Here is a 144,179-nt window from a genome sequence, read left to right on the forward strand (position 1 = left end):
TGATATGTCTGTGCAGATTGTGTGTGTGTGATATATGTCTGTGTACAGGCTGTGTGTGTGATATATGTCTGTGTACGGGCTGTGTGTGTGATATATGTCTGTGTACAGACTGTGTGTGTGATATATGTATTTGTACAGACTGGGTGTGTGATATATGTCTGTGCACAGGCTGTGTGTGTGATATATGTCTGTGTACAGGCTGTGTGTGTGATATATGTCTATGTACAGACTATGTGTGTGATATATGTCAGTGGACAGACTGTGTGTGTGATATAAATCTGTGTACGGGCTGTGTGTGTGATATATGTCTGTGTACTGACTGTGTGTGTGATATATGTCTGTGTACGGGCTGGGTGTGTGATATATGTCTGTGTACCGACTGTGTGTGTGATATATGTATGTGTATGGGCTGTGTGTGTGATATATGTCTGTACAGACTGTGTGTGTGATGTATGTCTGTCCAGATTGTGTGTGTGCGATATATCTGTGCAGATTGTGTGTGTGATATATGTCTGTGTACAGGCTGTGTGTGTGATATATGTCTGTGTACTGACTGTGTGTGTGATATATGTCGGTGTAGAGGCTGTGTGTATGCTATATGCCTATGTACGGACTGTGTGTGTGATATATGCCTATGTACGGGCTGTGTGTGTGATATATGTCAGTGTACAGTCTGCGTGTGTGATATATGTCAGTGTACAGTCTGTGTGTGTGATATATCTCTGTGTACATACTCTCTGTGTGATATACGTCTGTACAGACTGTGTGTGTGTGATATATGTCTGTACAGACTGTGTGTGCGATATATGCCTGTGTACGGACTGTGTGCGTGATATATGCCTATGTACTGGCTGTGCCAATGATATATGTCTGTGTACAGGCTGTGTGTGTGATATATGTCTGTGTGCAGGCTGTGTGTGTGATATATGTCTGTGTACAGACTGTGTGTGTGATATATGTCTATGTACAGGCTGTGTGTGTGATATATGACTGTGTACAGATTGTGTGTGTGATATATGTCGATGTGCAGACTGTGTGTGTGATATATGTCTGTGTAAGGGCTGTGTGTGTGACATATGTATGTGTACAGACTGTGTGTGTGATATATGTCTGTGTACAGGCTGTGTGTGTGATATATGTCTGTGTACAGACTGTGTGTGTGATATATGACTTTGTACAGTCTGGGTGTGTGATATATGTCTGTGTACAAGCTGTGTGTGTGTGATATATGTCTGTGTACAGACTGTGTGTGTGATATATGTAAGTGTATGGTCTGTGTGTGTGATATATGTCTGTACAGACTGTGTGTGTGATGTATGTCTGTACAGATTTTGTGTTTGTGATATGTCTGTGCAGATTGTGTGCGTGATATATGTCTGTGTACAGGCTGTGTGTGTGATATATGTCTGTGTACAGAATGTGTGTGTGATATATGTCTGTGTAGATGCTATGTGTGTGATATATGCCTATGTACGGACTGTGTGTGTGATATATGCCGATGTACGGGCTGTGTGTGTGATATATGTCTGTGTATAGACTGTGTGTGTGTGATATATGTTGTGTACAGGCTGTGTGTGTGTGATATATGTCAGTGTACGGGCTGCGTTTGTGATATATGTCTGTGTACGGACAGTGTGTCTGATATATGTCTGTGTACGGGCTGCGTGTGTGATATATGTCAGTGTACAGTCTGCGTGTGTGATATATGTCAGTGTACAGTCTGTGTGTGTGATATATGTCTGTGCACATACTGTGTGTGTGATTTATTTCTGTACAGACTGCGTGTGTGTGATATATGTCTGTACAGACTGTGTGTGAGATATATATCTGTGTACGGACTGTGTGCGTGATATATGCCTATGTACGGGCTGTGTGTATGATATATGTCTGTGTACAGGCAGTGTGTGTGATATATGTCTGTGTGCAGGCTGTGTGTGTGATATATGTCTGTTTACAGACTCTGTGTGTGATATATGTCCATGTAAAGGCTGAGTGTGTGATATATGACTGTGTACAGATTGTGTGTGTGATATATGTCTATGTGCAGACTGTGTGTGTGATATATGTCTGTGTACGGGATGTGTGTGTGACATATGTATGTGTACAGACTGTGTGTGTGATATATGTCTGTGTACAGGCTGTGTGTGTGATATATGTCTGTGTACAGACTGTGTGTGTGATATATGACTTTGTACCGACTGGGTGTGTGCTATATGTATGTGTACAGGCTGTGTGTGTGATATATGTCTGTGTACAGACTGTGTGCGTGATATATGTCTGTGCACAGGCTGTGTGTGTGATATAAATCTGTGCACGGGCTGTGTGTGTGTGATATATGTCTGTGTACATATTGTGTGTGTGTGATATATGTCTGCGTAGAGGCTGTGTGTGTGATATATGCCTATGTACGGACTGTGTGTGTGATATATGCCTATGTACGGGCTGTGTGTGTGATATATGCCTGTGTACAGATTGTGTGTGTTATATATGTCTGTGTACAGACTGTGTGTGATATATGTGTGTGTACAGACTGTGTGTGTGATATATGTCGGTGTACAGACTGTGTGTGTGATATATGTCTTTGTACGGGCTGTGTGTGTGATATATGTCTGTGTACGGGCTGTGAATCTGATATATCCCTGTGTACATGATGTGTGTGTGTGATATGTGTCTGTGTGCGGGCTGTGTTTGTGATATATGTCTGTGTACAGACTGTGTGTGTGATGTATGTCTGTGTACGGACTGTGTGTGTGATATATGTCAGTGAACGGGCTGTATGTGTGATCTATGTCTTTGTACAGGCTGTGTGTGTGTGTGATATATGTCTGTGTACGGGCTGTGTATGTGATATATGTCTGTCTACAGGCTGTGTGTGATCTATGTCTGTGTACAGACTGTGTGTGTGATATATGTATATGCACGGGCTGTATGTGTAATATATGTCTGTGTACAGACTGCGTGTGTGATATATGTCAGGGTACAGACTGTGTGTGTGATATATGTCTGTGTACTGGCTGTCTGTGTGTGATATATGTCTGTACAGACTGTGTGTGTGATATAAATTTGTTCGGGCTGTGTGTGTGATATATGTCTGTGTACAGGCTGTGTGTGTGATATATGTCTGTGTACAGACTGTGTGTGTGATATATGTCAGTGTACAGACTGTGTGTGTGAGATATATGTCTCTGTACAGGCTGTGTGTGTAATATATGTCTGTACAGAATGTGTGTGTGATATAAATTTGTACGGTCTGTGTGTTTGATATATGTCTGTACAGACTGTGTGTGTGATGTATGTCTGTAAAGACTGTGTGTGTGATATATGTCTGTACAGATTGTGTATGTGATATATGTCTGTGTACAGGCTGTGTGTGTGATATATGTCTGTGTACAGACTGTGTGTGTGATATATATCTGTGTAGTGGCTGTGTGTGTGATATATGCCTATGTACGGACTGTGTGTGTGAAATATGCCTATGTACGGGCTGTGTGTGTGATACATGTCTGTGTATAGACTGTGTGTGTGTGAGATATATGTTGTGTACCGGCTGTGTGTGTGATATATGTCTATGTGCAGGCTGTGTGTGTGTGATATATGTCTGTTACAGACTGTATGTGTGTGATATATGTATGTGTACAGACTGTGTGTGTGATATATGTCTGTGTACGGGCTGTGTGTGTGTGATATGTGTCTGTGTACAGACTGTGTGTGTGCGTGATACATCTCTGTGTACAGGCTGTGAGTGTGATATATGAATGTTTACAGACTGTGTGTGTTGATATATGTCTGTGTACGTGATGTGTGTGTGTGTGATATGTGTCTGTGTACAGAGTGTTTGTGTGTGATATATCTCTGCGTACGGGCTGTGAGTGTGATATATGACTGTGTACAGACTGTGTGTGTGATATATGTCTGTGTACGGGCTGAGTGTGTGATATATGTCTGTGTACGGACTGTGTGTGTGATATATGTCTATGTACGGGCTGCGTGTGTGATATATGTCAGTGTACAGGCTGTGTGTGTGATATATATCTGTGTATGGGCTGTGTGTGTGATTTATGTCAGTGTACTGGCTGTGTGTGTGATATATGTCTGTGTATGGGCTGTGTTTGATATATGTCAGTGTACAGTCTGCGTGTGTGATATATAATAAGTGTACAGTCTGTGTGTGATATATGTCTGTGTACATACTGTGTGTGTGATATATGTCTGTACAAACTGTGTGTGTGATATATGTCTGTGTACAGTCTGTGTGTGTGATATATGTCTATGTGCAGACTGTGTGTGTGATATATGTCTGTGTACGGGCTGTGTGTGTGACATATGTCTGTGTACAGGCTGTGTGTGTGATGTATGTCTGTGTACAGACTGTGTGTGTGATATATGACTTTGTACAGACTGGGTGTGTGATATATGTCTGTGTACAGGCTGTGTGTGTGATATATGTCTGTGTACTGACTGTGTGTGTGATATATGTATGTGTATGGGCTGTGTGTGTGATATATGTCTGTACAGACTGTGTGTGTGATGCATGTCTCTACAAATTGTGTGTGTGTGATATGTCTGTGCAGATTGTGTGTGTGATATATGTCTGTGTACAGGCTGTGTGTGTGATATATGTCTGTGTACACACTGTGTGCGTGATATATGTCTGTGTCGAGGCTGTGTGTGTGATATATGCCTATGTACGGACTGTGTGTGTGATATATGCCTATGTACGGGCTGTGTGTGTGATATATGTCTGTGTATAGACTGTGTGTGAAATATGTTGTGTACAGGCTTTGTGTGTGTGATATATGTCTGTGTACGGGCTGCGTTTGTGATATATGTCTGTGTATGGATAGTATGTGTGATATATGTCTGTGTGCGGGCTGCGTGTGTGATATATGTCAGTGTACAGTCTGCGTGTGTGACATATGTCAGTGTAGTGTCTGTGTGTGTGATATATGTCTGTGTACATACAGTGTGTGTGATATACGTCTGTACAGACTGTGTGTGTGTGATATATGTCTGTGTACAGACTGTGTGTGTTTGATATATGTCTGTGTACAGGCTGTGTGTGTGTGATATATGTCTGTACAGACTTGTGTGTGATATAAATGTGTACGTGCTGTGTGTGTGATATATGTCTGTGTACAGGCAGTGTGTGTGATATATGTATGTGTACGGGCTTTGTGTGTGGTATATGTCTGTGTACAGACTGTGTGTGTGAAATATGTCTGTGTACAGACTGTGTGTGTGAGATATATGTCTGTGTACAGGCTGTGTGTGAGTGATATATGTCTGTACAGAATGTGTGTGTGATATAAATTTGTACGGGCTGTGTGTGTGATATATGTCTGTACAGATTGTGCGTGTGATGTATGTCTGTACAGACTGTGTGTGTGATATATGTCTGTACAGACTGTGTGTGTGATATATGTCTGTGTACGGGCTGTGTGTGTGATATATGTCTGTGTACAGACTGTGTGTGTGATATATGTCTGTGAACAGACTGTGTGTGTGATATATGTCTGTGTACTGACTGTGTGTGTGTGATATATGTCTGTGTACGGGCTGTGTGTGTGATATATGTCTGTGTATGGGCTGTGAATCTGATATATGCCTGTGTACAGGATGTGTGTGTGTGAAATATGTCTGTGTACGGGCTGTGTTTGTGATATATGTCTGTGTACAGACTGTGTGTGTGATATATGTCTGTGTACGGACTGCGTGTGTGATACATTTCAGTGAACGGGCTCTATGTGTGATCTATGTCTGTGTACAGGCTGTGTGTATGATATATGTCTGTGTACAGACTGTGTGTGTGTGATATATGTCTGTGAATGGGCTGTGTGTGTGATATATGTCTGTGTACAGACTGTGTGTGTGATATATATGTGGGTCCAGGCTGTGTGTGTGATATATGTCTGTGTACGGGCTGTGTGTGTGATATATGTCTGTGTACAGGCAGTGTGTGTGATATATGTCTGTGTACAGACTGTGTGTGTGATATATGTCTATGCACGGGCTGTGTGTGTAATATATGTCTGTGTACAGACTGTGTGTGTGATACATTTTAGTGTACAGACCGTGTGTGTGATATATGTATGTGTACGGGCTTTGTGTGTGATATATGGCTGTGTACAGACTGTGTGTTTGAAATATGTCTGTGTACAGACAGTGTGTGAGATATATGTCTGTGTACAGGCTGTGTGTGTGTGATATATGTCTGTACAGAATGTGTGTGTGATATAAATTTGTACGGGCTGTGTGTGTGATATATATCTGTAAAGACTGTGCGTGTGATGTATGTCCGTACAGACTGTGTGTGCGATATATGTCGGTACAGTCTGTCTGTGTGATATATGTCTGTGTACGGGCTGTGTGTGTGATATATATCTGTGTACAGACTGTGTGTGTGATATATGTCTGTGTACAGACTGTGTGTGTGAAATATTTCCGTGTACAGACTGTGTGTGTGATATATGTCTGTTTACAGGCTGTGTGTGTGCAATATATGTCTGTGTACAGACTGTGTGTGTTTATGTCAGTGTACAGGCTGTGTGTGTGATATATGTCTGTGTACAGGCTCTGTGTGTGATATATGTCTGTGTACAGGCTGTGATTCTGATATATGTCTGTGTACAGACTGTGTGTGTGATATATGTCTGTGTACAGGCTATGTGCGTGTGATATATGTATGTTACAGACTGTATGTGTGTGATATATGTCAGTGTACAGACTGTGTCTGTGATATATGTCTGTGTAGGGGCTGTTTGTGTGTGATATATGTCAGTGTACAGACTGTGTGTGTGATATATGTATGTGTACGGGCTTTGTGTGTGATATATGTCTGTGGACAGACTGTGTGTGTGAAATATGTTTGTGTACAGACTGTGTGTGTGATATATATGTGGGTCCTGGCTGTGTGTGTGATATATGTCTGTGTACGGGCTGTGAGTGTGATATATGTCTGTGTCCGACTGTGTGTGTGATATATGTCTGTGTACAGACTGTGTGTGTATTATATGTCAGTGTACAGACTGTGTGTTTGATATATGTATGTGTACGGGCTTTGTGTGTGATATATATCTGTGTACAGACAGTGTGTGTGAAATATGTCTGTGTACAGACTGTGTGTGTGAGATATATGTCTGTGTACAGGCTGTGTGTGTGTGATATATGTCTGTACAGATTGTGTGTGATATAAATTTGTACGGGCTGTGTGTGTGATATATGTCTGTGTACAGGCAGTGTGTGTGATATTTGTATGTGTACGGGCTCTGTGTGTGATATATGTCTCTGTACAGACTGTGTGTATGAAATATGTCTGTGTACAGACTGTGTGTGCGAGATATATGTCTGTGTACAGGCTGTGTGTGTGTGTGAAATATGTTTGTGTACAGACTGTGTGTGTGATATATATGTGGGTCCTGGCTGTGTGTGTGATATATGTCTGTGTACGGGCTGTGAGTGTGATATATGTCTGTGTCCAGACTGTGTGTGTGATATATGTCTGTGTACAGACTGTGTGTGTATTATATGTCAGTGTACAGACTGTGTGTTTGATATATGTATGTGTACGGGCTTTGTGTGTGATATATGTCTGTGTACAGACAGTGTGTGTGAAATATGTCTGTGTACAGACTTTGTGTGTGAGATATATGTCTGTGTACAGGCTGTGTGTGTGTGATATATGTCTGTACAGATTGTGTGTGATATAAATTTGTACGGGCTGTGTGTGTGATATATGTCTGTGTACAGGCAGTGTGTGTGATATTTGTATGTGTACGGGCTCTGTGTGTGATATATGTCTCTGTACAGACTGTGTGTATGAAATATGTCTGTGTACAGACTGTGTGTGCGAGATATATGTCTGTGTACAGGCTGTGTGTGTGTGTGATATATGTCTGTACAGAATGTGTGTGTGATATAAATTTGTACGGGTTGTGTGTGTGATATATGTCTGTACAGACTGTGCGTGTGATGTATGTCTGTACAGACTGTGTGTGTGATATATGTCTGTGTACAGACTGTGTGTGTGATATATGCCTATGTACGGACTGTGTGTGTGATATATGCCTATGTACTGGCTGTGTGTGTGATATATGTCTGTGTACAGACTGTGTGTGTGAGATATATGTTGTGCACCGGCTGCGTGTGTGATATATGTCTCTGTACAGGCTGTGTGTGTGTGATATATGTCTGTTACAGACTGTATGTGTGTGATATATGTCTGTGTACAGACTGTGTGTGCGTTATATGTCTGTGTACGGGCTGTATGTGTGTGATATGTGTCTGTGTACAGACTGTGAGTGTGTGATATATCTCTGTGTACGGGCTGTGAGTGTGATATATGACTGTGTACAGACTATGTGTTTGATATATGTCTATGTACGGGCTGTGTTTGTGATATATGACAGTGTGCAGATTGTGTGTGTGATATATGTCTGTGTGCAGACTGTGTGTGTGATATGTGTCTGTGTACAGGCTATGTGTGTGTCATATATATCTGTTACAGACTGTATGTGTGTGATATATGTCTGTCTACAGACTGTGTCTGTGATATAAGTCTGTGTACGGGCTGCTTGTGTGTGATATATGTTTGTGTACAGACTGCGTGTGTGATATATATATATTTCTGTGTACAGACTGTATGTGTGTGATATATATCTGTGTAAAGGCTGTGTGTGCGATATATGTCTGTGTGCAGACTGTGTGTGTGATATATGTCTGAATACAGACTGTATGTGTGTGATATATGTCTGTGTACAGACTGTGTGTGATATATGCCTGTGCACAGGCTTTGTGTGTGATATATGTCTGTGTACAGACTGTGTGTGTTATATATGTCTGTGTACAGACTGTGTGTTTGATATATGTCTGTGTACGGGCTGTGTGTGTGATATATGTCTGTGTATGGGCTGTGAATCTGATATATGCCTGTGTACAGGATGTGTGTGTGATATATGTCTGTGTACGGGCTGTGTTTGTGATATATGTCTGTGTACAGACTGTGTGTGTGATATATGTCTGTGTACGGACTGCGTGTGTGATATATGTCAGTGAACGGGCTGTATGTGTGATCTATGTCTGTGTACAGGCTGTGTGTGTGATATATGTCTGTGTACAGACTGTGTGTGTGTGTGATATATGTCTGTGAATGGGCTGTGTGTGTGATATATGTATGTGTACAGACTGTGTGTGTGATATATATGTGGGTCCAGGCTGTATTTGTGATATATGTCTGTGTACGGGCTGTGTGTGTGATATATGTCTGTGTACAGACTGTGTGTGTGATATATGTCTGTGTACGGGCTGTGTGTGTGATATATGTCTGTCTACAGGCTGTGTGTGATATATGTCTGTGTACATACTGTGTGTGTGATATATGTCTATGCACGGGCTGTGTGTGTAATATATATCTGTGTACAGACTGTGTGTGTGATATATGTCTGTGTACAGACTGTGTGTGTGATATATATGTGGGTCCAGGCTGTATGTGTGATATATGTCTGTGTACGGGCTGTGTGTGTGATATATGTCTGTGTACAGACTGTGTGTGTGAAATATGTCTGTGTACAGACTGTGTGTGTGAGATATATGTCTGTGTACAGTTTGTGTGTGTATGATATATGTCTGTACATACTGTGTGTGTGATATTAATTTGTACGGGCTGTGTGTGTGATATATATATCTGTGTACAGGCTGTTTATGTGACATATGTCTGTGCACAGACTGTGTGTTTGATATATGTCAGTATACAGAATGTGTGTGTGATATATATATGTGTATGAGCTTTGTGTGTGATATATGTCTGTGTACAGACTGTGTGTGTGAAATATGTCTGTGTACAGACTGTGTGTGTGAGATATATGTCTGTGTACAGGCTGTGTGTGTGTGATATATGTCTGCACAGAATGTGTGTGTGATATAAATTTGTACGGGCTGTGTGTGTGATATATGTCTGCAACCACTTTGTGTGTGATGCATGTCTGTACAACTGTCTGTGTGATATATGTCTGTACAGATTGTGTGTGCGATATATGTCTGCGTAAAGGCTGTGTGTGTCATATATGTCTGTGTACAGACTGTGTGTTTGATATATATCTGCGTAGAGGCTGTGTGTGTGATATATGCCTATGTACGGACTGTGTGTGTGAGATATATGTTGTGTACCGGCTGTATGTGTGATATATGTCTCTGTACAGGCTGTGTGTGTGTGATATATGTCTGTTACAGACTGTATGCGTGTGATATATGTCTGTGTACAGACAGTGTGTGTGATATATGTCTGTGTACATGCTGTGTGTGTGTGATATGTGTCTGTGTACAGCCTGTGTGTGTGTGATATATCTCTGTGTACGGGCTGTGAGTGTGATATATGACTGTGTACAGACTGTGTGTGTGTGATATATGTCTGTGTACAGACTGTGTGTGTGATATATGTCTGTGTACGGGCTGTGTGTGTGATATATGTCTGTGTACAGGCTGTGTGTCTGATATATGTCAGTGTACAGACTGTGTGTGAGATATATTTATTTGTACAGACTGGGTTTGTGATATATGTCTGTGTACAGGCTGTGTGTGTGGTATATGTCTGTTTACAGGCTGTATGTGTGATATATATATCTGTGTACAGACTGTATGCGTGTGATATATATTTGTGTACAGGCTGTGTATGTGATATATGTCTGTGTACAGACTGTGTGTGTGATATATGTCTGTGAACAGTCTGTGTATGTGATATATGTCTGTGTACAGCCTGTATTTGTGTGATATATGTCTCTGTACAACCTGTGTGTGTGTGGTATATGTCTGTGTACAGACAGTGCGTGTGATATATGTATGTGTACAGACTGTGTGTGTGATATATGTCTGTGTACAGACGGTATGTGCGTGATATATGGATGTGTACAGACTGTGTGTGTGATATATGTGTATGTGTACAGACTGTGTGTGTGTGATATGTGTAAGTGTACAGACTGTGTGTGTGATATATGTCTGTGTACGGGCTGTGTGTGTGATATATGTCTGTGTACAGATTGCGTGTGTGATATATGTCTGTGTACAGACTGTGTGTGTGATATATATCTCTGTACAGACTGTGTGTGTGATATATGTCTGTTTACAGGCTGTGTGTGTGATACATGTTTGTGTACAGACTGTGTGTGTGATATATGTCTGTGTACAGACTTTGTGTGTGATATATGTCTGTGTACAGGCTGTGTGTGTTATACATGTCTGTGTACAGGCTGTGATTCTGATAGATGTCTGTGTACAGACTGTGTGTGTGATATATGTGTGTGTACAGGCTATGTGTGTGTGATATATGTCTGTTACAGACTGTATGTGTGTGATAAATGTCTGTGTACAGACTGTGTCTGTGATATATGTCTGTGTACGGGCTGTTTGTGTGTGATATATGTCTGTGAATGGGCAGTGTGTGTGATATATGTCTGTGTACAGACTGTGTGTGTGATATATATGTGGGTCCAGGCTGTGTGTGTGATATATGTCTGTGTACGGGCTGTGTGTGTGATATATGTCTGTGTACAGACTGTGTGTGTGATATATGTCTGTGTACGGGCTGTGTGTATGATATATATCTGTCTACAGGCTGTGTGTGATATATGTCTGTGTACAGACTGTGTGTGTGTGTGTGATATGTGTCTATGCACGGGCTGTGTGTGTAATATATGTCTGTGTACAGACTGTGTTTGTGATATATGTCAGTGTGCAGACTGTGTGTGTGATATATGTACGTGTACGGGCTTTGTGTGTGATATATGTCTGTGTACAGACTGTGTGTGTGAAATATGTCTGTGTACAGACTGTGCTTGTGAGAAATATGTCTGTGTACAGACTGTGCTTGTGAGATATATGTCTGTGTACAGGCTGTGTGTGTGTGATATATATCTGTACAGACTGTGTGTTTGATATAAATTTTTACGGTCTGTGTGTGTGATATATATCTGTGTACAGACTGTGTGTGATATATGTCAGTGTACAGACTGTGTGTGTGATATATGTATGTGTACGGGCTTTGTGTGTGATATATGTCTGTGCACAGACTGTGTGCGTGAAACATGTCTGTGTACAGTCTGTGTGTGTGAGATATATGTCTGTGTACAGGCTGTGTGTGTGTGATATATGTCTGTACAGACTCTGTTTGTGATATAATTTTGTACGGGCTGTGTTTGTGATATATGCCTGTACAGACTGTGTGTGTGATGTATATCTGTACAGATTGTGTGTGTGATATATGTCTGTGTACAGGCTGTGTGTGTGATATATGTCTGTGTACAGACTCTGTGTGTGATATATATCTGCGTAGAGGCTGTGTGTGTGATATATGCCGATGTACGGACTTTGTGTGTGATATATGTCAGTGTACATACTGTGTGTGTGATATATGTCTGTGTACAGACTGTGTGTGTGATATATATCTGTGTACGGGCTGTGTGTGTGATATATGTATGTATAGACTGTGTGTGTGATTTATGTCCCTACAGACCGTGTGTGTGATATATGTCTGCATACAGGCTGTGTGTGTGATTTATGTCTGTGTGCAGGCTGTGTGGGATATATGTCTGCATAGAGGCTTTGTGTGTGATATATGCCTATGTACGAGCTGTGTGTGTCATATTTATGCCAATGTACGGGCTGTGTGAGTGATATATGTCTGTGCACGGGCTGTGAGTGTTATATATGCCTGTGTACAGGATGCGTGTGTGACATATGTCTGTGTACGGGCTGTGTTTGTGATATATGTCTGTGTACAGACTGTGTGTGTGATATATGTCTGTGTACGGACTTTGTGTGTGATGTTTGTCTGTGAACGGGCTATGTGTGTGATATATGTCAGTGTACATACTGTGTGTGTGATATATGTCTGTACAGTCTGTGTGTGTGATACATGTCTGTGTACGGAATGTGTGTGTGTGATATATGTATGTGTACAGGCTGTGTGTGTGATATATGTCTGTGTCCGGGCTGTGTGTGTGATATATGTCTGTGTAGGGGCTGTGTGTGTGATATGTGACAGTGTACTGCTTGTGTGTGTGATATATATCTGTGTACAGACTATATGTGTGTTAAACGCCTGTGTACGGGCTGTGTGTGTTATATATGTCTGTGTATGGGCTGTGTTTGTGATATATGTCTGTGTACAGACTGTGTGTGTGATATATATCTATGTACGGGCTGTGTGTGTGATATATGACTGTGTACAGATTTTGCGTGTGATATATGTCTGTGTATGGGCTGTGTGTGTAATATATGTCTGTGTACAGACTGTGTGTGTGATATATGTCTGTGTACAGGCTGTGTGTGTGATATATGTCTGTGTATAGACTGTGTGTGTGATATATATCTATGTACGGGCTGTGTGTGTGAGATATGTCTGTGTACATACTGTGTGTTTGATATATGTTTGTGTACAGACTGTGTGTGTGATATATGTCTGTGCACAGGCTGTGTGTGTGATATATGTCTATGTACGGGCTGTGTGTGTGATATATGTCTGTGTACAGACTGTGTGTGTGATACATGTCTGTGTACAGGCTGTGTGTGATATATCTCTGTGTACAGATTGTGTGTGTGATATAAGTCTATGCACGGTCTGTGTGTCTGTTATATGTCTGTGTACAGACTGTGTGTGTGATATATGTCAGTGTACAGACTGTGTGTGTGACATAAATCTGTGTACGGGCTGTGTGTGTGTGTGATATATGTCTATGTACAGGCTGTGTGTGTGCTATATGTCTGTGTACAGACTGTGTGTGTGATATATGACTGTGTACAGATTGTGTGTGTGATATATGTCTGTGTACAGACTGTGTGTGTGATATATGTCTGTGTACAGACTGTATGTGTGATATATGTCTGTGTACAGGCTGAGTATGTGATATATATCTCTGTACAGGCTGTGTGTGTGATATATGTCCGTGTACAGACTGTGTGTGTGATATTTGTCTGTGTACAGGATGTGTGTGTGACATATGTCTGTGTACAGGCTGTGTGTGTGATATATGTTTGTGTACGGGCTGTTTGTGTGATATATGTCTGTGTATGGGCCGTGTGTGTGATATATATGTGTGTACGGGCTGTGTGTGCAATATATATCTGTGTACGGGCTTTGTGTGTGTTTGTGGGGATGACTCTACTTGTGTGTGCGTGATATGTCTGTGCTTATGTCTGTGTGTCTATATGTGTGTCTCTATTTGTATCGCTGTTTCCCCTGCCCCTTTCACCGAATCTTTCTAAATACTATTCACTGCTAATGTGGCTGGGCCAATCACCTCCCTCGAAAGTGCTGACTTGTCACTTTAATCTGGTGCATTCTGATTAATTTTGATTCCTTTCTTTTTTCGTTCTTCAAATATGGGTGGCACTCTCCAGGTCAGTATATATTGCCCATCCCTAATCGCCCCCGAGAAGTGAGGGCGAGCTGTGTTCTTGAACCGCTGAAGGTGCTCCCACAGTGCTGTTCGGGAGAGAGTGCCAGGATTTTGACCCAGCGACTATGAAGCAACATCCGATATATTTCCAAGTCAGAATCGTGAGTAACTTGGATAGGAAACTTGCAGATGATGCTGTTTCCATGCGCTTGCTGCCCTTGTGCTTCTAGGTGGGAGGACTCGCGGATTTGGGAGGTGCTGACAACGAAGTCTTGGTGAGTTGCTGCAGTGCATCTTGTAGATATTACACACTGCAGCCACGGTGCGCCGGTGGAGGAGGGAGTGAATGTTTAATATGGTGGATGCAGGGCCAATCAAGTGGGCTGCTTTGCCCTTAAAAACGGAGGCAGACAAAAAGCAGGAAACTATAGATCAATTATCCTAAAATCTGTCGTTGGGAAAATGCTGGAGTCCGTCATTAAGGAAGCAGTAGCAGGACATTTGGAAAAGCATAATATAATCAAGCAGAGTCAGCATGGTTTTATGAAGGGGAACTCTCACTTCACAAATTTGCTGGAGTACTTTGAGGGTGTAACGAGCAGCGTGGATAAGGGCGAACCAGTAGATGTGGTGTATTTGGACATCCAGAAGGCATTAGACAAGATAAAAGTTCACGGGCTTGAGGATAATATATTAGCATGGATAGAGGATTGGTTAACAACAGCAAACAGAGAGTTGGCATAAATGGCTCATTTTCAGGTTGGCAATCAGTAACTCGTGAGGTGCCGCAGGGATCGGTGCTGGGGCCTCACCTATTTACAATCTATATTAATGACTCGGATGAGGGGATCAAGTGTAATGTAGCCATGTGTCCTGATGATACAAAGATGGTTGGGAAACCAAATTGTGAGGAGGACACAAACAATCTACAAAGGAATATAGACAGGCTAAGTGAGTGGGCAAAAATTTGGCACATGGAGTATAATGTGGGAAAATGTGAGGTTATCCACTTTGGTAGAAAAAAACAGAAAAGCAAATTATAATTTTAAATTGAGAAAAATTGCAAAGTGCTGCAGTACAGAGAGACCTGGGGGGACTTGTGCATTAAACACAAAAAGTCAGTATGCAGTTACAGCAAGTGATCAGGAAGGCAAATGGAATGTTGGCCTTTATTGCAAGGGGGATAAAGTATAAAAGCAGAGAAGTCCTGCTACAACTGTACAGGGTATTGGTGAGACCACACCTAGCGTACTGTGTACAGTTTTGATCTCCTTAGTTAAGGCGGGATATAGTTACATTGACACAGTTCAGAGAAGCTTCACTCGTTTGATTCCTGAGATGAAGGGATTGACTTATGAAGAAAGGTTGAGCCAATACTCATTGGAGTTTGGAAGAATGAGAAATGATCTTATTGAAACATATAAGATACTGTGGGGGTTCAGCAAGGTAGATGCAGAGAGAGTGTTTCCTCTCGTGGGGAAATCTAGAACTAGGGACATAGTTTGAGAATAAAGGATCACCGATTTAGAACGGAGATGTGGAGACATTTCTTTTCTCAGAGGATCATAAATGTTTGGAATTCTCTACCCCAGAGAACTGTGGAGGCTGGGTCATTGAATATATTTAAGTTGGAGATAGACAGATTTTTGAGCGATAATGGAGTGAAGGGTTATGGGGAGCGGGCAGGGAAGTGGAGCTGTGCCCAAGATCAGACCAGCCACGATCTTATGAAATGGCAGAGCATGCTCAAGTGGACGATGGCCAACTCCTGCTCCTATTTCTTATGTTTGTTAAGGAGTGAAGTATGGATGCAAACAAAATAAGCGTTATTTTTTTACCTGACCCTATTCCCATTGATTAATTGGTGAAATATCTCGAATAGTAAATTCCAGCCCAATTATACGGGTGATCAGTATAAGCAGAAAGCAAGCCCAACTGTCAGAATGGGCACGATTCAGTCTAGGACAACAGTAGAATCCAAACCCTGAAGTCACCTGAGAATTCGCTGGTGCCTCAGCAGGTTGGATGATGTCGTGTATCCCTTCCCACACTCGGAGCAGGTGTACGGCCTTTCTCCAGTGTGAACTCGCTGGTGTTTCAGCAGGTCGGATGATGTAGTGAATCTCTTCCCACACTCGGAGCAGGTGAACGGCCTCTCTCCAGTGTGAACTCGCTGGTGTGTCAACAGGTGGGATGATGTAGTGAATCCCCTCCCACAGTCGGAGCAGGTAAATGGCCTCTCCCCACTGTGAACTCGCTGGTGTGTCAGCAGGTTGGATGATGGGGTGAATCCCTTCCCACACTCGGAGCAGGTGAATGGCCTCTCCCCAGTGTGAACTCGCTGGTGTATCAGCAGGTTGGATGATCGAGTGAATCCCTTCCCACACACGGAGCAGGTGAACGGCCTATCCCCGGTGTGAACTCGCTGGTGTCTCAGCAGGTGGGATGACTGAGTGAATCCCTTCCCACACTCAGAGCAGGTGAATGGCCTCTTCCCAGTATGACTGTGTCGATGAACTTCCAGCTCAGACGGGTAATTGAATTCCTTCCCACAGTCCCCACATTCCCACGGTTTCTCCATGCTGTGGGGTCCTTGTGTCTCTCCAGGTTGGACGATCACTTGAAGCCTGGTCCACACACAGAACAAGTGTACAGGTTCTCCCCCTGTCAATGCTGTGATGTTTTGTCAGGCTGTGCAACTGGTTAAAACTCTTTCCACAGTCAGTGCACTGAAATACTCTCACTCGGATATATGTGTCTTGGTGCTTTTCCAGTCACACTGATGTTTGAAATGTGTTCCCAGACAGAACAGACAAACATTTCTCCTTCCGCATTCAAAGGCCGATGATATTCAGATCCTGAGGAATCGAGTGGTTCTGTTAGATCTTGACGTGATGTTTGGTTTGTGTTTCCCGTCTACAAATCCTTCCCGTCTGATACCCTGGAAAAGGAGTTTACAAAAATCATTGCTGCAAGTACAGGACAGAAATTCAGAACAGGCAATTCTAGATTCTATGGAACATTCTTTCCTCTCTTGTTCCTCCAAAGCTGTAAATCCCCTCCCCATACTCTCATCCCCATCCCTGTCCTGAAATTCAAACACTTCACATGTCTGAAGGCAGCTTGTCCTATGTTCCGAATTATCATCACCGTCACTGGCTGGGTTCAGTTCCACACTCACTGGTTCCCCTCCCTCTCCTATCCTGAAGGTGCTGACTCTGGCTGGTATTGTTTCTGTCACTCATTGGTCCAATGGGATAGTTTTACATTTCTTCATTAGGATAGATTAGACACTTTGTGGTACTGTTTGTCAGTGTGGGATTGACAGGTGTGTATAGGACCGACACTGTCACTCCCTCTCTGGTACTGTGAGTCTGTGTGTGATTGACAGGTGTGTATAGGACAGACACTGTCACTCACTCTCTCGTACTGTGTGTCAGTGTGTGATTGACAGGTGTGTACAGGACAGACACTGTCACTCACTCTCTGGTACTGTGTGTCAGTGTGTGATTTACAGGTGTGTATAGGTCAGACACTGTCACTCACTCTCTGGTACTGTGTGTCAGTGTATGATTGACAGGTTTGTATAGCACAGACACTGCACTCACTCTCTGGTACTGTGTGTCAGTGTGTGATTGACAAATGTGTATAGGACAGATACTGTCACTCAATCTCTGGTACTGTGTGTCAGTGTGTGATTAACAGCTGTGTAAAGGACGGACACTGTCACTCACATTCTGGTACTGGTGTCAGTGTGTGATTTACAGTTGTGTATAGGACAGACACTGTCACTCACTCTCTGGTACTGTGTGTCAGTGTGTGATTGACAGTTGTGTACAGGCCAGACACTGTCACTCACTCTCTGGTACTGTGTGTCAGTGTGTGATTTACAGGTGTGCATAGGACAGACACGGTCACTCACTCTCTGGTACTGTGGGTCAGTGTATGATTGACAGGTGTGTATAGGACAGACACTGCCACTGCTATATGTCTGTGTACAGACTGTGTGTGTGAGATATGTCTGTGTACAGACTGTGTGTGTGATATATGTCTGTTTACAGACTGTGGGTGATATATGTCTGTGTACAGGCTGTGTGTGTGATATGTGTCTGTGTACAGACTATGTGTGTGATATATGTCTCTGTACAGACTGTGTGTGTGTGATATATGTCTGTGTACGGGCTGAGTGTGTGATATATGTCGGTGTACGGGCTGTGTATGTGATATATGTCTGTGTACAGACTGTGTGTGTGATATATGTCTATGTGCCGACTGTGTGTGTGATATGTGTCTGTGTACAGACTGTGTATGTGATATATGTCTGTGTGCAGACTGTGTGTGTGATATATGTCTGTGTACAGGCTGTGTGTGTGATATATGTTTGTGTACAGACTGTGTGTGCGATATATGTCTGTGTACAGATTGTGTGTGTGATACATGTCTGTGTACAGACTGTGTGTGTGATATATGTCTGTGTACGGGCTGTGCGTGTGATATATGTCTGGGTACAGACTGTGTGTGTGATATATATCTGTGTAGAGATTGTGTGTGTGATATATGTTTGTGTACAGACTGTGTGTGTGATATATGACTGTGTACAGATTGCGTGTGTGATATATGTCTGTGTACAGACTGTGCGTGTGTGATATATGTCTGTGTATGGGCTGTGTGTGTGCTATATGTCTGTGTACAGACTGTGTGTGTGATATATATGTGTGTACAGGCTGTGTGTGTGATATATGTCTGTGTAAAGACTGTGTCTGTGATATATGTCTGTGTACAGTTTGTATGTGTGATATATGTCTGTGTATGGGCTGTGTGTATGATATATGTCTGTGTACAGACTGTTTGTGTGATATATGTCTGTGTACGTGCTGTGTGTGTGATATATGTCAGTGTACAGGTTGTGTGTGTGATATATGTCTGCCTACAGGCTGTGTGTGATATATGTCTGTGTACAGACTGTGAGTGAGATATATGTCTGTGCACGGGCTTAGTGTGTAATATATGTCTGTGTACAGACTGTGTGTGTGATATAAACTGTGTGTGTGATATATGTCAGTGTACAGACTGTGTGTGTGAAATAAATCTGTGCACGGGCTGCGTGTGTGATATATGTCAGTGTACAGGCTGTGTGTGTGATGTATGAATGTGTACGGGCTTTGTGTCTGATATCTGTCTATGTACAGACTGTGTGTGTGATATATGTCTGTGTGCAGACTGTGTGTGTGAGATATATGTCTGTGTACAGGCTGTGTGTGTGATATATGTCTGTGTGCAGACTGTGTGTGTGATATATGTCAGTGCAGAGACTGTGTGTGTGATATATGTCTGTACAGACTGTGTGTGTGATATAATTTTGGACGGGATGTGTGTGTGATATATGTCTCTGTACAGACAGTGTGTGTGATATATGTCTATGTGCCGATTGTGTGTTATATATGTCTGTGTACAGACTGTGTGTGTGATATATGTCTGTGTGCAGACTGTTTGTGTGATATATGTCTGTGTACAGGCTGTGTGTGTGACATATGTCTGTGTACAGGCTGTGTGTGTGTGATATATGTCTGTGTACAGACTGTGTGTGTGTGATATATGTCTGTGTACGGGCTGAGTGTGTGATATATGTCGGTGTACGGGCTGTGTATGTGATATATGTCTGTGTACAGACTGTGTGTGTGATATATGTCTATGTGCCGACTGTGTGTGTGATATATGTTTGTGTACATACTGTGTGTGCGATATATGTCTGTGTGCAGATTGTGTGTGTGATACATGTCTGTGTACATACTGTGTGTTTGATATATGTTTGTGTACAGACTGTGTGTGTGATATATGTCTGTGCACAGGCTGTGTGTGTGATATATGTCTATGTACGGGCTGTGTGTGTGATATATGTCTGTGTACAGACTGTGTGTGTGATACATGTCTGTGTACAGGCTGTGTGTGATATATCTCTGTGTACAGATTGTGTGTGTGATATAAGTCTATGCACGGTCTGTGTGTCTGTTATATGTCTGTGTACAGACTGTGTGTGTGATATATGTCAGTGTACAGACTGTGTGTGTGACATAAATCTGTGTACGGGCTGTGTGTGTGTGTGATATATGTCTATGTACAGGCTGTGTGTGTGCTATATGTCTGTGTACAGACTGTGTGTGTGATATATGACTGTGTACAGATTGTGTGTGTGATATATGTCTGTGTACAGACTGTGTGTGTGATATATGTCTGTGTACAGACTGTATGTGTGATATATGTCTGTGTACAGGCTGAGTATGTGATATATATCTCTGTACAGGCTGTGTGTGTGATATATGTCCGTGTACAGACTGTGTGTGTGATATTTGTCTGTGTACAGGATGTGTGTGTGACATATGTCTGTGTACAGGCTGTGTGTGTGATATATGTTTGTGTACGGGCTGTTTGTGTGATATATGTCTGTGTATGGGCCGTGTGTGTGATATATATGTGTGTACGGGCTGTGTGTGCAATATATATCTGTGTACGGGCTTTGTGTGTGTTTGTGGGGATGACTCTACTTGTGTGTGCGTGATATGTCTGTGCTTATGTCTGTGTGTCTATATGTGTGTCTCTATTTGTATCGCTGTTTCCCCTGCCCCTTTCACCGAATCTTTCTAAATACTATTCACTGCTAATGTGGCTGGGCCAATCACCTCCCTCGAAAGTGCTGACTTGTCACTTTAATCTGGTGCATTCTGATTAATTTTGATTCCTTTCTTTTTTCGTTCTTCAAATATGGGTGGCACTCTCCAGGTCAGTATATATTGCCCATCCCTAATCGCCCCCGAGAAGTGAGGGCGAGCTGTGTTCTTGAACCGCTGAAGGTGCTCCCACAGTGCTGTTCGGGAGAGAGTGCCAGGATTTTGACCCAGCGACTATGAAGCAACATCCGATATATTTCCAAGTCAGAATCGTGAGTAACTTGGATAGGAAACTTGCAGATGATGCTGTTTCCATGCGCTTGCTGCCCTTGTGCTTCTAGGTGGGAGGACTCGCGGATTTGGGAGGTGCTGACAACGAAGTCTTGGTGAGTTGCTGCAGTGCATCTTGTAGATATTACACACTGCAGCCACGGTGCGCCGGTGGAGGAGGGAGTGAATGTTTAATATGGTGGATGCAGGGCCAATCAAGTGGGCTGCTTTGCCCTTAAAAACGGAGGCAGACAAAAAGCAGGAAACTATAGATCAATTATCCTAAAATCTGTCGTTGGGAAAATGCTGGAGTCCGTCATTAAGGAAGCAGTAGCAGGACATTTGGAAAAGCATAATATAATCAAGCAGAGTCAGCATGGTTTTATGAAGGGGAACTCTCACTTCACAAATTTGCTGGAGTACTTTGAGGGTGTAACGAGCAGCGTGGATAAGGGCGAACCAGTAGATGTGGTGTATTTGGACATCCAGAAGGCATTAGACAAGATAAAAGTTCACGGGCTTGAGGATAATATATTAGCATGGATAGAGGATTGGTTAACAACAGCAAACAGAGAGTTGGCATAAATGGCTCATTTTCAGGTTGGCAATCAGTAACTCGTGAGGTGCCGCAGGGATCGGTGCTGGGGCCTCACCTATTTACAATCTATATTAATGACTCGGATGAGGGGATCAAGTGTAATGTAGCCATGTGTCCTGATGATACAAAGATGGTTGGGAAACCAAATTGTGAGGAGGACACAAACAATCTACAAAGGAATATAGACAGGCTAAGTGAGTGGGCAAAAATTTGGCACATGGAGTATAATGTGGGAAAATGTGAGGTTATCCACTTTGGTAGAAAAAAACAGAAAAGCAAATTATAATTTTAAATTGAGAAAAATTGCAAAGTGCTGCAGTACAGAGAGACCTGGGGGGACTTGTGCATTAAACACAAAAAGTCAGTATGCAGTTACAGCAAGTGATCAGGAAGGCAAATGGAATGTTGGCCTTTATTGCAAGGGGGATAAAGTATAAAAGCAGAGAAGTCCTGCTACAACTGTACAGGGTATTGGTGAGACCACACCTAGCGTACTGTGTACAGTTTTGATCTCCTTAGTTAAGGCGGGATATAGTTACATTGACACAGTTCAGAGAAGCTTCACTCGTTTGATTCCTGAGATGAAGGGATTGACTTATGAAGAAAGGTTGAGCCAATACTCATTGGAGTTTGGAAGAATGAGAAATGATCTTATTGAAACATATAAGATACTGTGGGGGTTCAGCAAGGTAGATGCAGAGAGAGTGTTTCCTCTCGTGGGGAAATCTAGAACTAGGGACATAGTTTGAGAATAAAGGATCACCGATTTAGAACGGAGATGTGGAGACATTTCTTTTCTCAGAGGATCATAAATGTTTGGAATTCTCTACCCCAGAGAACTGTGGAGGCTGGGTCATTGAATATATTTAAGTTGGAGATAGACAGATTTTTGAGCGATAATGGAGTGAAGGGTTATGGGGAGCGGGCAGGGAAGTGGAGCTGTGCCCAAGATCAGACCAGCCACGATCTTATGAAATGGCAGAGCATGCTCAAGTGGACGATGGCCAACTCCTGCTCCTATTTCTTATGTTTGTTAAGGAGTGAAGTATGGATGCAAACAAAATAAGCGTTATTTTTTTACCTGACCCTATTCCCATTGATTAATTGGTGAAATATCTCGAATAGTAAATTCCAGCCCAATTATACGGGTGATCAGTATAAGCAGAAAGCAAGCCCAACTGTCAGAATGGGCACGATTCAGTCTAGGACAACAGTAGAATCCAAACCCTGAAGTCACCTGAGAATTCGCTGGTGCCTCAGCAGGTTGGATGATGTCGTGTATCCCTTCCCACACTCGGAGCAGGTGTACGGCCTTTCTCCAGTGTGAACTCGCTGGTGTTTCAGCAGGTCGGATGATGTAGTGAATCTCTTCCCACACTCGGAGCAGGTGAACGGCCTCTCTCCAGTGTGAACTCGCTGGTGTGTCAACAGGTGGGATGATGTAGTGAATCCCCTCCCACAGTCGGAGCAGGTAAATGGCCTCTCCCCACTGTGAACTCGCTGGTGTGTCAGCAGGTTGGATGATGGGGTGAATCCCTTCCCACACTCGGAGCAGGTGAATGGCCTCTCCCCAGTGTGAACTCGCTGGTGTATCAGCAGGTTGGATGATCGAGTGAATCCCTTCCCACACACGGAGCAGGTGAACGGCCTATCCCCGGTGTGAACTCGCTGGTGTCTCAGCAGGTGGGATGACTGAGTGAATCCCTTCCCACACTCAGAGCAGGTGAATGGCCTCTTCCCAGTATGACTGTGTCGATGAACTTCCAGCTCAGACGGGTAATTGAATTCCTTCCCACAGTCCCCACATTCCCACGGTTTCTCCATGCTGTGGGGTCCTTGTGTCTCTCCAGGTTGGACGATCACTTGAAGCCTGGTCCACACACAGAACAAGTGTACAGGTTCTCCCCCTGTCAATGCTGTGATGTTTTGTCAGGCTGTGCAACTGGTTAAAACTCTTTCCACAGTCAGTGCACTGAAATACTCTCACTCGGATATATGTGTCTTGGTGCTTTTCCAGTCACACTGATGTTTGAAATGTGTTCCCAGACAGAACAGACAAACATTTCTCCTTCCGCATTCAAAGGCCGATGATATTCAGATCCTGAGGAATCGAGTGGTTCTGTTAGATCTTGACGTGATGTTTGGTTTGTGTTTCCCGTCTACAAATCCTTCCCGTCTGATACCCTGGAAAAGGAGTTTACAAAAATCATTGCTGCAAGTACAGGACAGAAATTCAGAACAGGCAATTCTAGATTCTATGGAACATTCTTTCCTCTCTTGTTCCTCCAAAGCTGTAAATCCCCTCCCCATACTCTCATCCCCATCCCTGTCCTGAAATTCAAACACTTCACATGTCTGAAGGCAGCTTGTCCTATGTTCCGAATTATCATCACCGTCACTGGCTGGGTTCAGTTCCACACTCACTGGTTCCCCTCCCTCTCCTATCCTGAAGGTGCTGACTCTGGCTGGTATTGTTTCTGTCACTCATTGGTCCAATGGGATAGTTTTACATTTCTTCATTAGGATAGATTAGACACTTTGTGGTACTGTTTGTCAGTGTGGGATTGACAGGTGTGTATAGGACCGACACTGTCACTCCCTCTCTGGTACTGTGAGTCTGTGTGTGATTGACAGGTGTGTATAGGACAGACACTGTCACTCACTCTCTCGTACTGTGTGTCAGTGTGTGATTGACAGGTGTGTACAGGACAGACACTGTCACTCACTCTCTGGTACTGTGTGTCAGTGTGTGATTTACAGGTGTGTATAGGTCAGACACTGTCACTCACTCTCTGGTACTGTGTGTCAGTGTATGATTGACAGGTTTGTATAGCACAGACACTGCACTCACTCTCTGGTACTGTGTGTCAGTGTGTGATTGACAAATGTGTATAGGACAGATACTGTCACTCAATCTCTGGTACTGTGTGTCAGTGTGTGATTAACAGCTGTGTAAAGGACGGACACTGTCACTCACATTCTGGTACTGGTGTCAGTGTGTGATTTACAGTTGTGTATAGGACAGACACTGTCACTCACTCTCTGGTACTGTGTGTCAGTGTGTGATTGACAGTTGTGTACAGGCCAGACACTGTCACTCACTCTCTGGTACTGTGTGTCAGTGTGTGATTTACAGGTGTGCATAGGACAGACACGGTCACTCACTCTCTGGTACTGTGGGTCAGTGTATGATTGACAGGTGTGTATAGGACAGACACTGCCACTGCTATATGTCTGTGTACAGACTGTGTGTGTGAGATATGTCTGTGTACAGACTGTGTGTGTGATATATGTCTGTTTACAGACTGTGGGTGATATATGTCTGTGTACAGGCTGTGTGTGTGATATGTGTCTGTGTACAGACTATGTGTGTGATATATGTCTCTGTACAGACTGTGTGTGTGTGATATATGTCTGTGTACGGGCTGAGTGTGTGATATATGTCGGTGTACGGGCTGTGTATGTGATATATGTCTGTGTACAGACTGTGTGTGTGATATATGTCTATGTGCCGACTGTGTGTGTGATATGTGTCTGTGTACAGACTGTGTATGTGATATATGTCTGTGTGCAGACTGTGTGTGTGATATATGTCTGTGTACAGGCTGTGTGTGTGATATATGTTTGTGTACAGACTGTGTGTGCGATATATGTCTGTGTACAGATTGTGTGTGTGATACATGTCTGTGTACAGACTGTGTGTGTGATATATGTCTGTGTACGGGCTGTGCGTGTGATATATGTCTGGGTACAGACTGTGTGTGTGATATATATCTGTGTAGAGATTGTGTGTGTGATATATGTTTGTGTACAGACTGTGTGTGTGATATATGACTGTGTACAGATTGCGTGTGTGATATATGTCTGTGTACAGACTGTGCGTGTGTGATATATGTCTGTGTATGGGCTGTGTGTGTGCTATATGTCTGTGTACAGACTGTGTGTGTGATATATATGTGTGTACAGGCTGTGTGTGTGATATATGTCTGTGTAAAGACTGTGTCTGTGATATATGTCTGTGTACAGTTTGTATGTGTGATATATGTCTGTGTATGGGCTGTGTGTATGATATATGTCTGTGTACAGACTGTTTGTGTGATATATGTCTGTGTACGTGCTGTGTGTGTGATATATGTCAGTGTACAGGTTGTGTGTGTGATATATGTCTGCCTACAGGCTGTGTGTGATATATGTCTGTGTACAGACTGTGAGTGAGATATATGTCTGTGCACGGGCTTAGTGTGTAATATATGTCTGTGTACAGACTGTGTGTGTGATATAAACTGTGTGTGTGATATATGTCAGTGTACAGACTGTGTGTGTGAAATAAATCTGTGCACGGGCTGCGTGTGTGATATATGTCAGTGTACAGGCTGTGTGTGTGATGTATGAATGTGTACGGGCTTTGTGTCTGATATCTGTCTATGTACAGACTGTGTGTGTGATATATGTCTGTGTGCAGACTGTGTGTGTGAGATATATGTCTGTGTACAGGCTGTGTGTGTGATATATGTCTGTGTGCAGACTGTGTGTGTGATATATGTCAGTGCAGAGACTGTGTGTGTGATATATGTCTGTACAGACTGTGTGTGTGATATAATTTTGGACGGGATGTGTGTGTGATATATGTCTCTGTACAGACAGTGTGTGTGATATATGTCTATGTGCCGATTGTGTGTTATATATGTCTGTGTACAGACTGTGTGTGTGATATATGTCTGTGTGCAGACTGTTTGTGTGATATATGTCTGTGTACAGGCTGTGTGTGTGACATATGTCTGTGTACAGGCTGTGTGTGTGTGATATATGTCTGTGTACAGACTGTGTGTGTGTGATATATGTCTGTGTACGGGCTGAGTGTGTGATATATGTCGGTGTACGGGCTGTGTATGTGATATATGTCTGTGTACAGACTGTGTGTGTGATATATGTCTATGTGCCGACTGTGTGTGTGATATATGTTTGTGTACATACTGTGTGTGCGATATATGTCTGTGTGCAGATTGTGTGTGTGATACATGTCTGTGTACAGACTGTGTGTGTGATATATGTCTGTGTAAGGGCTGTGCGTGTGATATATATCTGTGTAGAGATTGTGTGTGTGATATATGTTTGTGTACAGACTGTGTGTGTGATATATGACTGTGTACAGATTGCGTGTGTGATATATGTCTGTGTACAGACTGTGCGTGTGTGATATATGTCTGTGTATGGGCTGTGTGTGTGCTATATGTCTGTGTACAGACTGTGTGTGTGATATATATGTGTGTACAGGCTGTGTGTGTGATATATGTCTGTGTAAAGACTGTGTCTGTGATATATGTCTTTGTACAGTTTGTATGTGTGATATATGTCTGTGTATGGGCTGTGTGTATGATATATGTCTGTGTACTGACTGTTTGTGTGATATATGTCTGTGTACGTGCTGTGTGTGTGATATATGTCAGTGTACAGGTTGTGTGTGTGATATATGTCTGCCTACAGGCTGTGTGTGATATATGTCTGTGTACAGACTGTGAGTGAGATATATGTCTGTGCACGGGCTGAGTGTGTAATATATGTCTGTGTACAGACTGTGTGTGTGATATAAACTGTGTGTGTGATATATGTCAGTGTACAGACTGTGTGTGTGAAATAAATCTGTGCACGGGCTGCGTGTGTGATATATGTCAGTCTACAGGCTGTGTGTGTGATGTATGAATGTGTACGGGCTTTGTGTCTGATATCTGTCTATGTACAGACTGTGTGTGTGATATATGTCTGTGTGCAGACTGTGTGTGTGAGATATATGTCTGTGTACAGGCTGTTTGTGTGATATATGTCTGTGTGCAGACTGTGTGTGTGATATATGTCAGTGCAGAGACTGTGTGTGTGATATATGTCTGTACAGACTGTGTGTGTGATATAATTTTGGACGGGATGTGTGTGTGATATATATCTCTGTACAGACAGTGTGTGTGATATATGTCTATGTGCCGATTGTGTGTTATATATGTCTGTGTACAGACTGTGTGTGTGATATATGTCTGTGTGCAGACTGTTTGTGTGATATATGTCTGTGTACAGGCTGTGTGTGTGACATATGTCTGTGTACAGGCTGTGTGTGTGATATATGTCTGTGTACAGACTGTGTGTGTGTGTGTGATATATGTCTGTGTACGGGCTGAGTGTGTGATATATGTCGGTGTACGGGCTGTGTATGTGATATATGTCTGTGTACAGACTGTGTGTGTGATATATGTCTATGTGCCGACTGTGTGTGTGATATGTGTCTGTGTACAGACTGCGTATGTGATATATGTCTGTGTGCAGACTGTGTGTGTGATATATGTCTGTGTACAGGCTGTGTGTGTGATATATGTTTGTGTACATACTGTGTGTGCGATATATGTCTGTGTGCAGATTGTGTGTGTGATACATGTCTGTGTACAGACTGTGTGTGTGATATATGTCTGTGTAAGTGCTGTGCGTGTGATATATGTCTGGGTATGGGCTGTGTGTGTGATATATGAATGTGTACGGGCTTTGTGTCTGATATCTGTCTATGTACAGACTGTGTGTGTGATATATGTCTGTGTGCAGACTGTGTGTGTGAGATATATGTCTGTGTACAGGCTGTGTGTGATATATGTCTGTGTGCAGACTGTGTGTGTGATATATGTCAGTGCAGAGACTGTGTGTGTGATATATGTCTGTACAGACTGTGTGTGTGATATAAATTTGTACGGGATGTGTGTGTGATATATGTCTGTGTACAGACTGTGTGTGTGATATATGTCTATGTGCCGACTGTGTGTTATATATGTCTGTGTACAGACTGTGTGTGTGATATATGTCTGTGTACTGACTGTTTGTGTGATATATGTCTGTGTACGTGCTGTGTGTGTGATATATGTCAGTGTACAGGTTGTGTGTGTGATATATGTCTGCCTACAGGCTGTGTGTGATATATGTCTGTGTACAGACTGTGAGTGAGATATATGTCTGTGCACGGGCTGAGTGTGTAATATATGTCTGTGTACAGACTGTGTGTGTGATATAAACTGTGTGTGTGATATATGTCAGTGTACAGACTGTGTGTGTGAAATAAATCTGTGCACGGGCTGCGTGTGTGAGATATATGTCTGTGTACAGGCTGTGTGTGTGATATATGTCTGTGTGCAGACTGTGTGTGTGATATATGTCAGTGCAGAGACTGTGTGTGTGATATATGTCTGTACAGACTGTGTGTGTGATATAATTTTGGACGGGATGTGTGTGTGATATATATCTCTGTACAGACAGTGTGTGTGATATATGTCTATGTGCCGATTGTGTGTTATATATGTCTGTGTACAGACTGTGTGTGTGATATATGTCTGTGTGCAGACTGTTTGTGTGATATATGTCTGTGTACAGGCTGTGTGTGTGACATATGTCTGTGTACAGGCTGTGTGTGTGATATATGTCTGTGTACAGACTGTGTGTGTGTGTGATATATGTCTGTGTACGGGCTGAGTGTGTGATATATGTCGGTGTACGGGCTGTGTATGTGATATATGTCTGTGTACAGACTGTGTGTGTGATATATGTCTATGTGCCGACTGTGTGTGTGATATGTGTCTGTGTACAGACTGTGTATGTGATATATGTCTGTGTGCAGACTGTGTGTGTGATATATGTCTGTGTACAGGCTGTGTGTGTGATATATGTTTGTGTACATACTGTGTGTGCGATATATGTCTGTGTGCAGATTGTGTGTGTGATACATGTCTGTGTACAGACTGTGTGTGTGATATATGTCTGTGTAAGTGCTGTGCGTGTGATATATGTCTGGGTATGGGCTGTGTGTGTGATATATGAATGTGTACGGGCTTTGTGTCTGATATCTGTCTATGTACAGACTGTGTGTGTGATATATGTCTGTGTGCAGACTGTGTGTGTGAGATATATGTCTGTGTATGGGCTGTGTGTGATATATGTCTGTGTGCAGACTGTGTGTGTGATATATGTCAGTGCAGAGACTGTGTGTGTGATATATGTCTGTACAGACTGTGTGTGTGATATAAATTTGTACGGGATGTGTGTGATATATGTCTGTGTACAGACTGTGTGTGTGATATATGTCTATGTGCCGACTGTGTGTTATATATGTCTGTGTACAGACTGTGTGTGTGATATATGTCTGTGTGCAGACTGTTTGTGTGATATATGTCTGTGTACAGGCTGTGTGTGTGACATATGTCTGTGTACAGGCTGTGTGTGTGATATATGTCTGTGTACAGACTGTGTGTGTGTGATATATGTCTGTGTACGGGCTGAGTGTGTGATATATGTCGGTGTACGGGCTGTGTATGTGATATATGTCTGTGTACAGACTGTGTGTGTGATATATGTCTATGTGCCGACTGTGTGTGTGATATGTGTCTGTGTACAGACTGTGTATGTGATATATGTCTGTGTGCAGACTGTGTGTGTGATATATGTCTGTGTACAGGCTGTGTGTGTGATATATGTTTGTGTACATACTGTGTGTGCGATATATGTCTGTGTGCAGATTGTGTGTGTGATACATGTCTGTGTACAGACTGTGTGTGTGATATATGTCTGTGTAAGGGCTGTGCGTGTGATATATGTCTGGGTATGGGCTGTGTGTGTGATATATGCATGTGTACGGGCTTTGTGTCTGGTATCTGTCTATGTACAGACTGTGTGTGTGATATATGTCTGTGTGCAGACTGTGTGTGTGAGATATATGTCTGTGTACAGGCTGTGTGTGATATATGTCTGTGTGCAGACTGTGTGTGTGATATATGTCAGTGCAGAGACTGTGTGTGTGATATATGTCTGTACAGACTGTGTGTGTGATATAAATTTGTACGGGATGTGTGTGTGATATATGTCTGTGTACAGACTGTGTGTGTGATATATGTCTATGTGCCGACTGTGTGTTATATATGTCTGTGTACAGACTGTGTGTGTGATATATGTCTGTGTGCAGACTGTTTGTGTGATATATGTCTGTGTACAGGCTGTGTGTGTGACATATGTCTGTGTACAGGCTGTGTGTGTGTGATATATGTCTGTGTACAGACCGTGTGTGTGTGATATATGTCTGTGTACGGGCTGAGTGTGTGATATATGTCGATGTACGGGCTGTGTATGTGATATATGTCTGTGTACAGACTGTGTGTGTGATATATGTCTATGTGCCGACTGTGTGTGTGATATGTGTCTGTGTACAGACTGTGTATGTGATATATGTCTGTGTGCAGACTGTGTGTGCGATATATGTCTGTGTACAGATTGTGTGTGCGATACATGTCTGTGTACAGACTGTGTGTGTGATATATGTCTGTGTACGGGCTGTGCGTGTGATATATGTCTGGGTACAGACTGTGTGTGTGATATATTTCTGTGTAGAGACTGTGTGTGTGATATATATCTGTGTACAGACTGTGTGTGTGACATATGTCTATGTGCAGGCTGTGTGTGTGATATATGTCTGTGTACACACTGTGTGTGTGTGATATATGTCTGTGTACGGGCTGAGTGTGTGATATATGTCGGTGTACGGGCTGTGTATGTGATATATGTCTGTGTACAGACTGTGTGTGTGATATATGTCTATGTGCCGACTGTGTGTGTGATATGTGTCTGTGTACAGACTGTGTATGTGATATATGTCTGTGTGCAGACTGTGTGTGTGATATATGTCTGTGTACAGGCTGTGTGTGTGATATATGTTTGTGTACAGTTTGTGTGTGCGATATATGTCTGTGTACAGATTATGTGTGTGATACATGTCTGTGTACAGACTGTGTGTGTGATATATGTCTATGTAAGGGCTGTGCGTGTGATATATGCCTGGGTATGGGCTGTGTGTGTGCTATATGTCTGTGTACAGGCCGTGTGTGTGATATATGTCTGTGTAAAGACTGTGTGTGTGATATATGTCTGTGTACAGTTTGTGTGTGTGATATATGTCTGTGTACAGACTGTTTGTGTGATATATGTCTGTGTACGTGCTGTGTGTGTGATACATGTCAGTGTACAGGTTGTGTGTGTGATATATGTCTGCCTACAGGCTGTGTGTGATATATGTCTGTGTACGGGCTGTGCGTGTGATATATGTCTGGGTATGGGCTGTGTGTGTGCTATATGTCTGTGTACAGGCTGTGTGTGTGTGTTATATATGTTTGTGTACAGACTGTGTGTGTGATATATGACTGTGTACAGATTGTGTGTGTGATATATGTCTGTGTACAGACTGTGTGTGTGATATATGTCTGTGTATGGGCTGTGTGTGTACTATATGACTGTGTACAGGCTGTGTGTGTGATATATGGCTGTGTAAAGACTGTGTGTGTGATATGTGTCTGTGTACAGTTTGTGTGTGTGATATATGTCTGTGTACAGACTGTTTGTGTGATATATGTCTGTGTACGTGCTGTGTGTGTGATATATGTCAGTGTACAGGTTGTGTGTGTTATATATGTCTGCCTACAGGCTGTGTGTGATATATGTCTGTGTACAGACTGTGTGTGTGATATATGTCTGTGCACGGGCTGAGTGTGTAATATATGTCTGTGTACAGACTGTGTGTGTGATATATGTCAGTGTACAGACTGTGTGTGTGATATAAATCTGTGCACGGGCTGCGTGTGTGATATATGTCTGTGTACAGGCTGTGTGTGTGATATATGTATGTGTACGGGCTTTGTGTGTGATATCTGACTGTGTACAGACTGTGTGTGTGATATATGTCTGTGTGCAGACTGTGTGTGTGAGATATATGTCTGTGTACAGGCTGTGTGTGTGATATATGTCTGTGTGCAGACTGTGTGTGTGATATATGTCAGTGCAGAGACTGTGTGTGTGATATATGTCTGTTTATGGGCTGTGTGTGTGATATATGTCTGTGTACAGACTATGTGTGTGATATATGTCAGTGTGCAGATTGTGTTTGTGATATATGTTTGTGTACAGACTGTGTGTATGATATATGTCTATGTGCCGACTGTGTGTTATATATGTCTGTGTACAGACTGTGTGTGTGATATATGTCTGTGTGAAGACTGTTTGTGTGATATATGTCTGTGTACACGCTGTGTGTGTGATATATGTTTGTGTACAGACTGTGTGTGTGATATATGTCTGTGTACAGGCTGTGTGTGTGACATATGTCTGTGTACAAACTGTGTGTGTGATATATGTCTGTGTACAGGCTGTGTGTGTGACATATGTCTGTGTACAGGCTGTGTGTGTGATATATGTCTGTGTACAGACTGTGTGTGTGTGATATATGTCTGTGTACGGGCTGAGTGTGTGATATATGTCGGTGTACGGGCTGTGTATGTGATATATGTCTGCGTACAGACTGTGTGTGTGATATATGTCTATGTGCCGACTGTGTGTGATATGTGTCTGTGTACAGACTGTGTATGTGATATATATCTGTGTGCAGACTGTGTGTGATATATGTCTGTGTACAGTCTGTGTGTGTGAGATATATGTCTGTGTACAGGCTGTGTGTGTGTGATATATGTCTGTACAGACTCTGTTTGTGATATAATTTTGTACGGGCTGTGTTTGTGATATATGCCTGTACAGACTGTGTGTGTGATGTATATCTGTACAGATTGTGTGTGTGATATATGTCTGTGTACAGGCTGTGTGTGTGATATATGTCTGTGTACAGACTGTGTGTGTGATATATATCTGCGTAGAGGCTGTGTGTGTGATATATGCCGATGTTCGGACTTTGTGTGTGATATATGTCAGTGTACATACTGTGTGTGTGATATATGTCTGTGTACAGACTGTGTGTGTGATTATATATCTGTGTACGGGCTGTGTGTGTGATATATGTCTCTGTACAGACTGTGTGTGTGTGATATATGTCTGTGTACGGGCTGAGTGTGTGATATATGTCGGTGTACGGGCTGTGTATGTGATATATGTCTGTGTACAGACTGTGTGTGTGATATATGTCTATGTGCCGACTGTGTGTGTGATATGTGTCTGTGTACAGACTGTGTATGTGATATATGTCTGTGTGCAGACTGTGTGTGTGATATATGTCTGTGTACAGGCTGTGTGTGTGATATATGTTTGTGTACAGACTGTGTGTGCGATATATGTCTGTGTACAGATTGTGTGTGTGATACATGTCTGTGTACAGACTGTGTGTGTGATATATGTCTGTGTACGGGCTGTGCGTGTGATATATGTCTGGGTACAGACTGTGTGTGTGATATATATCTGTGTAGAGATTGTGTGTGTGATATATGTTTGTGTACAGACTGTGTGTGTGATATATGACTGTGTACAGATTGCGTGTGTGATATATGTCTGTGTACAGACTGTGCGTGTGTGATATATGTCTGTGTATGGGCTGTGTGTGTGCTATATGTTTGTGTACAGACTGTGTGTGTGATATATATGTGTGCACAGGCTGTGTGTGTGATATATGTCTGTTTAAAGACTGTGTCTGTGATATATGTCTGTGTACAGTTTGTATGTGTGATATATGTCTGCCTACAGGCTGTGTGTGATATATGTCTGTGTACAGACTGTGAGTGAGATATATGTCTGTGCACGGGCTGAGTGTGTAATATATGTCTGTGTACAGACTGTGTGTGTGATATAAACTGTGTGTGTGATATATGTCAGTGTACAGACTGTGTGTGTGAAATAAATCTGTGCACGGGCTGCGTGGGTGATATATGTCAGTGTACAGGCTGTGTGTGTGATGTATGAATGTGTACGGGCTTTGTGTCTGATATCTCTCTATGTACAGACTGTGTGTGTGATATATGTCTGTGTGCAGACTGTGTGTGTGAGATATGTCTGTGTGCAGATTGTGTGTGTGATACATGTCTGTGTACAGACTGTGTGTGTGATATATGTCTGTGTAAGGGCTGTGCGTGTGATATATGTCTGGGTATGGGCTGTGTGTGTGATATATGAATGTGTACGGGCTTTGTGTCTGATATCTGTCTATGTACAGACTGTGTGTGTGATATATGTCTGTGTGCAGACTGTGTGTGTGAGATATATGTCTGTGTACATGCTGTGTGTGATATATGTCTGTGTGCAGACTGTGTGTGTGATATATGTCAGTGCAGAGACTGTGTGTCTGATATATGTCTGTACAGACTGTGTGTGTGATATATATTTGTACGGGATGTGTGTGTGATATATGTCTGTGTACAGACTGTGTGTGTGATATATGTCTATGTGCCGACTGTGTGTTATATATGTCTGTGTACAGACTGTGTGTGTGATATATGTCTGTGTGCAGACTGTTTGTGTGATATATGTCTGTGTACAGGCTGTGTGTGTGACATATGTCTGTGTACAGGCTGTGTGTGTGTGTGATATATGTCTGTGTACAGACTGTGTGTGTGTGATATATGTCTGTGTACGGGCTGAGTGTGTGATATATGTCGGTGTACGGGCTGTGTATGTGATATATGTCTGTGTACAGACTGTGTGTGTGATATATGTCTATATGCCGACTGTGTGTGTGATATGTGTCTGTGTACAGACTGTGTATGTGATATATGTCTGTGTGCAGACTGTGTGTGTGATATATGTCTGTGTACAGGCTGTGTGTGTGATATATGTTTGTGTACATACTGTGTGTGCGATATATGTCTGTGTGCAGATTGTGTGTGTGATACATGTCTGTGCACAGACTGTGTGTGTGATATATGTCTGTGTAAGGGCTGTGCCTGTGATATATGTCTGGGTATGGGCTGTGTGTGTGATATATGAATGTGTACGGGCTTTGTGTCTGATATCTGTCTATGTACAGACTGTGTGTGTGATATATGTCTGTGTGCAGACTGTGTGTGTGAGATATATGTCTGTGTACAGGCTGTGTGTGATATATGTCTGTGTGCAGACTGTGTGTGTGATATATGTCAGTGCAGAGACTGTGTGTGTGATATATGTCTGTACAGACTGTGTGTGTGATATAAATTTGTACGGGATGTGTGTGTGATATATGTCTGTATACAGACTGTGTGTGTGATATATGTCTATGTGCCGACTGTGTGTTATATATGTCTGTGTACAGACTGTGTGTGTGATATATGTCTGTGTGCAGACTGTTTGTGTGATATATGTCTGTGTACAGGCTGTGTGTGTGACATATGTCTGTGTACAGGCTGTGTGTGTGTGATATATGTCTGTGTACAGACTGTGTGTGTGTGATATATGTCTGTGTACAGACTGTGTGTGTGATATATGTCTATGTGCCGACTGTGTGTGTGATATGTGTCTGTGTACAGACTGTGTATGTGATATATGTCTGTGTGCAGACTGTGTGTGCGATATATGTTTGTGTACAGATTGTGTGTGCGATACATGTCTGTGTACAGACTGTGTGTGTGATATATGTCTGTGTACGGGCTGTGCGTGTGATATATGTCTGGGTACAGACTGTGTGTGTGATATATTTCTGTGTAGAGACTGTGTGTGTGATATATATCTGTGTACAGACTGTGTGTGTGACATATGTCTGTGTGCAGGCTGTGTGTGTGATATATGTCTGTGTACGGGCTGAGTGTGTGTGATATATGTCTGTGTACGGGCTGAGTGTGTGATATATGTCGGTGTACGGGCTGTGTATGTGATATATGTCTGTGTACAGACTGTGTGTGTGATATATGTCTATGTGCCGACTGTGTGTGTGATATGTGTCTGTGTACAGACTGTGTATGTGATATATGTCTGTGTGCAGACTGTGTGTGTGATATATGTCTGTGTACAGGCTGTGTGTGTGATATATGTTTGTGTACAGTTTGTGTGTGCGATATATGTCTGTGTACAGATTGTGTGTGTGATACATGTCTGTGTACAGACTGTGTGTGTGATATATGTCTGTGTAAGGGCTGTGCGTGTGATATATGTCTGGGTATGGGCTGTGTGTGTGCTATATGTCTGTGTACAGGCCGTGTGTGTGATATATGTCTGTGTAAAGACTGTGTGTGTGATATATGTCTGTGTACAGTTTGTGTGTGTGATATATGTCTGTGTACAGACTGTTTGTGTGATATATGTCTGTGTACGTGCTGTGTGTGTGATACATGTCAGTGTACAGGTTGTGTGTGTGATATATGTCTGCCTACAGGCTGTGTGTGATATATGTCTGTGTACGGGCTGTGCGTGTGATATATGTCTGGGTATGGGCTGTGTGTGTGCTATATGTCTGTGTACAGGCTGTGTGTGTGTGTTATATATGTTTGTGTACAGACTGTGTGTGTGATATATGACTGTGTACAGATTGTGTGTGTGATATATGTCTGTGTACAGACTGTGTGTGTGATATATGTCTGTGTATGGGCTGTGTGTGTACTATATGACTGTGTACAGGCTGTGTGTGTGATATATGGCTGTGTAAAGACTGTGTGTGTGAAATGTGTCTGTGTACAGTTTGTGTGTGTGATATATGTCTGTGTACAGACTGTTTGTGTGATATATGTCTGTGTACGTGCTGTGTGTGTGATATATGTCAGTGTACAGGTTGTGTGTGTGATATATGTCTGCCTACAGGCTGTGTGTGATATATGTCTCTGTACAGACTGTGTGTGTGATATATGTCTGTGCACGGGCTGAGTGTGTAATATATGTCTGTGTACAGACTGTGTGTGTGATATATGTCAGTGTACAGACTGTGTGTGTGATATAAATCTGTGCACGGGCTGCGTGTGTGATATATGTCTGTGTACAGGCTGTGTGTGTGATATATGTATGTGTACGGGCTTTGTGTGTGATATCTGTCTGTGTACAGACAGTGTGTGTGATATATGTCTGTGTGCAGACTGTGTGTGTGAGATATATGTCTGTGTACAGGCTGTGTGTGTGATATATGTCTGTGTGCAGACTGTGTGTGTGATATATGTCAGTGCAGAGACTGTGTGTGTGATATATGTCTGTTTATGGGCTGTGTGTGTGATATATGTCTGTGTACAGACTATGTGTGTGATATATGTCAGTGTGCAGATTGTGTTTGTGATATATGTTTGTGTACAGACTGTGTGTGTGATATATGTCTATGTGCCGACTGTGTGTTATATATGTCTGTGTACAGACTGTGTGTGTGATATATGTCTGTCTGAAGACTGTTTGTGTGATATATGTCTGTGTACAAGCTGTGTGTGTGATATATGTTTGTGTACAGACTGTGTGTGTGATATATGTCTGTGTACAGGCTGTGTGTGTGACATATGTCTGTGTACAAACTGTGTGTGTGATATATGTCTGTGTACAGGCTGTGTGTGTGACATATGTCTGTGTACAGGCTGTGTGTGTGATATATGTCTGTGTACAGACTGTGTGTGTGTGATATATGTCTGTGTACGGGCTGAGTGTGTGATATATGTCGGTGTACGGGCTGTGTATGTGATATATGTCTGCGTACAGACTGTGTGTGTGATATATGTCTATGTGCCGACTGTGTGTGATATGTGTCTGTGTACAGACTGTGTATGTGATATATGTCTGTGTGCAGACTGTGTGTGATATATGTCTGCGTACAGGCTGTGTGTGTGATATATGTCTGTGTACAGACTGTGTGTGCGATATATGTCTGTGTACAGATTGTGTGTGTGATACATGTCTGTGTACAGACTGTGTGTGTGTGATATATGTATGTGTACGGTCTGTGAGTGTGATATATGTCTGTGTACAGGCTGTGTGTGTGATATATGTCTGTGTACAGACTGTGTGTGTGATATATGTCTGTGTACAGGCTGTGTGTGTGATATATGTCTGTGTGCATACTGTGTGTGTGCTATATGGCTGTGTACAGATTGTGTGTGTGATGTATGTCTGTGTACAGGCTGTGTGTGTGATATTTGTCTGTGTACAGGCTGTGTGTGTGACATATGTCTGTGTACAGGCTGTGTGTGTGATATATGTCTGTTTACAGGCTGTGTGTGTGATATATGTTGTATACAGGCTGTGTTTGTGATATATGTCTGTTTCCTGACTGTGTGTGTGCTTTATGTCAGTGCACAGACTGTGTGTGTGATATATGTCTGTACAGACTGTGTGTGTGATATAAATTTGTACGGTCTGTGTGTGTGATATATGTCTGTGTACAGGCTGTGTGTGTGATATATGTCTGTGTACAGACTGTGTGTGTGATATATATCTGTGTACGGGCGGTGTGTGTGATATATGTATGTACAGACTGTGTGCGTGATTTATGTCTGTACAGACCGTGTGTGTGATATATGTCTGCGTACATGCTGTTTGTGTGATATAGGTCCGTGTGCAGGCTGTGTGTGTGATATATATCTGCGTAGAGGCTCTGTGTGTGTTATATGCCTATGTACGGACTCTGTGTGTCATATATATGCCTATGTACGGGCTGTGTGTGTGATATATGTCTGTGCACGGGCTGTGAGTGTGATATATGCCTGTGTACAGGATGTGTGTGTGATATATATATATGTGTACGGGCTGTCTTTGTGATATATGTCTGTGTACAGACTGTGTGTGTGATATATGTCTGTGTACGGAATTTGTGTGTGATATATGTCAGTGTGCATACTGTGTGTGTGATATATGTCTGTGTACAGACTGTGTGTGTGATATATATCTGTGTACGGGCTGTGTGTGTGATATATGTATGTACAGACTGTGTGCGTGATTTATGTCTCTACAGACCGTGTGTGTGATATATGTCTGCGTACAGGCTGCGTGTGTGAAATATATCTGTGTGCAGGCTGTGTGTGTGATATATGTCTGCGTAGAGGCTGTGTGTGTGATATATGCCTATGTACTGGCTGTGTGTGTCATATATATGCCTATGTACGGGCTGTGTGTGTGATATATGTCTGTTTACAGGCTGTGTGTGTGATATATGTCTGTGTACAGACTGTGTGTGTGATATATGTCTGTGTACAGATTTTGTGTGTGATATATGTCTGTGTACAGGCTGTGTGTGTGATATATGTCTGTGTACAGGCTATGTGTGTGTGATATATGTCTGTTACAGACTGTATGTGTGTGATATATGTCTGTGTACAGACTGTGTCTGTGATATATGTCTGTGTACGGGCTGTTTGTGTGTGATATATGTCTGTGAATGGGCAGGGTGTGTGATATATGTCTGTGTACAGACTGTGTGTGTGATATATATGTGGGTCCAGGCTGTGTGTGTGATATATGTCTGTGTACGGGCTGTGTGTGTGATATATGTCTGTGTACAGACTGTGTGTGATATATGTCTGTGTACGGGCTGTGTGTATGATATATATCTGTCTACAGGCTGTGTGTGATATATGTCTGTGTACAGACTGTGTGTGTGTGTGATATGTGTCTATGCACGGGCTGTGTGTGTAATATATGTCTGTGTACAGACTGTGTTTGTGATATATGTCAGTGTGCAGACTGTGTGTTTGATATATGTATGTGTACGGGCTTTGTGTGTGATATATGTCTGTGTACAGACTGTGTGTGTGAAATATGTCTGTGTACAGACCGTGCTTGTGAGATAAATGTCTGTGTACAGGCTGTGTGTGTGTGATATATATCTGTACAGACTGTGTGTGTGATATAAATTTTTACGGGCTGTGTGTGTGATATTTACCTGTGTACAGACTGTGTGTGATATATGTCAGTGTACAGACTGTGTGTGTGATATATGTATGTGTACGGGCTTTGTGTGTGATATATGTCTGTGCACAGACTGTGTGCGTGAAATATGTCTGTGTACAGTCTGTGTGTGTGAGATATATGTCTGTGTACAGGCTGTGTGTGTGTGATATATGTCTGTACAGACTCTGTTTGTGATATAATTTTGTACGGGCTGTGTTTGTGATATATGCCTGTACAGACTGTGTGTGTGATGTATATCTGTACAGATTGTGTGTGTGATATATGTCTGTGTACAGGCTGTGTGTGTGATATATGTCTGTGTACAGACTGTGTGTGTGATATATATCTGCGTAGAGGCTGTGTGTGTGATATATGCCGATGTTCGGACTTTGTGTGTGATATATGTCAGTGTACATACTGTGTGTGTGATATATGTCTGTGTACAGACTGTGTGTGTGATTATATATCTGTGTACGGGCTGTGTGTGTGATATATGTATGTATAGACTGTGTGCGATTTATGTCCCTACAGACCGTGTGTGTGATATATGTCTGCATACAGGCTGTGTGTGTGATTTATGTCTGTGTGCAGGCTGTGTGGGATATATGTCTGCGTAGAGGCTTTGTGTGTGATATATGCCTATGTACGAGCTGTGTGTGTCATATTTATGCCAATGTACGGGCTGTGTGTGTGATATATGTCTGTGCACGGGCTGTGAGTGTGATATATGCCTTTCTACAGGATGCGTGTGTGATATATGTCTGTGTACGGGCTGTGTTTGTGATATATGTCTGTGTACAGACTGTGTGTGTGATATATATCTGTGTACGGACTTTGTGTGTGATATATGTCTGTGTACAGACTGTGTGTGTGATATATGTCTGTGTACAGGCTGTGTGTGTGATATATGCCTGTGTACAGACTGTGTGTGTGATATATGTCTGTACAGTCTGTGTGTGTGATACATGTCTGTGTACGGAATGTGTGTGTGTGATATATGTATGTGTACAGGCTGTGTGTGTGATATATGTCTGTGTCCGGGCTGTGTGTGTGATATATGTCTGTGTAGGGGCTGTGTGTGTGATATGTGACAGTGTACTGCTTGTGTGTGATATATATCTGAGTACAGACTATATGTGTGATAAATGCCTGTGTACGGGCTGTGTGTGTTATATATGTCTGTGTATGGGCTGTGTTTGTGATATATGTCTGTGTACAGACTGTGTGTGTGATATATATCTATGTACGGGCTGTGTGTGTGATATATGACTGTGTACAGATTTTGCGTGTGATATATGTCTGTGTACGGGCTGTGTGTGTAATATATATCTGTGTACAGACTGTGTGTGTGATATATGTCTGTGTACAGGCTGTGTGTGTGATATATGCCTGTGTACAGACTGTGTGTGTGATATATATCTATGTACGGGCTGTGTGTGTGAGATATGTCTGTGTACATACTGTGTGTTTGATATATGTTTGTGTACAGACTGTGTGTGTGATATATGTCTGTGCACAGGCTGTGTGTGTGATATATGTCTATGTACGGGCTGTGTGTGTGATATATGTCTGTGTACAGACTGTGTGTGTGATATATGTCTGTGTACAGGCTGTGTGTGATATATCTCTGTGTACAGACTGTGTGTGTGATATAAGTCTATGCACGGTCTGTGTGTCTGATATATGTCTGTGTACAGACTGTGTGTGTGATATATGTCAGTGTACAGACTGTGTGTGTGACATAAATCTGTGTACGGGCTGTGTGTGTGTGTGATATATGTCTATGCACAGGCTGTGTGTGTGCTATATGTCTGTGTACAGACTGTGTGTGTGATATATGACTGTGTACAGATTGTGTGTGTGATATATGTCTGTGTACAGACTGTGTGTGTGATATATGTCTGTGTACAGACTGTATGTGTGATATATGTCTGTGTACAGGCTGAGTATGTGATATATATCTCTGTACAGGCTGTGTGTGTGATATATGTCCGTGTACAGACTGTGTGTGTGATATTTGTCTGTGTACAGGATGTGTGTGTGACATATATCTGTGTACAGGCTGTGTGTGTGATATATGTTTGTGTACGGGCTGTTTGTGTGATATATGTCTGTGTATGGGCCGTGTGTGTGATATATATGTGTGTACGGGCTGTGTGTGCAATATATATCTGTGTACGGGCTTTGTGTGTGTTTGTGGGGATGACTCTACTTGTGTGTGCGTGATATGTCTGTGCTTATGTCTGTGTGTCTATATTTGTGTCTCTATTTGTATCTCTGTTTCCTCGCCCCTTTCTCCGAATCTTTCTAAATACTATTCACTGCTAATGTGGCTGGGCCAATCACCTCCCTCGAAAGTGCTGACTTGTCACTTTAATCTGGTGCATTCTGATTAATTTTGATTCCTTTCTTTTTTCGTTCTTCAAATATGGGTGGCACTCTCCAGGTCAGTATATATTGGCCATCCCTAATCGCCCCCGAGAAGTGAGGGCGAGCTGTGTTCTTGAACCGCTGAAGGTGCTCCCACAGTGCAGTTCGGGAGAGAGTGCCAGGATTTTGACCCAGCGACTATGAAGCAACATCCGATATATTTCCAAGTCAGAATCGTGAGTAACTTGGATAGGAAACTTGCAGATGATGCTGTTTCCATGCGCTTGCTGCCCTTGTGCTTCTAGGTGGGAGGACTCGCGGATTTGGGAGGTGCAGACAACGAAGTTTTGGTGAGTTGCTGCAGTGCATCTTGTAGATATTACACACTGCAGCCACGGTGCGCCGGTGGAGGAGGGAGTGAATGTTTAATATGGTGGATGCAGGGCCAATCAAGTGGGCTGCTTTGCCCTTAAAAACGGAGGCAGACAAAAAGCAGGAAACTATAGATCAATTATCCTAAAATCTGTCGTTGGGAAAATGCTGGAGTCCGTCATTAAGGAAGCAGTAGCAGGACATTTGGAAAAGCATAATATAATCAAGCAGAGTCAGCATGGTTTTATGAAGGGGAACTCTCACTTCGCAAATTTGCTGGAGTACTTTGAGGGTGTAACGAGCAGCGTGGATAAGGGCGAACCAGTAGATGTGGTGTATTTGGACATCCAGAAGGCATTTGACAAGATAAAAGTTCACGGGCTTGAGGATAATATATTAGCATGGATAGAGGATTGGTTAACAACAGCATACAGAGAGTTGGCATAAATGGCTCATTTTCAGGTTGGCAATCAGTAACTCGTGAGGTGCCGCAGGGATCGGTGCTGGGGCCTCACCTATTTACAATCTATATTAATGACTCGGATGAGGGGATCAAGTGTAATGTAGCCATGTGTCCTGATGATACAAAGATGGTTGGGAAACCAAATTGTGAGGAGGACACAAACAATCTACAAAGGAATATAGACAGGCTAAGTGAGTGGGCAAAAATTTGGCACATGGAGTATAATGTGCGAAAATGTGAGGTTATCCACTTTGGTAGAAAAAAATAGAAAAGCAAATTATAATTTTAAATTGAGAAAAATTGCAAAGTGCTGCAGTACAGAGAGACCTGGGGGGACTTGTGCATTAAACACAAAAAGTCAGTATGCAGTTACAGCAAGTGATCAGGAAGGCAAATGGAATGTTGGCCTTTATTGCAAGGGGGATAAAGTATAAAAGCAGAGAAGTCCTGCTACAACTGTACAGGGTATTGGTGAGACCACACCTAGCGTACTGTGTACAGTTTTGATCTCCTTAGTTAAGGCGGGATATAGTTACATTGACACAGTTCAGAGAAGCTTCACTCGTTTGATTCCTGAGATGAAGGGATTGACTTATGAAGAAAGGGTGAGCCAATACTCATTGGAGTTTGGAAGAATGAGAAATGATCTTATTGAAACATATAAGATACTGTGGGGGTTCAACAAGGTAGATGCAGAGAGAGTGTTTCCTCTCGTGGGGAAATCTAGAACTAGGGACATAGTTTGAGAATAAAGGGTCACCGATTTAGAACGGAGATGTGGAGACATTTCTTTTCTCAGAGGATCATAAATGTTTGGAATTCTCTACCCCAGAGAACTGTGGAGGCTGGGTCATTGAATATATTTAGTTGGAGATAGACAGATTTTTGAGCGATAATGGAGTGAAGGGTTATGGGGAGCGGGCAGGGAAGTGGAGCTGTGCCCAAGATCAGATCAGCCACGATCTTCTGAAATGCCAGAGCATGCTCAAGTGGACGATGGCCAACTCCTGCTCCTATTTCTTATGTTTTTTAAAGAGTGAAGTATGGATGCAAACAAAATAAGCGTTATTTTTTTACCTGACCCTATTCCCATTGATTAATTGGTGAAATATCTCGAATAGTAAATTCCAGCCCAATTATACGGGTGATCAGTATAAGCAGAAAGCAAGCCCAACTGTCAGAATGGGCACGATTCAGTCTAGGACAACAGTAGAATCCAAACCCTGAAGTCACCTGAGAATTCGCTGGTGCCTCAGCAGGTTGGATGATGTCGTGTATCCCTTCCCACACTCGGAGCAGGTGTACGGCCTTTCTCCACTGTGAACTCGCTGGTGTTTCAGCAGGTCGGATGATGTAGTGAATCTCTTCCCACACTCGGAGCAGCTGAACGGCCTCTCTCCAGTGTGAACTCGCTGGTGTGTCAACAGGTGGGATGATGTAGTGAATCCCCTCCCACAGTCGGAGCAGGTAAATGGCCTCTCCTCACTGTGAACTCGCTGGTGTGTCAGCAGGTTGGATGATGGGGTGAATCCCTTCCCACACTCGGAGCAGGTGAATGGCCTCTCCCCAGTGTGAACTCGCTGGTGTATCAGCAGGTTGGATGATCGAGTGAATCCCTTCCCACACACGGAGCAGGTGAACGGCCTATCCCTGGTGTGAACTCGCTGGTGTCTCAGCAGGTGGGATGACAGAGTGAATCCCTTCCCACACTCAGAGCAGGTGAATGGCCTCTTCCCAGTATGACTGTGTCGATGAACTTCCAGCTCAGACGGGTAATTGAATTCCTTCCCACAGTCCCCACATTCCCACGGTTTCTCCATGCTGTGGGGGTCCTTGTGTCTCTCCAGGTTGGACGATCACTTGAAGCCTGGTCCACACACAGAACAAGTGTACAGGTTCTCCCCCTGTCAATGCTGTGATGTTTTGTCAGGCTGTGCAACTGGTTAAAACTCTTTCCACAGTCAGTGCACTGAAATACTCTCACTCGGGTATATGTGTCTTGGTGCTTTTCCAGTCACAGTGATGTTTGAAATGTGTTCCCAGACAGAACAGACAAACATTTCTCCTTCCGCATTCAAAGGCCGATGATATTCAGATCCTGAGGAATCGAGTGGTTCTGTTAGATCTTGACGTGATGTTTGGTTTGTGTTTCCCGTCTACAAATCCTTCCCGTCTGATACCCTGGAAAAGGAGTTTACAAAAATCATTGCTGCAAGTACAGGACAGAAATTCAGAACAGGCAATTCTAGATTCTATGGAACATTCTTTCCTCTCTTGTTCCTCCAAAGCTGTAAATCCCCTCCCCATACTCTCATCCCCATCCCTGTCCTGAAATTCAAACACTTCACATGTCTGAAGGCAGCTTGTCCTATGTTCCGAATTATCATCACCGTCACTGGCTGGGTTCAGTTCCACACTCACTGGTTCCCCTCCCTCTCCTATCCTGAAGGTGCTGACTCTGGCTGGTATTGTTTCTGTCACTCATTGGTCCAATGGGATAGTTTTACATTTCTTCATTAGGATAGATTAGACACTTTGTGGTACTGTTTGTCAGTGTGGGATTGACAGGTGTGTATAGGACCGACACTGTCACTCACTCTCTGGTACTGTGAGTCTGTGTGTGATTGACAGGTGTGTATAGGACAGACACTGTCACTCACTCTCTCGTACTGTTTGTCAGTGTGTGATTGACAGGTGTGTACAGGACAGACACTGTCACTCACTCTCTGGTACTGTGTGTCAGTGTGTGATTTACAGGTGTGTATAGGTCAGACACTGTCACTCACTCTCTGGTACTGTGTGTCAGTGTATGATTGACAGGTTTGTATCGCACAGACACTGCCACTCACTCTCTGGTACTGTGTGTCAGTGTGTGATTGACAAGTGTGTATAGGACAGATACTGTCACTCAATCTCTGGTACTGTGTGTCAGTGTGTGATTAACAGCTGTGTAAAGGACGGACACTGTCACTCACTCTCTGGTACTGGTGTCAGTGTGTGATTTACAGGTGTGTATAGGACAGACACTGTCACTCACTCTCTGGTACTGTGTGTCAGTGTGCGATTGACAGTTGTGTACAGGCCAGACACTGTCACTCACTCTCTGGTACTGTGTGTCAGTGTGTGATTTAAAGGTGTGTATAGGACAGACACGGTCACTCACTCTCTGGTACTGTGGGTCAGTGTATGATTGACAGGTGTGTATAGGACAGACACTGCCACTGCTATATGTCTGTGTACAGACTGTGTGTGTGAGATATGCCTGTGTACAGACTGTGTGTGTGATATATGTCTGTTTACAGACTGTGGGTGATATATGTCTGTGTACAGGCTGTGTGTGTGATATGTGTCTGTGTACAGACTGTGTGTGTGATATATGTCTGTGTACAGGCTGTGTGTGTGACATATGTCTGTGTACAAACTGTGTGTGTGATATATGTCTGTGTACAGGCTGTGTGTGTGATATATGTCTGTGTACAGGCTATGTGTGTGATATATGTCTGTGTACAGACTGTGTGTGTGTGATATATGTCTGTGTACGGGCTGAGTGTGTGATATATGTCGGTGTACGGGCTGTGTATGTGATATATGTCTGTGTACAGACTGTGTGTGTGATATATGTCTATGTGCCGACTATGTGTGTGATATGTGTCTGTGTACAGACTGTGTATGTGATATATGTCTGTGTGCAGACTGTGTGTGTGATATATGTCTGTGTACAGGCTGTGTGTGTGATATATGTTTGTGTACAGACTGTGTGTGCGATATATGTCTGTGTACAGATTGTGTGTGTGATACATGTCTGTGTACAGACTGTGTGTGTGATATATGTCTGTGTACGGGCTGTGCGTGTGATATATGTCTGGGTACAGACTGTGTGTGTGATATATATCTGTGTAGAGATTGTGTGTGTGATATATGTTTGTGTACAGACTGTGTGTGTGATATATGACTGTGTACAGATTGCGTGTGTGATATATGCCTGTGTACAGACTGTGCGTGTGTGATATATGTCTGTGTATGGGCTGTGTGTGTGCTATATGTCTGTGTACAGACTGTGTGTGTGATATATATGTGTGTACAGGCTGTGTGTGTGATATATGTCTGTGTACAGACTGTGTGTGTGATATATATGTGTGTACAGGCTGTGTGTGTGATATATGTCTGTGTAAAGACTGTGTCTGTGATATATGTCTGTGTACAGTTTGTATGTGTGATATATGTCTGTGTATGGGCTGTGTGTGTGATATATGTCTGTGTACAGACTGTTTGTGTGATATATGTCTGTGTACGTGCTGTGTGTGTGATATATGTCAGTGTACAGGTTGTGTGTGTGATATATGTCTGCCTACAGGCTGTGTGTGATATATGTCTGTGTACAGACTGTGAGTGTGATATATGTCTGTGCACGGGCTGAGTGTGTAATATATGTCTGTGTACAGACTGTGTGTGTGATATATGTCAGTGTACAGACTGTGTGTGTGAAATAAATCTGTGCACGGGCTGCGTGTGTGATATATGTCTGTGTACAGGCTGTGTGTGTGATGTATGAATGTGTACGGGCTTTGTGTCTGATATCTGTCTATGTACAGACTGTGTGTGTGATATATGTCTGTGTGCAGACTGTGTGTGTGAGATATATGTCTGTGTACAGGCTGTGTGTGTGATATATGTCTGTGTGCAGACTGTGTGTGTGATATATGTCAGTGCAGAGACTGTGTGTGTGATATATGTCTGTACAGACTGTGTGTGTGATATAAATTTGTACGGGATGTGTGTGTGATATATGTCTGTGTACAAACTGTGTGTGTGATATATGTCTATGTGCCGACTGTGTGTTATATATGTCTGTGTACAGACTGTGTTTGTGATATATGTCTGTGTGCAGACTGTTTGTGTGATATATGTCTGTGTACAGGCTGTGTGTGCGATATATGTCTGTGTGCAGACTGTGTGTGTGATATATGTCTATGTGCCGACTGTGTGTGTGATATGTGTCTGTGTACAGACTGTGTATGTGATATATGTCTGTGTGCAGACTGTGTGTGTGATATATGTCTGTGTACAGGCTGTGTGTGTGATATATGTTTGTGTACTGACTGTGTGTGCGATATATGTCTGTGTGCAGATTGTGTGTGTGATACATGTCTGTGTACAGACTGTGTGTGTGATATATGTCTGTGTAAGGGCTGTGCGTGTGATATATGTCTGGGTATGGGCTGTGTGTGTGATATATGAATGTGTACGGGCTTTGTGTCTGATATCTGTCTATGTACAGACTGTGTGTGTGATATATGTCTGTGTGCAGACTGTGTGTGTGAGATATATGTCTGTGTACAGGCTGTGTGTGCGATATATGTCTGTGTGCAGACTGTGTGTGTGATATATGTCAGTGCAGAGACTGTGTGTGTGATATATGTCTGTACAGACTGTGTGTGTGATATAAGTTTGTACGGGATCAGTGTGTGATATATGTCTGTGTACAGACTGTGTGTGTGATATATGTCTATGTGCCGACTGTGTGTTATATATGTCTGTGTACAGACTGTGTGTGTGATATATGTCTGTGTGCAGACTGTTTGTGTGATATATGTCTGTGTACAGGCTGTGTGTGTGACACATGTCTGTGTACAGGCTGTGTGTGTGTGATATATGTCTGTGTGCAGACTGTGTGGGTGATATATGTCTGTGTACAGGCTGTGTGTGTGATATATGTTTCTGTACAGACTGTGTGTGCGATATATGTCTGTGTACAGATTGTGTGTGTGATACATGTCTGTGTACAGACTGTGTGTGTGATATATGTCTGTGTAAGGGCTGTGCGTGTGATATATGTCTGGGTACAGACTGTGTGTGTGCTATATGTCTGTGTACAGGCTGTGTGTGTGATATATGTCTGTGTAAAGACTGTGTGTGTGATATATGTCTGTGTACGTGCTGTGTGTGTGATATATGTCAGTGTACAGGTTGTGTGTGTGATATATGTCTGCCTACAGGCTGTGTGTGACATATGCCTATGTACGGGCTGTGCGTGTGATATATGTCTGGGTATGGGCTGTGTGTGTGCTATATGTCTGTGTACAGGCTGTGTGTGTGTGATATATATTTGTGTACAGACTGTGCGTGTGATATATGACTGTGTACAGATTGTGTGTGTGATATATGTCTGTGTACAGACTGTGTGTGTGTGATATATGTCTGTGTATGGGCTGTGTGTGTGCTATATGACTGTGTACAGGCTGTGTGTGTGATATATGTCTGTGTAAAGACTGTGTGAGTGATATGTGTCTGTGTACAGTTTGTGTGTGTGATATATGACTGTGTACAGACTGTTTGTGTGATATATGTCTGTGTACGTGCTGTGTGTGTGATATATGTCAGTGTACAGGTTGTGTGTGTGATATATGTCTGCCTGCAGGCTGTGTGTGATATATGTCTGTGTACAGACTGTGTGTGTGATATATGTCTATGCACTGGCTGAGTGTGTAATATATGTCTGTGTACAGACTGTGTGTGTGATATATGTCAGTGTACAGACTGTGTGTGTGATATAAATCTGTGCACGGGCTGCGTGTCTGATATATGTCTGTATACAGGCTGTGTGTGTGATATATGTATGTGTACGGGCTTTGTGTGTGATATCTGTCTGTGTACAGACTGTGTGTGTGATATATGTCTGTGTGCAGACTGTGTGTGTGAGATATATGTCTGTGTACAGGCTGTGTGTGTGATATATGTCTATGTGCAGACTGTGTGTGTGATATATGTCAGTGCAGAGACTGTGTGTGTGATATATGTCTGTTTATGGGCTGTGTGTGTGATATATGTCTGTGTACAGACTATGTGTGTGATATATGTCAGTGTACAGATTGTGTATGTGATATATGTTTGTGTACAGACTGTGTGTGTGATATATGTCTACGTGCCGACTGTGTGTTACATATGTCTGTGTACAGACTGTGTATGTGATATATGTCTGTGTGAAGACTGTTTGTGTGATATATGTCTGTGTACAAGCTGTGTGTGTGATATATGTTTGTGTACAGACTGTGTGTGTGAAATATGGCTGTGTACAGACTGCGTGTGTGACATATGTCTGTGTACAAACTGTGTGTGTGATATATGTCTGTGTACGGGCTGAGTGTGTGATATATGTCGGTGTACGGGCTGTGTATGTGATATATGTCTGCGTAAAGACTGTGTGTGTGATATATGTCTATGTGCCGACTGTGTGTGATATGTGTCTGTGTACAGACTGTGTATGTGATATATGTCTGTGTGAAGACTGTTTGTGTGATATATGTCTGTGTACAAGCTGTGTGTGTGATATATGTTTGTGTACAGACTGTGTGTGTGAAATATGTCTGTGTACAGACTGCGTGTGTGACATATGTCTGTGTACAAACTGTGTGTGTGATATATGTCTGTGTACGGGCTGAGTGTGTGATATATGTCGGTGTACGGGCTGTGTATGTGATATATGTCTGCGTACAGACTGTGTGTGTGATATATGTCTATGTGCCGACTGTGTGTGATATGTGTCTGTGTACAGACTGTGTATGTGATATATGTCTGTGTGCAGACTGTGTGTGATATATGTCTGTGTACAAGCTGTGTGTGTGTTATATGTTTGTGTACAGACTGTGTGTGCGATATATGTCTGTGTACAGATTGTGTGTGTGATACATATCTGTGTACAGACTGTGTGTGTGTCATATATGTATGTGTACGGTCTGTGAGTGTGATATATGTATGTGTACAGGCTGTGTGTGTGATATATGTCTGTGTACAGACTGTGTGTGTGATATATGACTGTGTACAGATCGTGTGTGTGATATATGTCTGTGTACAGACTGTGTGTGTGATATATGTCTGTGTACGGGCTGTGTGTGTGTGATATATGCCTGTGTACAGGCTGTGTGTGTGATATATGTCTGTGTGCAGACTGTGCGTGTGCTATATGGCTGCGTACAGATTGTGTGTGTGATATATGTCTGTATACAGGCTGTGTGTGTGATATTTGTCTGTGTACAGGCTGTGTGTGTGACATATGTCTGTGTACAGGCTGTGTGTGTGATATATGTCTGTTTACAGGCTGTGTGTGTGATATATGTCTGTGTACAGGCTGTGTTTGTGATATATGTCTGTTTGCTGACTGTGTGTGTGCTTTATGTCAGTGCACTGACTGTGTGTGTGATATATGTCTGTACAGACTGTGTGTGTGATATAAATTTGTACGGTCTGTGTGTGTGATATATGTCTGTGTACAGGCTGTGTGTGTGATATATGTCTGTGTACAGACTGTGTGTGTGATATATATCTGTGTACGGGCGGTGTGTGTGATATATGTATGTACAGACTGTGTGCGTGATATATGTCTGTACAGACTGTGTGTGTGATATAAATTTGTACGGTCTGTGTGTGTGATATATGTCTGCGTACATGCTGTTTGTGTGATATAAGTCTGTGTGCAGGCTGTGTGTATGATATATATCTGCGTAGAGGCTCTGTGTGTGTTATATGCCTATGTACGGACTCTGTGTGTCATATATATGACTATGTACGGGCTGTGTGTGTGATATATGTCTGTGCACGGGCTGTGAGTGTGATATATGCCTGTGTACAGGATGTGTGTGTGATATATATATATGTGTACGGGCTGTGTTTGTGATATATGTCTGTGTACAGACTGTGTGTGTGATATATGTCTGTGTACGGACTTTGTGTGTGATATATGTCAGTGTGCATACTGTGTGTGTGATATATGTCTGTGTACAGACTGTGTGTGTGATATATATCTGGTACGGGCTGTGTGTGTGATATATGTATGTACAGACTGTGTGCGTGATTTATGTCTCTACAGACCGTGTGTGTGATATATGTCTGCGTACAGGCTGTGTGTGTCATATATATGCCTATGTACGGGCTGTGTGTGTGATAAATATCTGTGTACGGGCTGTGTTTGTGGTATATGTCTGTGTACAGACTGTGTGTGTGATATATGTCTGTGTACGGACTTTGTGTGTGATATTTGTCTGTGAACGGGCTATGTGTGTGATATATGTCAGTGTACATACTGTGTGTGTGATATATGTCTGTACAGTCTGTGTGTGTGATATATGTCTGTGTACGGACTGTGTGTGTGTGATGTATGTATGTGTACAGGCTGTGTGTGTGATATATGTCTGTGTCCGGGCTGTGTGTGTGATATATGTCTGTGTTCGGGCTGTGTGTGTGATATGTGACAGTGTACTGGTTGTGTGTGTGATATATATCTGTGTACCGACTATGTGTGTGATAAATGTCAGTGTACAGGATGTGTGTGTGATATATGACTGTGTACAGATTTTGCTGTGATATATGTCTATGTACGGGCTGTGTGTGTGATATATGTCTGTGTATGGGCTGTGTTTGTGATATATGTCTGTGTACAGACTGTGTGTGTGATATATATCTATGTACGGGCTGTGTGTGTGAGATATGTCTGTGTACATACTGTGTGTTTGATATATGTTTGTGTACAGACTGTGTGTGATATATGTCTGTGTACAGGCTGTGTGTGTGATATATGTCTATGTACGAGCTTTGTGTGTGATATATGTCTGTGTACAGACTGTGTGTGTGATATATGTCTGTGTATGGGCCGTGTGTGTGATATATCTCTGTGTACAGACTGTGGCTGATATATGTCTATGCACGGTCTGTGTGTGTGATATATGTCTGTGTACAGACTGTGTGTGTGATATATGTCAGTGTACTGACTGTGTGTGTGACATAAATCTGTGTACGGGTTGTGTGTGTGATATATGTCTATGTACAGGCTGTGTGTGTGCTATATGTCTGTGTACAGACTGTGTGTGTGATATATGACTGTGTACAGATTGTGTGTGTGATATATGTCTGTGTACAGACTGTGTGTGTGATATATGTCTGTATACAGACTGTGTGTGTGATATATGTCTGTGTACAGGCTGAGTGTGTGATATATATCTCTCTACAGGCTGTGTGTGTGATATATGTCCATGTACAGACTGTGTGTGTGATATTTGTCTGTGTACAGGCTGTGTGTGTGATATATGTTTGTGTACGGGCTGTTTGTGTGATATATGTCTGTGTATGGGCCGTGTGTGTGATATATATGTGTGTACGGGCTGTGTGTGCAATATAGATCTGTGTACGGGCTTTGTGTGTGTTTGTGGGGATGACTCTACTTGTGTGTGCGTGATATGTCTGTGCTTATGTCTGTGTGTCTATATTTGTGTCTCTGTTTGTATCTCTGTTTCCCCTGCCCCTTTTTCCGGATCTTTCTCAATACTATTCACTACTAATGTGGCTGGGCCAATCAACTCCCTAGAAAGTGCTGAATTGTCACTTTAATCTGGTGCATTCTGATTAATTTGATTCCTTTCTTTTTTCGTTCTTCAAATATGGGTGGCACTCTCCAGGCCAGTATATATTGCCCATCCCTAATCGCCCCCGAGAAGTGAGGGCGAGCTGTGTTCTTGAACCGCTGAAGGTGCTCGCACAGTGCTGTTCGGGAGAGAGTGCCAGGATTTTGACCCAGCGACTATGAAGCAATATCCGATATATTTCCAAGTCAGAATCGTGAGTAACTTGGATAGGAAACTTGCAGATGATGCTGTTTCCATGCGCTTGCTGCCCTTGTGCTTCTAGGTGGGAGGATTCGCGGGTTTGGGAGGTGCTGACAACGAAGCCTTGGTGAGTTGCTGCAGTGCATCTTGTAGATGTTACACACTGCAGCCACGGTGCGCCGGTGGAGGAGGGAGCGAATGTTTAATATGGTGGATGCAGGGCCAATCAAGTGGGCTGCTTTGCCCTTAAAAACGGAGGCAGACAAAAAGCAGGAAACTATAGATCAATTATCCTAAAATCTGTCGTTGGGAAAATGCTGGAGTCCGTCATTCAGGAAGCAGTAGCAGGACATTTGGAAAAGCATAATATAATCAAGCAGAGTCAGCATGGTTTTATGAAGGGGAACTCTCACTTCATAAATTTGCTGGAGTACTTTGAGGATGTAACGAGCATCGTGGATAAGGGCGAACCAGTAGATGTGGTGTATTTGGACATCCAGAAGGCATTTGACAAGATAAAAGTTCACGGGCTTGGGGATAATATATTAGCATGGATAGAGGATTGGTTAACTAACAGCAAACAGAGAGTTGGCATAAATGGGTCATTTTCAGGTTGGAAATCAGTAACTCGTGAGGTGCCGCAGGGATCGGTGATGGGGCCTCACCTATTTACAATCTATATTAATGACTCGGATGAGGGGATCAAGTGTAATGTAGCCATGTGTCCTGATGATACAAAGATGGGTGGGAAACCAAATTGTGAGGAGGACACAAACAATCTACAAAGGAATATAGACAGGCTAAGTGAGTGGGCAAAAATTTGGCACATGGAGTATAATGTGGGAAAATGTGAGGTTATCCACTTTGGTAGAAAAAAATAGAAAAGCAAATTATAATTTTAAATGGAGAAAAATTGCAAAGTGCTGCAGTACAGAGAGACCTGGGGGGACTTGTGCATTATACACAAAAAGTCAGTATGCAGGTACAGCAAGTGATCAGGAAGGCAAATGGAATGTTGGCCTTTATTGCAAGGGGGATAAAGTATAAAAGCAGAGAAGTCCTGCTACAACTGTACAGGGTATTGGTGAGACCACACCTAGCGTTTGTGTACAGTTTTGATCTCCTTAGTTAAGGTGGGATATAGTTACATTGACACAGTTCAGAGAAGCTTCATTAGTTTGATTCCTGAGATGAAGGGATTGACTTATGAAGAAAGGTTGAGCCGATACTCATTGGAGTTTGGAAGCATGAGAAATTATCTTATTGAAACAAATAAGATACTGTGGGGGTTCAACAAGGTAGATGCAGAGAGAGTGTTTCCTCTCGTGGGGAAATCTAGAACTAGCGACATAGTTTGAGAATAAAGGGTCACCGATTTAGAACGGAGATGTGGAGACATTTCTTTTCTCAGATGATCATAAATGTTTGGAATTCTCTACCCCAGAGAACTGTGGAGGCTGGGTCATTGAATATATTTAAGTTGGAGATAGACAGATTTTTGAGCGATAATGGAGTGAAGGGTTATGGGGAGCGGGCAGTGAAGTGGAGCTGTGCCCAAGATCAGATCAGCCACGATCTTATGAAATGGCAGAGCTTGCTCAAGTGGACGATGGCCAACTCCTGCTCCTATTTCTTATGTTTTTTAAAGAGTGAAGTATGGATGCAAACAAAATAAGCGTTATTTTTTTACCTGACCCTATTCCCATTGATTAATTGGTGAAATATTTCGAATAGTAAATTCCAGCCCAATTATACGGGTGATCAGTATAAGCAGAAAGCAAGCCCAACTGTCAGAATGGGCACGATTCAGTCTAGGACAAAAGTAGAATCCAAAACCTGAAGTCACTTGAGAACTCGCTGGTGCCTCAGCAGGTTGGATGATGTCGTGTATCCCTTCCCACACTCGGAGCAGGTGTACGGCCTTTCTCCAGTGTGAACTCGCTGGTGTTTCAGCAGGTCGGATGATGTAGTGAATCTCTTCCCACACTCGGAGCAGGTGAACGGCCTCTCTCCAGTGTGAACTCGCTGGTGTGTCAACAGGTGGGATGATGTAGTGAATCCCCTCCCACAGTCGGAGCAGGTAAATGTCCTCTCCCCACTGTGAACTCGCTGGTGTGTCAGCAGGTTGGATGATAGGGTGAATCCCTTCCCACACTCGGAGCAGGTGAATGGCCTCTCCCCAGTGTAAACTCGCTGGTGTATCAGCAGGTTGGATGATCGAGTGAATCCCTTCCCACACACGGAGCAGGTAAACGGCCTATCCCCGGTGTGAACTCGCTGGTGTCTCAGCAGGTGGGATGACTGAGTGAATCCCTTCCCACACTCAGAGCAGATGAATGGCCTCTTCCCAGTATGACTGTGTCGATGAACTTCCAGCACAGACGGGTAATTGAATTCCTTCCCACAGTCCCCACATTCCCACGGTTTCTCCATGCTGTGGGGGTCCTTGTGTCTCTCCAGGTTGGACGATCACTTGAAGCCTGGTCCACACACAGTACACGTGTACAGGTTCTCCCCCCTGTCAAAGCTGTGATGTTTTGTCAGGCTGTGTAACTGGTTAAAACTCTTTCCACAGTCAGAGCACTGAAATACTCTCACTCGGGTATATGTGTCTTGGTGCTTTTCCAGTCACACTGATGTTTGAAATGTGTTCCCAGACAGAACAGACAACCATTTCTCCTTCCGCATTCAAAGGCCGATGATATTCAGATCCTGAGGAATCGAGTGGTTCTGTTAGATCTTGACGTGATGTTTGGTTTGTGTTTCCCGTCTACAAATCCTTCCCGTCTGATACCCTGGAAAAGGAGTTTACAAAAATCATTGCTGCAAGTACAGGACAGAAATTCAGAACAGGCAATTCTAGATTCTATGGAACATTCTTTCCTCTCTTGTTCCTCCAAAGCTGTAAATCCCCTCCCCATACTCTCATCCCCATCCCTGTCCTGAAATTCAAACACTTCACACGTCTGAAGGCAGCTTGTCCTATGTTCCGAATTATCATCACCGTCACTGGCTGGGTTCAGTTCTACACTTACTGGTTCCCCTCCCTCTCCTATCCTGAAGGTGCTGACTCTGGCTGGTGTTGTTTCTGTCACTCATTGGTCCAATGGGATAGTTTTACATTTCTTCATTAGGATAGATTAGACACTTTGTGGTACTGTTTGTCAGTGTGGGATTGACAGGTATGTATAGGACCGACACTGTCACTCACTCTCTGGTACAGTGTGTCAGTGTAGCATTGACAGGTGTGTATAGGACAGACACTGTCACTCACTCGCTGGTACTGTGAGTCAGTGTGTGATTGACAGGTGTGTGTAGGACAGACACTGTCAATCACTCTCTTGTACTGTGAGTCTGTGTGTGATTGACAGATGTGTATAGGACAGACACTGTCACTCACTCACTCGTACTGTGTGTCAGTGTGTGATTGACAGGTGTGTACAGGACAGACACTGTCACTCACTCTCTGGTACTGTGTGTCAGTGTGTGATTTACAGGTGTGTATAGGTCAGACACTGTCACTCACTCTCTGGTACTGTGTGTCAGTGTATGATTGACAGGTTTGTATAGGACAGACACTGCCACTCACTCTCTGGTACTGTGTGTCAGTGTGTGATTGACAAGTGTGTATAGGACAGATACTGTCACTCAATCTCTGGTACTGTGTGTCAGTGTGTGATTAACAGCTGTGTAATAGACGGACACTGTCACTCACTCTCTGGTACTGGTGTCAGTGTGTGATTTACAGGTGTGTATAGGTCAGCCACTGTCACTCACTCTCTGGTACTGTAGGTCAGTGTATGATTGACAGGTGTGTATAGGACAGACACTGCCACTCACTCTCTGGTACTGTGTGTCAGTGTGTGATTGACAAGTGTGTATAGGACAGTTACTGTCGCTCACTCTCTGGTACTGTGTGTCAGTGTGTGATTAACAGCTGTGTAAAGGACAGACACTGTCACTCACTCTCTGGTACTGTGTGTCAGTGTGTGATTTACAGGTGTGTATAGGACAGACACTGTCACTCACTCTCTGGTACTGTGTGTCAGTGTGTGATTGACAGGTGTGTATAGGACAGACACTGTCACTCACTCTCTGATATTGCTATCAGTGTGGGATATGTTTGTTCACATAGGATAGATACTGGCTCTCCCATTCTCTCACACTATGTGACAGGTGAGTGTTGGATAGATACTGCCTCTCTCATTGTCTGACACGATGTGACAAGTGAGTGTTGGATAGATACTGCCTCTCTCATTCTCTGACACTATGTGACAGGTGAGTGTTGGATAGATACTGCCTCTCTCATTCTCTGACACTATGTGACAGGTGAGTGTTGGTCAGATACTGACTCTGACATTCTCTGACACTATGTGACAGATTCTGATTGACAGGTGAGTGTTGGATGGACACTGCCACTTTCACTATCTGATCCACTGTCAGGTAAATATAGAATTAATATTGTGGGTGTCTGGTATGGGAGTGTGGGTTTGACTGTATCTCTCCTTCTCTAGGATGTGAATGATGGTTTCACTCTGTATGTCAGTTTTTCATCTGAGAGTGTGGGTTTTATCCTGTACCTGTCAATTTCTGGTGAATGCCTGTGGGTTTCATTCTGTACCTTTCCATTCCTGGGGTGTGTGTGTGTGTTTTGTGCTGTATCCGTCCATCTCTGTTATGTGAATGTGATCTCTACTCCATACCCATCATTCTCCAGTGTGTTAGTATTGTTTTACTGTGTACCATCAATTCCTGATAGAGTATTTGTTTCAGTTTCTAACTTTCAATTTTTGTTATGGAGGTGAGTTTTTGCTGAATCTGTCGGTCTCTGGTAAATGAGTCTGAGGTTTACTCTGTATCTATCTGTCTCTGGTATGTCATTGTGAGCCTTTCTCAGTATTTTTCCATTTCTGTTGTGGGAGCTTGGGTTTTATTTTGTACCCGTCAAGTTTTGATATGTGATTGTGGGCCTTACTCTATACCTGCCAGTTTCTGCTTAATTGAGAGTGGGCTGTCCTTTGTACCTGTCAATCTATGATATGGAAGAGCGGTCTTTACCCTGTACCTGTTAATTACTGGTAAGTGAGTATTGCCATTTCATTGTATCTGTTAATTTATGTTATGAGAATATGGATTTTAATATGGATTTTAATATGTCAGCCTCTGATGTGTGAGTGTGGGTTTTATACTGTATCTCTCAGTCTCTGATATGCGAGTGTGTGTATTATTCTGTACCGGACAGGTTTTGGTATGTGTGTGGGGGTTTAAGCTGTGTGTCTAAGTTTCTGGTATGGTAGTCTGCCTTTAAGTTAGTCTACGTGGTTTTATGTTTTACACTTTACCTTTCAGTTTCTGGCAAGTGTGTGTGTTTAATGTACCTGTCAATGTGATCTGTTTCAATGGTGAAACAGCATGTGATTATACTGCTCCATGTGGCTGTAAGATTCACAATGTAACTCTGCAACTTCGGATCACTGTGGGACTGACAGCTTCTGCTGTCTGTGACAATATGATTGAGGCCAGTTCTGTGTCTCTGCACTCTGTGAGTGATAATCTACTTACTGTGTGTGACAAGGAGCTGCCTGCACTGTTCCTTGTGTTCCAGGTGGAGGAAAGATCACATTTGTTCAGGCTGGTTGAAGAATTTTGATCTGAGAATGATAATACGAGAACATTATTAGTTCTAAGATATGGATGCGGGGGGAATATGATGTATCTGAGGGAGCGACAATGTATCTCTCGATCATCAGCAACATGGTTCTGGAGAACTCAATGCATGGAAACAATATAAACCTTCTTTAAAATATCTTCTCCCACACTCCTCTCCTGGTGCCTGCAATGGATGCACTTCGTGAAACTCCTCACATCCTCACTGTCAGGCTGTGTTTCCACTGCTCACTGTCCAAGAACAACAGACACAGTGAGATTGGAACTGAATCAGGAACATTCACTGCTGATTTGGGGAAAGAAAGCAGCAATGATTTGAAAGAGCGAGGTGATTTACTTTCTCTGTTACCTTACACTGTCCACACACAGCCCGAGAATGGCCTCTCCCTTCCCCCACTCACTCCATGTTCCGGAACTAGTTCCTGCTCCACTCTGCCTCTTACACACAGCCCCCGAGGGAACTAAACCAAGAACGTTCACCACTGGTTTGGAGAAAGAAAGCAGCATGTTTTAAATAGCAGATTCTGCCCATTCTGTCTCCCTTACCCTGGACACACACTGTCCACACACAGCCTGAGAATGGCCTCTCCCTTCCCCCACTCACTGAGACTGGTTCTTGCTACACTCTACCTCTTACACACAGTCCCCGACTCCCCCTGAACTTCTCCCGGACTCAATGCCGAAATCTGAGCCCATCTGCGGACACGCTCCCAAAGCGCTGTGCTGCTGTAAGGAGGCTGCTGCTCACTGCCTTACCCCGGGGCCACGGTGTCACCCTTCCCAGCTGTTTTAAACCATCTTCTTCCACTCACTGAGTGAATGGCGATCACAGGCAGTGCTGGGGGAGGGGAGGGAGCATGCGCTCTTCTGCTCACTGCGAACGACACAGGGGGCGGGGCTGAACCGTGCATGCACAGCTCTCTGTATTAATTCAATCTGTAAAAATCAAAGTGTACTTTTCCCAATTTACTTTTATCAGAATCTGAGCAAAGGAACTGGGCCTGGGGGGAAAGGACAGAGAATGATAAAAGCTGGGAGCCGTGCCCCTTCGAGATGCTCAATTTGGGATCATTCCGTGCAGGGTGTTTCTCTCCGTGAGCCCGTCTTCACAAAGCAATCCTGCAGCAACATCGGAGGGACGAGGGAGTGGGAGTGTTTGCTCGGACCATGCAGGGGTTAATATCCGACAGAAACAGTCCAAGATCAGTTTTGTTAGAGTAAAACACTCGGTCTCTGAGAATAATACTGAAGTGGATAATCAATCGGCTATAGAGAGGGAGGGTGGAACTTAATACAATAACTATCACTAATGAAGTATTATTCGGTAAAATAATGGGACTATAGGTGGACAAGTCACCTGGACCAGGTCGCTTACATCCCAGGGTCTTAAGAGAAATGGCTGGAGAGAACGTGGATGCATTGGGTGTAATCTACCAAAATTCCCTGGTTTCTGGGGTGGTCCCAGCAGATTGGAAAACTGCAAATGTAATGCCTCTCTTTAAAAAAGGAGGCAGACAAAAAGCAGGAAACTATAGGCCAGTTAGCCTAACATCTGTCTTTGGGAAAATGCTGGAGTCCATTACTAAGGAAGCAGTCTTGGGACATTTAGCAAAGCATGATTCAATCAAGCAGAGTCAGTATGGCTTTACGAAAGGGAAATCATTTTTGACAAATTTGCTGGAGTTCTTTGAGGATGTAATGACCAGGGTGGATAAGGGGGAACCAGTGGATGTGGTGGATTTCTATTTCCAGAAGGCATTTGATAAGAGGTTACTGCACAAGATAAAAGCTCACTTGGTTGGGGGCAGTATATTAGCGTGGATAGAGGATTGGTTAACTAACAGAAAACAGAAAGTTGGGATAAATGGGTCATTTTACGTTTGGCAAATGGTAACTAGTGGGGTGCCACAGGGATCGGTGCTGGGTCCTCAACTATTTACAATCTATATTAATGACTTGGATGAAGGGACCAAGTTTAATGTAGCCAAGTTTGCTGATGATACAAAGATGGGTGGGAAAGCAAATTGTGAGGACACAAAAAATCTGCAAAGGGATATAGACAGTCTAAATGAGTGAGCAAAAATTTGGCAGAGTAGTATAATGTGGGAAAATATGAGGCAGAAATAATAGAAAAGCAAATTTAAATTTAAATGGAGAAAAATTGCAAACTGCTACAGTACAGAGAGACCTGGGGGTCTTTGTGCATAAAACACCAAAATCAGTATGCAGGTACAGCAAGTAATCAGGAAGGCAAATGGAATGTTGGCGTTTATTGCAAGGGGGATAAAGCAGAGAAGTCCTGCTGCAACTGTACAGGATATTGGTGAGGCCACACCTGGAGTACTGAGTTCAGTTTTGGTCCCTGCATTTGTGGAAGGATTTACTACCATTGGAGTCTGTTCTGAGTTAGATTCCGGAGACGAGGGGGTTGTTTTATGAGGAAAGTTTGACTAGGTTGGCCCGATACACGTTGGAATTCAGAAGACTGAGAGATAATTTTATTGAAACATATGATAACGAGGGGGCTCGACAAGGTGGATCCAGAGAGGATATTTCCATTCGTAGGGTAAACTAAAACTAAGGGACATAGTCTCAGAATAAAGGGCCGCCGATTTTAAACTGAGATGAGGAGAAATTTCTTCGATCAGAGGGTTGTAAATCTGTGGAATTCTCTGACCCAGAGAGCTGCGGAGGCTGGGTCTTTGAATATATTTAAGGCAGAAATAGAGATATTTTTGAGCAATAAGAGAGTAAAGTGTTATGGGGATTGGCAGGGAAGTGGAGCTGAGTCCATGATCAGATCAGCCATGATCTTATTGAATGGCGGAGCAAGCTCCAGGGGCCTTATAGATAGGAATAGTGCAATCAAGCAGACACAACATGGATTCATGAAGGGGAAATCATGTTGAACTAATTTACTGGAATTCTTTGAGGATATAACGAGCATGGTGGATAGAGGTGTACAGATGGATGTGGTGTATTTAGATTTCTAAAAGGCATTCGATAAGGTGCCACACAAAAGGTTATTGCAGAAGATAAAGGTACGCGGAATCGGAGGAAATGTATTAGCATGGATCGAGAATTGGCTGGCTAACAGAAATCAGAGAGTCGGGATAAATGGGTCCATTTCGGGTTGGAAATCGGTGGTTAGTGCTGTGCAACAGGGATCGGTTCTGGGACCACATCTGTTTACAATATACATAGATGACCTGGAAGAGGGGAAAGAGTTAGTATAACAAAATTTGCAGATGACACAAAGATTAGTGGGAAAGCGGGTTGTGTAGAGGACACAGAGAGGCTGCAAAGACATTTAGATCGGTTAAGTGAATGGACTAAGGTTTGGCAGATGGAATACAATGTCAGAAAATGTGAGGTCATCCACCTTGGGAAAAAAACAGTAAAAGGGAATATTATTTGAATGGGGAGAAATTACAACATGCTGCGGTGCAGAGGGACCTGGGGGTCCTTGTGCACGAATCCCAAAAAGTTAGTTTGCAGGTGCAGCAGGTAATCAGGAAGGCGAATGGAATGTTGGTCTTCATTGCGAGAGGGATGGAGTACAATAGCAAGGAGGTCCTGCTGCAGCTGTACAGGGTATTCGTGAGGCTGCACCTGGAGTACTGCGTGCAGTTTTGATCACCTTACTTAAGAAAGGATATACTAGCCTTGGAGGGGGTACAGAGACGATTCATTAGGCTGATTCCGGAGCTGAGAGGGTTAACTTATGATGATAGATTGAGTAGACTGCGTCTTTACTCGTTGGAGTTCAGAAGGATGAGGGGTGATCTTAGAGAAACATTTAAAATAATGAAAGGGATAGACAAGATAGAGGCAGAGAGGTTGTTTCCACTGGTAGTGGAGACTAGAACTAGGGAGCATAGACTCAAAATACGGGGGAGCCGATTTAAAACCGAGTTGAGAAGGAATTTCTTCTCCCAGAGGGTTGTGAATCTGTGTAATTCACTGCCCAAGGAAGCAGTTGAGGCTAGCTCATTGAATTTATTCAGAACACAAATAGATAGATTTTTAATCAATAAGGGAATTAAGGGTTATGGGGAGCGGGCGGGTCAGTGGAGCTGAGTCCACGGCCAGATCAGCCATGATCTTGTTGAATGGCGGAGCAGACTCGAGGGGCTAGATGGCCTGCTCCTGTTCCTAATTCTGATGTTCTTATGTGTGGCCTACTCCTGCTCCTCTTTCTTATGTTGTTATGAGATAATTACCCTGGGACTGTCCATGGATTTTCCAACACTGAGAGTGAACCGCTCTGGGGTTTTCCTTTTACAATTGTCTGGGACCTAACTGTTTGCTGAGCACTGAGCAGCGCCTTTCGGAGATAGTGAGAAATCCGAGGTGTGCAGAGTGAGAATGACACTTTACCAAGATGGTCACGCATGCGCTTTGCTGCTCACTAGATGAAGATGGCGGAGAACTGACCCTGCCTTCCTGTACAAAGATGGCCGCCGTTACCCCGGGCATGTGATTGGGAGAAAGCCTCGAGGCTGCAGCCGCCGATATTCCGGTTATTATTCCGGGCTTCCGGCGGGCACCAGTTGTTTATGAAGCCTCCCCGCCTACCCGCTGGTCCATTTCTCCCCTCCGCCCCGCTGAAAGTAAGTTATTTTGCGGATCGCATTTTCACCATGCCCACTCCGCCATTACTCGCAACACGCATGCTCCAGGTCCCGCGCCTGCGCACTGGGCCCCTGTAGTCTGGGTTCGGCACATTCTCCATCGCGGGGAATGCTGGGTAAATACCCAAGACCGCGTTTGTGAACGGGTCAGGAATTACTGGGCTCCCATTGTGCATTGAACCATGTTCATTCTGGCACTTCGACTTTGTTTCTGCTGCTCTTCATAACCCTGCACCTGAGCTGGAGACTAATATTCTGTCTCAATATTGAATAAATCAGCTTGTTTCAAACACCGTGTGTCCAATATTTTGGGCCTTTACTTATTCTCGATTGTTTCACTTCTCACGCAGTCCATCTTTTCCCAAATCAAATCCCAAACTTGTTCCGTTCGAGCATTCGGCTTGTGGGTGTCATACACTGAACCGGCGTGTCTCACTTTACATTCATTTGGAATTGCCTTTGCTAATGTTGATGGGTTAGTTGATTACTATTACTTTGTTACAAACATACCTCGCAGTATTTTTTGCAGCAAAATAATTGTTTAAACACTCCCTTTATCAGCTCTTTAGCTTCCCCACTGATCTCTGTTTCCTCTTGTGGGGGGAATCTAGAACTAGGTGGCAAAGTCTGAGCATAAGGGATCGCCCATTTGAAACAGAAATGAGCAGCGATTTCTTCTCTGAGGGTCGTGAATCTTTGAAATTCTCTGCCCCAGAGAGCATCGGAGGTTGGATCATTGAATATATTTAAGTTGAAGATCGACTGATTTTTGAAAGATAGCGGAGTAAAGGATTATGGGGAGAGGGCAGGGAAGTGGAATTAAGGCCAAGATCAGATCAGCCATGATCTTATTGAATGGCACAGTGGACTCAATGGGCCAGATCGCCTACGTCTGCTCTTATTTCTTAACTTCTTAGCCTTGGGCTGCTTTTAGATGTAAGTTTAGGGGTTAGTGAGTGTGGTTTGTGCTTATTTGTTATGATTTGGATTCGTGATTGAGCTAGTCAATAGGATATTTGGCTGAGAATATAGTGATTAACTTAGAAAGCACTATTGGCAATATAAGTGTCACTGGACGTGCCCTTTTCCATTTCATGTTTTTAACCTCACACAAAGGAGTCACAAAACAGCCTCACAATGTGTTCATTCAAGGAACCTTCTTTTCTGCAAGCCTCATTTCATCCCTTCTTTCACATCTGTACATTTATCACAGAAAAATAAATTAGTGACGTTACATTTGGGGATTTTTGGACAAGAACAGATGGATACAATTGTTGCGCTGGTTACAGCTAATCATCTTACTGCCTAAAAAGGGCTTCTGACAATAATCTGTCACCATGCCCCACCAGTCACCGTCTGATTCCTCCATCATATCTTCTTCATTACCCACCTTTCCCCCTAACTAGAGCTGGTTTCACCGGCATGAACATTCCCCATACTGAGGCTCTCTAATTCCCGAGCAGAGCATAAACACCGGCATGGTCTGGTTCATCTGAATGATCCATTTCTGTGCTGTATATCCTATGTAATTTTGTAGTCTCAGTGTAAGTGGTCCCTGGATATGATGTCTCAGTGTTACTGGTCCCTGGATTTGATGTCACGGTATTAGTAATCCCTCAATTTGGTGTCATGATGTAATTCATCCTGGATTTGATGTCTCATTTTAACTGGTCCCTGGATTTGGTGCCTCAGTGAAAGGTGTCCCTGGATTTTATACATCACTGTAAGTGGCCCCTGGATTTGGAGTCACAATGTTAGCTTGGATGATGTGGAATCTATATGGGAAGAGCTGCAGAACACCAAAGGGCAAAAAACGTTAGTAGGAGTTGTGTACAGACCTCCAAACAGTAGTAGGGATGTTGGGGAAGGCATCAAACAGGAAATTAGGGTACATGCAATAAAGGTGTTGCAGTTATAATGGGTGACTTTAATATGCTCATAGATTGGGCTAGCCAAACTGGAAGCAATACGGTGGAGGAGGATTTCCTGGAGTGCATAAGGGATGGTTTTCTAGACCAATATGTCGAGGAACCAACTAGGGGGGAGGTCATCTTAGACTGGATGTTGTGTAATGAGAGAGGATTAATTAGCAATCTCATTGTGCGAGGCCCCTTGGGGAAGAGTGACCATAATATGGTGGAATTCTGCATTAGGATGGAGAATGAAACAGTTAATTCAGATACCATGGTCCAGAACTTAAAGAAGGGCAACTTTGAATGTATGAGGCGTGAATTGGCTAGGATAGATTGGCGAATGATACTTAGGGTGTTGACTGTGGATGGGCAATGGCAGACATTTAGAGACCGCATGGATGAATTACAACAATTGTACATTCCTGTCTGGCGTAAAAATAAAAAAGGGAAGGTGGCTCAACCGTGGCTATCAAGGGAAATGAGGGATAGTATTAAAGCCAAGGAAGTGGCATACAAATTGGTCAGAAATAGCAGCGAACCCGGGGACTGGGAGAAATTTAGATCTCAGCAGACGAGGACAAAGGGTTTGATTAGGGCAGGGAAAATGGAGTACGAGAAGAAGCTTGCAGGGAACATTAAGGCGGATTGCAAAAGTTTCTATAGGTATGTAAAGAGAAAAAGGTTAGGAAAGACAAACGTCGGTCCCCTGCAGTCAGAATCAGGGGAAGTCATAACGGGGAACAAAGAAATGGCAGAGAAATTGAACAAGTACTTTGGTTCGGTATTCACAAAGGAGGACACAAACAACCTTCCAGATATAAAAGGGGTCAGAGGGTCTAGTAAGGAGGAGGAATTGAGGGAAATCTTTATTAGTCGGGAAATTGTGTTGGGGAAATTGATGGGATTGAAGGCCGATAAATCCCCAGGGCCTGATGGACTGCATCCCAGAGTACTTAAGGAGGTGGCCTTGGAAATAGCGGATGCATTGACAGTCATTTTCCAACATTCCATTGACTCTGGATCAGTTCCTATCGAGTGGAGGGTAGCCAATGTAACCCCACTTTTTTGAAAAAGGAGGGAGAGAGAAAGCAGGGATTTATATACCGGTCAGCCTGACCTCAGTTGTGGGTAAAATGATGGAATCAATTATTAAGGATGTCATAGCAGCGCATTTGGAAAATGGTGAAATGATAGGTCCAAGTCAGCATGGATTTGTGAAAGGGAAATCATGCTTGACAAATCTTCTGCAATTTTTTGAGGATGTTTCCAGTAAAGTGGACAAAGGAGAACCAGTTGATGTGGTATATTTGGACTTTCAGAAGGCTTTCGACAAGGTCCCACACAAGAGATTAATGTGCAAAGTTAAAGCACATGGGATTGGGGGTAATGTGCTGACGTGGATTGAGAGCTGGTTGTCAGACAGGAAGCAAAGAGTAGGAGTAAACGTGTGCTTTTCAGAATGGCAGGCAGTGACTAATGCGGTGCCGCAAGGTTCTGTGCTGGGGCCCCAGCTGTTTACATTGTACATTAATGATTTAGGCGAGGGGATTAAATGCAGTATCTCCAAATTTGCGGATGACACTAAGTTGGGTGGCAGTGTGAGCTGCGACGTGGATGCTATTAGGCTGAAGAGTGACTTGGATAGGTTTGGTGAGTGGGCAAATGCATGGCAGATGAAGTATAATGTGAATAAATGTGAGGTTATCCACTTTGGTGGTAAAAACAGAGAGACAGACTATTATCTGAATGGTGACAGATTAGGAAAGGGAAGGTGCAATGAGACCTGTGTGTCATGGTACATCAGTCATTGAAGGTTGGCATGCAGGTACAGCAGGCTGTTAAGAAAGCAAATGGCATGTTGGCCTTCATAGCGAGGGGATTTGAGTAGAGGGGCAGAGAGGTGTTGCTACAGTTGTACAGGGCCTTGGTGACCCCACACCTGGAGTATTGTGTACAGTTTTGGTCTCCTAACTTGAGGAAGGACATTCTTGCTATTGAGGGAGTGCAGCGAAGATTCACCAGGCTGAATCCCTGGATGGTGGGACTGACCTATCAAGAAAGACTGGATCAACTGGGCTTGTATTCACTGGAGTTTAGAAGAATGAGAGGGGACCTCATGGAAACGTTTAAAATTCTGACGGGTTTAGACAGGTTAGATGCAGGAAGAATGTTCCCAATGTTGGGGAAGTCCAGAACCAGGAGTCACAGTCTGAGGATAAGGGGTAAGCCATTTAGGACCGAGATGAGGAGAAACTGCTTCACCCAGAGAGTGGTGAACCTTTGGAATTCTCTACCTCAGAAAGTAGTTGAGGCCAATTCACTAAATATATTCAAAAGGGAGTTAGATGAAGTCCTTACTACTCTGGGGATCAAGGGTTATGGCGAGAAAGCAGGAAGGGGCCACTGAAGTTTCATGTTCAACCATGAACTCATTGAGTGGCGGTGCAAGCTAAAATGGCTGAATGGCCTGCTCCTGCACCTATTTTCTATGTTTCTATGTTTCTATGTCCCTGGATTTAGTATCAACAGCACCTCGTCACTGCGACTGAGGGCAAACCCGCAGCCCAGCAACTCATTCAGCACAGAATTATCCCATTTTAATCTATTCCCAATTAATACGGCAAACGTTGTTTCACCAAAAACTGCCCAGTGCCTGCAAGGAACTGCAGCCCCATGTCTAACTTCAGTGAAACACACCATACAAAACATTTTAAATGAAAGATAAACCCGATCATAGTTCAACAGAGGCAATTAATGGGCAATAAATCCCACTCACTCATCCACTTTTTTCACCCCTGCTCTCCAACTCCCCCTCCCCAACTCCTCTTTCAATCCTACTCACCAAACCCCTCACCCCAACTCCTCTATCACCCCATTTCTCTCAAACCCTCATCCCAACTCCTCTTTCAACGATACTTTCCAAAACCCCCTCACCCAACTCCACTATAACCTCTACAATTTAATTTTAAACATCACTTACAGAAGTCATCCACACTGGAGGTAAATCTGAGTAGCTTCTGTGAGATGGTTTGGTGATCACTGGTCAATAAAACACAGAGACTTGTGGTTGGCTGCTCATTACCCTCGGTGAGATTTAATCCCCTTGCCCACTGAATACTGCAGACAGATGGTCACCTTGGTAACGGAATGGTCATTGATACATCAATTTCTCAACGAGAGCACACAAGACAATGGGTCATCAATAAATGGTAAAGGGATTAAATACTCTGCAATTACATTGTAAATAAAAGGAAATAAAATGCTGGAAAATAACTGGCGAAGATAATAGCTTATCTATGTAGGATTCACTAGCAAACATTAAGAATGATGTGTTTTATTTACACACACACACACACACACACAAGACTTTGTGTGCACACTTTTCAGTTGTTGTACTTAATCTGATGCGAAAATATGCTTCGGTCTTTAGGACTTTGCGGGAGCCCAAGCGGCGGTGCTTGCTGTGTGATTCCGCCAACTCACCATCATCTTATTAACGAACATTCGAGGACATAGATAACAGACTTTCTCCTGTGATATAAAGAGTCTGCACCTGGGGGAATGGGCGGATATTTAAAGGGACTCGGACTCCCTTTTGTCTGCTTATTTATACTTAAAGGAACAGTCCAGCTTATCTCGGAGTGTCGGAGGACTTCACGAACCGAGCTCCCATTAACAGTCGTTCCCTTCTGTACTGTGCAGTGATTGTAAAGCTGTCTACTTCAGTGACTTACGCCTTTCTAAAATGTCTCACTCTTTGTGATGAACCATTTGACTTGAATTTGGAAAGACTTCAGAATTGTGCAGTGAGACGAAGGTTTTGTTTAAAGCTGGAGTAAAATGTGTTTCAAAATATTAATTTCTAACCTTCCCCTAAGCCCTCAAATTTTTGAACACTCTGCAATAATGACTGGGAAGTTCCCAAGTTCGATCCTTGATCTGGGCTGTTCGTTGATCTCGGCCAAGGCAGCAGTTCAGGGGTTATAATTGTCCTCGGTACCAGTGGGCTAAATATGATTAAAAATTAGCCAGTGCCCCTGCTTTTGATACCGATCCAATGACCTCAAATGGGAAGTGTGTGGATGTCATTTGAGGGCAGGATTGGACTCGACTCTGATGCATATCACAGTGGAAATTCCTATCCTGTACTTAAAGTAATAACGTTTGTAACCTCCATTTGCTGGGTATTAGAAAGGGAGGGTCTACAGCTGGGAAACTGAAACCAAACATCTCGTCAAGATTTGAGAGATTCACCGGTTTCATCAGGATCACCTTATCATCAGCCTTTGGAAAACACCAATCACAGCGGGGAGAAATAGGACACATGCTCTGTGTGTGGATGCACCTTCAACCAATCGTCTAGCCTGTGAGACTCGTGTGGCCAGCTGACTCAACACTGTAAATGTAGGGACAGTGGGAATGGATGCAGATGCGCGTTGGGTGGAAACACATCAGAGAGAGACGGTTTACCAGATATATGAGGAAAGAGATTCATTCTCTCATCTAACAAACTGACATTCGAGGACTTAGATAACAGACTTTCTCCTGTGAATATAGAGCTGGGTTATTGGGCCGTGATATTTTTACTTGTTCATTTTGTTGACTGTAAACCTTTGGCAGTTACTTGATGTGATGGGTTTACTTGTACATTTTTCTTTAAATACCTTCACTGAGTGGATTCAAATTTAAATTGAAACTAGATTTGCACGATGCTCTATTCACACATTGAAGGTGAGAGAGATGCGGCCAGGAACGCGATAAGTCCTGTAGCTGAAACGGATTAACAGAGTTTATTTTGTGTTCAGTGATCCCAGGCGTGATAGCTATCCCTATTCTGAACACCAAGGCAAAGAGCGGCACTCTGGAAGGTATAAGAAACTGGGACTTGTCCCTGAGAGTAACCAAACGTCTGAGAACTGACACAATCTAGAGTTAGAAAGGAGAAAAGGACCAAATTGTAACAGGACATCAATTAGTCTCTTAACATGGATATATCAAATATCGACACATTGAATTATTTCAAATATGAAAATATTAAACTCCATCCCAGTTTTCGGGGTTAATAATATCAGCAGAAACAAATTCCAACTGAGACAACGAACACGATTCAGTCAGGATGCGATTAATAGCAGTAATAACAGTAGAACATAACCCCTGCAGTCACTTATGAACTCGCAATTCAGATGACTGAGTGAATCCGTTCTCACACTTCCCCAGTGTGAACTCGCTGGAGTTTCAGCAGGTTGGATGACTGAGTGATCCCCTAGCCCACACACAGAGCAGGTGAACGGCCTCTCTCCGGGGTGACTGCAACAATGAATTTTTAGAGCAGACGGGGAACTGAATCCCTTCCCACAGTCTCCACATTCCCACGGTTTCTCCATGATGCAAGTGTCGTTGTGTCTCTCTAGTTTGGACAATCAGTTAAAACCTCCTCCACACATAGAACACGTGTAGTTTCTCCCCGCTGTGACTGGTGCGATGTTTGTTCAGGCTGTACAACTGGTTGAAGCTCTTTCCACAGTCAGCGCACTGGAATACTCTCACTCGGATGTGTGTGTGCTTTTCCAGTCACACTGATGTTTGAAATATTTTTCCACAGATAGAACAGACAAATATTGATCATTCCACATTCAAGGCCGATGATGTTTCGACCTTACATGTTGGGTTCAAACCTGCACCCGCTGAGCGCAGAGTGAGAATAAAATCAATCAGCAGCTCATTTTCTCTGCTGGTCACTGGCCCTTTTGTACCAGCCCAATAGGGTGAGCCTGTGCTGGCCCAATAGGGTGAGCCTGTGCTGGCCCAATCGGGTGACACCGGGCTGGCCCAACAGGGTGAACCTCGGCTGGCCCAAAAGCGTGAGCATGTGCTGGCCTGATAGGATGAGCCTGGGCTAGCCCAATAGGCTGAGCCCGGGCTGGCCCAATTGGATCAGCCTGTGCTGACCCAATAGAGTGAGCCTGTGCTGGCCCAATAGATTGAGCCTAGGCTGGCCCAATAGGATCAGCCGGGCTGACTCAATAGGGTGAGACCCGGCTGGCCCAATAAGGTGAGCCTGGGTAGGCACAATGGTATGAGCCATGGCTGGCCCAATAGGGTGAGCCTGTGCTGGCCCAGTAGGGTGAGCCTGGGCTGGCCCAATAGGGTGAGCCCGGGCCCAATATCACCAGACAACAATCAGAACTTGGGCACTGACTTGGGCACAAACATGTGACCAATCAAACCGATCGACAACCTAAAGCCCGCCCACACTTTGTCCCTGCACAAAGGGCCGCGCATGTGCAGTCAGATGCACCCTGACCAAGATGGCGGTAGCTGAGCCCATTCGCCTGGGCGCCCTGCCCAAGATGGAGGCCATTGATCCTCCTCCCACTGGCGGGGTAACCGTTGCAGTCAAGAAAGCTGCCAATTGTCCACCAGTGTCTGCACCCACTCCTCCCTCAGTATCTGCACTTACCCTCCCCCAGTGTCTGCACTCACCCCTCCCCCAGTGTCTGCACCCACCCCTTCCTCAGTGTGTGCATCCACACTTCCCCAGTGTCAGCAGCCTCACTTCCCCAGTGTCAGTATCCGTCCCTCCCCCAGTGTCTTCACCCACCCCACCCCCAGTGTCTGCACCCACCCCTCCCCCAGTTTCTGCACCCCCTCTTACCCCAGTGTCTGCACCCACCTCTCCCCCAGTGTCTGCACCCACCCCTCCCCCAGTGTCTGCATTCAACCCTCCCCCAGTGTCTTCACTCACCCCTCCCCCAGTGTCTGCACCCACCCCACCCCCAGAATGAGTAATTTACAGGATTAGGGACAGAAGATCGGGCGGTTTGGGATTAAGCACAGCCGCTGTGTCAAAGAGCCAGCAGAGGCACAATGGGCCTTCGGCTGGAACTTGGTGGTTTTTGGGGAGATCTGTCCTCTTTGGCATTTGAATTCAAAATGGAATGAATTACATTTTGGAAATCCTTGGGTGGTTCCAGTTGCACATTCCAGATGAACTACAGGGTGTGGCTTATCCTCCAAGGCGACCAATTAGCAATAGATCATGTGATAATGGCGAGCCAATCAGAGAAACGGCTGCCTTTTTCAGTTAGGACAAATAAATGCATCAGTCAGAAAAAAGCCTCCCGCCAAGAAGATCAAGGCCCCCAAAAGACCAACGCTGTAAGGTTAAATGCCAAAGCCTAACAAAGCAGCCAAAATCCCCTGAAAGAAGTAAAATAAATGATCGCAACTTGTAAACACCTGAACCGAAACGCTCTTTTCAGAGCCACCAAAGCCTCTCCGGAAAGAGCGGAGACCGCTTTAAAATGTCACCTGTCCCACGGCCGGGCTCCTTCTCCACAGAAATCAGTCACAAATAAAGAGACGAGGATGTCTGGCAGAGTCAGTGTGAGACGGTGCAGCGGATCTCGTGCCTGATCTACGAGAAGATCCGCGGGGTGCTGAAGGTTTTCCTGGAAAATGTGATCAGGGACCCGGTCACCTACACCGAGCCTGCCGAGGGCAAGGCAGTCACTCTCCTGGATGTGGTGTACACTCTGAAACTCTCTATGGATTCGGCGGCTGAACAACTCGACGCCTACTTTATACTTTGAATAACTATATGGCCTTTCTAGACTTCGAGAGAATGATAGGCGCTCTAGATTTTAATGATGGTGGCAGGATGCATAGGGAGTATAGAGGGAGGGTGGCCCAATTGGTGGGTTTATGATGATTAAAGGTGTTGATGTGGTAGATACAATTTCCTCGGATTATGGAGTACAGAACATGCAGGCATAACCTTAAGAGCCAGTTGATGCGGTGAGTGGTCTCGAGGATTCTGTGGGAGGAAGCGTTAGACGGCAGTGGCCTCTTCTCTCTATATTGATAAAATGTTCAATGTTTTAGTTAAATCGGTCAGTCCTGCAGTGAAATTGACAGATTTTTGAAAATGATGCTCAATCCCAGCTCAGCTAATCGGAGGCCAGTACTTTGCACCGCTCCGTTCCCTCATATTTGATTGGATTGAAGCTGGACGGGCGTCCGGCGCCAGCCAATCACTGCTTGGGGCGGTCCCTCACAGTTTAAAATGACAGGGTTTGATCCAGGTTTAAATGTGATTGGGATGCCCAGTATACCGATAGCTCCCGCCCAATGTGGGCGGAAACTATCACTAGGAGATCTGATAGTGAATTGTTCCCACTGCACATATCTAAATTCTGTATCTCCCCTTTAACTCAGCTCTTAATGTGGGGACAGGTGGGATACTCTTTGTAATATTTTGAATTAACCAGAGCTGTAATTCTGGTTTCCTCCTGTATGCAAATTCAACGGCGAAAAGTCTGCATGGATCAATGTGTTCAAGATGTATATCCTTCAGCCTATGGAATTACTTCCCCAATAATGGACGGTGAGCCCATTAACCGTTCATCCCCTTTATACTCTGCTCTTAACATCCGTTCATATTCGGCTCTGCCAACAACGTGCTCAATGACGGGCGGTCTCACGTTCAGGTCCTGTCGGTTGTGTTTCCCTGAAGCCAGTCCCTCTCTATATTGATTCACTGATCTGAAGATCCGCTGCAGTGTTTGGCGATTTGGATTTCTACATTTTTATCATGTTTATAACTGGGAATATCTGTGTCTAATTTCTGATTAAGAAACTCTCGGCGTAATTACATAGATATAATATGTTAAATTAAATCTGGGAGAACTGAGATGCATAGAACAGTAAGCAGCCCTTTCACAGATATTGTTAGTGACTTTGAAAAGAGCCTGTGGGTTATTAGTTTAAATCCTGTCCGCTTTACTTGCTCTTGGACACACTGATGGTTTCCGTGGGCAGCATCACAGCCTGGATATTAGGCAGCACCCCGCCCTGAGCGATGGTCGCCTTTTCCAGCAGCTTGTTGAGCTCCTGGCCGTTGTGGATGGCCAGCTGCAGGTATCTGGGAATGGCGCGGGTCTTCTTGTTGTCGAGGGCCGGGTGGCCGACCAGCTCCTGGATTTCAGCCGGTCAGATACTCGAGCACAGCAGCCATGTAGACCGGGGCTCCGGCACCCACACGCTCAGCGTAGTTCCCCTTCCGCAGGAGCCTGTGAACACGGCCCACAGGGAACTGCAGCCCGGCCCGGGAGGACCGAGACTTGGCCCGAGCTTTACCACCGGTTTTTCCTCTTCCAAATATTTGCACAATCTACACGTTCAGAGAAAGAATGAGAAGCTCCTCCCACATTTTTCTTTCTTATACCGTATATCAGCAGACCGGGACCATTCCATGGAGCAGCGTGCGGCGGGGTACCACTGCAGGGAGCAGCGCTTGCTGCTGCAGGAGGGCTGCTGTGAAGCCAGGTCGCTGATTGCAGTGCGGGCAGGTACAGCAGGAGGGACAAAGGAGCGGCTAGAGATTGTAGAGGCTTGTGATCGGGACCCGGGAGAGGCGTGAGCTCAGGGCCCAGAAGAGCCGAAGGCCCAGGGACAGCACGGGCCAGCCCACAGTGAGATATGTTTGCGCACTAGGTCTGTGCAGCAGAGCTGGTCTCCAGGTCGTCATGGGTAATAGTTGTCACTGGACCAAGACCTAGTTCAGTCAAGCCCATGTGGTGGCTGGTGTACAACGGTCACCACACGTTAAATTAATCCGCGCACAGGCATCTTCCATCCTTCAAGATGTAGTTCGTAATCTGGAATATTAGGTCCTTCATTGAAACACCTGGGAATTTTTCCGATGACCAATTACTATCTCCAACAGTCAGAAGCTAACGTATTTATAATTTTAAAAAACCCGCAAAGTCACAGCAGATTCATAAAGTCAAGGTTAGTCAAAGATTTCGCAACACGTTTTAATTCTTTTTTATTCCATACTTCCCTTGCAAGTTCTTGACTGTTCCAATCAGGATTAAATTCTATTTCAATCTATCTGTAATGGGCGGGAATCAATCCCCACTGATTCTGGAATGGGACACATTCCAGCTCAATCTTTCTAAAAGTGGGCTTTCTTAGATTATCGATCGATCCCCCGGAAAGGCGGGAGTGAGAGCAGAACTGGGAGCCCTTCTGTGAAAAGAGAAGAGGGACAGAGTGTACAAACTGTCCCGGTTCTGGTCTCTGAAAGAACTCCCATTATGGGTTGTTACACTGCGGGGAGTGTCGCGTTAATAAATGGTTTGACCCCTAATAAGAATTTGTTTAAATTAAAGGGGGCATGAGAGAGTACGAGATGTCTAAAGTCTTGGGTCTCACCCCTAAAACAAACTCTTAATTCATCGGCAGGCGGTGTAAATGAACGTGTCTGGGAGCAAAGGGAAAACGCGAGCAGTGACCGTGTTTGTAGTTTGGTGGGAATTTCAACAGCGACTCTAAGGTGTATCCGAACAGTGAAGCTGCTGATCTGATAATTCAAATCTACAGCTGGAACTTTTAAGGTTGTCAAACACACTTGCTCGGGAAATAATTACTGTAAATCGATTTTAAAGGTTTGTGTAGCTCGTTCAGTGAGGTTGTGGTGACTCATGTTTGGGTTTGATCTCTCAGGACAGCGTGCAGTTTTACTTGGAGCTGGTGTACTTGGTCACCGCCTTTGTCACTTCCGACACGGCGTGCTTGGCCAGCTCCCCGGGCAGCAGCAGGCGCACGGCGGTCTGGATCTCCCGGGAGCTGATGGTGCGGCGCTTGTTGTAATGGACCAGGCGGGAAGCCTCACCCGCAATGCGCTCCAAAATATCGTTCACAACCGAGTTCATGGTGACCATGGCCTTGGATGAGATGCCGGTGTCGGGGTGAACCTCCTAGATCACTTTGTAGATGTAGATGTTGTAACTCTCCTTCCTCGATTTTATCCGCTTCTTGCCGCCCTTCAGTGGCGCTTTGGTGACTGTTTTCTTGGTGCCTTTCTTGGCGGTAACTCTTTTCCCCGCCAGTGGGTGCTTGCTCAGCGGCCGCCATCTTGGTTAGGGCGGGTCTCACAGCGCATGCGCGGCCCTTTGTGCAGGGACAAAGTGTGGGCGGGGCTTCAGCTGGTCTGTCATTATGATTGGTCAGCTTCCCTGAAAGGGAGCCTTGTTGTTCTCATTGTTATCTGGTGACCCTGGGCCCAGACTCATCCTATTTAGCCAGCCCGGGCTCACACTGTTGAGGCAGCCCAGGCTCACTGTATGAGCCAGACCAGGTTCACTCTATTGGGCCAGCCCGGTCTCACACTCTTTGACCAGCTCACGCTATTGGGCCAGCTCAGTCTCGCCCTATCGGGCCAGCTCAGGCTCACACCATCAAGCCAGTCCAGGCTCACCCGATTGGCCCAGTCCGGTCACACCCTGTGGGCCAGCCCAGGCTCATCCTATTGGGCCAGCAGAGGCTCATCCTATTACGCCAGCCCAGACTCACCATATAGGGCCAGCACAGGCTCAATCTATTGGGCCAGCCCAGGTTCACTCTATTGGGCCAGCTCAGGCTCAATTTATAGGGCCGGCACGAAAGGCCCAGTGCCCAGCAGAGAAAATCAGCATCCGATTGATTTTATTCTCATTCTGCGCACAGCGGGTGCAGGTCTGAACCCAAACATATAAGCTGGACGCAGGAGTCCTTCCAGTATTTATCGTGGCCTTGGCCTGGAGGGTGGTGCACGGAGCAGTCACGTGCAATAAATTTTTAAGTCGGTTCACGGGCTCCCAGGCCGCCTGCAATTTCTGCGGTCTGGAAGAGTCAGTGTTCCACGTTTTGATGGAGTGTGCGAGGTTGCAGCCCCTGTTCCATTATTTAAAGGGGCTGCTCCTCAATTTCAGTTTGCACTTCAGTCCCACACTCCTGATCTTTGGGCATCCTGTGCGGAGGGGAGCGGGTAGGTCCGAGGGCCTCCTCGTAGGACTGCTCCTGGGCATGGCCAAGGGGGCCATCAGCCGGTCCAGGCAACGGGCGGTCGAGGGGGTCATTCAGCCGGACTGACTGCCTCTCTTCCGCGCATACATCCGGGCCAGAGTGTCCCTGGAGATGGAGCACGCGGTGTCCACCGGTACGCTCGTGGCCTTCCGCGAGAGATGGGCGCCGGAGGGACTGGAGTGCATTGTCACCCACGGCATCCAAATTTTAATTTGATTTTATATGTTTTAAACTTTAATTTGTTTTAATTGCCGGGTTTTTAGTGCCCCCTCCCCTTTTAAAGGGGGCACTTGTAAATTATGGTTTTAGAGCCCCCCAAATAAAGACAAAAAAACCCTACAAAAATACAAACAAAAAGGGCCTTGGGAACTGTTTGGAGTGTGCTCCAGATCGGGGGGCACGATTTAATGTTTTTGATTTAATGTTTACTGTTAACTCCAAAAGAGTTGTAAGCTGGAAATGATGACCATCGTTTGCCTTTGAATGTGGAAAGAGCAATGTTTGTCTTTCTGTCTGTGATAAAATATTTCAAACTTCAGTGTGACTGGAAAAAGACACACACATCCGAGTGAGAGTGTTCCAGTACACTGACTGCAGAAAGAGCTTCAACCAGTTGCACAGCCTGAAAAAACATCGCCATTCACAGCGGGGAGCAACTACATGTGTTATGGGTGTGGAGGAGGTTTCAACTGATCGTCCAACCTGGAGAGGCACAAGGACACCCGCATCATGGAGAAACCGTGGGAATGTGGAGACTGTGATATGAGTTCCCCGTCTGATCTAGAAATGAATCGTCGCCGTCACACCGGAGAGAGGCCGTTCTCCTGCTCTGTGTGTGGGGAGGGTTCACTCAGTCATCCGATCTTCTGAAACTCCAGCGAGTTCACACTGGGGAAGTGTGGGAAGGGATTCACTCAGTCATCTGAATTGCGAGTTCACAAGTGACTGCAGGGGTTGGGTTAATTGTTATTACGACTGTTAATTGCATCCTGACTGACTCGTGTTCATTTTGTCAGTTGGGATTTGTTTCTGCTGATGTTAATAAACCCTAGAATTGGGCTAGAGTTTAATATTTTGACAGTGTGTCGATATTTAATATCTCCATGATAATTGATATCCTGTCACTGACTGCTCCATGTTGCGCCTTTTCTCTTTTCTAACTCTAGATTGTTTCAGTTCTCATGCCTTTGGTTATTCTCTGGGACAGGCCCCAGTTCCACATACCTTCCAGAATGCCTGTATTTGCCTTGGTGTCCAGGGTAGGTATAGCTAACATTTCCGTGATCACTAAACAAAAAAAAAACAGTCTGTTATTAACTTTCAGCTACAGGAAGTAGCGTGTACCCCACAGCATCTCTCTAATATTCGATGTGTGATTAGAGCATCACGCCTGCAAATCTGGTTTCAATTTTAATTTGATTCCACTGACTAAATGCATTTAAAAAAAATATGTGCAGGTAAACTGATCACATCAAACAATTGGCAAAGATTTACAATCAACAAGATGAACAAGTAAAAACATCACGCGGCAGTCGGGAGCAGCGTCGGAAGTGCGTGGAGAGGCCGATAAAAGGCACAGCAGGGAGTCCGGGGCCCAGCGTCGGCGGCAGTCGGGAGCAGCGTCGGAGGTGCGTGGAGAGGCCTATAAAAGGCACAGCAGGGAGTCCGGGGCCCAGTGTCGGCGGCAGTCGGGAGCAGCGTCGGAGGTGCGTAGAGAGGCCTATAAAAGGCACAGCAGGGAGTCCGGGGCCCAGTGTCGGCGGCAGTCGGGAGCAGCGTCGGAGGTGCGTGGAGCGGCCTATAAAAGGCACAGTAGGGAGTCCGGGGCCCAGTGTCGGCGGCAGTCGGGAGCAGCGTCGGAGGTGCGTGGAGCGGCCGATAAAAGGCGTACTTGTGCAGCTACAGCGAGAATGCAAAAAAGAAGTAGAAAGAAATCAAAAGGTGACGTCACAGCCAAGAGGGTAAGTGATTGGCTGGTGGTTGTGAGTAGTTTTTCTTTTTTCTCTTCTATATCAGTGAGTAACTTTAAACATTTTTGTTGCCAATTTAAGTGTATATAAGGGTTAAGTCATGGCAGGAGAGCTCGCTCGGGTGTTATGCTCCTCCTGTACCATGTGGGAACTCAGGGACAGTTCCGGTGTCCCTGACGATTACGTGTGCGGGAAGTGTATCCGCCTCCAGCTCCTGACAGACCGTTGCGGAGTTGGAGCTGAGGGTGGATTCACTCTGGAGCATCCATGATGCTGAGAATGACGTGAGTATCACGTGTAGCGAGTTGGTCGTACCGCAGTGAAAGGGTCCACAGCCAGATAGGGAATGGAAGACCAACAGAAAGAGCAGTGCAAGGAAGGTAGTGCAGGAGTCCACTGTGGTCAACCCCCTGCAAAACAGATACACTGCTTTGGGTACTGTTGAGGGGGATGACTCATCAGGGGAGGGCAGCAGCAGCCAAGTTCATGGCACCATGGCTGGCTCTGCTGCACAGGAGGGCAGGAAAAAGAGTGGGGGAGCAATAGTGATTGGGGATTCAATGGTGAGGGGAATAGATAGGCGTTTCTGCGGCAGCAACCGAGACTCCAGGATGGTATGTTGCCTCCCTGGTGCAAGGGTCAAGGATATCTCGGAGCGGGTGCTGGACATTCTAAAAATGGAGGGAGAACAGCCAGTTGTCGTGGTGCACATTGGTACGAAAGACAGAGGTAAAAAAAGGGATGAGGTCCTACGAAACTAATTTAAGGAGCTAGGAGCTAAATTAAAAAGTAGGACTTCAAATGTAGTAATCTCGGAATTGCTACCATTGCCACGTGATAGTCAGAGTAGGAATCACAGGATAGTGCAGATGAATACGTGGCTTGAGCAGTGGTGCAACAGGGAGGGATTCAAATTCCTGGGGCATTGGAACCGGTTCTGGGGGAGGTGGGACCAGTACAAACCGGACGGTCTGCACCTGGGCAGGAGCGGAACCAATGTCCTAGGGGGAGTGTTTCCTCGTGCTGTTGGGGAGGATTTAAACTGATATGGCAGGGGGATGGGAACCAATGCAGGGAGACAGAGGGAAACAAAAAGGAGGCAAAAGCAAAAGACAGAAAGGAGATGAGGAAAAGTGGAGGGCAGAGAAACCCAAGGCAAAGAACAAAAAGGGCCACTGTACAGCAAAATCCTAAAAGGACAAAGGGTGTTAAAAGAACAAGCCTGAAGGCTTTGTGTCTTAATGCAAGGAGTATCCGCAATAAAGTGGATGAATTAACTGTGCAAATAGATGTTAACAAATATGATGTGATTGGGATTACGGAGACGTGGCTCCAGGATGATCAGGGCTGGGAACTCAACATCCAGGGGTATTGAACATTCAGGAAAGATAGAATAAAAGGAAAAGGAGGTGGGGTAGCATTGCGGGTTAAGGAGCAAATTAAGGCAATAGTTCGGAAGGACGTTAGCTTGGATGATGTGGAATCTATATTGGTATGGCTGCAGAATACCAAAGGACAAAAAACGTTAGTGGGAGTTGTGTACAGACCTCCAAACAGTAGTAGTGATGTTGGGGAGGGCATCAAACATGGAATTAGGGGTGCGTGCAATAAAGGTGCAGCAGTTATAATGGGTGACTTTAATATGCACATAGATTAGGTTAACCAAACTGGAAGCAATACGGTAGAGGAGGATTTCCTGGAGTGCATAAGGAATGGTTTTTTAGACCAATATGTCGAGGAACCAACTAGGGGGGAGGCCATCTTGGATTGGGTGTTGTATAATGAGAGAGGATTAATTAGCAATCTCTGTGCGAGGCCCCTTGGGGTAGAGTGACCATAATATGGTGGAATTCTGCATTAGGATGGAGAATGAAACAGTTAATTCAGAGACCATGGTCCAGAACTTAAAGAAGGGTAACTTTGAAGGTATGAGGCGTGAATTGGCTAGGATAGATTGGCGAATGATACTGAAGGGGTTGACTGTGGATGGGCAATGGCAGACATTTAGAGACCGCATGGATGAACTACAACAATTGCACATTCCTGTCTGTCGTAAAAATAAAAAAGGGAAGGTGGCTCAACCGTGGCTATCAAGGGAAATCAGGGATAGCATTAAAGCCAAGGAAGTGGCATACAAATTGGCCAGAAATAGCAGAGAACCCGGGGACTGGGAGAAATTTAGAACTCAGCAGAGGAGGACAAAGGGTTTGATTACGGCAGGGAAAATGGAGTACGAGAAGAAGCTTGCAAGGAACATTAAGACGGATTGCAAAAGTTTCTATAGATATGTAAAGAGGAAAAGGTTAGTAAAGACAAACGTAGGTCCCCTGCAGTCAGAATCAGGGGAAGTCATAACGGGGAACAAAGAAATGGCGGACCAATTGAACAAGTACTTTGGTTCGGTATTCACTGAGGAGGACACAAACAACCTTCCGGATATAAAAGGGGTCGGAGGGTCCAGTAAGGAGGAGGAACTGAGGGAAATCCTTATTAGTCGGGAAATTGTGTTGGGGAAATTGATGGGATTGAAGGCCGATAAATCCCCAGGGCCTGATGGACTGCATCCCAGAGTACTTAAGGATGTGGCCTTGGAAATAGTGGATGCATTGACAGTCATTTTCCAACATTCCATTGACTCTGGATCAGTTCCTATGGAGTGGAGGGTAGCCAATGTAATCCCACTTTTTAAAAAAGGAGGGAGAGAGAAAACAGGGAATTACAGACCGGTCAGCCTGATATCGGTAGTGGGTAAAATGATGGAATCAATTATTAAGGATGTCATAGCAGTGTATTTGGAAAGAGGTAATATGATAGGTCCAAGTCAGCATGGATTTGTGAAAGGGAAATCATGCTTGACAAACCTTCTGGAATGTTTTGAGGATTAGGAAAAGGGCAGGTGCAAAGAGATCTGGGTGTCATGGTACATCAGTCATTGAAGGTTGGCATGCAGGTACAGCAGGCGGTTAAGAAAGCAAATGGCATGTTGGCTTCCAGTAGAGTGCACAAGGGAGAACCAGTTGATGTGGTATATTTGGACTTTCAGAAGGCTTTCGACAAGGTCCCACACAAGACATTAATGTGCAAAGTTAAAGCATATGGGATTGGGGGTAGTGTGCTGACATGGATTGAGAACTGGTTGTCAGACAGGAAGCAAAGAGTAGGAGTAAATGGGGACTTTTCAGAATGGCAGGCAGTGACTAGTGGGGTACCGCAAGGTTCTGTGCTGTTCACACTCTACATTAATGATTTAGACGAGGGGATTAAATGTAGTATCTCCAAATTTGCGGATGACACTAAGTTGGGTGGCAGTGTGAGCTGCAAGGAGGATTCTATGAGGCTGCAGAGTGAATTGGATAGGTTAGGTGAGTGGGCAAATGCATGGCAGATGAAGTATAATGTGGATAAATGTGAGGTTATCCACTTTGGTGGTAAAAACAGAGAGACAGACTATTATCTGAATGGTGACAGATTAGGAAAAGGGCAGGTGCAAATAGATCTGGGTGTCATGGTACACCAGTCATTGAAGGTTGGCATGCAGGTACAGCAGGCGGTTAAGAAAGCAAATGGCATGTTGGTCTTCATAGCGAGGGGATTTGAGTACAAGAGCAGGGAGGTGTTGCTACAATTGTACAGGGCCTTGGTGAGGCCACACCTGGAGTATTGTGTACAGTTTTGGTCTCCTAACCTGAGGAAGGACATTCTTGCTATTGAGGGAGTGCAGCGAAGGTTCACCAGACTGATTCCCGGGATGGTGGGACTGACCTATCAAGAAAGACTGGATCAACTGGGCTTGTATTCACTGGAGTTCAGAAGAATGAGAGGGGACCTCATAGAAACGTTTAAAATTCTGACGGGGTTAGACAGGTTAGATGCAGGAAGAATGTTCCCAATGTTGGGGAAGTCCAGACCCAGGGGACACAGTTTAAGGATAAGGGGGAAGCCATTTAGGACTGAGATGAGGAGGAATTTCTTCACCCAGAGAGTGGTGAACCTGTGGAATTCTCTACCACAGAAAGTTGTTCAGGCCAATTCACTAAATATATTCAAAAAGGAGTTAGATGAAGTCCTTACTACGAGGGGAATCAAGGGGTATGGTGAGAAAGCAGGAATGGGGTACTAAAGTTGCATGTTCAGCCATGAACTCATTGAATGGCGGTGCAGGCTAGAAGGGCCGAATGGCCTACTCCTGCACCTATTTTCTATGGTTTTATGTCTATGTCTATCACGGCTCAATAACCCAGCTCTATATTCACAGGAGATAGTCTGTTATCTAAGTGCTCGAAAGTCAGTTGGTGAGATGAGAGAGGGAATCACTTTCCACATTCAGCTGGTAATCGTTCTCTTTCTGATGTGCTTCCACCCAACGCGCATCTGCACCCATTCCCACTGTCCTCACATTTACAGTGTTGAGTCAGCTGGGCACACGAGTCTCACAGGCTAGACGATTGGTTGAAGGTTTATCCACACACAGAACATGTATCCTGTTTCTCACCGCTGTGATTGGTGTTTTTCCAAAGGCTGATGATAAGGTGATCCTGATGAATCCGGTGAACCAATCAAATCTTGACGCGCTGTTTGGTTTGAGTTTCCCAGCTGCAGATCCTCCCATTCTAATACCTTGCAAATGGAGGTTACAAAAGTTGTTACTTTAAGTAGAGGATAGAAGTTCAGAACCGACAATTCTCGATTCTATGTAACATTCTGTCCCCTCCTCAGCTGTAAATCCCTTATTCTAGACACTCTCTCGCCATCCTTACAGTCTAAAATCAACATTCATTTCATCGTCTGCGAGTTATTTTCTCCAGAAAGTGCTGAATCTGGCTGGATGCAATTCCACACACATTTATTAACCTCTGCTGACTCACCATCAATCGACTCAGTGAGTGCCAGCAGGATTTCCACTGTGGTAGTCATTAGAGTCTAGTCTAAACCTGCTCTCAAATGACATCCATACACTTCCCAGATGATGTCACTGGATCGGTATCAAGAGCAGGGGCAGTGGATAATTTTTACTCATATTTAGCCCAGTGGTACTGAGGATAATTATAACCCCTGAACTGTTGTCTTGGCTGAGATCAATGAACAGCCCAGATCAAGGATCGAAGTTGGGAACTTTCCAGTCAGTATTGCAGAGTGTTTCAACATTTGTGGTGTTGGGGGAGTGTTGGAAAGAATATTTTGAAACAAATTTACTCCACCTTTAAAAAAACCTTCGTCACACTGCACAATTTTGAGAACTTTCCAAATTAGACAAGCAAGTCAAATGGATTATAAAAACAATGAGACATTTTAGAAATACGCAAATCACTGAAATAGACAGCTTTACAATCACTGCACAGTGCAGAAGGGAGCGACCGTTAATGGGAACTCGGTTCGTGAAGTCCTCCGACACTCTGAGATAAACTGGACTGTTCCTTTAAGTACAAATAGACAGCGAAAAGGGAGATCCTGTCCCTTTAAATATCCGTTCCTTTTCCCCCAGGCAGTGGGAGGAGCAAGCGGGCTGTATCTTTATATCCTGACACAGCAAGCACCGCCGGATGGGCTCCCGCAGGGTCCTAAAAAAGTAAGAAAAATCATCACTACAGAATAAGCAGAACAACTGAAAAGTGTGCGAACAAAGTCTTTACAATTATCTCTACATATATGTCTGTGTGTGTAAATAAAACACATCATTCTTAATGTTTGCTAGCCAATTCCACAGAGATAAGTTATTATCGTCACCAGTTATTTCCCAGCATTGTATTTCCTGTTACTTACAATGTAATTGCAGAGTATTTAATCCCTTTACCAATTATTTATGACCCATTGTCCTGTATTCCCTTGTTTAGAAAGTGATGTCACAATGACCATTCTGTTACCAAGGTGACCAGCTGTGCGCAGTGTTCAGTGAGAAAGGGGATTAAATCTCACCGAGGATAATGAGCAGCCACCCACCAGTCTGCACTTTATTGCCCAGTTATCACCACACCATCACACAGAAGCTCCTCAGATTTCCCTCCAGTATGGATGACTTGTGCAAGTGATGATAAAAATGCAATTGTAGGGATGAATGAGGAATTGGGTGATGTTTTTGGAGAGTAGGGATGAGGGAGGTATTGGGGTGAGGCGTTTGGAGAGTCGGGGGGAAAGAGGAGTTGGGTGAGGGGTTTCGAGAGTATAGATGACGGAGGAGTTGGGTTGAGGGGTTGGTGAGTAGTGGTGAAGGAGGTGTATGAGTGAGGGAGATTTGCTGCCCATTAATCAACTCTGATCAACTATGATGGGGTTTATTTTTCCTTTAAAATGTTTTGTCTCATGTGTTTCACTGAAGTTAGACATGTGGGGCTGCAGTTCCTTGCAGGCACTGGGCTGGTTCTGGTGAATGAATGTGTGATCATTCTCTACTGAATGCGCTGTTGTGCGGCGGGTTTGCACTCTGTCTCAGTGACGAGGTGCTGTTCAAAGCAAATACAGGATCCACTTACATTGTGACCCCAAATCCAGGGACCACTTACATTGCGACACCAAACCAGGGACAACATATATTGTGACACCAAACCAGGGACCACATACATTGTGACACCAAACCAGGGACAACATACATTGTGACACCAAACCAGGGACCACTTACACGAATTCATCAAATCCAGTGGCCCCTTACACTGGGGCATCAAGTCCAGGGACACTAAAACCGTAACACTAAATCCAGGGACGAGTTACAATGAGACATCAAATCCAGGTTTAATTGCATCATGACACCAAATTGATGAATTATTAATACCGTGACAACAAATCCAGGGACCAGTAACACTGAGTCATCAAATCCAGGGACCACTTACATTGAGACGACAAAATTTAATCGGCTAAACGGCACAGAAATTGACCATTCGGAAGAACCAGTCCATGCCTGGGTTTATGCTCTGCTGAGGAATTAAAGAGCCTCAGTATGGGGAATGGCCATGCCAGTGAAAGCAGCTCTAGTTAGAGGGAAATGTGGGTAATGAATGAAGATATGATGGAGGAATCAGACAGTGACTGGTGTGGCACGGTGACAGATTATTGTCAGAAGCCATTTTTAGCTAGGCTGATGATTAGATGTAACCATCATCATCATAGGCAATACTTCGGAATCGAGGAAGACTTGCTTCCATTCATGAAGTGAGGAATTTGGCAGCTGGACAGTCCAATACGAGAGCCTTGGGGTGTTTACTTTACATGGTCCATGTCTCTGAGCCATACAGGAGGGCGGGTATTACGACAGCCCTATAGACCATGAGCTTGGTGGCAGTTTTGAGGGCCTCGTCTTCAAACACTGTTTTCCTCAGGCGGCTGAAGACTGCACTGGCGCACTGGAGGCGGTGTTGGATCTCGTCGTCGATGCCTGCTCTTGTTGATAGGAGGCTCCCGAGATATGGGAAGTGGTCCACGTTGTCCAGGGCCGCACCGTAGTCTTTGATGCTGGTGTAACAGGCACAACAACTGTATCTATCCTTTCTTGTCCCAAAATACCCGAAAGTAAGGTCACTAATTTATTTTTCTGTGATGAATGTACAGATGTGAAAGAATGGAGGAAATGAGGCTTGCGCAGTAAATAAGGTTCCTTGAATGAACACATTGTGAGGCTGTTTTGTGACTCGTTTATGAGATGTTAAAAACATGAAATGGAAAAGGGCAAGTCCAGTGACATTTCTATTGCCAATAGTGCTTTCTTATTTAATCACTATATCCGAAGCCAAATATCCAACTGACTACCGCAACCACTAATCCCAATCCTAACAAACGAACACAAACCAAAACCACTAACCGCTAAACCTACATCTAAACCAAGCCCCTAACTGTTATGTATGAATAAAGAGTCTGATCAGATACTGTTGTGGAAAAATATTTTCGAGACTGTATAATATATAAAGAGAGGTTTATTAAATCGGAGACAAAGCATTGAGAGAAGTGTTAAAGACCCCTGTCTCAGAACCAGCTTCTCCATTTGGTATCTCCAGTGAGCTTCTTTTATCTTACAAATTACGTCACTTTACATCACATGCTTTAGCACTAATCCTTAAGTCTAATCATCGCATTACAAGGTTTTTACTATCCAAGGCTGAGCTCTTGATATAAACCAGCCTGCATTGTGACAGAGCATTATAAACAAGTGCAGGCTTTTTGGCACCGGTATAGACAAACAAAACTCACTTATCTCTCCAGTCGTTCATTATCTCATTTTCCTATCTCCATAACTCAAGGCCAGCATACCTTGAAGTGTAACTGTTTGTTTTATATAAAGCATAATGCATCAGTATTGTCCCTTACAAAATACATGAAAAGGGAAAATAAAAACAAATGTTTGGTCCCGTATATTAGTCAAGTATATGTCCAAAAATCCGCTCCAACAATATTCCCCCTTTTGGTCCTGGAGGATGTTCACGAAATCCAGATGACCACAATGATAGTAGCATGGTGTAATATATTCGTCCTTTGTGTTATGTTTCTTCCCTGATGTTCCGTATGTCCACCTTGCCTGTAGCTCTAGGCTACCCTTCAAAGATAGTGGTCGGTGTCATCATCGTCTGTTTCTTCATCCTTGTGTCTTCAGTTATTTCCATCAGGTGTGCTTCTTCTTTGGCGATTACACTAGCTACTGGCATCAGTCGGGCCATGATAACTTTACAGCAGATATTAAAACACCCGATAATCAGACAGCAAGTATTTATTATTACAACCAGAATAATTACTCCATGCATAAGATAGGACCCACAGGATTCCCCTAACAGCCAGTCAAACCAGCCAGATCCTCCTGCTGTCGTGGATAACTTCTTTACCTCCCTTCTTATGTGATCAGCGAGGTTGGTTATGTTTTCTGAATTATCGGGAATGTAAGTGCAACATTCAGCTCCAATTAAGGCATCTGTGCCCCCACTTTGTGCTAGTATATAATCTCGTGCCATTCGGTTCTGGAGTACCATTGAACGTATGGCTATCATTTCAGCCGTTATGCCCTCTAATGCTTCAGCAGTGACGTTAACTATCTGTTCCAGTACCCTCTCTAGGTTCCGTAATTCATTCATGGTGCATCCTATCCCGAATGGGAGCATCATGACCGCAAATAGCCTCTCTACCGGGGTAACATCTCGGCTTAGTCGACCTGGTTCTGCTAAAGTACGTACCCGTCTGACAAAAGGGGACCACATATCCCAAATAACAGGACCCCCTCCAGTCCTGTGGCAACCAGGGGTAGGCCTTATGCCCGCACACAAAATAAGTGCCATTGTGTGAAGTTAGATTCCATCACAATCTCTCTCTCAGCCCCCGTCGCCACCTAATCTTATGGTCCCAGTCCTGAATACTTGTCTGATTCTTCAAACCCTCTATTTCAAAGAACCCCTGGTTTGCTGTTTCGCTGGCTATTATGGTTCACCTGGCGAGGTTAAAGTATGCTGCTACAAAACCTGTTTCTTCACCAGTCAGATTTCTAGTGAAACAAATGTCAGCGGTGGGCCTTCCAACTCCTGAGGTGTTGGTCAAAACTAGGAACGGGGGTCGTACCGACCTACTGTATTCCGGCTTGTACCATCCATCAAATGTATCCAAAAGGTAACCGCCCGATCTCCACGTTTCTTTATCCATTCTGGTTCTAAGTATTATTTCCTTCCCCTGTACCGTTTTGTCGCATTACCCACTCTGCTACTTCCGAAATGTTAAGGGAGATTGACCTAAAAGGGATGCCTCCTTTGCTATGTATGGGGATGTGCGAACATACCCAGAAACTGGAAAAGTTCACATTTTGCGCATAAACATAAGACATGTACAAAAAGGTATTCACATGTTACTCTCGTTTCGGTCTAGCTAGCAGGCCGGACCTAACACGAACTATGATAATCGCACCGATCGCAATATATAGTTTCATCTTATTACTCTATAATTAACAAATAGTCAAAGGCAAAATGGCCGTATGGCTTGCTTGAAGTATCTCTCGCTGTCAATCTGTAAATAGACAAACAACAACAACTAATACGTGTGCTAAACGGCTGGTTCAAAAACCTTAAGCTGGGTACGATGCTTCCATTGTCCGTTCCCTTTAACATCGATGCAGGAACAAGTGTCCCTGCTGATTATAACCTCATACGGTCCTATTCATTTTTGGGGCAAACCCCGGTTTTCCCGGGAGGACCCTTACCATAATGCGACTTCCCGCCAACGGGAATTCAGGGAGCTTTGTAAGCTCTGCTTCCGCGTCTCTTTCTTCCTGATTGTCCCTAACTAATTTACGCATCCCTTTTAATTGAGTACTTAGTTCCAAAACATACCGTTTTATTTTGTCTTTTAATGGGCCGACATCGCCCCCCCCCTGTTATGATGTTGTCTGGTACTTGCATCGCCCTTCCCTTCATTAGTTAATAATGGGTTAATCCGGTTGTCCGGTTTGTCGTGGCTCTTAACTTCATCAATACTTCTGTCCTTGTTTTTCCTGACGTTTTCATGGCCTTTGCCAGGGCGTTCTTAAGGGTATGGTTCATACGCTCTACCATCCCTGAACTCTGCGGGTGGTAGGGGATGTGGAATTTTTGTTTTATGCCCATCAGTTGGCATATTGTTTTTACAATTTTCCCGGTGAAGTTGCTGCCTTGTTCAGAATATCCTTGCCACTGTTGAGGCACTCCCCATCGTGGAATCACCTGCTCGGTCAATATCCTTGCCCCTGTTGAGGCACTCCCCATCGTGGAATCACCTGCTCGGTCAATATCCTTGCCACTGTTGAGGCACTCCCCATCGTGGAATCACCTGCTCGGTCAATATCCTTGCCACGGTTGAGGCACTCCCCATCGTGGAATCACCTGCTCGGTCAATATCCTTGCCACGGTTGAGGCACTCCCCATCGGGGAATCACCTGCTCGGTCAATATCCTTGCCACTGTTGACTCACTCCCCATCGGGGAATCAACGGCTCGGTCAATATCCTTGCCACTGTTGAGGCATTGCAATCACGTGTGGGGAAAGCTTCCACCCACCGGGTAAATTGATCTATAATCACTAGGCAATATCTTTTTCCATGGGATGGGGGAAAAGGACATGTGAAATCAATCTGTACGTGTTCCCATGGCCCTCGTGGACCTGGCTGGTATCCCATTTTAATTTTAATGGGCCTGCCTGGATTATATTGTGCGCACATAACGCATCGATAGCAATATTTGGGGATATCTCTCCCGATCCCTTTCCACCACCAATCTCTCTCAAGACTCCTGGTCATGGCCTCTCGTCCTGAATGAGACAGGCATGATACAACTCCAATAAAGTATTCTTTATGCATTCAGGCGCCATTACCTTGTCGTTTTGTCTCCAAACGTTATCCTTCCCTTGTGTTGCGCCCTGCTTTGTCCACATACCTATTTCCTCCTCAGAAGTGTCCTGGTGTAGTTTCTCAATATCTATCGGTTCGTCTCGGGCCCCAGCTGCACTGACTGAGGCTTCCTCACACTCTTCCTGTTCTAATGCCTTCTGTGCAGCTACGTCTACAGCTTTATTTCCCTGGTGACTTAGCCAATCTGGACTGGTTCGGTCCGGCTCCCTCCTGTGGGCTTTAATTTTAGTAACCGCTACCTGTTTTGGTTTATTACTGGCTGCTAAATGAGCTTCTATTCTCAGCTGATGCTTTATGGGATGTCCGCTAGTTGTGATAAAACCCCTTCTCCCCCATGCTGTCATACAATCGTGTACTACCCCGAATGCATATCTACTGTCCGTATAGATATTAACAATCTTATTTTCCAATAATTCCAGTGCCCGGGTTAGGGCTACAAGTTCTGCCACTTGAGCTGACGACACCCCATTAATTCGCCGTGATTCAACTGTCTCTCGATCCTGGTTAACTATGACCCATCCGGTACGAGGTAGTCACTCTATGTATTTTCGGGAGCCGTCCACAAACAAGGTTTGTTCTGCGGTTTGAAGGGGGGCGTCATTTATTCTATCCTCTTCCATATCCACACATGCCTCTTCGCAAAAGTGGGGTTCCCCTTCACCCATCATACCTTCTGCGGGATTGTTTTCTACATCCCGACTTATGGTTACCGCTATGTTGGGTGTTAAGAGGACTGCTTCCCACTTTGCCCGTCTCATATTCGATACGGTTCTCAGTTTTCCTGGTTTTAACATTTCTACCAATGTGTGTTTAGTGTGTAGAATGATGTTTCCAGTCATCACCACAGGCTCGCTTATTTTTACCGCCCAAGCTGCGCAATCTAGCGCGGCTATACATCTGGATAACCCAGTCACCACCGGGCTTTCGGTGGTAGAGTAATAGACTATAGGTCTCCTTTTATCCCCGTGATCTTGGGTGAACGCGGCCATATAGAACCCACCTGCATTGTTACAGTGGATGTGGAAATCCTTACCCATGTCAGGCAGTCCCATTCCACGTGCGGAGACTAGTTCTGACTTGAGTTTACTATATGCTTGTTCTTGTTCAGGGCCCCACTCTATGAGGTCGAGGGCCGGTTTCCACTCTTTCACTAATCTTTTTATTGGCTCAGCAATTTTTGCAAAATCAGGGATAAAGTTCCGGCTGTAATTAAAGTGGCCCAGTACCTTCTTCACCCCCCTTACCGTTACTGGTCTAGGCATGTCCTTGACAGCCTTTTTCCTATCCGAGGGCATTTCTTTCAGCCCTTTTGAGAGGCAGTACCCTAGATACAGTACCTGGGATTTTCCTACCTTGGCCTTTTTGGGGTTAACCTTAAGGCCCGCCGTTTCCAGAGCCCTTAATACTAAGTATAGGGTTGCATAATGTCCTTCCTTGGTTTCTGAGGCTATTAATATGTCGTCGACATATTGTAAAATACTATTTCCTGCCGGTACCTCTATTTGTTTTAGTATATCCCTCGTGACTCGATGGAATATGGCAGGACTGTTATGGAATCCTTCTGGTAATCGGGTTCAAGTATATTGTTTATACTCCACCGTGAAGGGGAATTTTTCTTGTGATTCTGGGTCGAGGGGATGAGCCTAAAAACCATTGGCTATGTCTAGGACTGAAAAGATCTTATGTTCAGGGGATAATCCATTAAGGATTGTGGAGGGGCTGGCCACTATCGGGTGTAATTTGGGGGTGACCTTGTTAAGGGCAGTGTAGTCGATAGTGAGTCTATAACTCCCATCTGGTTTCCCTACCGGCCATGTTGGGGAGTTAGTGGTGTTAACTGTTTCTTTTACGATACCCTTTTCCACTAGCCCTTTTACTATTTCTACAACCGCTGTTCTAGTTTCAGGTCTTATATGGTATTGTCGGTGTGGTTTATCAGGTGGTCCAGGGACTTTAATACGGTTCATCTTCGCCTTTCCAGTATCTAATTTTGTCTGTGCCCAGACCCCGGGCACACAGGCACATATGCCTCCATACCCTCCAGTCCCGATAAGCCAGTCAGTTTTTGTGGATGTAGCTACACCTATACTTTCCACATGGAGGGCTATCTGTCCTAAATCTCCCTTACTGCCTTTGGCCATGTCAGTTTCCCGTTGCCGCAATCAATCAGGGCATTAAATTCCCTCATTACATCATTCCCCAATATTGTTCCCTCACGACTCTTGCATACGTAAAATCTCATGGGTATATATAAGTTATCAATTTCCACCAATTGGGTGGTGCTCAGGTAGGCCAGTGTGGGCCGTCCATCTTTTCCGTTTATCAGAGCCTTCTTGGTGACGGGAAGGGGCATATTGCTAATGGATATTGAGGCTCCCGTGTCCACTAGCATCTCACACTGTCGGCCTCCTACTAGTGCAGACACATGTATCCTTCCCTCCTTTTTACTTTGCACAGGGGCTGCCGGACATCACCGGTGGCTTTGTACACCTGCCACTGTTGGTATTCCTGTTCTGACAGGGTCCTTGCCTTATTAGGATAGCCATTTTTAGCATAGTATGTCACTTCCAGGTGTCCTTTCTTACCACAATACGTACATTGCTTTTCACTGCCTTTCCCTTTGCATTCCCTGGCAAAATGGCCCGGTTTTCCACAATTATGGCAAGTCCCCCTTTTCTGCCCTCCTACTGTTCCCGTGGCAGAGACCTTTTCCTGCTTTATCTTTGTCTGAGATTTTTCATCACCTCCTCCGTGGACGCCACTAGCCGACTCGACCAGTTCATCATAATCCTGGGTAACAATTACTCCCATTTTTGTAATGGCCTGGTGTGCAGCGGATAGTCCGTCCTTGAATGCCTGAATAAATGTTCGGTCACTGCAGCCTGGGTTTCCCTGTCCAGAGCATTCTTGATATATCTGGAACAATCGTTCCCCATACTCTGAGGCTCCTTCCACATTTTGCTGTTTGGTTGTAGTAATTTTACCCCAATTAGTAGGGGCATTGCCTAAAACTCGTTGGATCTCGTTTTTAAAAGGGACAAAGGCCGCCTGTTGACCATCTACTTCGGTGGTTAAAGGTACCGCGTGTGTCCAACGTCCCCCTGAAAAGTCGACATTGGCTACTAACGCGGCTCCTCTGGCCACAACTCTCCACTGATCTGCCGGGCAAGCCGTTCGGACTAGTTGATGGATATCTCTGAGGTGTAGTTGGTGGCCCACCCAAACTGTATCCAGCTCTGCCCAAAATTTAATATTCGAACATCTGGGCTCTAATTTACCCAGAGATGCCATTATCTGCTGTCTTTCGCCGGGGGTAAAGGGCTTATAGGTCGCAGTGGGATTTGCGCAGTCCCCCGTCTTGTTACCAGCGCCACCGAGAGGGTTTCTAAATCTTCCTGAACCGGGGCGGTTGCTTCGCATTGATAATTCTCGTAAGGGGGCAGCGATGCCCCCCACTGAGATCGATCCTGGATCTGTTGTTCCAACGCCAGGCATTTCTTTTCCCACTCTATTTTTTTCCTTTGTGCCTGGTTTAATTGTTTACTTTTTTCATCCATTTTCTCTTTAACCTCCTTAACCTGTTCAATTAGTCCAGCTCACTGATGCACCAATAATACTCCAGCTTTTTTAGTTTTATCTTTCTTTTGTTTAACTATCCAACTTCGCTGTTGTTCTAACGCCTGGGATACATCCCAACCGTCCTTTTGCATTTTCTTGATTAAGACCTGTCGATCGGTCATATAGGAATTAATTAACGACCCGGGCGGCCCGCGTTTTACATTCCCTTCCTTACCTTCCATCTTCGCCAGGCTCGGACGTTTCCCTTTGTTCCTATAATACTCACGGCCACAACTACTCTGTGGGGACTCTTTGTCTTCGCAACAAAGCTAGCATGTTTCCTTACCACCGGAGTTTTTCGGCTCTCGGTTGGAGTGATCAGTTCCCTTCCCCACCGACCTTATTTACCAAAGGGAAAAATCAAACTGGTTAGACAACCTCCTCCCGCTATTTACTTAATCGTATCTGATACACTATCCCGTCTTGCCCGTACACTTCTCTTTTCAGTCTCTGACACCAGATTCCAGAAACTGTCTGAAATGATCACGTCTGATCAGAAAGTATCCTGTCGTGACGCCATTTTGTTGTGGAAAAATATTTCCGAGACAGTATAATATATAAAGAGAGGTTTATTAAATTGGAGACAAAGCTTTGGGAGCAGTGTTGGAGACTCCTGTCTCTGAACCACGACTCAAATTGGTATCTGCAGTGAAGTTCTTTTATCTTACAAATTACGTCACTTTACAACACGTGCTTTAGCACTACAAAGCTTTGACTATCGAAGGCTAAGCCTTTGATATAACCCATCCTTCATTGTGACAGGTCAGTATAAACAAGTGCAGGCTTTTGACACCGGTATAAACAAATATACTCAGCACTTAACTCGTCATCTCACTTTCCTATCTCCATTAACTCAAGGCCATTATACCTTGAAGTTTAACTATTGAAGCATAATGCATCAGTCTTATCCCTTACAAAATTCATTTAAAGGGGAAATAAAACAAATGTTTGGTCCCGCATACAATCAAATATATGTCCAAAAATCCGCTCCAACAGCCTGGATGATGTGGAATCGGTATGGGTCGAGCTGCGGGATTTAAAGGGCAGAAAACGTTCGTAGGAGTAGTGTATAGACCACCAAATGGTAGTAGTGAGGTTGGGGACAGCATCAAATAAGAAATAAGGGATATGTGCAATATAGGTACAGCAGTAATTATGGCGACTTTAATCTACATATTAATTGGGCTAAGCTAACTGGTAGCAATGCGGTGGAGGAGCATTTCCTCGAGTGTATTAGGAATGGTTTACTAGACCAATATGTCGAGGAACCAACCAGGGAGCTGGACATCCGAGACTGGGTGATGTGTAATGAGAAGGGACTAAACTTGTTGTGCGAGGCCCCTTGGTGAAAAGTGAACATCATTTGGTAGAATTCCTTATTAAGATGGAGAGTGACAAATTTAATTCGGAAACTAAGGTCCTGAACTTAAGGAAAGGTAACTTCGACGGTATGAGTCTTGAATTGGCTAGAATAGATTGGCAAACGACACTCAAAGGGGAGACGCTGGATAAGCAATGGCAAAGATTTAAAGATCACATGGATGAACTTCAGCAAATGTAAATCCCTGTCTGGAGTAAAAATAAAACTGGGAAGGTGGCACAACCATAGCTAACAAAGGAAATTAAGGATAGTGTTAACGCCAAGGAAGAGGCATGTAAATGGGCAGAAAAAGCAACAAACCTGAGGACTGGGAGAAATTTAGAATTCGACAGAGGAGGACTAAGGGTTTAATTAAGAGGGGGAACAAACACTTCGAGAGGAAGCTTCCAGGGAATATAAAAACTGACTGCAAAAGCTTCTATAAATATGTGAAGAGAAAAAGATTAGTAAAGCCAAACGTAGGACCCTTGCAGTCGGATTCAGGTGAATTTATAATGTGGAAGAAAGAAATGGAGGACCAATTGAACAAATACTTCGATTCTGTCTTCACGAAGGAAGAAACAAATAAACGCCTGAAGGTACTAGGGACAGTGGGTCTAGTGAGAAGGAGGAACTGAAGGATATCCTTATTGGGCGGGAAATTGTGTTCGGAAAATTGATGCGATTGAACGCCGATAAATCCGAAAGGCCTGTCGTCTGCATTCCAGAGTGCTCAAGAATCTATCTCTAGAAATAGTGGATGCATTGGTGATCATTTTACAACAGTCTATCGACTCTGGTTCAGCTCCTATGGACTGGAGGGTAGGTAATTTACCATCACTTTTTAACAAAGGAGGGAGAGAAAAAACAGGTAATTATTGACCGGTTAGCTTGACATCAGTAGTGGGGAAAATGTTGGAATCGATCATGAAGGATGAAATAGCAACGCATTTGGAAAGCGGTGACAGGATCGGATCAGGTCAGCATTGATTTATGAGAGGGATATCATGATTGACGAATCTTCTGGAACTTTGTGAGGATGCAACTAGTAGAGTGGACAAGGGAGAACCAGTGGATGTGGTGTATTTAGATATTCATAAGGCTTTTGATAAGGTCCCGCACAAGAGATTGATGTGCAAATTCAAAGCACATTGTATTGGAGGTAATATACTGAGGTGGAGAGGGAACTGGTTGGCAGACAGGAAGCAGAGATCGGGATAAACGAGTCCTTTTCAGAATGGCAGGCAATGACCACTGGAGTGCCGCAGGGCTCAGTGCTGGAACCCCAGCTCTTTGAAATATACATTAACGATTTGGATGAAGGAATAGAGTGTAATATCTCCAAGTTTTCAGATGACACTAAACTGGGTGGCGGTGTGAGCTGTGCGTAGGACGCTAAGGCACTGCAGGGTGACTTGGACAGGTTAAGTTAGTGTTCAAATGCATGGCAGATGCAGCATAATGTGGATAAATGTGAGGTTATCCATTTTGGGGCAAAAACACGTAGGCAGAATTTTATCTGAATGGCGGCACACTAGGAAATGGAAAGGTGCAACAAGACCTGCGTGTCATGGTTCATCAGTTACTGAAAGTGTGCACGCAGGTACAGCCGGTGAGAAAGAATGCAAATGGTATGTCGGCCTTCATAGCTAGGGGATTTGAATATAGATGCTGGGAGGTCTTACTGCAGTTGTCCAGGGCCTTAGTGAGGCCTCACCTTGTGTTTAGTGTCTGAGGAACGATGTTCTTCCGCTTGAGGGAATGCAGCGTAGGTTCAGAAGACTGATTCCAGGGATGGCTGGACTGTCATATGAGGAGAGACTGGATAAACTGGGCCTTTAGTCACTGGAGTTTGGAAGGATGAGAGGGGATCTCATAGAAACATATAAGATTCTGACGGGACTGGACAGGTTAGATGCGAGAAGAATGTTCCCGATGTTGGGGAAGTCCAGAAACAGGGAACATAGTATTAGGATAAGGGGTAGACCATTTAGGACTGAGATAAGGAGAAGCTTCTTCACTCAGAGAGTTGTTAATCTGTGGAATTCCCTGCCGCAGAGCGTTGTTGATGCCAATTCACTGGATTTATTCAAAAGGGATTTAGATATGGCTCTTACGGTTAAGGGGATCAAGATGTATGGAGATAAATCAGGAAATGGGTACTGAAGGATTGATCAGCCATAAACTTATTGAATGGCGGAACAGGCTCGAAGGGCCGAATGGCCTACTGCTGCACAGATTTCCTATGTTTCTTTGTTTACATGTAACACGACGTGGATCACACGGTCAGAATGAGCTCGTCGCCAACACGACAGGAAATGGGAATCATCAGGGTATTCATGGTAATACATTTACTGTTTAAATACAGATATAGGTCAGGTGAATGTCGAGGGATGCAGTCACAGTTTAATGTGAAACAGAGAACTGGTGCATTTAGGGCAATAGAACAACTGTTCAGTTATAAATCATATAAAGGTAATTGCAGAGAAATAGAGTCATTGTCTGATTAGAAATAGAGGACTGGGGAATTTAGCGGCAAACAGTGAGAGTTTAAATAGAATGGGAGGACTGGGGATTTAAGGGCAACACAGTGTGTTTTCAAGTAGAAATAGTGGTCTGGGGAATTAAGGGGGACACAGTTAGAGTTTCATTTGAAATAGAGGACTGGGAAATTTGGGAGAACGCAGTGAGTTTAATTCGAATTAAGAAAAAAGGAACATAAGAAATTGGAACAGGAGTAGGCCGATGGCCCCTGGAGCCTGCGCCGCCGTTTAATATAATCATGGCTGTTCCGATCATGGATTCAGCACCAGTCCCTGCCCGCTCCCCATAATCCCTTATTCACTTATCGTTTAAGAAACTGTCTATCTCTCTCTTACATTTATTCAATGACCCAGCTTCCACAGCTCTCTGAGGCAGCGAATTCCACAAATTTACAACCTTCTGCAAGAAGAAATTCGTCCTCATCTCAGCCCTGAATGTTTGGCCCCGTATTGTAAGATTATGCCCCCTTGTTCAAGTTTCCACTATCAGTAGAAACATCCTCTCTGCATCCACCTTGTCAATCCCACTCATAATCTTATACGTTTCGATAAGATGACCTCTCATTCAGCATTTAATACAAATGTCGATCTTAAGCAATTTTTTTGCAGACGACAGATGTAAACATGCATGCAGTATGTATAACGTTTACGATGGATAGTCATGTGTGTTGCGTTGTGTTGCGTATTAATAATAATAATGATAATAATAAAATAACTGTCAGTAATCTATGTACTGTAACAATACCTGACAATGTTCATACGCCATGACATGCCGTTGTCACCTTTTGCAGAAAAAACTTTCATAGAACAGGGACGAGCAGCGGAGCACGGGTGACGGCCCAGCAGATCTATGCCCCCTCACCGATCTCGAGGAGCCGGTGCTGGCACTCCTGTGGTCCCCCAATCGTTTGCCCACCTGTGCTGCGTCAGAACCTGTCGTCAGGCCACGTGAGTAAACTATAAACCATTGGCTGATGTAAAGTCAATTGATGCCTCATATATCCATAAAATATATCATTGATGATTTATCGATGCAATGGTATGTAATATTATGTTAGGCAATGTAATGTTATGTAATTAATGATGGGATCATGAAAGTTATTATAATGCTAATTTTGTACGATCATGATGTTCATCAAACGTGAAGTCTGTCATCATTCTTACAGCATTAGAGTTGCTCTCATACACATGGCTGTGCAGCGTTTGGTTTGCGATGTGTCCCAAGCACCCCTTTCTACTCTAATTAGCTCCTTTTTGTCTTCTAGTTCAACCAAGGGTGTAGGCCTTGGAAATCCAACCACCACTTCAAACAATGGAGCCGGTCTAACTTATTTCTGGGTTCGTGGAGCCCTGAATCTCCCCCGTTCTGCTGCGGGTCCTACTCTCCACTGAGGAAAGTGAGGAGGTCAAGGAGGAGCCTGCAGCAGCCGTAGATTCCAGTGTTCCTGCGGCCACGTACTACTCGAACGAGGAGTTCGCGGGGCCAAGTGCTTTGCCACAGGGTGTCTCCAGTGATTCACTGCCAGTGACGACGACGCGGCGGTTGGTTCTGCGCTGATGAACTGCTCCACGAACAGGATCTCTTAGCGTGTACATGGTTAACTTGTCCTGGAGAAGCGGTGAGTTTTGTTAAGAGCTCCTCCAGGCAATGGGTGGAATATCTCAGCAGATGGCCACCCGATCCACTAAAGTGAAAGAGAAAATGACACAGATAGCGGTGGCCCTGGAGGTAACAGTCAGGGACACTGGTGCCAGAGTGCTATCATTGGTCCAGGAATCCGGCACTGCACCCCAAGGTGCCGCACCCCCATTGCCCGTGAATAATGCGAGCCAGAGGAAGTTGTTGCATCTGGCTCGGAGGATATTTCCACAGAAATTTCCTCTCCACCATCATCACATTGGTGTTGGTAGGTGAAATGAAAGAGGTGCTCATCAGACCGGCGGAAAGTTAAGGAGGGGCGTGGCAGTAAGGATGGTGGGAATGTGTTTGGTAATACATAAATATTGTTGTCTGTGGGGTGGGTGTGTGTTTCGGTTTACTTTTAGTTGATTAAATTGTTCCTGTTTTTAAATGTTTCATTGTTGGAATGGTTTGGGAGAGAGTTGGTTAAGAAGGCTTTTTTATTAAAATCTGTTGTTACTGTATTGCTAAAACGTTAAAATGATGAAAGTTTTGGTTGAGGAAGGGAGGGGGTACTGTTTTGTTGTGTTGTATTGTGTTATATTTTATTTAAAAAATATATCGTTAAACGTATTTATAAAAGTTTAACTTAACATTGTTGTGCATTGTATTCAGCTACTTGTAGCGTTAAACTCCGGCGAGTCCTGACCATGAAAGGTTAACATCAAACGTAACGGTACTTGTCACAAACATAACGCAAACCTTTCATTTATGAGCTGCAGACATAACACTTTCAGCTGTGTAGTCACAACGGGCCCTTTCCTGCGTTATAGAGGAGAGTGAGGGCATGGTTTCAACATCAGCCTGAGTGTCTTCCCCGAGGACACCGTCCACCTCATCTTCATCGTCTTCTCCTCTCTCCTGAGGTGGATCGGCAGTCCCATTTGGCAATTCTTATCCCTACCTGATAGCCAAATTATGCAGCATGCAGCACACCACAATTAATTGAGCAAGCTGCTCAGAGTATTATTTCAATTCGTCTGCTGAATGGTCCCGGCATCTGGAGTGTTGGTTAAGCATTCCAATTGTCTTTTCGACGACATTTTGTGTGGCGATGTCGCTTTCATGTTATCACCTCTCGGCTTCTGTCTGCGGCTTACGCAGGGGAGTCCATCAGTCAGCTGGTAAGGCTATATCCTTTATCACCAGCATGCAACCGTGATTTATGGCTGACTCATAATCAGGTCAGGCAAAGTACTCTCGCGTAAGATGAGTGCATCAGGGATGCCGACTGGAAATGTTGCATTGAATGCCATGATTATTTCCTTGTGGTCAACAACGAGATGCACATTCAGGGAGTGGACTCCCTTTGGGTTCAGAAACACCTCTGCATCCTGAAAGAGTGCTCGCATGGCGATGTGCGTGCTGTGCATTCCTCCCTGTAACTTGGGGAAGTTTGCTATTCTGGAGAAATCCAAAGGCCCCTCAGTCTGTGCCACCCTTGTCCAAGGGAAGCTTATCGGGTCCAACCTTTGAGCGTAAAGGGCTTCAGTAACCTATCGAAAGCAGCAATGCGTGTCATACTGAGAGATATCGCAAATCTCGCCTGCTGATGCCTGAAAGGAGCCAGATGCATAGTAGTAAAGTGCCGCATAACCTTGACTTCAAAGCGCAGCACGGTCATGATAGTGCTGTTAGGCTGCAGATCTCCTTGATGATCTGGCATATCCCAGCGATGACCTCTTTTGGAATCATACTCTCCTAAGGCACGTGTTCACCGACACGTTCAGGTAAGACCGTTTCTCTCTGGAAGTGCGTCGGGTGTACGTTCTCCTCCTCCTCCGCCACGTCCTTAATTAGGCAGATAATGCTCTTCAATATCCCTTCTTTCACCTCTAGTCTGCAGCATGTGAGTAGTCATCAATACAGGCTGAGAACTTTCAGGCCCCATTACAATTACTATTCGACCTATTCTTCAGAAATAATACATTTTCATCCGAAATTTCATACATTATTGTAAATTCGTCCACAGTATTATAAGATGTTTCTTAAATTTTGATATTCACCTTACAGATGAACTCACAGATTAAATCAATGCTCTCCAGAAATTGAAGCAGCCTTTTCTAGAAAAGTCCTTCCATTTACGAAATGGATTCCATGCCACCGGGTTAAGATCAGGTGAATGCAGGTTTTTTTCTGCGTTTTTTTGGGCTAACGTTAGGCTGAGCGGTTTATATGCGTTAGTTTCCATTAACATCTGTTTTCTGGATGTTGACATATAGACGAGTGGTTAAATGAAATGTCGGCGTTAACTTGATTCTAAAACTAATGCTGGCGATAAATGGGTAATAAATAGGCGATAGATGGACGTTAGTTTCCATTTCTGGGTAAATGGGAGATGACCGGGTGTTATAACATCTCAACGTTTAAATGGGTGGTAAGTGATCGGTAGCGGGGAGAAACTAATGGAAATTCTAGCATTGATATATTATACAAACAGCAAGGGACCTAGTACTGAGCCCTGCCGAACCCCACTGGAAACAATCTTCCAGTCACAAAAACACACCAATCATTTGCCTTTGCGTCCTGCCACTGAGACAATTATGGGTCCAACTTGACATTTTCCCTTGGATCCGATGATTTTTATTTTTCTTCCATGTGGGCGTTTGCTGCAAGCAATGATTCAAATCCATGCAGACTACATCAAACAAACTGTCGTCCGCGAACCTCCTTGTTACCACCTCAAAAAATTCCATCATGTTAGTTCGACATGAGTTTCCCTTAACAAATCCATGCTGACTGTCCTTGATTAATCCGTGCCGTTACATATGATGATTAATACTGTCGCTCAGACTTTTTCCAATAATTTTCCCACGGTCTAGTTCAGGGTCACACAGCTTGAATTACTCGGTGAACCCCTTTCTTCATTTTAAACAATGGTAGTGTTAGCAAACCGCCAGTACTCTGGCACCACACTTTATTCCATAGCGGATTGGAAATTGACGGCCAGAGCCTCCGCTATTTTCTCCATTGATTATTTTAACAGTCTGGGTTACATTTCTTCCGAGCCCAGTGAAGTCTCTTCTTTCAAAAATGCTTAAAAAACTTAACATTTCCACTCTCACTACATTTATCTAATCTAATAATTCACACACCAACCCTTAACTACAATTTCTGCATCGTGTCCCTTGTGAAGGCAGATACACATTTTTCGTTGAGAAACATTCCCACGTCTTCCAAATCAATACACATGTTACTTTTTTGGTCTCTAAAAGGCAATACATTTTCTGTAGGTAGGCTTTTGCCCTTCATGTATTTATAAAATATCTTCGTGTTTTCCTTGATTTCACTTGCCAATATTTTGTCATAGTTCTGTAATTTTGTTTTTAATTCCATTTACCGCTTGGCTTTCTGTAGTATTTAGATTTATGTATCTGACTTAAGCTTCCTTTTTTTGTCTCATTTTATTAATTGACATCCAGGAGGCTCTTGATGTTGAGGTTCACACTTTTTCTTGAAAGAAACATATTTGCTCTGAAACCTCTCTATCTCTTCCTCGAATGCCTCACACTACTCCGGCACTGATTTACCTTCAGTAGTTGTTTCCAGTCCACATTCGAGAAATCGCATCTCACGAAATAAAAATTGGCCTTTCCCCAATTGAAACTTGTAACTTCTAGTCTATCTGTCTCCTTTAACATAAATACAATAAATTTTACTGAATTATGATCAATGCCACCAACATATTCTCATCCACCTATACAACTTAATTCATTAAAACTAAGATCAGGATTTCTCCCTCTGTTGTTTGTTTTGCTAAGTACAGGTTCAAAATGCTGAGCTCAATATATTTTATGAATAACGCGCTCTCTATACCGTTCACACTAATTATATGCCAATTATTCCCCTGGAATTTAACCTTGTGGCAATGCAAAGCGTTCACCACGGTCCACAAGTATCTAGCGACCTTTGTGTCGAGAATTCCTGGTACTACGACGTGTAATGCATATCAGCGGATTCCCCAGATTTTTTAATTCATTACAGGATGTGGTTATCGCTGCCATCGCCTAATTACCCTTGAGAAGATGGTGGTGAAATGCCTTCATGAATTGCGGCAATCCTTGTGGTTACAGTAATGTTCGGGAGGGAGTTACAGAATGTTTACTCAGCGACGATGGAGCATCGGCAAAATATTACCATGTCAGGTTGATGTGTAGCCTCGTGTGCCTCTTCCAAGTGATGCTGTTCCCATGCGCCTGCTGCCCTGGACCATCTTGCTGGTCGAGGTTGCATGGTTTGGGTGGTGCAGCTGAAGAATCCTTGGCGAGTTGTTGCAGTAAATCTTGCAGATGGTACACACTCCAGCCACGGTGCACTCATGTTGCAGGGAGTGAATCTTTAAACTGGTGGATGCTTTGTTCATCAAGCGGGCTGCTTTGTCCTGGATGGTGCCGAGCTTTTTGAGTGTTGTTGAAGGTGCACTCAGTCAGGCAAGTGGAGAGTACTTCATCATAATCCTGACATGTGCATTGTAGATGGTTGAAAATCTGAGTGTGAATTTGAGACACTCGCCGAGATTACCAGGACTCCGACCTGCTCTTGTTGCCACATTATTTATGTTGCTGGCCAAGTTAAGTTTCTGGTCAATGGTGACCCCAGGATTTGTTAGTCGGGGATTCGGCGATGGTAATGCTATTGATTATCAAGGAAAGGTGGTTAGAATCTCGATTGATGGAGGTTGACATTGCCTGCCACTTATGTGATGCGAAAGGCCAGTCTGGCAGCTATGACCACGCAGATCTCGGCCAGCACGGTCATTGGTGGTGCGACTGAGCCACTCTTGTTGATGGTCATTAATGTCCCATACCCAGATTACGTCTGTGCCCTGCTTCTTCCAAGTGGTGTTCAACATGAAGAAGAGCTGATTCTTCAGCTGAGGGACGGCGGTAATTGCTAATCAGCAGAACGTTTTCGTGCCATTATTTGACCTTATGGCGTTCATTTTGTATCTAGCTACACTGTGAACGTATTGGACAAAGTCACACACAAGTCGTCATACAAAGATGGAATTGCAGGGAATTAAATGGAAAGTGGGGTGTGCAAAATTAGCTCAGTAACAACATCAAAGCATGGTGTTGGGTGGATGTCTTTCAGATTGTGAGGGGGTTTGCCGTGCTGATACCCAGGTGCCAATTATGTATCCATTACTCTATGCAATTATTATAAACACCTGGAATAAGTTGTAAAGAGCGGAATTCAAAACTTTACAGATAATACAAAATTTCGCACAGTAGTAGGTAGTGATGTGACTAGTTATAGGCTTTGAGCTGATTGAGATAGGATGTTGAAATGGGCAGAAGCATGGCAGATGGATTTCAACGTAGAGGAGTATGAAGCGATACCCCTTGGGAGCACGAATATGGAAAGTTAGTATAGTATAAGTGGCACGAATTAGGAAATTCTAGATGAGCAGCGAGAACTTGGTGTCCATATCCACACATCCTGGCCCTTAACCTGGCTGACCAATATTTTTCTCCTCGATCATTCAAAATCATTCCAGCTGAATATTTTTCACACTGATCAGCATCACCTCCAGATGATTGTCCCAATATTACCCAGCATCTCTGATCAGGACCAGGAAACAGGAGATTAGCCGCAATATTTTCCTCCGCAACTGATCAGGAACAGGAGATTGCCCCAATATATCCCAACATCACTGATCAGGAGCAGGACCCAGTGGATTGCCCCAATATATGCCAGCATCACTGATCAGGAGCAGGACCCAGGCGATTGCCCCAATATATCCCAGCATCACTGATCAGGAGCAGGACCCAGGGGATTGCCCCAATATATCCCAGCATCACTGATCAGGAGCAGGACCCAGGGGATTGCCCAATATATCCCAGCATCACTGATCAGGAGCAGGACCCAGGGGATTGCCCCAATATATACCAGCTTCACTGATCAGGAACAGGACCCAGGGGGTTGCCCCAATATATACCAGCATCACTGATCAGGAACAGGACCCAGGGGATTGCCCCAATATATACCAGCATCACTGATCAGGAGCAAGACACAGGCAAAAGAGATTTTCTTTGTCTCAAACAAATTAAAATTCTTGATTCCTCCAATGGCAGTTTGTTAAATTTGAAATTTGAGTTCCGCAACAGACAGCGCATCCCATTTAAACAGACACAGAATGCCCCGGTTCTGATAACATACCATTTTAAACAGACAGAGATTGCTCCCAGACAAACAGAACAGCCCGTTAAAAGGGATACGGAGGCAAAATGAATAAAAACGCAACATTCTGTCAAACTCAGCAGGTCGTGCAGATTCCTTGGATGAACAACTCGATTTTACGTACAGTCGGATGATCAATCCGATCTTTTAGGAAAATGTTTAAGATTACAGACTTCATGAACAAGGACAGGACCTGAAAAGAATAGACAGCGAAAAAGGACAAAGTTGTAGGTCTGTGTTGCAGTGGAATGCAGGATTGATTGAATACTAAATGGGAAAATGGAGGTGGGTGCTAATTGGGCAATAAATGATCAAAGTAGGCTGCAGAGGAGGTGTTGCTGGAGCACCTAACACCCATGTTTGTGGAGCTAATTCCAATGTTTTTGGAGCTAATTACCCTGTTTCTGGAATTCATTCCTATATTATTGAGATCCCATTCCCCCTTTTTCTGGAGCTAATCCCATTGTTCTGGGGCTATTTCACTTATGGTGCGCTCTTCTAATTTCCCTGCCACAGGAACAGCTAATTTGCCTGTGTATTTGGCAAATCGTCTTTTGTTAATCCTAATCCTTCTATTTCTGGTGCTACATCCGCTGTTTCTGGAGCTAATACTTTAGTTTCCGGAGCTAATTCCACTGTTCATTGCGCTGCTAATTGCCCAGTCTGTGGTCCTCCTAATTGCTCTGTTTCGAGCAACTTCCCCTGAAGCTAATCACCTTGTTTCTCTAGCTGGAAAGTCCTCTGTTTCTGGAGCATCTGATTCTCCATCTTTCTGGAGCTAATCAACATATTTCTGGACATAATTCAGTACTTCTGGAGCTCCAAATTCCGATGTTTCTGGAGCACTTAAGTCCCTAGTTTATGGAGTTAACTCCAACATTTCTGGAGCTAATTCCCCAGTTTCTGGAATTCATTCCTGCAATGAAGAATATGCCATTCACCCTATTTCTGGAGCTAATCCCTTTGTTTGTGAAATAATTCTAGCTTTCATGTAACTTCTAATTTCCCACTCAGCAGCTCTTAATTCCCCTGTTCCTGGAGATAATTCCCTTGTTTCTGGAGCTCATCTTTTTGCTGGAGTACCTAATGTCCCAGCTTGTGGATCTCGTAATGCATCTGTTTCTGGAGGTATCACCCCTGATTCTGTTGCTACTTGAACAGTCTCTGAGCTAATACATTTTTTCTGGGGAAAATTCCTGTGGTGCTCCTAATTTCCCTTTTTCTGAAGCTCCAAATTGTGCTGTTTATGAAGCACATAATTGTACTTTTTACGAATCTAGTAGTTTGCCGATATATATGGCTCCGAAACGACCTGATTATGGTGCGTTCTCCTAATTACCCCGCAACATGAACACGAAAATGCCACTTTTCTGGAGGTAATTCTCCTGTTTTTAAACGTAATTCCCCTGTTTCTGGATCTAATTACGAAGGACTGTGATTATTCATGTGTTCCTGGAGCTCAATTCCCGTGTTTCTGCAGCTCCGCATTGCCCTGTGTCTGGTGTGAATTCCACTGTTTCTGGAGCTACTAATTTACCAGTTTCTGTAAATACTACTGCTGATCTTTCAAGACCTAATTCCACAGTTTCTACATCTAATTCCTGTGTTTCTGGCGGTCAATCCCTTGTTTCGGCGCTAACTCCCGTGTTCCTGGAGCTCGGACTTTCCCTCTTTCTGCGACTCCTAATTTCCCAGTTCCTGGAGGGAATTCCCCTGTTTCTGTAAGTAATTCATCTGTTTATGGAATTAAAAAAGGAGGAAGAGAATACCAGTAATTATAGACCGGTTAGCCTGACATCAGTGGTGGGGAAAATGTTGGTATCAATTCTTAAAAATGAAATAGCAGCACATTTGGAAAGCAGTGACAGGATCGGTCCAAGGAAGCATGTATTTATGAAGGGGAAATCACTCTTGACAAATCTTTTACAAATTATTTGAGGTTGTAACTAGTAGAGTGGACAAGGGAGAACCAGTGGATGTGCTGTATATGGAAGTTAAAAAGGCTTTTGACAAGGTCTCACACAAGAGGTTGGTGTGCAAAATTAAGGCACATGATATTGGGGGTAATGTACTGACGTGGATAGAGAACTGGTTGGCAGACAAAATGCCGAGAATCGGGATAAACAGGTCTTTTTCAAATGGCAGGCAATGACAAGTGGGTTGCCGCAGGGCTCTGCTGGTACCACAGCTCTTTACATTATACATTCATGATTTTGATGAAGGAATTGAGTGAAATATTTCCAAGTTTGCAGATGACACTAAACTGGGTGACGGTGTGAACTGTGAGGAGGATACTAAGAGGCTGCAGGGTGACTTGAACAGATTAGATGAGTGGGCAAATGCATGGCAGATGCAGTATAAAGTGGATAAATGTGAGGTTATCCACTTTGCTGGCAAAAGCACAAATGCAGGATATTATCTGAATGGCGGCAGATTAGGAAAAGAGAAGGTGCAACGAGACGTGGGGGTGATGGTACATCAATCATTGAAAATTGACATGCAGATACAGCTGGCTGTGCAGAAGGCAAATGGTATGTTGGCCTTCATAGTTAGGCGATGTGTGTATAGGAGCAGGGAGGTTTTACTGCAGTTGTACAGGGCCTTGTTGAGGCCTCACCTGGAATATTGTGTTATTTTTTTTCTCCTAATCAGAGGAAGGACATTCTTGCTATTGAAGGAGTGCAGTGAACCTTCACCAGGCTGATTGCCGCGATGGCAGGACTGACATATGAAGAGAGACTGGATCGACGAGGCTTATATTCACTAGAATTTAGAAGCATGAGATGGGATCTCAAACAAACATAAAAAATTCTGACTGGACTGGACTGGTTAGATGCAGGAAGATTGTTCCCGATGTTGGCAAAGTCTAGAAGCAGGGGACAGAGTCGAAGGATAAGGGGTACGCCATTTAGGACTGAAATGAGGAGAAACGTCTTCACTCAGAGCGTTGTTAAACTGTGTAATTTTCTAGCACAGAGAGTTGTTGAAGCCAGTTCATTGCATTTATTCAAGAGGGAGTTTGATACGGCCCTTACGGCGAAAGGTATCAAGGCGTATGGAGAGAAAGCAGGAAAGGGCAACTTAGGTAAAAGATGAGCTGTGATCTTATTGAATGGTGGTGTATGCTCGCCGAGCCGAATGACCAACTCCTGCACCTATTTTCTGTGTTTCTTTGATTTTAATAACTTTGTTTCAGCAGAAAAATCCATAGCTTCCGGAAGTCCCATTTCCCCTCTTTCTGGATATTCTGAGATGTTTGTGGCGCTCCTAATTGTCCTTTTTCTGGAGCTCCAAATTGCGATGTTGATGAAGCACCTAATTGTCCTATTTAAGTGTCTAGTAGGTTTATATATATATCTGCGAAATGTCCTGTTAATGGTGCGCTCTCCTAAATCCTCTACTGCAGCGACAGATAATTCACCTCTTTCTAGAGCTAACTCTGCTCTTTCTAACCGCAACTCCCCTGCTCTGGAGCTAATTGCAATGTTCTTGGAGCGGCTAATTTCCCAGTCTGTGCAGCTCCAATTCCTCTGTTTCGGGAACAATCTCCCCTGTTCCTGGAGCTAATCTCCTTTTATCTGTCGCTGAAAAGTCCTCTGCTACTGGAGCACAAGATTCTCCCTCTTTATGGAGCTAATCACGATTTATCTGGACATAATTCCCCTCTTTCTGGAGCTCCTCATTCCGCTATTTCTGAAGCACTTAATTCCCCATTCTGTGGAGTGTATCTCAATATTTCTGGAGCTAATTCCCCGGTTTATGAAATTAATTCCTGTAATTAAGGTTATCCAATTTCCCCTGTTCTTGGAGCTATTTTCCTTGTTCTGGGGTTAGTTTCAATGTTCTTGGAGCTGCAAAAACCCATCATATGGGAGCTCCAAATGCCGCTGTTGCTGGAGCTCCTAATTCCCCAGGTTATGCAGATCCTAGTTCCCCTGTTTCTGGAGCTATTTCAGTTGTTTGTGGAGATCCTATTTCCCCTGTATCTGGGGCTAAACTTTGCGCTGATAATAAAGCACCTAATTGTGATTTTTATGTGGCGAATATTTCAACCAGTACATTTAGCTCCGAATTATTTCGCTTATGGTGAGCTCTGCTAACGCCCCCGCTACAGGCATAACTAGTTTACCTGTTTCTTGAGCCAACTATAATCTTTAATAAATGTAAATCTCTTGTTTCTGGAGCTACTTTCCCTGTACTGATTTCCGTCTCGCTGGAGCTCCTAATTCCCCAGTTTCTGCACCGCCCAATTCGGCAGTTCCTGTAACTCCCAATTCCCTACTTTCTGGAGCTAATTCCCCTGTTTCTGCAGCTGCTAATTCCTCTGCTCCTGGAGCTAATTCCCCTGTTTCTGGAGCTCATGTTTTTCTGGAGTTCCTAATATCCCAGATTGTGGATCTCCTAATGCATCTGTTTCTGGAGTTAACTAGCCCGGTTTCTGTTGTTAATTCAACTCTTTCTGGAGCTAATGCCTTTTTTCCTGCGGAAAATTCCTATGGAACTCCTAATTTCCCTTTATCTGGAGCTCCAAATTGCGCAGTTTGTGAAACATATAATTGTGCTTTTTACCTGTCAAGTCGACGACGATATATATGGCTCCGAATTGTCCTGTTTATGGTGCGCTCTCCTAATTACTCCGCAACATGAACACGAAAATGCAACTTTTCTGGAGCTAACTCTCCTGTTTTTCAATGTAATTCGCCTGTTTCTGGAGCTAATTGCACTGTACTGTGAATATTCCTGTGTTCCTGGTGCTGGCTTCCCCTGTTTCTGGAGCAAATTCCTCTGTTTCTGGAGCTGCTAATTTACCAGTTTCTGTAATTACTACTTTTCATCTTTCTAGTTCAACAGTTTCTAGATTTATATCCCCTGTTTCCGTCGGTATGTCTCCTGTTTCTGTCGCTAATGCCCTTGTTTCTGCGTTATTCCCGTTTTTCTGGACCTTCTACTTCCCTTCTTTCTGCGAGTCCTAATTTCCGTTTTCGGAGGGAATTCCCATTTTTCTGCAGCAAATAACCTGTTTCCGGACCTAATACCTTTAGTTTCTGGAGAAAAATATCGTTTCTGGAAGTCATAGTTCCCCTCTTTCTGGAGATTCTGAGTTGTTTGTGGATCTCCTAATTGTCCTTTTTCTGCAGCTCCAAGTTGCGCTGTTTATGAAGCAGCTAATTGTCCTATTTAACTGTCTACTTGTTGTATATATATATATACATATATATATATATCTCTGAAATGTCCTGTTTAAGTGCGCTCCCCTAAATCCTCTGCTGTCACCTCTTTCTAGAGCTTAATCTGCTCTTTCTGGCCCCAATTCCTCTGTTTCTGGAGCTAATTGCACTGTTTCTGGAGCTAATTCCAAGGTTTGTGTTGCTGCTAATTTCCCAGTCCGTGGAGCTCATAATTCCTCTGTTACTGGAGCAAATTACCCTCTTCCTGCAGCAAATCACCTTTTATCTGAAGCTGAAATGTCCTCTGCTTCTGGAGCACCTAATTCTCTCTGTATCTGTAGATCATCGCGATATTCCTGGACATTACTCCCCTCTCTCTGGAGCTCCTAATTCCACGGTTTCTGGAACCCTTAATTTCCAAGTTTGTGGAGTTAGCTCCAATATTTCTGGAGCTAATTCCCCGGTTTCTGGAATTAATTCTGGTAACTAAGTATATTCCATTTTACCATTTCGGGAGCTTTTTACCTTGTTCCGGGTTTAGATTCAATTATCTTGGAACTGCTAAATCCTATCTTATGGGAGCTTCCAATGCCGCTGTGGCTGGAGCACCTACTACCCCAGGTTATGCAGGTCCTAGTTTCATTGTTTCTGGAGCTAATTCACTTAATTGTGGAGACCATAATTCCCCTGTTTCTGGAGCTTCAAATTGCGCTGTATATGAAACACCGAATTGGGCTTTTTATGTGGCTACCATTTTCCTGATATATTTAGCTTCGAATTATTCTGCTTATGCTGCGCTCTCCTAATTCCCCCGCTACAGGAATAGATAGTTTACCTGTTTCGTGAGCCAACGCTTCTCTTTCTAAATGTAATTGCTTTTTACTGGAGCAACTTTCGCTGTACTCAATAAAATTCTATGTTTCTGGAGCTCATAATTCACCAGTTGCTCCAGTGACTAATTCGGCAGTTTCTGTAACTCCTAATTCTCCTCTTTGTAAACTTTATTCCCCTGTTTCTGGAGCTAATACCCATGTTCCTGAACTAAAATCCAGTCATACAGTAGCTCCTAATTCCCATCTCTGCAGCTCCTAATTCCCCTGTTCCTGGAGATAAATCACCTGTTTCTGGAGATCATGGTTTTCTGGAGTTCCTGATATCCAGATTGTGGATCTACTAATGCATCTGTTTCTGGAGATAATTCCCCTGTTTCTGTTGCTAACTCAACTGTTTCTGGAGCTAACCTTTTATTTCTGGGGGAAATTACTCTGGAGATCTTACTTTCTCTTTTTCTGAAGCTCCAAATTGTGCAGTCTATGAAGCACATTATTGTCCTTTCCTTTTAGTGTAAGTAGTTTGCCGATATATATGGCTAGAAATTGTCCTGTTTATGGTGCGCTCTCCTAATTACCCTGCAACATGAAATGTAAATTAATCTTTTATGGAGGTAACTGTCCTCTTTCTAAAAGTAATTCCCCTGTTTCTGGAGCTAATTGGACTGTACTGTGATTATTGATGTTTTCCTGGAGCACGCTTCCCCTGTTTCTGCACCTCCACATTGCCCTGTTTCTGGAGCGAATTCCACTGTTTCTGGAGTTTCTAATTTAACCGTTTCTGTAACACCTACTATTCATCTTTCCAGACCTATTTCCTCAGTTTCTTGACCTAATTCCCCTGTTTCTGGTGCTAATTCCTTTGGTTGTGCGCTAATTCCCGTGTTCCTAGCGCTCGTACTTTCCCTTTTTATTCGACTCCAAATTCCCTCTTCCTGGATGGAATTTCCCTCTGTCTGGAGCGAATTCAGCTGTTTCGGGAGTAAATAGCTTTGTTTCTGGTGAAGTTTCCATTGTTTCTGGAGGTCCTCGTTCTTGAGATATGTCAGCTGTTTGTGGAGCTCCTAATTCCCCTGTTACTGGAGCTCGAGTTTGCACTGTTTATGAAGCAACTAATTGTCCTTGTTACCTGTCACTTCATTTGCCGATTTTCGTAGCTCCAATTTGTCCAAATCCTCTGCTGCAGGGACAGCTAAGGTTATTCTTTCTAGAGCTTACTCTGCTCTTTCTAACCCCACATCCCCTGTTTCTGGATCTAATTTCACTGTTTCTGGAGCTAATTCTAATATTCCTGAGGCTGCTAATTTCCCAATCTGTGAAGCTCCTAATTCCTGTGTTACTGGAGCAATTTTCCATGTTCCTGTAGCAAATGACCTTGCAACTGTAGCTGAAATGTCCTCTCTTTCTGGAGAACATAATTCTGTCTCTTTCTGTATATAATCGCGATACTTCTGGACATAACTCCCCTCTCTTCGGAGCTCCTAATTCTGGTGTTTCTAAAGCACATAATTCCCCAGTTTGTGGAGTTAACTCCAATATTTCTGGAGCCAATTCCCCGATTGATGGAATTAATTCCTGTAATTTAAGGATAACCCATTACCCCTGTTTCTGCAGCTATTTCCCTTGTTCAGGGGTTAGTTTCAATGTTATTGGAGCTGCTAGATCCCATCTTGTGGAGCTCCTACTACCCCAAGTTATGCAGGTCATGGTTCCCCTGTTTCTGGAGCTAATTCACTTATTTGACGATATCCTAATTCCTCTGATTCCGGGGTTTCAAATTGCGCTGTTAATGAAACACCTAATTGTGCTTTTTATGTGGTTACCATCTCCCGATATATTTAGCTCCGCATTATTCTGCTTACCATGCGTTCTCCTAATTCCCTTGCGACTGGAATAGCTAGGTGCATGTTTCTTGAGCCAAAGCTTCTCTTTCTAAATGTAAATCTCTTTTTTCTGGAGCTACTTCCGTTGTACTGATCAAATTTCCGTGTTTCTGGAGCTCCTAATTCCAAAGTTTCTCCAATGTCCAATTTGGCAGTTTCTGTAACTCCTAATTCTCATCTTTCTAGATCTAATTCCCCCGTATCTGGAGCTGATACCCTTGTTTCTGAACTAGTTCCAGTATTCCTCGAGCTCCTAATTCCCCTCTCTGCAGCTCCTAATTCCCCTGTTCCTGCAGATAATTCCCCTGTTTCTACGCTAATTCCCGTGTTCCTGGAGCTACTACTTCCCTCTTTCTGCGATTCCTAATATCCCTGCTTCTGGAGAGAATTCCACAGATTCTGGAGCGTCTAATTTGCCAGTTTCTGTAACTCCTACTTTTCTTCCTTCAAGACCTAATTCCACAGTGTCTCAATTTAATTCCACACTTTCTGTCGCTATTTCTCTTGTTTTTGCGTTAATTCCCGTGTCCTGGAGCTCCGACTTTCCCACTTTCTGCGACTCCTAATTTCTCTGTTCCTGGAGGGAATTATCCTGTTTCTGTAGCTAATTCAGCTGTTTCTGGAGTTAATATCTATGTTTCTGGAGAAAATTCGAGAGTTCTTGGAAGTCCTAGTTCTCCATTTTCTGGAGATTCTGAGTTGGTTGTGGAGCTCCAAATTGCGCTGTTGTTGAAGCACCTAATTGTCTATCTAAGTATCTACTACTTATATATATATATTTCTGAAATGTCCTCTTTATGTTGCGCTATCCTCAATCCTTTGCTGCAAGGACAGCTAGGTCAGCTCTTTCTAGAGTTAACTCTGCACTTTCTCCACGCAATCCCCTGTTTTTGGAGAGAATTGCGCTGTTTCTGTGGCTAATTGCGCTGTTCCTGGAGCTGCTAATTCCCCAGTCTGTGGAGCTCCTAATCCCTCTGTTTCTGGAGCAACTTCCCCTGTTCCTGGAGCTAATCACCTCGTATCTATAGCTGAACAGTCCTCTGTTTCTGGAGCGCCGAATTTTCGATCTTTCTGGGGATAATCACCATATTTCTGGACATAATCCCTCTCTTTCTAGAGCTCTTAATTCCGTTGATTCTGGAGCACTTCATTCCCCAATTTTTAGAGTTAACTCCAGTATTTCTGGAACTAATTCCCTTGTTTCTGGAATATTTTAGTATAATTAAGGATATCCCATTACCCCTGTTTCTGCAGCTATTTCTCTTGTTCCGGGGTTAGATTCAGTGTTCTTGGAGCTGCTAAACCCCATCTTATGGGAGCTCCCAATGCCGCTGTTGTTGGAGCTCCGACTACCCCAGGTTATGCAGGTCCGTGTTTCCCTGTTTCTGGAGCCTATTCAGTTCTCCTGTTTCTGGAACTTGAAATTGCGCTGTTTATGAAATACTTAATTGTGCTTTTTATGTGGCTCCCATTTCCCCGATATATTTAGCTCTGAATTATTCTGCATATGGTGCGCTCTCCTAATTCCCCTGCTCCATGAATAGTTAGTTTTCCTGTTTCGTGAGCCAACACTTCTCTTTCAAAATGTAATTCCTTTTTTCTAGAGCTACTTCCTTTATTCTAAACAAAGTCCCGTGTTTCTGGAGCTCCTAATTCCCCAGTTTCTCCAGCACCCAATTCGACAGTTTCTGTAACTATAATTCTCATCTTTCTAGACCTAATCCCCCTATTTCTGAAGCTAATACCCTTGTTTCTGAACTATTTCCGGTATTCTTCGTACTCTTAATCCCCTTCTCTGCAGCTCTCAATTCCTCTTTTCCTGGAGCTAATTCCACTGTTTCATGTTTTTCCTGGAGTTCGTCATATCCCAGATTGTGGATCCCCTAATGTATCTGTTTCTGGAGGTAACTCCCCTATTTCTGTTGTTAATTCAACTCTTTCTGCAGCTAACCTTTTTTTCTTGGGAAAATTCCTCTGGAGCTCCTAATTTCCCTTTTTTGGGAGCTCCAAATTGTGCGGTTTATAAAGCACATAATTGTACTTCTTACGTATCGAGTAGTTAGCTGATATATATGTTTCCGCATTGTTTTGATTATGGTGCGCTCTCATAATTACCCTGCAATATGAACGGAAAATTCACGTTTCCTGAAGTTAACTATCCTCTTTCTAAACGCACTTTCCCTATTTCTGGAGATAAGTGCGGTACTATGATCATTCCTGTGTTTCTGGAGGTCGCTTCCCCTGTTTTTGCAGCTCCACATTGCCCTGATTCTGTAGCGATTTCCACTGTTTCTGGAGCTGCTAATTTTCCAGTTTCTGTAACACCTACTTTTCATCTTTCATGACCCAATTCTAGTTTTTGGCTAACTTCCCCTGTTTCTTGGATTTAATACCTTTATTTGTGGAGAAAATTCCAGTTTTTGGAAGTCCTAGTTCACCTCTTTCTGGAGATTTTGAATTGTTTGTGAGCTCATAATTGTCCTTTTTCTGGAGCTCCACAGTGCGCTGTTTATGAAGTACCTAATTGTGCTTTTTATGTGGCTACCATTTCCAGGATATATTTAGCTTTGAATTATTCTATTTATGGTGCGCTGTCCTAATTCCGCTGCTATCGACATAGCTAGTTTACCTGTTTCTTGAACCTAATTCCCATCTCTGCAGCTCCCAATTCCCCTGTTCCTGGAGCTAATTCCCCTGTTTCTGGAACTCATGTTTTTTCTTGATATCCTAATATCCCAGATTGTGGATCTCCCAATGCATCTGTTTTTGGAGGTAACTCCCCTCTTTCTGTTACTAATTCAACGGTTTCTCGAGCTAATATCTTTTTTTCTAGGAAAAATTCCTGTGAAGCTCCAAAATTAAATTTTTCTGGAGCTCCACGTTGTGCGGTTTATGAAGCACATAATTGTCTTTTTGACGAGTCTAGTAGTTTGAAGATATATATGGCTCCGAATTTTCCTACTTGTGGTTCGCTCACTGAGTGGGTTCAGTGACTGGGGTCAGGGCTCAGTGAGTGGGATCATTGAATGGGCGCAGTGAGTGGGATCAGGTGTCAGTGAGCGAGCTCAGTGAGTGGGCTCAGTGTGCGTGGTCAGTGAAAGGGCTCTGTGAGGGGGGTCAGTGAGATGGCTCAGTGAGTGGAATCAATGAGTGGGTTAAGTGAGTTTTCTCAGAGAGTGGGCTCCAAGGACATGGATATCATGAACTCGGTTGTGAACGATATTTTGGAGCGCATTGCGGGTGAGGCTTCCCGCCAGGCCCATTACAACAAGTGCCGCACCATCAGCTCCCGGGTGATCCAGACCACCATGCGCCTGCTACTACCCGAGAGCTGGCCAAGCACGCCATGTCTACCCGCTCGAAGTATAGCTGCGCGCTGTCCTGAGAGATCAAACCCAAACACAATGGCTCTTTTAAGAGCCACCCACAACGTCTCTGAAAAAACTGCACAAACGCATCTGCATTTGGACTCAATTTACTGTAATTATTTTCTGAATAGGTGTGTGTGAACCTTTGCAGTCCCAGCTACAGATTTAGTTTTAAATTCTCAGATAACCGATTGTACTGTCCGCTTTGACGTAAACTAACAACACGTTCGCATTACTCTCAGGCCCGTTCCTTTGCACCGCCTGCTGACGAATTTGAAGCTTGTTTTAGGCTGAGACTCAGTCTTTGGCCACCTCATTCTCTCTCAAGCCCTTTTCAAATTAAAAGAAAATTCTAGTTAGGAGTCAAACAGTTTATTAACCCTGGAGTCCGAGGTAACAACCCAGTTACAACCTGGAGTCCGAGCGTAACAAAAGGGACAGTTTGAACACTCTGTCCCTCTTTACTTTTCACAAAGGGACTCGCAGTTCTGGTCTCACTGCCGCCTTTGCGCTGGATCGATCGATAATCTATGAATCCCGAGTTTTACAAAGATTGAGCTGAATGTATCCCTTTACAGAATCAGTGGGGAATGATTCTCGCACATTACAGATAGTTTATACTGAACCGGAATTTAATCCTGATTGTAAAAGCTTGGAAATTGCAAAGGAAATATGGATTAAGACAAAAGGAAACAAAAAATGTTTGGATATATTTGGCGAATGGTGAAGTTACTTTCATAATCCGCAATTTTAACAATTGTTTGCGGTATTTTAGCGATTTCTAAATCGTTAGAAGACTGACTGTTGAGAACATTCATTTCCGCTCAGGTTTCATTGGCGGGCTAAAAAGACTGCGATTGGTCATTAGAAAAGACCAAAGAAATTCCTCACAGAGCAACCAATCACAAGTTCGCTCTCTGCATTCCTCCAGATGGTATAAGAAGGGCAGATGTGGGAACAGTTTCGCATTCTTTCTCTAAACGTGTGGATTAAGTAAATGTTTGGAAGAGTAATAAAGCGGCGGTAAAGCTCGGGCCAAGGCCAAGTCTCGCTCCTCCCGGGCCGGACTGCAGTTCCGTGTGAGCCGTGTTCAAATGCTCATGCGGAAGGAGAACTACGCTGAGCATGTGGGTGCCGGAGCCACGGTCTACATGGTTGCTGTGCTCGAGTATCTGACCGCTGAAATCCTGGATCTGGACAGCAACGCGGCCCGCAGCAACACGAAGACGCGTATCATACCCAGTCACCTGCAGCTGGGCATCCGCAACGGCTAGGAGCTCAACAAGCAGCTGGGAAAGGTGGCCATCGCTCAGGGCAGGGTGCAGCATAACATCCAGGCTGTGCTGCTGCCCATAAAAACCAAGAGCATGTAAAGCGGACAGGGTTGAATCTATTAACCCAAAGGCTTTTTTCAGAGCCAGACACAGTATCTTGAAAGGGCTGGTTACAGTTCTATGGGTCGCAGTTTCCCAGTTCGAATTTAATATTAAATCTCTGTAATAAAGTTGGGAGTTTGCTGATCCAAAACGAGCCTCAGACATTCTCAGTTAAGAGCATGAACATCTCGAAGTCCAGATCACCAAGCAGTGCCGCATGTATGCTGTTAGCCAATATTCCGATCAGTGAATCAATGTAGAGAGGGACTGGCTTCAGAAAAATACAAATCAGGCAGAACCTGAACGTGAGACCACCAATCATTCAAAACATTGTAGGGAGAGTTGAATATGAAGGGATGTTAAGAGCCGAGTATAAAGGAAATGAGCGGTTGATGGGCTCACCGTATATTATTGGGACAATAATTCCATAGGGAGAGGTTTATACATCCTGAACACATTGATCCATGTAGATTTTTACCCTTTTCATTTTTATACAGGATAGAAACATTGAAACATAGAAAATAGGTGCAGGAGTAGGACATTCGGCCCTTCGAGCCTGCACCGCCATTCAAAGAGTTCATGGCTAAACATATAACTTCAGTACCCCATTCCTGCTTTCTCGCCATACCCCTTGCTTCACATTGTAGTAAGGACTTCATCTAACTCCTTTATGAATATATTTAGTGAATTGGTCTCAACATCTTTCTGTGGTAGAAAATTCCACAGGTCCACCACTGTCTGGGTGAAGAAGATTCTCCTCATCTCCATCCTTAATGGCTGACCCCTTATCCTTAGACTGTGACCCCTGGTTCTGGACTTCCCCAACATTGGGAACATTCTTCCTGCATCTAACCTGTCTAAACCCGTCAGAATTTTAAACTTTTCTATGAGATCCCCTCTCATTTCTCTGAACTCCAGTGAATACAAACCCAGTTGATTCAGTCTTTCTTGATATGTCAGTCCCGCCATCCCGGGAATCAGTCTGGTGAACCTTCGCTGCACTCCCTCAAAAGCAAGAATGTCCTTCCTCAAGTTAGGAGACTAAAACTGTACACAATACTCCAGGTGTGGCCTCACCAAAGCCGTGTACAACTGTAGTAACACATCCCTGCCCCTGTACTCAAATCCCCTCGCTATGAAGGCCAACATGCCATTTGCCTTCTTAACTGCCTGCTGTATCTGCGTGCCAACCTTCAATGACTGATGTACCATGGCACCCAGGGCGCGTTGCACCTCCACTTATCCTAATCTGTCAACATTCAGATAATAATCTGTCTCTCTGTTTTTACAACCAAAGTGGATAACCTCACATTTATCCACATTATACTGCCTCTGCCATGCATTTGCCCATTCACCTAACCTATCCAAGTCACTCTGTAGCATCATATCATCCTCCTCGCAGCTCACACTGCCACCCAACTTAGTGTCATCCGCAAATTTGGAGATACTACATTTAATACCCTCGTCTAAATCATTAATGTGCAATGTAAACAGCTGGGGCCGCAGCACAGATCTTTGTGGTACCCCACTTGTCACTGCCTGCCATTCTGAAAAGTACGCATTTACTCTTCCTCTTTGCTTCCTGTCTGCCAACCAGTTCTCAATGTCAGCACACTACCCACAATCCCATGTGCTTTAACTTTGCACATTAATCTCTTTTGTGGGACCTTGTCGAAAGTCTTTATCATGTCACCTTTTTCCAAATGCGCTGCTATGAAATCCGTAATATTGATTCCATCATTTTACCCACTACCGATGTCAGGCTTACCGGTCTATAATTCCCTGCTTTCTCTCTCCCTCCTTTTTTAAAAAGCGGGGCTACATTGGCCACCCTCCACTCCACAGGAACTGATCCAGAATCTATGGAATGTTGGAAAATGACTCAATGTATCCGCTATTTCCAAGGCCACTTCCTTAAGTTCTCTGGGATGCAGACCATCAGGCCCTGGGGATTTAACGGTCTTCAATACCATCAATTTTCCCAACAAAATTTCCCGGCTAATAAGGACTTCCCTCAGTTCCTCCTTCTTCCTAGACCCTCAGACCCCTTTTATATCCGAGGGTTGTTTGTTTCCTCCGTAGTGAATACCGAAACAAAGTACTTGTTCAATTGGTCTGCCATTTCTTTGTTCCCAGTTATGACCTCCCCTGATTCTGACTGCAAGGGACCTACCTTTTTCTCTTTACATATCTATAGAAGTTTTTGCAGTCCATTTTAATGTTCCCTGCAAGCTTCCTCTCGTACTCTATGTTCCCTGCCCTAATCAAACAATTTGTCCTCTTCTGCTGAGTTCTAAATTTCTCCCAGACCCCGGGTTCGCTGCTATTTCTGGCCAATTTGTATGCCACTTCCTTGGCGTTTATAGTATCCCTGATTTCCCTTTAAATCCACGGTTGAGCCACCTTCCTTTATTTATTTTTATGCCATACAGGGATGTACAATTGTTGTCGTTCATACATGCGTTCTCTAAATGTCTGCCATTGCCCATCCACTGTCAACCCCTTAAGTATGATTCACCAATCAATCCTAGCGAATTCACGCCTCATACCTTCACAATCACCCTTCTTTAAGTTCTGGATCAGAATTGCATCTCTGGTTAATTCAAAATATTCCAAATAATATCCCCGCATTAAAAGCTGGGTTAAAGGTGAGATACAGGTTGTAGACACCTCGTCCTCTCCCTGGAATCTATCCCGGTATGTGCACAGGGACCAATTCACTATCAGAGCTCTCACTTACTGACCCACATTGGGCGGGCGCTGTCGATATACTGGGCATCTCATTCACTTTTAAACCTGGATCAATCCCGCACCATCAGTTATTCACCGCCTGCCCTGTGTAAACCCAATGACAGTAACACTACAAGACCTGCACGATGTGTGCACATGCTAGTTTGGCTGGCGCCGGTCACAGCTCTTTCCTCTGCTGATTTGGTGGCTCTGAAAAGAGCCGTTGTTGCATTTGGTGATCAAGCTTCGAGCCCGGTCAGGAGGAATCTAGGTGCGCTCCCGACTGATGCGTCGGGCCTCCTGGATGTATTTGAGCAGAGGAAACTTTACCAGGACACCCGCAAAGCCTCACTGATAACATCCCCACTCATCCCTGGCATTACCTGGCCAAAGACCAACCTAAGTGGAGGAAGTGCATCCGGGAGGGCGCTGATCACCTCCAGTCTCATCGCCGAGAAACACAGAAACCAAGCGCAAGCAGAGGACAGGGCGTGCGGAAAACCTGTCCCTTCATTCCTTACCCTCAATAACTATCTGCCCACATGTGACATGGACTGTGGTTCTCATATTGGATTGTACAGCCACCTGAGGACTCATTTTTAGAGTGGAAGCAAGTCTTCATCAATCCCAAGGGACTGCCAATGATGATGAATGCGGGGAGCCTCCTTTGAAAGTGTCTGGGAGTGTACGCCCCGGGGCTGTGATTGGTTGCAGCTCGACTGCCAATCAAGTTTGAACCAATCACCGAGAGTGAAAAGCAAGGGCGGGGATTACTGGGCCATGATTGACTGAAATGAAACTGACAGTTTGTCAATTTCAAACAGCCGGCCAATTTCAGAGTATCAACAAACAGATCTCTAATTTCCCGCCAGCAGTTTAAGAATCCCCTTCTTTATAACCTCGCTGCTGCTCCATTATCAGTCACCAATCCCATTCTCTTTAACATTCCGGTTTGAATTCTGTCCCATTCCCTGATAGGTCTGTACCGGGCGAGAATACTTCCCCGGTCACTGCAACCTGTAAACACAAATTCCCGCATCAATCCCGCCAATGCCGTCTCGTTTAACCGGTTCTCACACAGAAACCTCACAATGTGACAGGATTACCTGTCAGGGGACGCTGTAATGTCTGGGTAAAGGAGAATTTGTATCCCCGCCCTCTCATTTTGAACGTGATCGAATTTCTGATCTCTCATATTAAAATATTGTTCTCAAATATTTAATAATTCCCATATTCCTACAGCGACAACAGTCATTTTCTTTGAGACGTCCAGTGGTCGTGTAAGGCGCTATATAAATTCGAGACTTTTTTCTCTTTCCATTAATGAAATAGCTGAATTAATATCCCAATCTTGCTGTCCACACTCCCATCCCCAGGTCGCTGCTCTCTCTGTGTGAGGCGATGTGTGGCTCTCAGAAGAGCTTTTGTGTTATGCCCGGGGGAAAGGGTCGAGTTATTCAGCCGTCGAATCCATAGAGAGTGCGGCCCTGCCGTTTCAGAGCGTACTCCACATCCATGGCAGTGACCGTCTGTGCTTCACATGTTCAATGCAGGTGACTGCGTTCCTGATCACATTCTCCAGGAAAACATTCAGCACCCCGCACATCTCCTGGTAGACCAGGCCCGAGATCCGCTTGACACTGCCACGGCGAGCCAGGTGGCGGATTGCAGGTTTGGTGATGCCCTGGATGTCATCACGGAGCACTTTACGGTACCACTTGACTCTGCTTTTGCCCATTCCATTGCCTCATTTACCTCGGCCAGACATGAATGAGAAACGAACTGCTCCTGGCTCCTTTTTATTGAGCGAGCCCCGACCTGACTGAGAAAGTGCAGATTGAAAGAGGCGGGAAGGGGAGGAGACAGAATGAGAGATTCAACAGAGAGTGCGGCAGGGGATGCAACAGAATCAAAATTGAGAGAGAGAGCAGAGCGCTGATCCTCAAGCTCCAGCTCCAGCTTTCTGCAACCGCCAATTTCAATTTTTTTTATCAACAATAGAAGCGATGCTCAGCGCACCCCACGAATCCTTGCAGACTCAGAATTCATATTGTTATGTATGCAATAAAGATTCAAACTGAGGAATGTTTAACTAAGCAAGGTTCACATTTGGCTCTGCTTTATTTCGTCCCAAAATGCCTGACACTCAAAATGGCTGACCTTTGCGTGCGTGCTGCTCAGTGGCCTCCAACAATCACACCATCTGGTGGCTATAAACAGAATGTACAGGCATGAAAATACACCCCCGTGCAATCGTATAACAGTGTTTCACAGGCTAAGACAGTCCGGTGCTTTGCTCTTCCGGGTTGACCCTCTTATTTCGATTCCAGCCTTGGGTGAACGCGCGGAGTCTGTTCTGGCTGGTTTCTGGATGCCTGACTTGTTGGGGGTGTCCGTGGCCATGTCAGGAATTGCAATTCCATTTTTATTGCAGGTCCATGATGGAAATTCCGGGTTCTCGGAAGGCTGCTGTTCGGGTGGTTGTTCATCGACGGTTTCTTCGTCCGACTATTCTGGCTCATCTCTGTGCCTCAGCTTTGTCTGATCCATGCGTTTCCTGCAAGTTTGCCTATTCTTGAGCTTAATAATAAATACTCTGTTGCCCTTCTTGGCCATGACCGTACCAGCAGTACATTTGAGACCCTGAACATAGTTCAACACATATGCAGATCATTAACAGAATCTCACGTGACACAGTTGCGCGATCGTGGTACCGTTGTTGACTTTTTCTTCTGCAATTCAGCACGATTATTTAAATATGGTGTACCAGAGATAGCTTGGTCTTAAGACCTCTTTTCATCATGAGTTCAGCAGGCGAGACCCCTATGAGTGTGTGGTGTCTTGTCCTGTAACACAGCAGTATGCAGGACAAGCGTGTCTTTAGTGACCCTTGGGTTACTCTCCTCATGCTTTCTTGATAATTTGTACTACACGTTCAGCTTGCCCTTTGTATGCAAGCTTGAACGGGGCTGACCTTACATGGTTTATGCCATTTCACAAACTCCTGAAACTCCTGACTGGAGAATCACAACCCATTGTCGATCACCACTATGTTAGTAAAACCATGTGTGGCGAATATGCCATTGAGATTCTCTACAGTTGCCGTGGAAGTACTGGATGACATGATTATACATTCTATCCACTTCGAATAAGCGGTCATGATTATGCATTCTACTTGAATTAGCGTCTACCACCACTAAAAGCATCTTGCCCAGAAAGAGACCTGCAAAATCTACATGGATCCTGGACCAAGGTTTGGATGGCCATGCTAACAGACTGAGTGGCGATTCCGCTGGTGCTTTGCTGAGCTGCATACAAGTGTTGCACTGATGCTCGCATGCTTCCTGCTCAGATTAATTTCCTCGCTACCAAATGTTGTACCTGGCGAGGGCGTTCATCATCACTATACCAGGATGTATGCTGTGTAACTCATGCACGAACTTCTCTCTCCCTTTCTTGGGCATTACAACGCGATTGCCCCATAATATGCAATCTGCTTGAATAGACCGTTCGTTCTTGCGACGAATGTATTGTTTGGCATCCTCGCACATTTGCTTAGGTATGGCAGACCAATCCCCTTTGAGGATGCAACCCTTTACTACCGATAAAATTGGGTGCTGGCTGGTTCACGTCTTAACTTGTTGAGCCATGACAGGGGTTCCTTCACTCTCAAAAGCATTCATGATTAACATTAGATTCGCCGTTTGTGGCGATTCCACCTCCGGTGTGGGCAACGGCAACCAGCTCAAAGCATCAGCACAATTATCTGCGCCAGGTCTGCAGCGAATGACATAATCATAGGTCGATAATGTCAACGCCCACCTTTGGTTGCGGGATGAAGCAATGGTATTGATAAATTTGCTCTCAGAAAACAATGAAATGAGTGGCTTGTTATCAGTCTCTAATTTGAACTTCAGACCGAACAGGTATTGATGCATCATTTTAACAGCGTACACACATGTTAAAGCTTCTTTTTCAACCATGCTGAAGGATATTTCCGCTTTCGACAATCTTTTGAATGCATACGTGACAGATTGAAGTTTCCCTGGTTCATTGGCTTGTTGGAGTATGCAATAACTTCCATATGACGATGCATAACAGGCCAAAACTAAACGTTTACATGGATCATAATGTACCAGCAGCTTGTTCGAGCAAAGCAGGTTTTTGGCTTTCTCGAAAGCGCGGTCTTGTGATGCGCCCCACACCAGGTTGTCCCCTTTTCTCAATAGAATGTGCAGTGATGCTAGTAAGCTGCTCAATTTAGGTAGGAAGTTAACAAAGTAGTTGAATAGGCCCAGAAACGAACGCAGCTCCATCATATTCTACAGCTTGGCTGCATTCTTTATGGCCTTGGTTTTCATGTCAGTAGGTCTGATGCCATTAGCGCCGGTTTTCCTTCTCAGGAATACGACCTCCGGTGCGATGAAGATCACTTCGAGCGTTTCAGTCTGAGTCCCATCCTATCCAAAGGCAGTGGAATCTTTTCCAGGTTGTTCAGATGTTTCTTGGAGACACAACTGGTGATCAGAATGTCATCATGGAACACGCCTGTTCTCAGAATGGATTTCAGTAGACATGCCATATTCCGCTGGAATATTGCTGCAGCCGAGCAAATTCCGAAAGGGCATCTGTGGTGAATAAACAGTCCTTTATGTGGGTTAATGCACGTAATACTCTTCGATGTTTCGACCAACTCCTATGTCATATAGGCCGATGTCAAGTCCAGTTTTCTGAACGACGTCCCTCCTGCTAGCGTCACAAACAAGTCATCATCCTTCGGTAACGGGTACTGATCTTGTTTCAAAACCCTGTTGATCGGAGCCTTGTCGTCTCCATAGCTTCTGACGGTGCATCACTTTTCAGCACAGGAACAATGGGGCTGACCCATTCATTAAATTCGACCGGTGATATGATTCCTTCACCCTGCAGTCTGTCCAGCTCAATTTTGACCTTCTCCCTCATCATATACGGCACTACCCGAGCGTTATGATGGACGGTCTTGCAGCTGAGTCCAGATGGATCTGCACTTTGTCTCCCGAGAAGTTGCTGATACCCGGTTCGAACAGCGAGGGGAACTTGCTCAATTACTGGGCACATGTATCTTCCTCCGATGACAAAGACTTTCTGTCGTTCCAGTCAAGTCTGATTTTCTCCAACCAGCTCCTGCCGAGCAACCAAGAGCGGTAACTCGTGAACTGCACCATTATATGACACTTTTATTTGTGCTCTGCCAATCACCTTAACAGTTCTTTGGTGTACGTGCGCTGCTTGGCATTACCAGGCACAGCCTGAGCCTCTCAATCTGAGTATCACACAGCTTATTAAATGCCCTCTCGTTCATGATCGATTGACTCGCCCCCGTGTCTATTTCCACTGATTCCAGTGTCCCATTAAAATTTACGTAAGTCAAAATTGGCTTACTCTTGGTTATGAAGGAGTACAGTCCATAGACTTCCTCCTGTGTCATCTCGGATTGCGTATCCCGATCCACACTAGTCTGATTCTCATCCTCCATATGGTGTGTCGCAGCTCGCTTGCTCATCTGCGAACACTTGCGCTGGAGATGCCTCAATCTCAAACAACCTTTTGCAACTATATTGCTTAAATCGGCACTGCTGGTGCCGATTATTTCCCCCACAATGCCAACACAGACAAGTCGGATACATGCCCGCATGCAGACTATGGGCAGCCACAGCTTTCGCGAATGCAACCGGAGAGGCCCGGCCATGTGCCGCTCTGCCAAACGCTGAATCAATTGTATTTACAGTTTTTGCCGATGTTCGGTTCTTCACCGCTTTTTGCTTTTGACTCCTGTCTGTCATCATACATGATTGAGCGAGCTGGAGGGCCCATTTTAAATCCAACTCCACCACTGCCAGAAGTTTGCGCAGGATCACCTCGTGATATATACCGATAACAAAGAAGTCCGCAGCATGTCTGCCAAAACCGTCCCGAACTTGCTCGGTCTGGCTAGACGTCTCAGGTCGGCAAACAATTCCACCACACACTGGCCCTCTGATTGAATGTGTGTATAAAATCTGTATCTCGAGAGGAAGATGCCATCGTCTGACTTGAGGTTCTCCCGTACCAAAGTACACAACTCCTCATACGTTTTCTCTGTTGGATCACACGGCATGAGTCGATTTTTGTCAGACTGTAGATCTTAAGCTGCGCACAGTCGACCGCCTCATTTTGTTGGCCATGAAAAACTTGTTCAAATGGCTCACAAAGTCTGTCCAATCATCTCCCTTCACGACACGCTCTAAAAATCCAATCGTGCTCATTTTGCAAGCAAAGGTTGTTGTGTTGTACTGGCCATATTTTATGTATGCAATAAAATATCAAACTGAGTACTGTTTAACTAAGCAAGGTACAACATTGGCTCTGCATTATTTAGGCCCAAAGTGCCTGACTCTCAAAATGGCTTTCCTTTTATCCCTGAGCAGCACCTTGCGTGCTGCTCAGTGGCCTCCAACAATGAAGCCATCTGGTGGCTACAAACAGAATGTACTTACATGTCACTTTTCCAAGGCTTCCAGGAACCAAAAGCTTTTAAATAAGGCCGCGGTACAATTAACAATCATGAATATTCCAGCGTATATAGTCCCATCCCTGTCAATCTCAGACCTTATTCCATCTCCTCTCACAGACGGGTTAAGCAGTTTGCACACACCCTATTCCAGCTGATTTGGAGAATCTGGTGTTTGGGATTTGTGTTGTGAGGCGGGGTATCGCCGCAACTACCATCATGGAAGTGCGACTCTGGCCCTGAATCTTTGAAATGATAATGACCAGGAACTGAGACTGGAGCCTAACACAAACACCAGTTACAGCGAGGCCCGCGTCGAACATCCCATTCTCTGTTTGTTTTACTGCAGACATTGTGGGAGGTTGGATGCACACACTGGTGGAGGAGTGGGTGCAGACACTGATGGAGCGGTCGTTGCAGACATTGGGGGAAGGATGGGTGCAGACACTGGAGGGGAGTGGTGGTTGCAGATACTGGGGAAGGGATGGGTGCAGAGACTGGGGGAAGGGGTGGGTGCAGACACTGGGGGAGGGATGGGTGCAGATATTGGGGAAGGGCGCAGAGACTGGGGAAGGGCTGGATGAAATCACTGGGGGAGAGGTAGGTGCAGACACTAGGGCAGGGGTAGGTGCAGACAATGGAGGAGAGGTGGGTGAAGACATTGGGGGAGAGGTGGTTGCAGAAACTGGGGGAGAGGTGTTTGCAGACACTGGGGGAGGGGTGTTTGCAGATACTGGGGTAGTGGTGGGTGGAGACACTGGGGGAGGGTGGGTGCAGACACTAGGGGAGGAATGGGTGCAGATGGGGGAGCGTGGGTGCCGACACTGGGGGAAGGGGTGGGTGCAGACACTGGGGGAGGGTGGGTGCAGGCACTGGGGGATGAATGGTTGCAGACGGGGGAGAGTGGGTGCAGACACTGGGGGAAGGGGTGGGTGCAGATACTGGGGGCGGGGTGGGTGCAGACACGGTAGGTTGGGTTGGGTGCAGACGCGGGGGAGGGGGTGGTGCAGACACTGGGGAGGGAAGGATGCAGGCACTGGTGCAAGGGTAGGTGCAGACACTGGGGTAGAGCTGGGTGCAGACACTGGGGAAGGGGTGCGTTAAGGGTACAGCAGTTATCATAGGTAACTTTCAACAGCATATTGATTGGGCTAACCAAACTGGTAGCAATACTGCGGAGAAGGAATTCCTGGTGTGTATAATGGATGCTTTTCTGGACCAATAAGTCGAGTAACCAACTAGAGAGCAGGCCATTGTGGACTGGGTCTTGTGTAATGTGAGTGGGTTACTGAGCAATCTGGTCTTGCGGGGCCCCTTCGGGAAGAGTTACAATAATATGGTAGAATTCTACATTAAGATGGAGAGCGACACAGTTAATTCAGAGACTAGTGACCTGAACTTAAAGAAAGGAAACTTCGACGGTATGAGACGTGAATTGGCTAGGATCGACAGGAGAACCATACTAACAGGTTTGACAGTGGATAGGCAATGGCAGACATTTAAGTGTCACATAGATGAACTACAACAATTGTACATCCCTGTGTGGCATAAGAATTAAAAGGGAAAGTGGCCAGAAAAAGCAGCAAACCTGAAGACTGGGAGATATTTAGAATTCAGCCGAGGAGCACGAAGGTTTTAATGAAGAGGGGGGAAGTAGAGTATGAGAGTAAGCTTTCAATTATCATAAAAACTGACTGCAAAACCTTCAATAGATATGTGAAGAGAGAACGATTAGTGAAGACGAATGAAGGTCCCTAGCATTCAGAATCAGGTAAATTCATAATTGGGAACAAGTTAATGGGAGAACAATTGAAAGAATACTTTGGTTCAGTCTTCGCTAAGGAAGACACGAATAACCTCCTGAAAATACTAGGGGACCGAGGGTCTAGCAAGAAGGGGGAACTGATGGAAATCCTTATTAGTCAGGAAATGGTGTTCGGGAAATTGAAGGGACTGAAGGATGATAAATCCCAATGACCTGATAGTCTGCATCCCAGAGTACTTGAGGAAGTGGCAGATGCATTGGTGGTCATTTGCCAACATTCCATGGACTCTGGTTCAATCCTATGGATTGGAGGGCAGCTAATGTAACCCCACTTTTTAAAAAAGGAGGGAGAGAGAAGATAGGGCATTATGGACCGGTTAGCATGATATCGGTGCTCGGGCAAATGCTGGAATCAGTTATTAAAGATGTAATAGCAGTGCATTTGAAAAGCAGTGACAGGATCACTCCAAATCTGCATGGATCTATGAAAAGGAAATCAGCTTGACAAATCTTCTCGAGTTTTTTCAGGATCTAACTAGTGTAAGAATAAGGGAGAACCAGTGGATGTGGTATATTTGTACTTTCACAAAGCTATTGACAAGTTCCCACACAAGAGATTGTTGTGTAAAATTAATGCACATGGTATTAGTGTTGATGCATTGACGTGGATAGAGTACTGTTTGGCAGACAAGAAGCAAATAGTGGGAATTAAAGGGTCATTTTCAGAATGGCAGGCAGTGATTAGTGGGGTGCCGCAGGTTTCAGTGCTGGGACCCCAGCTATTTACAATATAAATTAATGATTTAGACGAAGGAATTGAACGTAATATCACCAAGTTTGCAGATGCCACTAAACTGGGTGACAGTGCGAGCTGCGAGGAGGATGCCAGGAGGCTGCAGGGGGACTTGGACAGGTTAGGTGAATGGGCAAATGCATGGCAGATGCAGTATAATGTGGATAATTGTGAGATTATCCAGTTTGGTGGCAAGAAGTGTCAGGTAGTTTAATATCAGAATAGTGACAGATTAGTAAAAGAGGAACTGCAACGAGACCTGGATGTCATGGTACATCAGTCATTGAAGGTATGCATGCAGGTGCAGCAGGCAGTAAAGAAAGCAAATGGCATGCTGGTCTTCATAGCTAGGGGATTTGAGTATAGGAGCAGTGATGTCTTACTGCAATTGTACAGAGCCTTCGTGAGACCTCACCTTGAGTATTGTGTGCAATGTTGATCTTCTAATCTAAGGAAGGACATTCTTGCTATTGAGGGAGTGCAGCAAAGATTCACGAGACTGATTCCCGGGATGGTAGGACTGATATATGAAGAAAGACTAGGCTTAGAAGAATGAGAAGTGATCTCATAGAAACATATAAAATTCTGACGGTATTTGAAAGGTTAGATGCAGGACGAATGTTCCCGATGTTGGGGATTTCAGAACCAGGGGTCACAGTCTAAGGATAAGATGCAAGCCATTTAAGACCGAGATGAGGAGAAACTGTGGTAGAGAATTCCACAGGTTGACAGTTGTCTGAGTGAAGAATTGTGACCCTGCGGAATTCTCTGCAACAGAATATGTTCAGTTCATTAAATATATTCAAAAGTGAGTTGGAAGTGGCCCTTGCGGCTAATGGGATCAAGGGTATGGTGAGAAAGCAAGAATGGGGTACTGACGTTACAGGAACAGCCATGATCATATTGAATCGTGATGCAGGCTCGAAGGGCCGAATGGCCTAATCCTGCACCTATTTTGTAGGTTTCTTTGTTATCCAATCGGGTATTTTCTTGTTTCATCTGGTTTATATTGCGCCAGCTGTTCCCTAGTAACCATGAGCCATACATTGCACATACAAGTTCTTTATGTTTTTCTTGGGTTAGATGATTTAGTCGCTAATTTATCGTACTGATTTTTTGGGCATTAGGCTCTCCGATTTCCTCGACCTGCAGCATTTATCTGGCGATCTCGTCCCCCGTTTCTGACAGCTGCGAAGTCCGACCGTTTCCCTTTAGTAAAAGGATTTTCAATCGTTGGGCTACGTCTTCAACTTCTGGGTCAATACTGAATATGTCAAATGTGTTAACAGCTGCCACCCTCGCCACATACCGATAGTGTGTGTCTGTTGTTAGATAATAGGGAACATAAAAACCACATATAGTCTCTTGGTTCATTGTCGGACTATTTCGATTAACTATACTGTAAATATCACCTCAGCCTCTAGCCGGTGTTACGCTCTGTTGCCCAAATTGCTTACTGCCCATTTCACTTGGTCTTCAATTGTCCCAATTAACTATCCAAATTAATTATATCTTCCCTTTGGCAGTTGCACTTTTAACTCCTACCTCATCGTGATATTTATTGCCGACGCAAATAGTTTCCCAATGAAAGACGCGCCACAAGTTTCACAGTTTGGAGTGCGGTAATACAAAACGTTCCTTTCGCAATGAGACAAGTCAGGTTGGTACCATAGTGGTCTTCCAGGTGTATGGTGCTGAAACAATATTCACACTTCCCTCTTTATACAGATCGTACAGGAAAATGCTATCCCGCAATTACCTTCATGGTGCAATTCCATGTTATCCCATCCATCCGGGTTAATTTCCTGTGTTCATTGCATTCTACTAAATATTTCTCAGGCTTGCTTGAGTAATATCCTACTATCTCTAACAAAGTGGTGTCATTCTGTTCCTGCAATTGATACTCATGCCACCGGGTACACTTTTACCAACCTTCTGAATCTTAGTAAGTTGATAAGTGAACATTGCCCAAGGTCTCGATCAGTTACCCAGAAAGAAAGTTTTCTTACTGCAATATGCTGCAGGTTTCGTTGGGCTTGTTCCACTTACCAAGATCAACACATTACTTCAAACCGTTTCGTTGAAGACGATGTGTTACCCTTCTATAATCTCGTTTACCCTCTTTTAGCATTAATCCAGTTGCAACATATTAATAAGGACTAACTGCCTTCTGTGTTGATTCTCCCGACTGGTCTAGACATCATTCTTGTCAAGGTCCGATCAAGCACATCACTTTCCTTGAACTCAGTGCAGGTTGTACGAGCCCTCTGCCAAAATCCCTTGTTCATTCTCCCATGTATCCGTGCTGTTTTAGGCTTGCACAACTCCGTAGTCCCACTTCAGTCAGATTCAATATTACAGGTATCACTTTGCGATGCACATCATGATACAATATCACCTGAGTTGATATCCATTTGACCATTTGTTGGCCTGGGATGTGTTGAGTGAAAAACATACAGTGCCTGCATTTCTAAAGGCGTTGCTTTTAGTCATCCTGCTGAATGCATATTGCACAGATAATCACAGCACACATTGGGTAGGCAAAGGCATCATTAGACAACAAACTGATTTCTCCTCCGCTGATTTATAACAGGTAACTGCGAGTTGAACACACGATTTGAAAACTAGACTTGTAGGTCAAGCATCAATGACAAAGGCACAAAAACGGCACACCAGAAACAGGTGCCTTTCACTTGGTTGTCCCAAATGGATGGATGTGTAATGTGTTAGATGTGTAATAGGATGGATGTGTAATCTGATTGATGTGTAATATGAAGGATGTGTAATAGGATGGATGTGTAATATGATGGATGTGTAATTGGATGGATGTATAATTCGATGGATGTGCAATATGATGGACGTGTAACAGGTTGGATGTGTAATATGACGGATGTGTAATATGATGGATGTGTAATAGGGTGGATGTGTAATAGGATGGGTGTGTAATATGATGCATGACTAATAGGATGGATATGTTATATGATGGATGTCTAATATGATGGAGGTGTAATAGGATGGATGCATAATAGGATCGATGAGTAATAAGATGAATGTGTAATAGGACGTATGTGTAATATGATGGGCGTGTAATATGATGGATGTTTAATAGGATAGATGTGTAATAGTATGAATGTGTAACATGATGGATGTGTAAAAGGATAGATGTGTAATATGATCGATGTGTAATATGATGAATGTGAAATACGATGGGTGTGTAATCGGATGTAAGTGTAATAGGATGGATGTGTAATATGATGGATGTGCAATAAGATGGATATGTAATATGATAGAAGTGTAATATTATGGATGTGTAATATGATGAGTGAAGTGTAATAGGATGAATGTGAAATACGATGGGTGTGTAATCGGATGTAAGTGTAATAGGATGGATGTGTAATATGATGGATGTGCAATAAGATGGATATGTAATGTGATAGAAGTGTAATATTATGGATGTGTAACAGGATGAATGTGTAACATGATGGATGTGTAATCGGATAGATGTGTAATATGATGGAAGTGTAATATGATGGATGTGAAATACGATGGATGTGTTATCAGATGGACGTGTAATAGGACGGATGTGTATAATGATGGATGTGTAATAGGATGGATGTGTAATATGATGGCTGTGTAATATGATGGATGTGTAATAGGATGGATGTGTAATATGATGGATGTCTAATATGATGGATGTGTAATATGATGGATGTATGATATGATGAATGTGTAATAGGATGGATGTGTAATATGATAGATGTGTAATTGGATGGATGTGTAATAAGATGGATTTGTAATATGATTAATGTGTAATATGATAGATGTGTTATAGGATGGATGTTTAATATGATGGATGTATGATATGATGAATGTGTAATAGGATGGATGTGTAATATGATAGATGTGTAATTGGATGGATGTGTAATAAGATGGATTTGTAATATGATTAATGTGTAATATGATAGATGTGTTATCGGATGGATGTTTAATATGATGGATGTGTAATAGGATGGATGTATAATACGATGGATGTGCAATATGATGGATGTGTAATAGGTTGGATGTGTAATAGGATGGATGTGTAACAGGATGGATGTGTAAACTGATTGATGTCTAATATGATGGATGTGTAATATGATGGATGTGGAACATGATGGATGTGTATTAGGATAGATGTGTAATAGGATCAATGTGTAATATAATGGATGCGAAACATGATGGATGAGTAAAATGATGGAAGTATAATAGGACGGATGTGTAATATGATGGATGTGTAATAGGATGAATGTGTAATATGATGGATTTGTAATAGGAAGGATGTGTAATATGATGGTTGTGTAATAGGATCGATGTGTAATCTGATTGATGTGCAATATGATGGATGTTTAATAGGATGAATGTGTAATAGTATGGAAGTTTAATAGGATGGATGTACAATAGGATGGATGTGTAATAGGATGGATGTATCATAGGATAGATGTGTAATAGAATGGATGTATCATAGGATGGATGTGTAATATGATGGATGTGTAATATCATGGATGTGTAATATGATTGATGCGTAATATGATGGATGTGTAATATGATGGAGGTGCAATAGGATGAATGTTTAACATGATGGATGTGTAATAGGATAGATTTGTAATATGATCGTTGTGTAATATGATGGATGTGTAATAGTATGGATGTATAATATTATTGATGTGTAATGTGATGGATGTTGATATGGATGGATGTGTAAAAGGATGGATATGTAATATGATAGGTGTGTAATATGATGGATGTGTAACAGGATGGATGTGAAATATGATGGATGTGTATTCTGATTTATGTGTAATATGATGGATATGTAACAGGATGGATGTGTAATATGATGGATGTGTAATAGGATGGATGTATAATAGGATAGATGTGTAATAGGATGGATGTGTAATATGAATGTTGTGTAATATAATATATGTGTAATAGAACGGATGTGTAATATGATGGATGTGTTGTAGGATGGATGTGTAATATGATGAATGTGTAACAGGACGGATGTGTAATATGATGGATGTGTAATATGATAGATATGTAATAGGGTGGATGTGTAACAGGATGAATGTGGAACATGATGGATGTGTAATCGGATAGATGTGTAATATGATGAATGTGTAATATGATGGATGTGAAATACGATGGATGTGTTATCAGGTGGACATGTAATAGGACGGATGTGTATAACGATGGATGTGTAATAGGATGGATGTGTAATATGATAGCTGTGTAATATGATGGATGTGTAATAGGATGGATGTCTAATAGGATGGATGTGTAATATGATGGATGTCTAATACGATGGATGTGTAATAGGATGGATGTGTAATAGGATGGATGTGTAATAAGATGAATGTGTAATAGGATAGATGTGTAATATAATGGATGTGTAATATGATGGATGGTAATATGATGGATGTGTAATAGCGTGGATGTGTAATAATATGAATGTGTAACATGATGGATGTGTAATAGGGTCGATGTGTAATATGATCGATGTGTAATATGATGAATGTGAAATACGATGGGTGTGTAATCGGAGGTAAGTGTAATAGGATGGATGCGTAATATGATGGATGTGCAATAAGATGGATATTTAATATGATAGATGTGTAATATTATGGATGTGTAATGGGATGGATTTGTAATATGATAGATCTGTAATAGGATGGTTGTGTAATAGGATGGATGTGTAACAGGATGCATGTGCTATATGATGGTTGTTTATAAGGTTGGAGGTGTAATAGTATGGATATGTAATAGGATGGATGTATAAAAGGAAGGATGCGTAATATGATGGATGTGTAATAGAATGGATGTGTAATATGATGGATGTGTAATCGTTTGCATGTGTAATAGGATGGATGTGTAATCTGATGGATGTGTAATATGATGTATGTGTAATATGGTGGATGAGCAATTCGGTGGAGGAGGATTTCTTGGAATGTATTTGGGATGGATTTCGAGACCAATATGTCGAGGAACCAACCCGAGAGCTGGCCATCATAGACTGGGTGATGTGTAATGAGAAGCGACTATTTCGCAATAATGTGCGAGGCACCTTGGGTGAGAGTGATGTTATGAGGCGTGAATTGGCTAGATTCGATTGGGAAATGATACTTAAATGGTTGACGGTGGATAGGCAATGGCAAACCTATTGCCAAGATCATATGGACGATCTTCAACAATTGTACATCCCTTCTGGAATAAAAATAAAATGAGTAAGGTGGATCAACCGTGGCTAACAAGGGAAATTAAGGATAGTGTTCAATCCAAGGAAGAGGCATGCAAATTAGCGAGATAAAGTAGGAAGCCGGAGGAGTGGAAGAAATTTATAATGCAGCAGAGGAGGACAAAGGGTTTAATTAAGAGGGGGAAAATAAAGTACGAGAGGAAGCTTGCTGGAAACAATAAAAGTGACTGCAGAAGCTTCAATAGATATGTCAAGAGATAAAGATTAGTGAATACAAACGTTGGTTTCTTGCCGTCGGATTTTCGTGAATTTATAATGGGGAACAAAGAAATGGCAGACGAATTGAACAAGTACTTTGGTTCTGATTTCTCAAAGGAACACACAATTAACCTTCCCGCTTTACTACGGGTCCGAAGGTCCAGTGACAAGGAGGAACTGAAGGATATCCTTATTAGGAGGGAAAATTTGTTGGACAACAAATTGATTTCTCCTACGCGGATTTGTAACAGGTAACTGCCGGTTGAACACACGATTTGAAAACTAGACTTGTAGATCAAGCTTCAATAACAAAGGCATCAAAACTGCACACCAGCACCAGGTGTATTTCACTTGGTTGTCCCAAATTTGCAGCATCTAGGACAACAAAAATTCAGCTTTTACCAAGATTTGAATTCAGATCGCTGAATTCAAACTCCAGAGTGCTCACCATTACACCATTGAACCAACGATGCAATATATCGGTTAAACATTTCTCATACGTTTCCGGTAAAAAGTGAGTTTGCATTACAATGCATTAATGTAAAATGCCTGGCATAACAACAAAATTTAACGTTTTGTTGAGTGCAAAACATGCAGTGCCTGCATTCGAAAAGGCGTTGCTTTTATTCATCCTGCTGAATGCATATTGCACGGATAAATACAACACACATTTTGCAGGCAAATGCATCATTAGACAAGAAAACTGATTTCTCCTCTGCTGATTTCGAACAAGTAACTGGCGGTTGAACGCACGATTTGAAAACAAGAATTGTAGATCAAGCATCAAAGACAAAGGCGTTCACTTGGTTGAGCCAAATTTACCCGGAAAGACTTGAGAAATGTTTCAACTAATTTAGTACCGCTGGTTCAATGGTGTGTGGAATGATGTGTGGATTGATGTGTGGAATGAGGCGTGTAATGATGTGTGGAATGAGGTGCGGAATGAGATGTGGAATGAGGTGTGGAATGAGATGTGGAATGAGGCGTGTAATGATGTGTGGAATGATGTGTGGAATGATGTGTGGAATGATGTATGGAATGACGTGTGGAATGATGTGTGGAATGATGTGTGGAATGATGTGTGGAATGATGTGTGGAATGATATTTGGAATGAGGTGTGGAATAATGAGTGGAATGATGTGTGGAATGACTTGTGGAATGATGTGTGGAATGATGTGTGGAATGATGTGTGGAATTACGTTCAAAATGAGGTTTGGAATGATGTGTGGAATGAGGTGTGGAATGATGTGTGGAATGATGGGTGGAATGATGTGTGGAATGATGTGTAGAATGATGTGTGGAATGACGTGTGGAATGATGTGTGGAATGACGCGTCGAATGTTGTGTGGAATGGTGTGTGGAATGATGTGTGGAATGATGCTTAGAATGATGCGTGCAATGTTGTCTGGAATGAATTGTGGAATGAATTGTGGAATGATGTTTAAAATTAGGTGTGGAATGATGTGGGAATGATATGTGGAATGAGGTGTTGAATAATGTGTGGAATGATGTGTGGAATAATGAGTGGAATGATGTATGGAATGATGTGTGGAATGATGTGTGGAATGATGTGTGGAATGATGTGTTGAATGAATTGTGGACTGGTGTGTGGAATGACGTGTGGAATGATGTGTGGAATGATGTGTGGAATGGTATATGGAACGATGTGTGGAATGATGTGTAGAATGATGTGTGGAATGATGTGCGGAATGATGTGTGGAATGATGTGTGGAATGATGTGTGGAATGATTCGTAGAATGATGCATGAAAACATGTCTGGAATGAATTGTGGAATGATGTTTGGAATGATGTTTAAAATGGGGTGTGGAATGATGTGTGGAAAGATTTGTGGAATGAGGTGTGGAATGATATGTGGAATGATGTGTGGTATGATGTGTGGAATGATGTTTGGAATGATGTGTGGAATGAAGTGTGTATATTGAGGTGTGGAATGATATGTGGAATGAGGTGTGGAATGATGTGTGGAATGATGTGTCGAATGAATTGTGGAATGATGTGTGGAATGATGGGTGGAATGATGTGTGGAATAATGTGTGAAATGATGTTTAGAATGCGTTGTGGAATGATGTGTGGAATGATTTGTGGAATGACGTGTGTAATGACATGTGGAATGATATGTGGAATAATATGTGAAATGATGTATGCAATGATGTATGGAATGAGGTGTGGAATGATGTGTGGAATGATGTGTGGTATGATGTGTGGAATGAGGTGTGGAATCATGTGTGGAATGAGATGTGGAATGAGGTGAGAAATGATGTGTGGAATGATGTGTGGAATCATGTGTGGAATGATGTGTGGAATGATGTGTGGAATGATGTATGGAATGACGTGTGGAATGATGTGTGGAATGATGTGTGGAATGATGTGTGGAATGATGTGTGGAATGATGTTTGGAATGAGGTGTGGAATAATGAGTGAAATGCTGTTCTGTGGTATGATATCTGGAATGATGTGTGGAATGATGTGTGGAATGATGTGTGGAATTATATGTGGAATGAGGTTTGGAATGATGTGTGGAATGAGGTGTGGAATGATGTGTGGAATGATGGGTGGAATTATGTGTGGAATGATGAGTAGAATGATGTGTGGAATGATGTGTGGAATGATGTGTGGAAGGATGCGTAGAATGATGTGTGGAATGATGTGTGGAATGATGTGTGGAATGATGTATGGAATGATTTGCGGAACGATGTGAGAATGATGCTTAGAATGATGCGTGGAATGATGTGTGGAATGAATTGTGGAATGGTGCGTGGAATGATGTTTAAAATGAGGTGTGGAATGATGTGGAAATGATTTGTGGAATGTGATGTTGAATGATGTGTGGAATGAGGTGTGTAATGCGGTGTGGAATAATGAGTGGAATTATGTATGGAATGATATGTGGAATGATGTCTGCAATGATGTGTGGAACGATGTGTGGAATGATGTGTGGAATGATGTGTGGAATGATGTGTAGAATGATGTGCGAAATGATGTGTGGAATGATGTGTGCAATGATGTGTAGAATGATGTGTGGAATGATTCGTAGAATGATGCGTGAAATCATGGCTGGAATGAATTGTGGACTGATGTTTGGAATGATGTTTAAAATGAGGTGTGGAATGATGTGTGGAATGATGTGTGGAATTAGGTTTGGAATGATGTGTGGAATGATGTGTGATATGATGTGTGAAATGATATGTGGAATGATGTTTGGAATGATGTGTGGAATGATATGTGGAATGATGTGAGTATTGGGGTGTGGAATGCTATGTGGAATGATGAGTGGAATGATGTGTGGAATGAATTGTGGAATGATGTGTGGAATGATGAGTGGAATGATGTGTGGAATGATGTGTGGTATGATATTTAGAATGAGGTTTGGAATGATGTGTGGAATGGTGTGTGGAATGATGTGTGGAATGATGTTTGAAATGATGTGTCGAATGATTCATTGAATGATGTGTGGAATGATGTGTGGAATGAGGTGTGGAATCATGTATTGAATGGTGTGTGGAATGAGGTGTGGAATAATGTGTGGAATGAGGTGTGGAATCATATGTGGAATGTTGTGTGGAATGAGGTGTGGAACCATGTGTGGAATGGTGTGTGGAATGAGGTGTGGAATAATGTGTGGAATGAGGATTGGAATGATGTGTGGAATGATGTGTGGAATGATGTGTGGCATGACAGGTGGAATGAGTTGTAGAATGAGTTGTGGAATGATGTGTGGAATGACGTGTGGTATGATTTTTGGAATGATGTGTGGAATGATGTGTGGAATGATATATGGAATGACGTGTGGAATGATGTGTGGAATGACGTGTGGAATGATGTGTGGAATGATGTTTGGAATGATGTTTGGAATGAGGTGTGGAATAATGAGTGGAATGATGTGTGGAATGATGTGTGGAATGATATGTGCAATGATGTGTGGAATGATGTGTGGAATGATGTGTGGAACTATGTTCGGAATGAGGTTTGGAATGATGCGTGGAATGAGGTGTGTAATGTTGTGTGGAATGATGGGTGGAATGATGTGTGGAATGATGTGTATAATGATGTGTGGAATGATGTGTGGAATGATGTGTTCAATGACGCGTAGAATGATGTGTGGAATGATGTGCGGAATGATGTGTGGAATGATGCTTAGAATGATGCGTGCAATGATGTGTGGAATGAATTGTGGAATGATGCGTGGAATGATGTTTAAAATGAGGTGTGGAATGATGTGGGAATGATTTGTGGAATGAGCTGTTGAATAATGTGTGGTATGAGGTGTGGAATGCGGTGTGGAATGATGTATGGAATGATGTGCGGAATGAATTGTGGAATGATGTGTGGAATGATGAGTGGAATGATGTGTGGAATGATGTGTGGAATGATATTTAGAATGAGGTGTGGAATGATGTGTGGAATGGTGTGTGGAATGATGTGTGGAATGACGTGTGGAATGATGTGTGGAATGATGTTTGGAATGATGTTTGGAATGAGGTGTGGAATAATGAGTGGAATGATGTGTGGAATGATGTGTGGAATGATATGTGCAATGATGTGTGGAATGATGTGTGGAATGATGTGTGGAATTATGTTCGGAATGAGGTTTGGAATGATGCGTGGAATGAGGTGTGTAATGTTGTGTGGAATGATGGGTGGAATGATGTGTGGAATGATGTGTATAATGATGTGTGGAATGATGTGTGGAATGATGTGTTCAATGACGCGTAGAATGATGTGTGGAATGATGTGCGGAATGATGTGTGGAATGATGCTTAGAATGATGCGTGCAATGATGTGTGGAATGAATTGTGGAATGATGCGTGGAATGATGTTTAAAATGAGGTGTGGAATGATGTGGGAATGATTTGTGGAATGAGCTGTTGAATGATGTGTGGAATGAGGTGTGGAATGCGGTGTGGAATGATGTATGGAATGATGTGCGGAATGAATTGTGGAATGATGTGTGGAATGATGAGTGGAATGATGTGTGGAATGATGTGTGGAATGATATTTAGAATGAGGTGTGGAATGATGTGTGGAATGGTGTGTGGAATGATGTGTGGAATGATGTTAGACATGATGTGTGGAATGATTCATGGAATGATGTGTGGAATGGTGTGTGGAATGAGGTGTGGAATCATGTGTGGAATGATGTGTGGAATGAGGTGTGGAATCATGTGTGGAATTAGGTGTGGAATCGTATGTGGAATGTTGTGTGGAATGAGGTGTGGAACGATGTGTGGAATGATGTGTGGAATGATGTGTGGAATGATGTGTAGAATGATGTTCGAAATGATGTGTGGAATGATGTGTGGAATGATGTGTGGAATGATGTGTGGAATGATTCGTAGAATGATGCGTGAAATCATGGCTGGAATGAATTGTAGACTGATGTTTGGAATGATGTTTAAAATGAGGTGTGGAATGATGTGTGGAATGATGTGTGGAATGATGTGTGGAATCATGTGTGGAATGATGTGTGGAATGATGTGTGGAATGATGTATGGAATGACGTGTGGAATGATGTGTGGAATGATGTGTGGAATGATGTGTGGAATGATGTGTGGAATGATGTTTGGAATGAGGTGTGGAATAATGAGTGAAATGCTGTTCTGTGGTATGATATCTGGAATGATGTGTGGAATGAAGTGTGGAATGATGTGTGGAATTATGTGTGGAATGAGGTTTGGAATGATGTGTGGAATGAGGTGTGGAATGATGTGTGGAATGATGGGTGGAATGATGTGTGGAATGATGAGTAGAATGATGTGTGGAATGATGTGTGGAATGATGTGTGGAAGGATGCGTAGAATGATGTGTGGAATGATGTGTGGAATGATGTGTGGAATGAGGTAAGGAATGATTTGCGGAACGATGTGAGAATGATGCTTAGAATGATGCGTGGAATGATGTGTGGAATGAATTGTGGAATGGTGCGTGGAATGATGTTTAAAATGAGGTGTGGAATGATGTGGAAATGATTTGTGGAATGTGATGTTGAATGATGTGTGGAATGAGGTGTGTAATGCGGTGTGGAATAATGAGTGGAATTATATATGGAATGATATGTGGAATGATGTCTGCAATGATGTGTGGAACGATGTGTGGAATGATGTGTGGAATGATGTGTGGAATGATGTGTAGAATGATGTGCGAAATGATGTGTGGAATGATGTGTGG

The 144,179-nt window shown here is 43.8% G+C and overlaps 1 protein-coding gene across 1 annotated transcript; it reads right to left on the reverse strand.

The window, feature by feature from the left end:
• Positions 1-16,374: 16,374 nt before the first annotated feature.
• LOC139254524 (zinc finger protein 16-like) lies at positions 16,375-94,490 on the reverse strand. The gene is made up of 5 exons (XM_070873743.1): positions 94,368-94,490; positions 84,838-84,962; positions 79,600-79,662; positions 23,155-23,787; positions 16,375-16,966 (listed from the first exon to the last, which is right to left on the reverse strand). Exons 1-5 carry the CDS (start codon positions 94,488-94,490, stop codon positions 16,375-16,377), a joined length of 1,536 nt encoding a protein of 511 aa, XP_070729844.1.
• Positions 94,491-144,179: the final 49,689 nt, after the last annotated feature.

The sequence above is a fragment of the Pristiophorus japonicus genome, unplaced genomic scaffold (assembly GCF_044704955.1).
Source record: "Pristiophorus japonicus isolate sPriJap1 unplaced genomic scaffold, sPriJap1.hap1 HAP1_SCAFFOLD_56, whole genome shotgun sequence".
In the NCBI taxonomy this organism is placed as follows: Eukaryota; Metazoa; Chordata; class Chondrichthyes; family Pristiophoridae; genus Pristiophorus; species Pristiophorus japonicus.

Bases quoted from the DNA above. Each gene is read 5' to 3' on its own strand.
- LOC139254524 (XM_070873743.1), bottom strand. From the start codon at position 94,490: ATGGGAGTAATTGTTACCCAGGATTATGATGAACTGGTCGAGTCGGCT. The intron at 84,963-94,367 runs GTAGGAGGGCAG...TCCATTTGCAAG, and splicing joins AGGTCTCTGCCACGGGAACA to GTATTAGAATGGGAGGATCT. The intron at 79,663-84,837 runs GTGAGAAACAGG...TTTTTTGTTTAG, and splicing joins GAAAAACACCAATCACAGCG to TGATCACGGAAATGTTAGCT.